Consider the following 126,214-nt stretch of genomic DNA (forward strand, 5'->3'; position numbering starts at 1 on the left):
ACAAAATATACATAGTACATGCATATATAAGCACAAACATTTTTATTTTGGATGCGATTAATCGTTGCTCAGCACTAACATTTTCCCCAGTATTTACTTAACCTTTGTGTTGTTTTGTTCATGTTCATGAATAATGATTTAAAATTCTGCACTCGAAGCTACTGTATGAGTTCAGAAGTGAAATATCGAGAAGTATCTTAGATCACTTTTGAAGCTTTAGTCAACATTGAGTTCAATTACATGAATGAGAGCAACCAGACCAAATCTTCGAAATCCTTTTTTTTTTCATGAAAAAAGAAAAAGACATACTGGTTTGGAGTGACATGATGGGGAGTAAATGATGACTGTTCTAATTTTCTTAAGTGAATTATTTCTTAAAAATAACATCCTCTGTCCTCTGTATCACGTTCCTTCATAGTTCAAACACTGTCTCTGAAATTATTACTGTAAGATATCTTAAGGGATTTTTAAAAAATGTGTTACTTTTCACTGTTTCATCGCTACACACACACACAAACCCTTGCACACACACTCTCTTGTTTGAGTTTTGTCTTGAAGTTCCAAAAAAAGAATTTCATAGGAAACTGAAGCCAGAAGAGCTTAAATCCTGTTTTTATGAAATGCTTATGACTAAACCTCTCCACGATTCTCGTTATGCAGTAACTATGATGTTGTCGAACAGGATGAATTATGTTAAGCCTCATGTCTGTTCGAACAAATAATGGCTTCAAAAGAGATGTAAACAGCCATTCTCTGTTGAACGCATTCTGCCCATTTCTGTTTCACAGCCTTCCTGTCTGAGTGAGTGATGGGACTGTGTAAATGTAGATGGTTTCTTTTAATTAAATATATTAGTCCATATCGGTTGACTTGAGTTGTGACTTTTCATCAGTGTCCTTTTAGGCTCATTTAGATACTATTATAGATTTTATTGTAGTCATATTTATTATTTTATATATGTCTATTTTTAAATATGTGGGTCTTAAATTCTTAATTCACACTTCCACAAATTAAGGCCTAAATATTGTTATTATATGTACTGAAAAATATCTTCCTGTCAGTATTTTTGAATCAAGGTACGTCACCTGAGTTTTAAATGTAACAAAGCCTTGATTTCTGAGATGTTGAGCAAAATTAAGTCAGTTTATGCTTAACACAAGAACATTAGGGAATGAAACTTGTTTTCCCTTTCAATTAATTGTCTGAGAACTTTGAAGACATTTATGTTTATTGACCATACTGACATATTGTGTTCCATTCAATTTATCTTTTAAATATTCTTGACTGGGTCCTAAGTCTTAAAAGTACCTTCATAAATCCTGCGAAACCCTGTATATAGTTTTTTATTCATTTTAATCTCAGTCATGGATATTTTAACACATCAAGTTCAATTAAATGATGCTTAAAAGCAGGTTGCATGTCTTTTCCTTTCTCAAATCAAGTCTGTTTCTCTCTCCCTCCTCCTGTCCTGACGTGTTAAAACCTATTAGAGTTGAAGAGGTCACAGTTACACCACATTTATCTGAGCAGGGAATCCTTTGATCTCCCGATGGGCCGAACATCCTGTTGGCTGACCCATAAACACCCCAAGGGGTACGTTTGAGTGGACGACGTGGAAGGGGGGTCGGCTCTGGCATGGAGGGATGGAATGCGCCTCTTCCAGTCGCTACATGCAGCGGGGAGAGAGGAGATGGGACGAGCGGGTTATGGTGGCAATTCGGCTCTGATCTGTTTGGTTAACAATGGGAGGAGGGCTTGACACCTTGCCCTTAGAAGAACCAGGCATCCCCCACCCCCAAAAAGAAGAGACCGGGGGAAGGATGGGGGTTAAAACGTCCTGACAATCACTTGCTGTCTGGGTAGTCCCTGAACCACAACAACCTGCAAACAACCACAAAGCCCCCAGTCTCCCCCAACCCCCTTATCCCATCTCTGCGTTGTCAGGCCATGGAATCGTTTTCCATCAAAGTTTTATTATTTCTTTGTTGTGATCTTCAAATTCACACTTTGGTAACAGCTTGCCAAAGTCTTTGCATCTCTGGAGCCTTTGTCCCTGCAGTTTTCTGTTGACTAAGAAACAGAGATTGAAAAATGTAAAAACTTGTTAATGATATTGTTAATGACACAAGACATGGGTGTTGGCATGTGTTTAATTTATTTAAAAAAACAGTTCACACTAATAGCGATAACCATAGCGATAACTATACAATATCTTTTAGACGTTTCTATAGTGCCCACACCAATGAACCTTCTGTTTATTAATGAACAGTAACGTTCTGTTTATTATAATTAAGCACTTTGTGGTTTTGTCAGGTCGTCTGTTATTTTAAGTGCTCAGACTCTTCTGGATTCTAACTGGCTTTTTACTATAGGGGGGGGGGGGGGGGGGGTGATGCACCACCTGGATGATGCGAGGGCAGTCATATTGCGCCAGGACGCCCACCACACACCAGCTTACTGGTGGAGAGGAGAGAGTGATGAAGCCAATATGGGGATGATTTAGAGGCCATGATGGTCAGAGGACAATGGGCAAATCTGGGTTACACCTCTACTCTTGTCTTCATTGTACAATAACATTCCATCGCTTTATTATGTGTGTCTGTCACTTTAATTGCTAGAGTTGGAGAGATTCTTATGGGCTGGCATGTTTTATCATTCATCAGCTGGAAAAATTGTTCTGAAGGGATTCCAACAACATCACTTCTTTGTATCGTTACCATTGTAGTTGTGGTTAAGACTATCTCATAGAATTCAAGCCGTTATTTAAACAGTTTACTTTTTTTTCGTAGCCTCATGGGATAGTAAAACATCCACCAGATTCCCACTTTGAAATCTCCAATACATAATTGGTCCTCTCGTACTGTTTTATAAATAAATTCATGCTTATTTTGCTTACTATTTTCTATAGACCTTAGTCAATTGACATATTAAGTTTAACACAAATGAAAACGAGACTTTGGGGGATAGACATTTTTAAAGTGGCACACGCGTAGATCACATATTTTTACAACACACAACTTTCAAAATTGTTTTATGACTGCTCTGATCTACAAAATTTTTTTATTTTATTAATTTGTTTATTTATTTATATTTTCCCCCAGAAAGATGTTTTGTCACCTGAATAATCTGTTAAACAATGTACAATCCATTAAACACACAATGCACTTCTATCCACGCAGCCTCATTTTCATTCCTGTCAAAAATTAAATATGGCACTTTTTATTAGCTTAGACCTGACTAAGGTCTGTATGGGGAAGTAGTATGACAAAGGTAAAATCTGTTTTTAGTTTTTTTTATTTTTTTTATATATAAATGATTATAGATAGCTATTTAGTTATCATTTGTTTGCTCCTAGTTCTATTAAATACAATATATAATTGAAATACAAAAAAAAAATTTAAGTAGTAAATTGTACAGCCTACTAAAGTTAATTGAAAAAAATAATAATAAGATACAAGTGAAACACTTGTGTAGTGTAAAATAAAAAAACCTTAAGTAGCCTAAATCTACTTAAACTGTATGTTAGATAATTTTATCATGTTTATAAAACATATAAAATAACCTAGATCAAACAAAAACAAAACTGGATTTGTTCCACAAACATTTAAAGTCATAGCTTTATTCATTCCAGTTATTTTAGTGGAAACTGGTTTCCATGTAAATCTGTAAAAAGTTATATCTGAGGTTTACCTAATGGCCTGTATAATTCTTAAAATCAACATAAAAATGTGAACAAACTGTCAGCAAACGTAGAAAGATAAGTCATAACTCTTTAAACTGGCAGGGCATCTTCAGTAAAGAAGCTCTCTTTAAGGGGTGTTATTTACTTTAGCAGCTCTCTACTCACAGATTCAGTCATTAAGGGTTTTTGACACCATGAACGAAAGGAAAGAGCGAAACGAATCGGCGACGAATTAATTGAACACCATCTCTGCTTGACTTTATCCCGTTTCTTCGCGGTCATTCTTTGAAGCGCTATGATCATTGTATGCGAGGGAAGTCTCCATTTGTTTCTCTCTGAAGTCTGGAGACGCCATGCTGAGTTTTACGACGTTACTCAAAACCCCCTCAGATCTGAAAACTTAATCCACTAACTTGTTTCTCTCTCTCTCTCTCTTTATCTCAAATCCCCAACTGAAACCTCGACCGGGCAAAATGGGCTTTTAATCTGTTCTATTAAATATAACCACAGTAGGCCCATCCGTCCAAAATGTCAGTGTTACTGCACTTACTGTACTAACCTACATATTTTAGCAGAACATAGCAAAAAGAAAACAAGATGACTTTTTTATGCCAATACCATATTTTTAAGTACTTGTGTAACACTGGTCTGTTCTATTGCTGATATGGCCATGTAATAAATGAGCACTATAACTATTTCCCCACAAGAATGGAAGCTCTATCAGCTTTTCTGCCTCGCGCTCCAGTCTGTCCAATCACAGAGCTCCTGCGAGGCGCTACGCTCCAGTCTGTCCAATCACAGAGCTCCTTCGAAGCGCTACTCTTCAGTCTGTCCAATCACAGAGCTACTGCGAGGCGCTGCGTTTATCTAGGGGCTGCTTTATGTCCACCCCCTTCAGCAAAAGCTATTAGTATTTAGTCAACAGCTGACCGTGACCAAAGCAGCAGTTGAGAGAAGAATCAGCACTAACTAGCAGATTTCATTGTTGACAGACAAAGAGATGATGTATTGATGTTTTGAAGCTTCATACGAGGATTATCCGTAGTTTATTTACTTTTGCAACATACAGTTTGACACTGGAGATCTCTGAGAAAAATCTTGTGTGTGAAGAAGACTGTTTAAATCTGTGGAAGAGAGTACCAAACACTTTGAACGTGGACTTTATATGTCTTATGTTTATGCTTTGTGGTTATGAACATTAGTGGGTTTTGAGCACAAGAGACTCGTTGTATTATACCATCCCAAACACGGAGGAAAACTGCTTAAGATGAAGGGAGCAATGGCAGCACTTCAACTCGGTTTGTGGATCTTGGCAGTAAAGGTGAGTAAGACTATTCTTTATTCTATTTTATAGTATTTTATATATGACATTTAAACTCGTAAGTTTGTTTAATTATTATTATTTTTATTTGAGTTCGTGTGGCTGTAAACAGTTTTCACTGTTCATATTTTCCAACTTTACTAAGTCTTTCCAGTTGCTTTTTAATTAGCCTACAGGAGGGCGTTGTAACACTGTGTTTTACGTCTGTAAAGTGTATTTCTTTCGCTATGTATCTCACATTTTGATATAGTTTTTCCATGTCTGCTTCAAACTGAAATACTTTAGAAATTTAATGTCAATTAATGTAAAGTTCAGAAAAGTGTGCTGTTGTTACCACCTACTCTTTGTAACACTAATAGTTTATCGTGGTAATTAAGTTTACTTGTTCAAAATAATTAAACTACACCCACCCTTATTTCATTTTAAAAATTTTTATTGAAACGTAGGACCTCTTAATTCAAAACAAATTAAAAATGCAAATAAATTCTGAGACAAAAAAAAAAAAAATCAAATGTCTCTAAAACTAACAGACCGAGATTTATTTTGGCAAGTGTGGCATTTAGAAATGCATTGGATAGTGTTACAAGTGTTGCAATTAATGTTAAAGTATCACGTTAATCAGGAGAATCTGATTCAGATGACACCTCTTTCATTTAGCATTCTTTAACATATAATTTTTTATATATATATAAATCTGACACTGGTGGTGTTTATTTTTCTTACCTCAAAATAGCTTGTTTCGAACTTTGTTAAACTGAAGGTGTTTCAACTCAACTGCATTACAACACTCCGCATTCTCCGCTAGAATGTGTCTAGAAGTAGCATATAAGTCTGGCAGGGATTCCGTATATGACTGATGATATATATTTTTTTCTTGCAAACGTGTTGTATTATGCAGAATATTATTTTTTGATACTTGTGTGTATATTATGTTCCTTTTATAATAAGTTTTTACACTGCTTATTGCCTGGCACAAAAGTAAAGTGGTCAAGGACAGGAAAGTAACAACCTTTGTCTCTTAGGACCTACATAGCACAACTTCTGTGTTTTTTTTTTTTAAATCACATTGATTCAGTGTAATATCCTGATTTTGTTCACAGGGAGTTTAAAATGCTCAATATTTACTATCCAAATGGAAAGATATCTCATCATATTTTCCAAATTACAAATTATGCTCCAAGAAATACGCCCTGCAGATGTCATCGCAGAAACAAATGGCCTTGTCATTTATTCTTGTTAAACCAAACACCAAAAAAAAGGCTGCTTTGTCACTCCAAATTAAAACTGTAATTCGCAAAGCAACTGGTTTGTCTGTTCTGCCACTTGTTACACAAAATGCAAACGATGAACATTTTTCCTTGATGATTCTGCACTCTTTTCAGGTCAGTGGTAGTTAATGCATTAAACGCTACTGGCCTGATCCAGATCCATGTCTCCTGGTGTGTTCAAACAGCCCCCCCCCCCACGTCTGTTGGTTGATAGGCAACCACAGCTTAAGAACTTCTGGGGCCCGGGATATCCGGAGCATTGTAATTATCATCATTTTCTCTTGGTCTGTGGAGAGCGAGGGGGTACAATTTGCAGCTCAGTAATTTGACTTTCCATTTAGCCACATCACTTTACTTCTTTCGGTGGGGGCTGAATCGCGGTTTCCTCTTGAACTCACAACCTCATTTTTTTCTTCCTTCTCTCTTGTTCCCGGCTAATTTTGATAGAGAAGCCCACTGTCTCTGGTGGCAGACTGACACTTTTGTAAATAGTCTTGAAGTTCTACAGGCCCGAGGCCATGTTTAGCCTGCCGTTTAAAGTGTTCTGACTCCTTTGTAAAATGTATCTTCTGCTACTGTTGGCTGCAGTGAGATAAGATAGCGGTCAGCCTCTAGCTCAGTCCCAGTTGGATGTCTATGGTTGTATGTTTGGATGGTGGGGGCGAGGGGTCAATCACTGTTGCCTCCTGGGGCTCTTGGATCCTTTCATGTTCTTATCATTCTCTTTCCAAACTCACTCATGTGCAGCAAACATGCTCGTATATTATATTGTACAGCAGTGGACTACCCAGGTGGAAAAAACAAAACAAATAGATTCCACCCAGTTGATTGATAACATTTATAGCAAATGTTGTTTGAAGTTTACGTATGGCAGTGTATAATTAAATACTGATATTCATACATTTTTCAGAACAAAAACCAGAAGATTGCATAAAGCCAGGTTCAAAATTCTTGTTTCGCTTAGTTGACATGTTAAGAGTTTTTCACAGTTGGGATTTTGGATATACTGTATTATATATTATTTGAAAAATATTGTATGTATATATATATATATATATATATATATATATATATTTTTTTTTTTAGAGAAGATTGTCTTTAGAATATATTTTTTAATTGAAAACTATAGATGCAATAAGTGCAATAAAATTATTTGGATGCTGTCTTTCTGCTTCTCTGAACGAAGACATGTTATTAAAGCAAAATATGCTGAAATGAATGAAAAACTTTTTTTTTCTTTTTTGTCAGTAGTGTCTTGCCTTAAAAGTTTAGTTTACCCAAAATGGAAATTCTGTGATCATTTATTCACTTTCATGTCAATCCAAACCTATCTTTGTTTCTTCTGGGAAACACACAAGACATATTTTGAAATGGTTCCGGACACTTTTGACTTGATAAAAACAGTTGAGACATTATTCCAAACATCATCTTTTGTGTTCTACAAAAGAAAGTTATACGTAAGGATGTACTTTTTCATTTTTTGATGAACTATCTTTACAAAAGATTGCATCATTCAGCAAGTGTGTGTTTGTGGGGTGTGTTTGACCTCAATTTTGGGAACCAGTCAACAGTAACTGTGGCATCCAGACTGACATTGTCCCTCAGAGGAGGGAACGAATAGTTTGGGTAGATCAAAGATGTTTTGTGTGAAGTGGTGTCATTCAGATGCATTGTGTGGAATCAGCACTTAGGCTGGAAGTGTCTGTAGTGTTTATGCCCCCCGCCCTCCCCTCCTCTGAGCTCTACATTCCTGCCTCTGCCCAAATGTTTATAGGTGATAAATCATTTGTTTGCACTTTGTACATTCCATTTAGCTAGACTTCAGTACAAATTATATAGTGATATATTGTTATCGAGGATGTTAAGATCCCCCTTAGCTTTCTATGTTTGGTGAGTATTAAACACCATATTAGGAAACTGACAAAGAAAATTCCAAAGATACAGCTCAGAAATTGCTCAGACTCTGTGCCTTTTATTATGCCACAGTCGACCGCTTCCACTTCTTCCAGTCATGCGCATGTGGGGTAAAGCATCGCTGTTTTATCATACTAGATACATTTGAAAGTTCTGTTATAATGCTACTCTGTGGTTGTCACCTGTCTAATAAAACGCATGACATATTAAAGCTTCTTTGGTGTTTCCATGTTTTCTACAAAACAAAACAGGAAATCGAAGGGTTATGACATCATTGGCAGACGACACAATGACACTGTGGACACGGTCCATGTCAATAGTTAAAATTGCTTATTTCTCTGGAATTAAACATTCTGCAAAACATTTGGGATAATGCAAGTACACACATCAGCAAAATATATAACACTGTTCTAGTGGTTATTCGATATTTGAATAAAATTATTTTCAGTTTTGTTTAAGATAATTAAAGCAACAGTTTTTAAATAATGAAAGAATATGTAAAAGTATGGTATTTGGGGAAAAACGTGCCCCTGCCGCTGGGGCTAAAGGCACACAGTAATTAACATGAAAAGTAATAGATGGCTGACTTTTCCATTTGTTGACAGGCATGGTTAGATTCAGTTGGTAAATATCATATATTATGTTGAGTGTCCATATTTGAGATAATCACCACATTTAGAATGAAACCATCATATTTAAAACATTATATTTATGATTATAATATAATAAATATAATTTGTAGTTACTACTGTAAATGTATATTTAACTATTGTTGGATCTCCTTCAAAACTTTCAGAATCTTTACTTATTAAAATGATTTAATATTATATTTAATATTATATTTTTATATTTTATTTTATATTTATGTTTTAATGACAGTATATTTATTGAACACACATGTATTTTTTTTTTTTTTTAAAAAGCTGTACAAACTTTGCTGTGGGTGTTTGTTTGAAAGTGAATGTTTTTAACAAATAATATCTTAGACATTATTGAAAACATTATTTTTGTTTAAGTATTTGCATCAATGCCGTGTGTCTTTTACACTGTGTGTGGGGTAAAAGGCCCTTCTTGCCACCTCATTATAAGATTTTTAAACAAAATAAACGAATGATTTTTTTTTCACACAAAATCTGTCGCTCCGTTAATGCTCAATACAACATATATATTTTTTCTGCAATTATACATTTTAGGCACAGTGAATAGCACATTTTATCTTAAGGTGAGCCTTTAGCTCAGTTGTACCCTATATAATTCAATTAATATTTGATGGTAAATTACATAAAATTATTTATCAAAAATCATATTGTGAAATATTATTAAGATGCATACAATTTAAATGTTTTTTAGTGCTGGGCAACAATTAATCGCATCGAAATTTTAAAGATTTTGTGTACATAATATGTTTGTGTGTACGGTGTATATTTATTATGTATATATAAATACACACACATGCATGTACAGTATATATGAAAGTACAAATGTGTTTTTATAATAAATATATTTATATAATCTAAATTATATGAATATAAATATAAACATGGATATTTAAAAAAAAAAAAAAAAAGACTTTTGTAACATTCTGAATGTCTTTACTGTCACTTTTGGTTAATTTAATACATCCTTGCTGAATACATATATTTATATTTCTTTCAAAATAATTCTTACTGAAAACTGACTTTTGAATTGTAATATGTATTTATTAACTTGTTTATTTATTACTTTAAGTACCACATACTACCCATAATTCATGTTTGTGATCGATCAGTTTTGGCTTTTTACATGGCAGATTCTTAAATGTTTAAATTTGGTCTCTTTCAATATTGATTATTTAGTTACTCAACTCTTTATAAACCATGGAAAGGTGTATCAAAGCAAACTGTAGTGGCTTAAATGCAGAAAGAAGCTGCTCTTTTTACCTCCAAAGTGAAGGTTGTTGCCCTGTGGCCGGCTGTGTACAAATGTGAATTAGTGTTTCTATGAGATTATGAGTGTGTGCGCTCGTTCAACAGGTTTACACACGCTCTCGTCCCAACAGAGATCAGAGAGAGACATCAGAGAGGCTGTGTGGGTTTTGCTTTCCCTCTTTGGAGGAGCTTTACATGTTAGGCATCTGTTGGCTCTTGTCAGAGCCCCAGGGGGCAGTTGTGAAGGGGAGGGGGTGTGTGGGGGTAATTTTCCTAAACATATGCATGCTGCAGAACTGACCTTCTCTATCACACCTGCAGAGCTGAGGGGGACATCAAAGTCTTCTGTTGCCCAAACACACACACATCACACCTTTCCCTGAGGTCCCGAGCTGCACTGGTGTCCCCACTGCTGATCCGTCTGTTTGAAATGGGTGCGAATACACAACGTTACATTTCCATGAGCAAGGAATTTTTTTAAACATCTCTCATTTTTGATATGGTTTTGTTATAATGTATGAAAGGGTGTGTTACGCTATTTACACACAGATTGGAGTGTTAAAGTCACAAGGACTTTTGAAACGCACTTCTGGCTCTCACAGGAAACCCTGTGCAATTAAAATGCCTAAACCCCACTTAAGGCGAAATCACAGGGAAATGTGTGTGTAAGTGTTTTAAAGAGAACAACGTGCCCCACATATGTCAGTGTTTGGACTGCATGATATGGCAAGTTCTCCTACAAATTAAAGGTTGTGGACTTACGAAGTTGCTTGAATGTGCATCAGACTTATAAAGTTTTGAACTTTGTAATTTTTTCCCTATAACGCCGCCCTCCATAATAAAATCCGATAATTGTTTCTTATCATTTTTGGGGTGCTTATTCCAAAAATAGTTTTCGTTTTGCTCTAGAATGTCACAAAAATAGGATGTGAATTTCAGAGCATTTTTGATTTCGACCACCACTCGTGAGGTGAAGTAGTCTTGGTTCATTCCTTAATCACCAAATAAAACTGCCACAAAGACATGAGTCCTACCTTACTCTGAGCCATGATACAATCTTTGGTTCAATTCTTAGCTGATTTTTAAACATGACCCAGGCAAGATGTTTTCGGCTGCATCTATAGCTGTAAATCAATAGCTGTATATCAGTTTAAAAATAAATAAAAATAATTATATATATATATATATATATATATATATATATGTGTGTATGTATATATATATATATATATATGTGTATTGTGTATATATATATATATGTGTATGTATGTGTGTGTGTGTGTAAAGTTCATTGACATTATTTTGAATTTATATTTATATTTCTCACTCAAATTATAAATGTTTTATATTTTTTGTTGTCTTTTTTGCCATTTAAAAGACAAACTTTTAATATTTGACTGCTTTTTGTTATATATACATTACGTAATATTAAGCCTATTCTACAAATCTTTTTTTTTTTTTTTTTTATGTGTATGGGCTGTGAATCGTTATACCATAAATCCCCATTTATATTGTTTTTATGGTTTTGAACTTATTTCACACAATATTTGTATGTAATTCCCAAGCTGAATATCAATATATCTTCATGTTTCTGTTATATATTGAGACTGAGAGAGAGCTTGAAAACTCTTAAAATTGTCTTTTGAGTTACTAAGATCATATTTATGCTACAAATTGCATGCAATTATTAAGACTAATTTGAATTTGGCTTGTGTGTTTTGCAGGTGGCGTTTGGCAAGGTCTGTATCAGCGAGCAGTTTACAAAAACAGGCGCATGTTGCAGCATGTGTGCTGCGGGCACTGGTTTGGTGAGCAGCTGTGGTCAGGAAGACACCAAGTGTCAGTCGTGTCAAGATGGTGAGTGTTTTCAAAGCATACGCTTTCATTTTTATTTTGAATAAATGCCTATGTGAATATTGTTGTTTGCCCATGTTTATTTATGTTTTACTGATAAAAATGACTTTAAATCTCTTCTAGGTGTGTCGTTCTCAGACTCGGAGACTCTTTCAGCTTGTCGTCCTTGCGTGCGCTGCCCCGCGGGCATTCGTGAATTGGCACGCTGCACGCCCACTCAGGACACCCAGTGTGAGTGCGGTGAGCATTCCTTCCTGAGGTGGGATGTTAACAGCACAAGTGGGATGTGCGTGATCTGCTCCATGTGTCAGCATGGAAGCGGAGTGGTTCGGGCCTGTGGGCCGCTGGGAAATACTATATGTGAGCGGTGTAAACCAGGGACTTACTCAAAGGAGCGGAGTGACAGGAAACCCTGCGTGCCCTGCTCACGCTGTACTGATGACGAGGTGGAGATCAGACCCTGCCAGCCGGACTCTGACACCGTCTGTATGGGTGAGTGCGGTGCTCATTAGAGGTCGATCGATATATCGCTCGGCCGATATATCGGGCCGATATTTGCCATTTTTTTATATATCGCATTGGCCGATATCCGTGTTTAGTAGCGCCGATTTAAAGTCAGGCACGTCGGTGGGCAGCCCCGTGTTATTAGTGCGGTGGAAAGTGCTGCTGCCGCATGTGAAGCACCCCAAGCTAAAACTTTTGGAAGATTCAAAAACAGTCCTGGGAAATAAAGGTAGTCAGAGAATTTAACTCTGTAAATGGGGTGGAGAAGCTGGCAGCTCTTACAAACACGGCAGCGTGATTGAGGGCTCCGTTACTCCGCCCCGCTCACAGACGGCACCGTGCTCGGAGAGATAGCTGTCCTGGAGCTGCCCAGAACAGCGAATGACATTTGTTCGGAAGCATGGTTTGATGCAGACAATAACCAGTTTTCCATCCAACTCATTTGTTATTTAGGGATGGCAATATTCGATAATTTCCATGATCGATCGTCGTTTAAATTAACGATCAATTAATAACCTTAATGCTGCAAAATGCGTCTGCAGCGGTATTATTATTATGTGCAAAAGCCACTTGGAAAAAAAGCTTTCTCACCCGAATGAAAGGGGTTTTAGTCTGAATAAAATGCTAGTAGCAGGACTGTAAAATGAATAGATGTGATTATGATCATTTGATAAAATGAAGAGAGCGCGCCATACGTTGGAGATCATTTTACTTGGTTGACTTTTTCTCGTGAAGGAGACCGCTGAATGCTCCTCTTTAAATGGTTTCGTGGTGCTCGTTGTTGTATTTTAAAACGCAACTGCAATGTTTTCAAATGACACTATAGTAGTGGTGCAACGGATCATCATTGATCCGTGATCCATTCGGGTCAATATCTTCGGTTCGGCACACACGTGACCCGCGGATTGATTTATGAAAAAAAAAACGTTCAGTCCACACTCAGTGGTCATGGCGAGCAGAGGAACGGATGAGCTTGAACGCCCTGCGCATTTTGGCTTCCCTGTCAGATATAATGATGAAGAAAAGAGGTTAGAGTGTAAAACCGTGACGGTGCGTAGAGCCACGTTACGACAAACCGGCGCGCACCCACTTCGGCGAAAAGATTATGCCAGATCTTTATGAACAGGAGAAGAAAAAAGTTGTGGATGAACTATCCCGAGCATCCTCTGTTGCGCACACGACAGAAGGGTGTACGTCCAGGGGGACGGAGAGCTCTGTGACGATAACTGCTCACTTCATTACAGCAGAAGTCCGGCTATTATGTTAAAAAGGAGATATTATGCCATGTGCACTTTAAGTTGATTTCATATATTTTAATTTAATAATTTAATGTCAATAAAAAAAGACAAAACGTATGTTTATTTCTCTTGGCCTTTTTTTTTTTTTTGCTGATCCGAAAAATGATCCAATCCATACGAGGACGAGCGAGCGCGGGTTTGACTATGTATTTGGAGGTTATTGCTCACGTCTCGTTCTGCACATATCCAAATGTTTCCATATTCGCTATGTATCTGAATTTTAGACTATAATATTTTTATTTTTTTTATGTAAACTAGACGGAAAAGATCATCCTCTTCACATGAGCAAAAATGTGCATAACAGCAGAGTGGACCGGTATACTACGGTCTATTTAAACTGACGAGTGTAACCTTTTAAATGTTTGGTTGACTGTACTTTATTTTAATAATGCACAGACTGCGATGTAAGTTTGAAATTAGAATGCACTTTAGATGTTCTGTGTCATGTATACCAAACACAAATGTTGCTGGTTACTAGTGTGTTTGCAGCACTACTGTTATTTATTTTTTATATATTAAATTTTTTATATTTTTCAGTTTAATTTATTTTTATTTCTAAAATTATATTTATTTAAATGTATATTTAACTTTACATTTATTTTCCAAAAAACTTGTAAAATTCTACTTGATAAATGCTCTAAAACTTTTATGTAAATGATTGACTAATATATATATATATATATATATATCACCGGTTTTATATATTTAATACTTGGTCAGTTTATTTTTTTTTTTTGGTTAAAGGAGCTATGTGGAGGTTTTTACTTAAAAAAAATCTTTAAGATAGAGTTTTCATTTGTACATGTATGAGCCAACCATGATGTAAAAAAAAGATTGACACCTCGACTGTCCACCACGGTTGCCTCTATCAGCCTGTAGGCTCAATTGTGTGTGGAGGAGTCGAGCCCGAATTGGCGCGAAAATTCACAAAATGTGACGTCATGCGCGTTCTCGTCTACTTGGGCTTACAACCGTACCGCACGCCAGCCATTATAGTAAGCAGCGGCAATAGTGTTTTCAAATGGACTCTGCGGAAGGAAAGAAGCGACCAGCCTCCAGCACAATTCAGACACCCACGGACACTCCTCGTAAGTTAAAAAAAAAAAAGAGCGTGCGCACTGAGAACGAACATGAGACTAGCTGCAGTTCCTCTAACGGCCACTGATGTCAGTAACGGTTAGAAATTTCAGAACCTACGCAATGCTCCTTTAACTTTGGATACATTTTTTATTTTAATACCGTGCAGTGCACAAAATTAAGATTCGAGAGATGGTTCAAGTCAGTGCTCAATAAATGATGATAAGTTTAGAAATGTTGTGCATCCACTTATTATTAGTGTGATATTTTACCATGCACATGAAGGGGAAAACTTCAAGATATCGGCCCTAAAAATCGGCAGCACATATCGGCCATCGGCTGACCCTGACCTCTAAACATCGGCATCGGCTATAGAAAAACCCATATCGGTCGATCTCAAGTGCTCATTATATTCTAGTGTGCATTTATGTCAGTTCTCTTGGGAGTATAGCACGATTAATCAAGATAAAACCGAATTTGCAATAAGCCTGCGATTTCATTGAATAAATGTGTTTGCTGCATGTTTCCTAAATGCTTTATTAATCATTTTACAGTGAAATATTACAATAGTAATATTTATTGTTTAATAGTTGTATAAAAAATTTTTTGTCGAATTGTTAATGTTAATGATTTAAGTGAAATAAATGTATACGTTTTAACGTTAAAACAATCGCAGACTTGGCAACACTGGTTCAGGTGGAGCGGCAGTTACTACACAGAGCCGTAGTCTACCGACAACTAACACAAAATCGCTTTCAAAATCGACAAAGAATCGCCTGCGATTTTAACATCGATTTTGTGTAGATTGTCAGTGAATTACGGCTCGGTGTAGTAAATGCCAACCAGTGTTGCCAAGTCTGTGGTTGTTTTTCACGTCCGCGGGTCGAAGCGACCCCAATACAAATAACGTGATATTTAGCCCCTAAAATGCGAATTTTACCAAGGCAACCCTGCTAAAAAACTGATATTGTAACCCCGGGAAGCAATTTTTATCGGGGAACCTCCTGGAAGCGCGATTGGACTAGTTTTGGACTAGTTTTGAGAAGCAACTGGGCAGGATTTGTTTTGAAAACCTGGCAACCCTGATCCGAACGCACGTGCCGGAGATATATTTCTAATTACAGGAGCGTCTTTACTGATGAGATGTGCATGAAAATCGCATTCGATTTTTTCACACAGCCCTATAAATAAGTTAATTGCAAAAGTTGGTAAATATAGAAAGGTAATTATTCTCAAAATGTAGCACATATAATTATTCCTTTACGTTGTTTTTCTCCTAAAATTTTTTTTTTTTTAACTGTTCATACACTTTTTGGTTTGTTTTTTTAGACAGTTAGTGATTCTTAGGAAAGTGTTTGAACTTAAACATGTTGGCCATTAGCCTACATGAAATGCATCAAGGCAATGATAATTCACCACATTCATGACTGATAAATCAGTTATGTAAATGGAAGAGACAGACTCAGTTTGGGAAGTCGTGGCCTAATGGTTAGAGAGTCGGACTCCCAATCGAAAGGTTGTGAGTTCGAGTCCCGGGCCGGCAGGAATTGTGGGTGGGGGGAGTGCATGTACAGTTCTCTCTCCACCTTCAATAACATGACTTAGGTGCCCTTGAGCAAGGCATTGAACCCCCAACTGCTCCCCGGGCACCGCAGCATAAATGGCTGCCCACTGCTCCGGGTGTGTGCTCACAGTGTGTGTGTGTGTTCACTGCTCTGTGTGTGTGCACTTTGGATGGGTTAAACGCAGAGCACAAATTCCGAGTATGGGTCACCATACTTGGCTGAATGTCACTTCACTTTAGTATACTTGCAGCAGGTGCACAATAACTTTTCGTACATGACATCACTGCTGGTGGGAGGGGCCCTGTCTTGATCTTTGTGGGGGGCCTTTAAGATGTGCGGAACGCCTTTGGGGACAGGGTCATATATATATATATATATATATATATATACACAATATATAGTATACTTTATTTTAAAACATTTGTTCAAGGTGTAAATTGGAATTGTCATTTTCATTAATTAAATTTAATCTTGTGAAAAATGGTATATTAATGTTTTAAAACCAATATGAAAACAACATGAATAAAAAGCATGAATTTATTTCTAAGAACGTGGTTCATGCTTGTTGAACTACGTTTTGAAAGAAATTTAAAAGTAATTTCCTTTTCCGTATCATGGACCCTTTCGCTTGTCATTGATTTGACACACCTGTTAGTAAACATGGTTGTCAATTATAAACACTGACTGTGTGAACGTAACCAGAGATGCATGTGTGTCTTGGATGAAGATTGTGCCAGGCTATATATAATAACATTTATGCATGTGTGTGTGTGTGTGTGTGTGTGTGAGAGAGTGGGTATGGTTAGATTTGTAACATGTGGCAGACACCTGTGTTCAGTCAGAGAGAAGCTTTTGAGAAAAATATAGCTCTCACTTTGACTTCAAATGTTCGTCTCATTCTTCAGCGAGCTATGCAACAATCCAGTCACGATCAGATTAAGAAGATAAACACTTTACATAGATTTTGTATGATCTCTAAACAATCAAATGTATCATTTAAAAAACTGTTTTAGTGTAAACATACATTTAAAAAGCACCACATCTTCAATTGATTACATGTTAAACTTTGCCCTGAGATGTGTTAAATGGGTTTGGAGGTTAACCAGCTGGCCAGTGGGTGGCATCCCCCGTTGCCCTCTGTTCTCTGTAGGGTGGCGTCACCAGTTAGAGCACTCGACCTGCCGAGGTCAGGGCAGCCACACAGAGGGTTTGATCCACACAGGCAGCCTGTGGGGTGTGTGAGAGAGTGAGTGGACAAAAGAATGCACGCATCTGTGTGATCGTGTGTGTGTGGGGTGGCCTGCATGATCTATTTCAGGATGAAGGGGGGGGGGGGGGTGAATCCTCTTGACCATTCCACACTGTTCCAACATTTCGATCTGGCATTTAGCCTGTCAGCTGTGCTGCACCCACTGATGTGTTAATCAGACTCACAGCAGATGTGTATCAAATGTGGATTTCAAGTGAAGGCTAAAAAGAGCATTTCCTTTTTTGAGTCTTGGTGATTAAGTGCTTCAGGGTGTACTTCAGTGTGTTTCATATGTCTAGACAGAACTAATGTGAGTCTAATGACTTTTAATTTATAAGGATACTAGTATTCATTTTCAGATTCATATTATATATTAGGACTGTCAGTCGATTCAAATTTTTAATCTAATTAATTACAGGGTGCTGTGATTAATCGTATTAATCACAAACTAAATTTGGCTGTGAAAATACCTTCAAAAGATCATTTTAAGCTATTATTGTGTTAAATGTTTAAGCTACAACTGCCTAACATAAACTATGGAACATAAAATAAGATAATATGTGAAACATCACAAGTTTTTGTTCATGCAATGAAAGTCACTGAAAAGCAAAACGGCTTTTTTTACCAACAGTCTTCAAAATACCTATGTTGTGTAAAATAAAAAAGTCTTTCAAGTTTGAAACAACATTATGGTGAGTTAGTGATGACAATTTATTTATTAAATTATTTCTTCTTTTTTTTTTTTTTTTTTTGTGGACTATCCCTTTAATGATTTTTGCAATGCATTGCGATACTATAAACAAGTCGATATATTGGTATAACTATATTAGGAATAGGAACAAGACTCCGGCAGGGCTGCCCTTTGTCACCGGTTCTGTTCATAATTTTTATGGACAGAATTTCTAGGCGCAGCCAAGGGCCAGAGAGTGTCCGGTTTGGGGCCCATACGATTTCGTCGCTGCTTTTTTCGGATGATGTTGTCGTGTTGGCCTCCTCAGACCAGGACCTTCAGCGGCACTGGGATGGTTTCCAGCCGAGTGTGAAGCGGCCGGGATGAGAATCAGCACCTCCAAGTCCGAGGCCATGGTTCTCAGTCGGAAAAGGGTGGATTGCCCACTTCAGGTTGGTGAAGAGTTCCTGCCTCAAGTGGAGGAGTTCAGGTATCTTGGGGTCTTGTTCATGAGTGAGGGAAGGATGGAACGAGAGATTGACAGACGGATCGGTGCAGCTTCTGCAGTAATGCGGTCGATGTACCGGTCTGTCGTGGTGAAGAAGGAGCTGAGCTGTAAGGCAAAGCTCTCGATTTACCGGTCAATCTACGTTCCTACTCTCACCTATTGTCATGAGCTGTGGGTCATGACCGAAAGGACAAGATCCCGGATACAGGCGGTCGAAATGAGCTTTCTCCATAGGGTGGCTGGGCGCTCCCTTAGAGATAGGGTGAGAAGCTCGGTCACTCGGGAGGATCTCAGAGTAGAGCCGTTGCTCCTCCACATCGAGAGGAGCCAGCTGAGGTGGCTCAGGAGTCTATTTCGGATGCCTCCTGGACGCCATCCCAGGGAGGTGTTCCAGGCACGTCCCACCGGGAGGAGGCCCTGGGAAGACATAGGACACGCTGGAGGGACTATGTCTCCCGGCTGGCCTGGGAACGCCTCGGGGTTCCCCCGGAAGAGCTGGAGGAAGTGGCTAGGGAGAGGGAAGTCTGGGCGTCTCTGCTTAGACTGTTGCCCCCGCGACCCGGCCCCGGATAAGCGGAAGATGATGGATGGATTGATGGAATAGGATAATTTTAGAAAAACTGTCATTTAGAATACTTCAACATATGCACAAAAGGTATTTAACCAGAACACTGGTATCTGTATTTGCATTAATTAGGCCCTGTAACATTAACTGCATTGAGCCACTTTTTGTGCAGTACGAGTAAAGGGGGGAAAGTAAAGTTCTTGCAGGATTCTTTAGTTCAATTAAATGTATAAAATGTAAGCTGTTATTAAAAAAAATATATATATATATATATAAACCTGTCGCTGAGGTTAAGTTGGAGCACGTGTCTGAAAAGTCTCCTGTTTGATGTGCTCATAAAGATGTTCTGCATCTAAATAAACACAATTCTTGACAAGAAAAAGAGTCAGAAGCAGCAGTTGTGAGCGGGGTGGCCAACCCTAGCTTCGCCCCCGAGTTAACAGTGTTACATTTTTTTAAAGCCGTTAAACTGGAAAAATTAAATCACCTGTGTTAACACACTAATTTTGACAGCACTTATATACATATATAATGTTTATAAAGGTAGTTCAAAAATACTAAATGTGTGGGGGTTTTTTTCCAGTAAAAGACCTTAACATCCTGTCCCGTCCATCTGGTTCTGATGGTCCGCTTGAATCCCCCCGAAAGCCGATTCTGAATGAGGAAATGGAGAACAGGAGCAGCCCAGCACCAGGGTCTGAATCCCCTCGACTCACTCCACAGGATCAAGGGGGAAACAACAACAACAACATCTTGGTCTATGTGTCTGTACTGGCTGCGGTGGTGCTCGGACTCTTGTTCTACGTTGCCTACAAATGGTGAGGTCATGCAGCAGTTGAAAGAAGAAAAATACACTTTTTGAAATTCATTCTATTTGTATATGTTAGATTTAGAATACCATAACGTGTCTGTGAAGTCAAATATTATTCTTGTTTTTACTTGATGATAAACGTGTGATTTGGTGTGTGTGCAGCTGGAAGTCATGCCAGCAGAAGCAGGCTCTGGTGAAAGCACGGGCTGACGAGATGAATACTGTCAGGGAAGGAGAGAAATTACACAGCGACAGTGGCGTGTTTCTGGACTCTCACAGCCTTCAGGAAAGCCAGCCTTGCAAAGGTATGAGCGCTTGAACAGAGGCAACCCATACAGATTTCCTGATCATAATTTCTACTACTTATTCGTCATTTTTAACAGTTAATTTAAAGAACTAGCTCATAAGAGCAATGTGTACAATTTCATTCATCTTTTGGAACTGTTCATTGAAAGAACTGGTTTATAAAAGTCATTTGTTCTATTCATTTTCTTTTTAAACCGTTCATTTGAAGAACTAATTCATAAGCATAATCTGTACTATTCGTTCATCTTATTTAGCTGTTCATTACAAAAACAGCTCCATAAGGGGCCATTCACATGTCGTGCCTAAAAACGCCTGGAAAACGCTAGGCGCGTCGCTTTCTCCTTCTTTCCAAAGCGCTCGGGCAGTTGTGCTACTGAGGGGTCTGTCGTTGCTAAGCAACCATGACCCGCTCTCTCCATGAAGACGCGGAAATCTCAGCAAAGGATAAATGGATTTGCAGCACTAAAAATCACTTGCAGTAGCTCTGCTACTAAATTTATTTAAAAATGGCTATCCATATACAGCTATGGTCAGCTATTCTTTCATCTTGGCTGATCTTTCAACGTTGTTACGGGAAAGGATGGAGCTGATTGGTTAGTTCTTGTCACATGACCCATGGTGCGCTTGCGGCATTCTGAAAGTTTTTAACTCGATGCGGTGCGGATGCGCCTGGAAAAAACGAGCGCGTCGCACCGCGTGCGCGCCGCTTCCATTATAAGCGCGCATACCACGAGCCTACATTGGAAATGACGATTTTTTGCGCGCAAAAGACGCGATATGTGAACAGCCCCTAAGAGTGATTTGTTCTATTTATTTGTCTTTTTGAACCAATTGTTAAAAGAACAGGCTCATAAGAGTAATTTGTATTATTAATGTGTCTTCTTGAACTCTTTAATAAAAGAATGGGCTCATAAGAGTCATTTGTTCTATTCATTCATCTTAAACTGTTCGTTAAAAGAATGGTCTCATAAATTAAAATTAAATTAAATTTATGCATTTAGCAGACGCTTTTATCCAAAGCGACTTACAGTGCATTCAGGCTATCAATTTTTACCTATCATGTGTTCCCGGGGAATCGAACCCCCAACCTTATATGATAACGCAATGCTCTACCACTTGAGCTACAAGAACACTAAAGCCCCTTTCACACTGCATGTCGGACCGTGTATTTTGACGGAACATTGCCGGGTCGCCTTCTGTGTGAAAGCAAACACGTCCCGGGATTGATACCGGCATTGAACCCGGGTCGGGGACCTAGTAACATTGCCAGGTTCAGTCCCAGGACGAGCGCTGTGTGAACAAAAGCCAGATCTAATGCCGTGTCGTAGTGATGATGCACGTTATCGCACAACTCTTTTACCGTCTGTTATGAAGGAAGATCAACGTTCGCAGAGATCAGTTTGTTCCTCACTTTCCACGCTGACGCTAAGATCGTTTACTAGCTTGAGTGAAAGTATAAAGTGCCTAACGTTTTCGACTCGTACATTACACGTCACGCCCTGATGTCACGTGTCGTTACGGGATCTTTACGGGTTGTGTGTGAAAGCACGCAAATATCCCGGGTAATCACTGGCAGTGTGAAAGTGCAAAATCTAGCGACCCGGGAACAATTGCTGGAACACTTTACCCGTGTATTTGCCGGAATTGCAGTGTGAAAGGGGCTTAAGAGTCATTTGTATTTTTTTTATTGAAAAATAATTTGTTCAGAAATCATTCAATTCAGGAATCGGGCTGCATTGCTTTGAACTATGTTTTGATTCACAAAAAAATAATTGGTTCATAAGAGTCATTGGTTTAAGAATTTGATTACACTGGTTGCGTTGGAAATAGTCACTTGTAGTGTACTGTAGGTTGCTTACTAATAGTGTAAATGGCTGATAAGTAATTATTTGTTCCCTTTCTCACGCTTTCCACAGGCAGTAAACGAGACAGCAAACAGGACACGCGACTTTATGTGAACCTGCCTCCTCACAGGCAGGAGGAGGTGGAGGGGCTTCTCGCCGAGGGGGACGGTCGGAGCTGGAGACAGCTGGCGGCCACACTTGGTTACGAACAGGACCGGGTGGACGTCTTCGGACGGGGACAAGACCCCATCCACACTCTCTTAACAGATTGGGCTCAACAGGAAGGCTCCACGTTGGGCCTGCTCTGCTCCGCTCTCGCACGCATTGAACGGCCAGACATCATCAGCGCCCTCACCGCCCCGTCTCAAGGAGTGTCAGTGGTCTAAATACTTGAATATGTTCCTCACGCCTTCATGAAAGTGAAAGAGACAATCACACAGGAATCATAGAGGAATTGTGTCATCTGACTCCTTTTCGAATGCCTTGCTTGCACTAAGACTTTGAAGAGCAGGATTGGAAATAATAAGGTTTTTATTCAACATAACGTTTCCCTTATGAATTTTGTTTGAACAGCTTGAGAGGTTCCACCACCTCAGAACATTTTCTGCTCAAGACAGATGTTTCCTCCAGTGTTCATGGGATGTTTATGCTTTATACGCTCGTCTTTGTAGTGTTTTCTCCGAGACACATTCATGCTCAGTGTTTTGGGTGGTTGTGGTTTCATCGAAGAAACGGAAAAGTCGTTCAATTTCTGCGGCCTCGTGAATGACAGTTTTCCATATGGGCAGAACGTATCGTAGCGCCAGAGAAAGCATCACGCATGCGATTCAGTCTGGTTTTTTTATATTTATATTCCAGCGCTTCAGCCGTTTGAACAATACTCAACAACAAAGCTGGACGGAGTGTTCAGCGTTTATCCCGTGGCTTGTCAAGGCCAACGTAACACTGTAAGGTGTTTTATGGTTTCCAGAGAGGAAAACCACTAAGTGGGCTGCACGAGGGAGTTGTATATTTGGAAATATACAGATGCACCGTCAAGTTGCCTGAGCAAATGATTCTCCGTGTTTCATTTACAATAGTGCTTGGTTTGCACTTTAACCAACAATGCAACCTAAAAGCAATGTTATGTTTTTTTGTGAGTTATGTGAGAGGAAAACTCTCTGGTGCCTTTACTTTGAACGCTCAGGTTTGTGCTTTGCTGGTTTACTCTACCCATGTATGTATTTTAAGGTCATTCTGTATGTTAGTGCCGAGTTCTGGGTGAGAATTTTCATATAAGCATTCATGTTATGTATCTATCGCTTATGTTTGTCCTTTTTAATAAAGAAATATTGTAAGAAATATTTGTTTGAAAAAAATAAAAAATGATACATTGTGTGAGCAAAGAAGTAGTATTTTATGACCCTGAGGATGTATAATGGTGCAGTGCTACAATGAAAACTAGATCTGAACTTGGAGTTGCAGAAAATATCTTGCATTTCAAAGGCCTTTTCTGCACTATAAACCCAAACAGGCAAATCTGGAGCCGCTGGGTCTGATTATGCTCTTGTTGTTGATTCCTTCTTTTGATTTAAAAATAGCGAACGTTTCACTTTAAAACCATGGGAAAAGGTGAAGCTGTTGTGGGTTTTGGGGCTCAAAAACTGCTCAACAGGGCAAAAAAAAAAAGAAGAGAGCTATGTGAAATGTAAATCAGTTTGAGAGCGAAAAAATTGTTGTGGTAATGCCAACTCAACACCCAACCAAAAACAGCAGTTTCTTGGCAGTCCAAATTTTCTGATGTAATGACAAGCAAATCACGATAGTGTGCTTTGTTAACGCAATGCATATATAAAATCCTATGTTTTTTGCACTTATTAAATTGTGCTAAATCACACACTGAAAAAAAAAAGTGGTAAGAAAAATGGTAACATTTAAACTGGTTTCACATCAAAAAATATTGAATATTGTTGATCAAACCTAAATCCATTAATTTATACTAAGAAAACCAAATACTTATTAAATAAATCGGATGGAAATAGCTCTTTTAAGATAACATTAACAGCTGATGGTTACCATATTTCACAAATGATAAATATGCATATTATTTTATATAATAGATACATTTTTAGAGCGATTATTTTCAACCCTATGACTTTAAAAAGAAAAACTAAGAATTGTGCTCATTTAATTGAGAATGTACCATTCAGGCCAGAAGCTTTTTACGCAAACAGATGCACGCGCTATTAGCATCATTTAGCAAGAGAGACGTTATCGGTTTAAAGGTATTAACTCAGTTACACTACAATAATACTGTTTGTATGTGATATATAGCACAATTGTTTCGCTCACAATTTTAAACGCAAGTACACCCTAATTAAAATAAATGATCTGGGATGCATTTCCCAAAAGAATCGCATAGCTAACTATGGTCGTTAATTCCATTAAACTCTATTGGTAACAACGAAATTGCGACCGTAGTTGCTTTTGGGAAATGCACCCCTGAAACAATCAGCCTACAATTCTAAAAGTTACATTTGCAGAAAACAAACTTTGTGTTCAAAATTTGCCTAAAATGCAAAATCTAGTCTAGTTAGGAACAGCAAGCTTGATTTTCAAAAAGCACAAACACAAAATAACATTTGAAAATATAAAAAAAGGTTATAATTGCAGTATACAGTATATTCACTTTTTTTATGAAATTCTCACTTTGTTATATTTTTGTAAAGGTATTATTTTGTTGTAATACTGTTATGCAATAGTTAGGCCTTTTATTTACTATTTTTCATAGTTTGGGTTTGGTAAATTGCATTAAACGAGGGTTATTTTGATCTAATGGAACCCCAAACAATTAAAAAACAAACATACAAAAATGTGTTGTATCATGTTTTTTTTTTCATATATAATAAGTGAGATTTGAGATATATTTTTGCAACTAAAACATGTTCCTGGTTTCCATTTCAGAAATCTGGTCACCTTAGTTAACACCGAGAATACAAGGCCTACTAGCAATAAGGAATAAAACTCAAGAGCCATGCTTCTTAAAGACATTTCTGGATGTGGGCAGAAAGGACAATTGGCCCTGCTGCAGCTCAGGTGTGAGGATTTCCTAGCGCTCTCTCTGAAATATGTTAATGATTTCTGACTGCTCTGGTAAGTGAGAGCAGAGGGTTTGCATGGACTTGGGCGGCTCTGCATGCCGTCACGTACTCCAGACGGAGCTGCTTAACTGCGGTCTGGAGCAGCCCAGTGGAATGCCCTGGCCCTGGGAGAAGGGCTCTGCGGAGGGGAGGGGAAAACCACCTCTGCTCAGATGGTTTCGGCACCATGCGAGCAAAGTCTGAGCCCTGGAAGAGCCTCGAATGAAAGCACGGCACCAATTTAAATATATTATTTAATACAGTCAGATCTGTGCTGTGGTGGCAGTCAATATGTAGTTGCTTTAATATACATTCTTAGTTATATTGTACATAACACATTACTTCAAAGGAAAAGAAATTCTGTTACATAATCGGCATTTGTTGAAATGCTAATTATTTGCCAAGCCTCTGAAATGACATTGGTTTTTGGCTGACTTCACCTAGGACCACCAAATATGATGATCTATTTGTGATGGAACCACCCTTTAAAATATAAGGGCAACTATTGTTCATGAATTAATATAACTTAGCTACTGTATATTAAAAAAAGCATGATATAAAAATATTTTTCAAAGTTAAATGGACTTTTATATTGTCATTGTACTAAAGCCCCTTCCAAAAATATAAAGGTGTATTAGCATGAATGTATATTAAAATAGGTAAGTGTAATATAAAACAACTGTTTTCAAATTGTGGCTATTTTATTGCATTATACAGCCAAAAGAAGTGATTGGTGTATTAAAGGTGCAGTAGGAGATCTTGGAAAATGCTAATATTAGCCTGCTAACAATGAAAGCGAATGTCCCATCCTCCCTGCAATCGCTGTCCAAAGCCACGCCCCCTGAACCCATAGACGCTCACAGACCAGAATACCAGAGACAACATCACTACAATAGGCTACATTAGCGGTTCCCAAATCCAGCCCATGTTTCGAAGTGAAGTAAACCCCTGCTCAGTGGCTAGGGAGCAATGAACATGGTGTAGGGATCATATCGATCGGGACCGAGTTCATGCACTTAGCTCGCTTCTTACGAGCTGGTTATCATAATCAGGTGTGTTAACTAAGCGAGACATGCAAAATATGTGCGCGAGGACTGGAATTGGGAATCGCTGGGCATCTTTTGGCACGTTTCCACCGAGTGGTACGGTACGGTACGGGTCGGGTCGGTACCCTTTTATTTGCGTTTCCACTGCCAAAAGTTGAGAATGGTACCAAAAAGCCGAACCGTACCGTACCACTTTTTGGGTACCCTTCCGTTGGGGTACCTAGCACAGTGGAACGGTACTAAAGGGTGGAGCTAGACTCACTGCAGAACGTTGATTGGTTGACAGAGAATCGTCATTTGCGCGTGCCGCAAGGGGAAAGACACAACACACGAGGCGCCATTTTTAAATTACAACAACGTCGCAACAATGTCGCCGCGCATGACGTCAAGCTACTTTCCGTCATACACCACGCCTATCAAGTGACGTTATCACTACTTTCTGGAATACACCACGCCAATCAAGTGACGTTATCACTACTTTCTGGAATACACCACGCCTATCAAGTAAGGGTACTGTTGGCGGTGGAAACGCTAGCCAAATCATGGTTAACAGACCCGACCCGTACCGTACCGTACCACTCGGTGGAAACGCGCCATTTATGTCATTCACCAGCGAGAAAACTTTAAAAGTACTACAATACCAGGAAGGGACATCGGCATGTTGAGGTTTCTTTGCCATTCTGCACACTAGCGTGCGTGCCTGAACGAGCTGACGACGTATCCGGTCTGCGCGAACAGGTTGTGCAGAGGTATGCAGATACACACGTTGACAGGCAGGTAGGAAAGCCGTTTAAAACGCACGGTCCTGAATATATATCTGAATATATATATATATATATATATATATATATATACAAACACACACACACACACACACAGATAAATACATTTAGACCACTTAACTTAATGTTTGCTATCGGGATGTGAAGAGTCTTTCAAGCAGCATCACAACCTTTAAGTATGTATATATAAAAATATAATCAGGTTGATTTCTGAAGGATCACTGAAGTGAAGTAATGGCTGATGAAAATTCAGTTTTGCATCTCTGGAATAAATTGTATTTAAAAGCAACAACAACAACAACAACAACAAAAAAATAGAAAACTGTTGTTTTAAATTGTAATACCATTTCACAATTACAATTTTTCTGAAATGCAGCCTTGAGCAAAAGATACTTCTTAAAAAAAATCTTGCTGATCCCAAATGTATATCCAATAGTATAGCCAATAAAAGACTCTGCCCTACATTTTTTTATTATTATTATAAAAATGTGCATCACAATATGGAGGATCCGTTGCTACTGCATATTTATAACAACATATTGTAATCAGTTTACTCATATTTTACTGTTTTTACTTCCACAGACCCCCTTCCGTTTAGAAATACCCAGTTTTAGGCTACTGTAGCAGTTAATGCATCCTTTCTCAAACCAAAGATGAACCCTGATGACCTTCATTCTCCACGTCAGAGGATGAAAAAGCACCTTGAAGCAGTAGGTGCCATTTTTGTGTGTTCAGCACCAGCACATTTAATCTCAGTCATCCAGAATTAAACACAGTAGATTACACCACACAAGAAAACCAAGACTTCATTTTAGAAAACAGTTTATTTTATCTTAAAATGTTTTTACACTCAGTATGACAATGTGCTTGCACAGTACTTACAGTGGAGTGGGGCAAGACTCCTATTTGTACAAAAAAAAAAAAACCTTTCCACAGAGAAAGCAAAGGAAAAAGAAACAACACCCCACCTTTAAAATCCAACCCAACATATGGAGTCGTGGGAGAGTGTGGAATTCTGCTTGATGTAGGAACACCAAAATCACGCCGATGGGACGGAGGACTCGGATCTAGTCGTATCCTCCCAATCCCGTTATACCAGTCTGGCATAATTGGACATATGTACACAAGACATCGTGGACCCCCACAGTCATTTTACAAAGTCTCTGCTACTGGTCTCAAAAACTAACTCTCAATATATTCACATATAAAGCAATATAATACATGTTTTGAAAGAGATTTAATGCAGGTTAATAAGGTGGTGTGAGTTGATTAATGGCCAGAGCTTATGGGATAGTAAACCTGATCAATCCTTACACGATGGCCAAAAAAAAAAAAAAGGCTACAAACTGCCGGGAGGGCTTCACATTTGCCTTTGTGACATGAATAAAATTTTTTAATGTAAAAACAGTGTGAAAGACCTTGATAAAATATCATTGCTACATAACCTTCCACCCAGTCGAGAGGAGAAACCAGACCAGGGCAAATGGGGTTAGATCACAGACCTGCACACTTCTATCTGAAACTCTAAAATCAATAAAAACCCATGTACTGTGGGTATTTAATCTGAGATATAATCCTTAGCATCTGTCTTTCTCCTTCCTACTTTCTCGACTACCATCAGTGAGGGATTGGACCTTTACCAGAGCAGGCAAGCTAACAAAGCCCTTAACAATTACCATGATGGAGTGGGGTGGCAAGGGAAAATTATTTTTATGGTCCACTTATTCCCCCCCCCCCCCCAATCTAGAACAGAGTTTAAGATGATCCTCTTCTTCCAAGTGATGAGACTTGGCTTAGAGATAATTTTGAGAAGACTAAAAAGATCTTGGAAAGAGTCTGAGTAGCACCCTTGGTTTACGTCCTCCACGCTTCATACCGCAGCAGTTTATCTCGTCATAAAACTGTCCCCTGTGCGGGACAGCTCAGGCAACGCCCCCTCCCAGAGCAGCATTTAGGACATGGTTAGAAGGTCAGAGGATCAAAACAACAGGACTCGAGCTTGAGCTGCCCTGTTCTGACGCACCAAATCTGTTCAGGCCAGAGGTGTTCGGTTGGAAAGAGCTGCCAGGAGGCTCCTCAGTTTGCTTCAGGCTAGTTAGTCCAGCTCAGTGTCTTCCTTGGGCCGGTACACAGTGCCAAACTTCTGCATGTACTTCTTGATGTACTCCTTGGTCTTGTGTTTGACGTTCTCGTTGCATTCAAGGTCTTCGGGGTTCTTGCAAGACTTCAGTTCCTTGTTCATCACCCCATGAGTCAGCTGTGAACAGACAGACATAATTGAATGAAAGACTTCAGTGACCGCACTGTGTTTCAAAAACAAGTATTTCTCCATTTTAAAGGGATACAGATTAATGTTATTTTCCTTAATGAAAACTATAACAAAAAAACTTTTGTTGACCAGTTTTGTCAACATTTGCTTTATATGCAAATAAAACAAAAATAATGACTTTATTCAACAATTTGTCTCCTTTGTGTCACCGCAGCACCATTTTGGGAATTATGAGCTGAACGCAAGCAGCTATTCTGTGTCAGCCGCGTCACAACGATGCTGTAACAAGAGGGGCGGGTCCGAGAGTAGTGGGGGCGCAAGGATAAAAAGAGGAGTCTCAACAGTGTTGGACGAGAGAGGACCAGGCCTGGATTTTATTTTGTGTTTTTGGTTCTGTTTGTGCGCAACAGTCGTCCGCGATGGGCTGTCGCACTGTATTGGGTTTATTTTGTTACTAAAGTTTTATTTGAATGTTCGCCGGTTCAGAAAAATATATAAAGTTAAAAGTTTTGCACCGATTAAAGTGCAAAAGAACTATAAAGACTCATAGGTATCACTTTACAATAAGATCTCTTTAGTTCACCATTAACATTCACAATGAGCAATAGCTACATTTGCTACAGAAGTTATTAATCTTTGTTAAAAAATAAAAGTTTTAGTTAATGTTAGCTCATTAAATAATACAGTTACAACTTTAGATTTTATCAACGTGTTATTAAATATTGTAATACCTAAGATGAATGAATGTTCAGAAGAATTTTTCATTGGCAGTTTATGTAAACTAATGAATTAACTAATGTTAAAAATGAAGCCCTAATGTAAAATGTAAATTAACAATAAAAAAAAAAAAAAAAAAGAAACTTTCAAAAAATTTCTATGTCAATTTGTAGTCCAGATTATCCAGAAAATAACCTATTAAGACTTAATACTTAAGTATTTGGCACTATGATGAATATCATAGCAAATACACAAATCTGATTGGCTATTTAAAATTATTATAGAAAGTAGGGCTGGTTTATTTGTGGTGTCTCAAAGGTAAGGACTGTATTTTCTGCAGTTTAGCGCCATCTGCTGTCAGAGAGTGAATGTGCTTTCATTCAGCTCTTCCCTCATGTGTTCCTCCATGTGCTTCTCTTACATAATTGTTTACATCAGAGCGCACTAGGGTGACCAGATGTCCCGAAAAATTCGGGACAGTCCCGAAATCTAAGCTGCTGTCCCGAATCCCGAATCCCGCTCTAATTGTCCCGAAAATTATACTGAAGCAAAATCTTAATCCCAAATCCCACCGAAATTATACTGAAGCAAAATCTTAAATAGTTATTGTCTGATAAAACATAAAAAACTGTCCGTGGAGCGAGGTTGAGTCATCCTGCAGCCTGGCAACCAGCCCCCGCCGGCTGCTCATTGGCTGCAGCATCTTGTTTTTTTTTTTTTTTTTAGATATACCATAGGCGCGCATTAAGATATGCACTGATAAGCTAATTTTCATTCATGAAATTGACATGGCTGGTGTACCGGAACCCCAACACGCTGTAAAAAAGCTAAAACGTCTCTGCAGGTACCGGGAGGAGTGGGTGGGCAGGTATCCATGGATTGCAAAAGCCCTACATGATGAAAGTAAAGCGTTCTGCAAAGTGTGTAGGAAAGAGTTTGGTGTCTCTCACGGGGGGGAGGCAGATGTTAGGCTGCATGCTAGCAGCAAATTACACTGTACCAACACCGCGACAGTACAGACCAACACGTTGGTCTCGTCCTTCTTTAAGAAGCAGGATGATTCCATGTATAATAAAATAGCTGCTGCTGAGCTGACCTCCGTGTTCCACTGTGTGGCCCACCAACAATCATACAGATCGCTTGACTGTGCGATGAAGTTAACACCAAAACTGTACTCGGATTCGGGCATAGCTAAACTCGTTAGCTGCGGTCGCACAAAAGCTGAAGCACTGGTCACAAACGTCCTGGCACCCCTCGCATCTGACTTCTCCCAATGCCTCGAGTCAAAAGATATGTTCTTTTCCATTTCAACCGATGCCTCTAATAAAGGCAATGTGAAAACATTCCCGATCTCTGTGAGATTCTGGACTCCTGAGCAGGGCATCCAGAACAGAGTTCTTGATTTCTTTGAACAAGCAGCCGAGACCGCAGATGCCGTCACTGACACTTTACTGAATAAATTAAAGGAACACAAACTCAGCATCAATAATATCTCGGCTTACTCGGCTGACAATGCGGCAGTGAATTTCGGCAGAAAACACTCCATTTACCAAAATCTAAAAAAAAATCAACAGCAAGATCCTTCCCGCAAACTGCCCAGCTCACATAATACACAATGCAGTAAAACGTGCCAGCAATGCACTGCAAATAGATGTGGAGACTATCGTCATAAAATCATTCAACCATTTCAGCTGTTCTGCGAAGAGAGTTTCCACCCTCAAAGAAATGTTTGAATTTGCTGACATGGAGTACCAAACACTGTTGCGTCACGTCCCGACACGCTGGTTGAGCCTGCACCCTGCAATTGACAGACTTGTCAACACCTGGCCAGCGGTGCGCAGCTACTTCTTGTCACTGGGACAGGAGGAGTGCCCCCGTGTCCTCTGGGATGCGCTCCAGGGTAACGAGCATGGAGAGGAAGATGAATGCAGCGAGCTGGAGGTCACACTCTTCTTCTTGCAAAACACTTTAAAGCTTTTCACTGGTGCTGTGCTGAGTCTTGAGAGTGACAGTCTCACCTCAGTTGAAGTATATACACTTATGAACGGCCTCCGAACCAAACTCCAGCAGCGCAAAAAAGATGCTTTTTTCGGAGCAAAAGTTGACCACGTCCTCCTCTCCTCCGTTAATCTTAGGGTTGACAGGCTCAAGAGAGAATTCACAAATTTTTATGATATCGCGGAGCAATACCTTGAGAAATGGTTCAACTTCTCAGAATCTGGGCACCTGTTCAACATCCAGTGTTTCAATCTTAAGGAAAAGCAAGAAATCAGCTACAGGGAATTAACGGCCGCTGTATCGGCCCTTCAGATGGATGATGAACTCGACCTGGATGAGCTCTACAACGAGAGCTGTGTTCTGAAAGAGATATTGCCTCATCTGGAAATACACAGTCACCCTGTAGGTGCGCTTTGGGCCCAAGCACTCAGGAGCACGTCTGCGTACCCACAGTATGCCAAGCTACTGTCTTTCATTTTGAGCATCCCCGTGAGCAATGCTTACTCGGAACGAGTGTTTTCAATAATGAAAGGTGCCTGGACCGATGTGAGAAACAGGTGCTCATTTAACCTGGTCCGCAGCGAAATCAAAGTAAAAATGAATTTAATGATGACTTGTGCAGAGTTCCATAAATACATCCTGGGAAAGACGGGAGTGCTGGCAGCAGTGAAAAGCTCTGCAAAATATGCTGATGTCGAGCCTCCACAACCTCGGTAGGCTATATAGCTCAAGTGTGAATTAAAGTTATATTGTTTCTATTAATTTATCTAATTCATCTAGGCTATATGCACAAAGACAATACGACCATTTTGTCCCCTTTTTGCTTTATAGAGTAGATGAAGAGAGCGCAAGTTGCAGCAGCCGTTAGGAAAGTGCAGGCAGAAGTCGCGTGAAGAAGTCAGACCGGTCGAGGGCGAGGCACCGTGTTCAAAATAATACTTTTATAGCCTGCTACGTATTAGGCTATCAATTTATATGCATATGTACTTGTTAATAAAAATATGATTGGTTCATTAACTTCAGTTTGAAATATAAAAATAGCCTAACGTTACTTCTATATTATATCAAATTATATGTATGTACTTATATTAATAAAAACATGATTGGTTCAGTCACTTTCGTTTGAAATTCATTATCTTTATTACCCCCCCCCCCCCGTCCCGAATTTCAACCAATCTCATCTGGTCACCCTAGAGCGCACAGAGTCTTTTAAGCAACATACAGCGGTGTTGTGCATTTTGACCAGTTGATGGGAAAAGTATTCTTAAAATGCATTCCAAATTCTGAATAATTTGTAATATATAATTATTCACGGTATTTAGAAGTGCCCACGATAACAATACTTTGCATATTCATTACCGTGATATAATCGCATTACTGAATACCGGCACAAGTCTAGTCACAAGCCTCCCGGTTTTCATCCAAAATATCTTAAAATGAGTTCCGAAGATGAACAAAGTTTTACGGGTTTGGAATTCCATCAGGTGCGTGATTTCACAAAGAGCAGCTGTTACTACATGGAGCCGTTGTTAACTGACAAGCTGCGCAAATCCAAGCTGATAATGAACGTGGATTTGCACAGCTTGTCAGTTAACAACGGCTCTGTGTAGTAACACTTCTCTATGTGAAATCACGCACCTGATGGAATTTACCACTGATTAGATAATCGGCTTTACTGACGAGATGCATTAATGCATTAATCATCGATGAAATGAACCTTTATTTTTTTCTTTTATTTTCATTAATCCATTTCATTTGGATGTACATCACAATATGGAGGAAAAGATCTGTCTCTGCTCCCGTTATATAGTTTTAAAAGACAAGGAGGAAAAAGAAAAAGTGCATGATCCAAAGATGTCTGTCTAGGTGCATATGGTTATAGGCACTTTAATGGCCTTATCTATATATCTGAGCATTCAACAAGATTACAAAAACAATAACACAAGAATGTGCATTTCTGAAAAGCATACAGGGACACGCATTACCTTTCTAGCGAGATGTTTGAAGTCTTCTGTGTTACTGATACGGCCCAGCTTGCAGTCTGGCTTGCGGTATGGATTAAGGCATTGCACAATAAACTGCGACATCTGAAACGATAAACAGGAGAAACTGAAAAGTTAGACGAGTTGGACACACATGAGCTACCGCTATAATTATTAGGTAAAGAGAATTTAAAGCTCACCTCCTTACGGAAGACTTCTTTGCTTTTTTTGGCCAGCTCACTGGACGTGTCTGCCTCGGCGGTCTTTGTAGAGAACTGTGCAAAGAGGTCAAACAAAAAACCGACAAATGAATGTATATACTGAGAATACTGACAGTTTATTTGACGTATTACTCATGTGAGAGTATCTGATCTAGACATGGTTTAAACATTCTTTTCCAAAACATACTTGGGAGTCTAAATTCTACAACGAATAACATTAAACACCGCAACTCCCAGAGTCCCCTTGGGCAGCCGATATGACATGAATGAGAGTTTGTTGAATCAATGCCAAGACTGTCAATACTCATTGTCACAAGGTCCCAGAAAGAAACCCAAAGGCCAAACCAGTGCACATCAGAGCATATGCTTACATACTGACAACAGACAATAAAACCCTTTGGTAACAAAATCTGTTAAAAGTTTAATAGTTAAAAATATTGTGAAGTCTAAATTGAGAGGGTGATTGTTGAAAAGACAAAAGAGATTCTGCACAGTTCAACATCCAAAAGAGAAACCACGTATAAATGAATACAGTTTCAACAGCTGGGTTTGATTAGCATCAAAGAGAGCCAGAGAAAACGCCAGCAAAACCCTGAGAGAGAGAGAATGAGTGGGGTGATGGGGGAGGGAGGACAGCAGAGAACACAGATCAAGATGGTTATGACCTGTGAAATGACATGACTTTAAAACAATGTTTATTGTGACTTGCTCTTGACTTCATGTTTCAGTTTGGATTGGCCCGGTCAGACCTCTTATGTATTTGAATCATATGATGCGTCTTAAAAGCTGATGCCTTTAAACACTTGAGGCAAAGTGTTTTCCTCCGAACTCCAAATTGCTTTTCTCTATGTGGATGAGCACCAGCTGTGAACCATTCCATCGTAGATGGCTGGAACAACATCTTCAATTATCCAGAGAGGCTGGGACAGTCTCAGACCCTACATGTGCACTAAAGTGAACTAAAATGACCAGTATTTGATACTTATTCAATATTAAATCAATCAAAAACATAAAAATACCAGGTTTTTTCACATTATTTGGTACTTAATATGGTACCAGCTCTGTCTGAAAGGCTGCTTCATATGCTCAGACACATGTATGTTCATATGCTGCCTCATGGTAATTTTGCTGCATGCAAGAATGGTTAATGCATGTCCTGGTTAAAATATCCGTCTTGGTAAGGTGTTAATGTAAATACAGCTGGGTTTTGTAATAGGAAAGTAAACATGAATGTGTATATAACAGCAATATTGTCACAAAAAAAAAAAAAAAAAAAACCTATCCCACCTATTCCCCTAAAAAAAAAAAAAAAAAAACATTGCTTTTTTTTAATCTAATTTATTTCTTTGTTTCTTACTACTGACAGATTGTTTTCTTTATTTGTTATTTTTATATGAATAGAATAAATATTATTTAAAATTAAGAAGAGCATTCATTCCACACATTAGAATTATTTAACAGTGTGAACTTCAGGGGGAAAAGGGATTGATATTTCATATCTTTAAACATTCAGTAATCCTTTTGCGTGACGTTTTTGTTACTGTACCTTTAACATATTTATATTCAAATGATCTCTGTTCTTAAAGGTATATTTCATCCAAATATTAAATTCTGTCATTCCAAACCCTTAAGATCTCATCATTCATCTTCGGAACACAAATTAAGATTTCTTTGATTTAATCCGAGAGCTCTCTGACCCTGCAAAGACAGCAAGGAACTACCATGTTTAAGGCCCAGAAAGTTAGTAAGGACATTGTTAAAATATGCACAGTACAATGTGACATCAGTGGTCCAATCTTTATTTCATGAAACTACGAAAATTATTTTTGGGTGCAATCAAAAATAACGACTTTATTCAACAATTTCTTCTCTTCCATGTCAGTCTTCGACATGCATTCACAAGAGCACCACGATGATTGAATGTGATGCTACTGATGCATGAGCCAGCATTCTGGTGTAGAATCCAGATGTGCTGCACCTTGTTTTCAAATTGAGCAATGCACACGCATGCGTTGTGGTACTCTTGTGAATGTGCGGCGGAGACTGACATGGAAGAGAGGAAATTGTTGAATAAAGTAATTATTTTAGTTTTCTATGTGCACAAAAAGTATTCTCATAGCTTCATAAAATTAAGGTTGAACCTTTTATTATGTCCTTACTACCTTTCTGGGCTTTGAACATGATATTTCCCATAGCTGCTTATGGAGGAGCTGAAATCTCTCGGATTTCATTAAAAAATATCTTAATTTGTGTCCCAAAGATGAACGAAGGTCTTACGGGTTTGGAACGACATGAGGTTGAGTAATTAATGACAGAATTTTCATTTCTGGGTAACTATCCCTTTAACTTCTTTGCATGTAAAATGAGTAACTCAGAGGACAAGGGAATATTGTTGCGCTCAGATGAAGGCTGGTTGTAAGTCCAGGTGCGTGAAAACCAGTAAAATGTAGAAGAGACAGTCTCTTCTATGTAAAATGAGTAACAAATGTCCCGAAATGTAATTATGGGCAGGCATACGTTAATATGATTAAGATGGTGCCATCAACATGGCAACAATTTCTGAATTACCTGTCTTTTCTTTGATTTACATAAATGGGCTGGGTGGAACAGGGTTCAAAGTTAAGGTTAATGAAAACCCTATGATATTTCCCAAAGCATAAAGAATTGTTTAATACCTTTGAAGGATTTTCATCATATGTGGGCGTCCCGAGGTCCATCTCAGCCTCGTGTTCTACACTGGCTTCATCTGTAGTCCCATCCCAGCTGGGAGGATCCCACTGTGTTTGCCTGAAAGAGAAATTGCATTTCATCACATACTAATAGTGAAGCCATTACAATAGGACAAAGGCAGACGTGGTCTTAACTCATTAGATCAATCCATGCTGATGACATCAAGTTTAACTGATTAAAATAAGGTTTAATTCTGTTCTAATTATATACAGATTGCTTGTATAATAAGGACCATTCATACCTGGTGATGATGTGGTAGTAATAGATTCTGCCCTCTGGGTCTCGCGCCACTTTCCAACCGGGAGGCAGGATAATTGTTTTAGGTTTGGGAGGGGAAGGGGGCGGTAGATCAATGATGCTGTTGGGTACGATCATATCCTGTGGTGAATCACAGTTCAGGAGAGGTTAGTCAGCATGTTTAGGGTTACTGGAACCCTGTAAAATACTAATTACAAGCAGTCTAGCAAGAACTTGATACTACAGTATAGACCATGTGAACATATTAACTATGCAAATTAATAACATAGTTTCTGCATTAGATTTATGTGCAACACCTGAAACAGTTTACAACCTTATTCAATTTTGTTTCTGTCTTTCTACTAGGTTTGTGCATGAGTAATGGCCGAATCACACCAATACACGAAAAGTGTGGTTGTGTGTGCAGTTATATCATCTGCAACTTTAAATACCTGCAATCTTTAAAACAGGATGAATTCTGTTTTTATCACTCATAAGCTGGAAAAAAAATAAAAATAAACCACCTGATAGTGATTCCAAAGCTATCGTGTCATTATCATTATAGATGTGGTGTGGACTCCGCTAATCTTTTAAATTTAGAATGATTTTTAAAACGATATCTTTATCATTATAATTACCATGTGTTGGTGCAAACGGGCCTAATTTTTTAAATATCTTTTCATTGATTGATTCATCCTTCAATATTAATGCACAGCTTGTTAAAGCCAGTTTATTTTGTTTTTGGGAATAAAACATGGGGGGGGGGCATCTTGTATACATTTCATTAATTGATTATGTGTATGTATAAACTATTCAACTATTACTTCAAAATTCAAATTCTAAGACCCAGCATTTCTGCATGGAACAATTACGGAGACAAAGGAATGCTTAAAAAAAGATGGCGTGAGTGAGAGAGAGTAACAGTACCCTCATCTGGTGAAAGGCCGGAGTTACATACCTGTTGAACAGTCTGAGATGTGACAATGGTGGTGACCGTGCCTCCCTGCTGCACAACCACACCCTGCTGATGACCCGTGTACACCTGCTGCCCATGTAGGTAACTGGCAGCTGGCTCAGTGTATGTCTGCAAACAAATACAAGCGTAATGCTAAGCAGCCATCATTATACTACTTTAGAAAGAAGTGTTCACTCAAAACAAAACACACACAAAACCACACAGAATACATTATGGGTTATGCACTGAGTGATCATTGGGTGAAGATGCTGCCTGAGAGTCAGATACACTAGTGTGTGACAGCGATTACATTCATATTTCACAGCACTAGTCCCATTTGTGATCTTTGTGAAAACTGTTCTCATTGAAAAAAAAAAAAAAAACCTTCCTGACCTTTTTGCATCTGAAAACACCAAAAAATATCTATTGCTGCATATGCTTTTTTGTGACTTTAAAACATGCTGGTTTACATATATCCTAAAAGTTCTCAAAACATTGGCTTCACTGGAAAGTTTTTTTTTTTTTTTTTTCAGAGAACTTTTAGGATACATGTAAGCCAGCATGTTTTAAAGTCACAAAAAAGCATATGCAGCAATAGATATTTTTTGGTGTTTTCAGATGCAAAAAGGTCAGGAAGGTTTTTTTGTTTTTTTAAGAAACATGCTTGAATGGGTTATTCACAGTAAGATCAATAACACAGATTTAGAAAACAGATGGACTTTTGCAGAACTACTTTTTTCCAACTGCCTTTTCTTTGTTGGAAACAAAGCGTGATTGCATATTGCACTGCAGTAGAAAATATTTAAATGACAAATGCAAACACAGACTGGTTCATTTCATTTCATATTATGGCTATTAACTGTTGAATGACTTATATAAACATTCTATGCTGTTTTTATCAGTTGACTACTATGTGAAAATGAGGATTGGAAGGAAAGTATTGGTGTCCAACCTGTATGACAGGAGTGTTGGTTTGTGGGTAGCCTGCAGGAATGCTATAGATGGTCTGGCAGGGCTGGCCCTGATAGTAGATGGCCGCCTGAGGCTGTGCCGTGGTGGAGTACTGCTGAGTTGGCTGCGTCTGCACCGTGACCGCTTGCTGTGTGTTGGGGTCCCAGATTGTGGTGTAACCCTGCTGACCCTGGATCTGTGGGCTGGCTGTTTGCGCAGGCACAGACAGGACGGCCACATTCGGGTCCTGTGCAGACACAGCAGGCTGGACATACTGCTGAGTCTGTGTGCCAGAGGAAAGCTCCAGAGAGGCAGGGATATGTGCCAAGCTGGAGGCAGGTCCGGCCTGGGTGGTGGTGGAAGAGGGTGAAGCTAGATCTGATATGATAGGCTGAGTAGGTGTTTGTTCGAATGTACCAGGAGCTGGGGTGACACAAAGAGGCTCTACAGCAGGCGTGGGCAAAAGCACTTTTCCTGCATTGGGATTGGTGGGATCCACGTAGGTCTGGATAGGGTATCCAGGCGGGTAGGCCATGAAGTTTGGACTGGAGGTGTAGGCCAGTGGGTTAAATGCAAGAGTTTGTAATTGCTGTTGTTGTTGTAGTTGTTGCTGCTGCTGCTGCTGCTGCTGTTGTTGTTGTTGTTGTTGTTTCTGGGCCTCCCGCTGGGCCACTTCCTGCTCAAAGAGCTTTCGTCGTTCCTCAGTAGACAGCTTGTTACGAGACTCTTTGGTGTGGAGTTTCTTCTTGCTGCTGGACTGCTCATAACTACAGAAATAATGGAGGAAGATCTAGGTTTCAGTAACTTTGAACATGGAAATCTGTGACCCATGTTGGTGAAACAAGTTGGAATGCGCACAGGCAAATTTTGAGCTGTTTTTTCACAAAACAAGTCAATTAAAGCCCTAGTCTAGCGATGCCAATGCTCCAAATAGTGATTAAACATCTAAAATGATTTTTGTATGTTTTCTTAAAGGAGTACCATATTTTCCGGACTATAAGTTGCACTTTTTTTCATAGTTTGGCTGGTCCTGCAACTTATAGTCAGGTGCGACATATTTATCAAAATTAATTTGACATGAACCAAGAGAAATGAACCAAGAGAAAATATTACCGTCTACAGCCGCGAGAGGGCGCTCTGTGCTGCTCAGTGCTCCTGCAGTCATAGACATAGAGCGCCCTCTCGCTGCTGTAGACAGTAATGTTTTCTATTGGTTCTTGATTCTAAATAAATGCGACTTATAGTCCAGTGCGACTTATATATGTTTTTTTCCTCCTCATGGCGTATTTTTGGACTGATGCGACTTATACTTAGGTGCAACTTACAGTCCGAAAAATACAGTACCCTTTTCTCTGCTCCCTTCTTGTGCTGCCGCTGACTGACATATGAATCGCGGGCATAAAGGTGCCTCTGCTAGCGAGCCATCCCGATAAATATACACACAAGTATATACACAGAATTACATTATTTAAGTAGGCTATTCACACAAACATAATTGATTATGTCTTCATTAAATGTTTGGGGAAAAACATCTGATGTGTCAAATTACATTAGATCTGTGCAGTACAGGGGCTGTTTCACAAAACAGATTTACCAAACAAGCCAGGCTTATTATAGTTAGTCTGACTTATTTTGAACTAAATCAACTGACAACAAGTCAGACTAACTGAAATAAACCTTGCTTATTTGGTAAACTCATTTTATGGAACAGGCCCCAGGATTTTAATATACAGTCCGTATGCCTCAATGCTAAACAATAAAAGAAAAGATCACTGCTCTTGATTGTTTTTGTAGTTTTAATAATCAATTTATTTGTAATAAACATACTTGATTTTTACATTTGATTATTTGTTTTTCTTATTTGAATGTTTTATGATGTAAAATGAAAAAAAAAGTAGTGCAATAGGCCAATTTGTTTCTTTCTTATATTTGTTCTACTGTTGTTGTTTTTTCATCTGTCCTTATTTTTAATAAAAAAAAATAAAACAAAATGGCTATATTGTGATTATTAATATAGTAATTAATATTAAGAAAGGAAGAGTAGGAAAAAATGCAACGGTTTTCTGTGATTTTGCTTTGGAACCTTCAGAAAACTTCAACTTGATTTTTCTCCGAACTGTCTTTTTTTTTTTTTAGAAAGTTTTTTAATGTGAAAATAAAAAGAACTTTTGAAATTTTGCTCGGTGAGACTCATTTTGCCAGCACCGGTCACCTATGAATGAAAATTAATGTTATTCCAAACACTTTCTCTATTTTTCCCATTAAGCTTGTATGATTTCGGAACAACATGAGTGATTAAATAATTACAGAATTTTATGTATTCGAATGATTGTCTTGTTGACACAGATAGCCTTGTGAGCAGCACACTAACATAAAGTGCTACTGTGCTACATGCGTCCCGAGTAATCCAGCCCCATCTCTCTCTCTCCCATTTCTCTTCCAGTCTCCTCAATACTATCCTATCACAATGAAGGCATCAAAAAAATTGCATCTAAAATCTTACCGGTCATCATTTCTGCGACCCCTCTCATAGGCTGAAGGCGGTAGAGGGGAGGTGGAGCCTCGTCGTCTTTTTCTATCTGCACTGCGAAGAGATGATCTCTCGCCATCCCTCTCTCGGTCTCGCTCACGTTCCCAGTCCCGTTCACGCTCCCAGTCTCTGTCCCGGTCTCGATCGCGCTCCTTCTCTCTTTCGCGCTCTCTCTCTCGACTGCTTGAAGGTGTGCGAGGGGTCATCAGGGCTTCTCGATCACGACTGCGATCTATTTGAGGAAAACAAAGGATGAATCAGAGGTTATTACAAAAAACATATAAAGTGGTTCAAATTAATCTAGGCCAGGTATGATGCGTTCTTGACATACCACTTGACTCTTTTTCAACCTGGCTCTTCTTTGGTATCCTGTAAACTTCCTGAGAGAAAAAAAAAACACCTTGTTTATTTGTGATCCAACATGATCAAATACACAATTATATTTAAGAAGTGATACACAGATCTAGTTATGCCTAAAGCATACTCTGTTTTTATGCGTATGCTTAGCATATCCATAAGGCTGAAAACACTTTCAAGTATACTCCATTTGATAAATTGTGCAAAAACAGGTGGTCAACACATGCATTATAAGTTTCAGTGTATGAGGCTTTTCTATTCTTGGAACTCTGTATGCATACCCTAACATACACAAAAAAATTATTTGGACTTAGTATCAACTCTTTATCAAACACTCTACCTCAAATGATCAGTCCCACTGTAATGTACTTGCCAATTGGGAGAGAACCATAAAGTATCAATACTTGGCCTTTACAAAAGATATTGGTGCATCCCTACTTTTAACAAATCTTAGTCTTGCCTTTAAGTCTTTCCAACTGTCCAGCAGCCGGGCGGCCATGTCACTGATATCGGAAGCTCGAACTTGTGGCTCCTGACTGCGCTCACTCTCCACATCAGAAACACCTTCCTCCTCATCTTGAGAGGGCGTCCCCACTGCAGCGCCCTCTGCTGGAACAGCCACATTAGCCAGGGCCGGCGCATCTGCAGAACCGGCAGCTACGGCAGCCTCTGATGATACGTTTTCAGTAGAAACAGCAGCAGATTCAGGTGGAGTGGTCTCCACAGAGGCAGACGGAGATTCTGTGGGTGCGCTCTCTATGGCAACAGCTGTAGATTCGGAGGATATGATCTCCATTATAGTTTCTGATGGTTGCGTGGGTGTGATTTCTGCAGTGCTGCAACTTTCATTCCCTTCGGAGCTGCATTGTTCAGAAGATGTGTTTTCCACCTGTGTCTCAGCCATGGGGGTTTCCACTTCAGCAACTACATCATTACTAATGTCCGCTACAGATGTGGTGTCCGTGACTGAAGGGGCATCTTCAACTGTTGCTGACTCCACCTGGGACTCTGATGGCTCCTCGCTCTTGGTCTCCTCCACGATCTTTTCATCCTCCAGTTGTTCTTCATGTTTAAGGGTGGGTTTTTCTTCAGGTTCTTGTTTCTCAAGTGTCTCTCCCTCACTGCCAGTGGCCTCTGGCGTTGAATGTGTGACGACTTCTGTTTCAGGGAGCTCCTGTTTCAATTCGGGCTCAGGCTCAGCTTGACTCTCAGAAGGCACTTCACTGTTTTCCACTTTAACCTCCCTTTCTATTGTGGCTTCCAATTGTGAAGTCTCATCCTCCATCTCATCCTCTTCCTCATCCTCCTCTTCTTTCCCATCCGAAGCTTTACTAGCATCGGACATGGCGCTATCCAGACTGTTTTCACTGATGATCTTCAACCTACGGTAGACTGCTCGCTTGGGAGTGTCCCCATCCAACTCAGAAGCCAGCTTGGCTGGCGGACCATCAGGGGTGTTGAGGGGCGTTTGGGCACGTGAAGTGCTCTCACTGGAGTAGCCATCCTGTTCTGCCGGTTGGCTGAGTGGCCGCCTTTGAGCCCAGCGCTGGATAAACTGCAGCACTCGACTCTCCTCCAGCATATTCTTCGTTGAGATGGGAAGCACTGCCAGAGCCTTCATTATCTAAGAATTTTGCCAAAAAAATCAAAACAAAAAAAAGCTTTAGGAGACAGCAACCTAAATTGTAGTTCAAAACTAGATACAGCCATACCCTAATTAAGCTACATTTACTAAAGTATCAGACAACTATGAACTTCTGGATTTTGCTTGAGGAAAATCTTTATTAAAATCACTAATTTGCTTGGGGATCTGCTCTTAAATTTCCCTAAATGTGTGTGTGTATTTTGAACTCTTACCTCCAGCTGTAGTTTAATGTTGTTTACAGAGTTGCTCTTAGCCTCAGAAAGTTCAACCATAAATATCCACAGCAGCGAGAGGCCATGGTGATCCAAAAACTGCTTCAGGCACAAGGGATTCTGGGTATTCTGCAAAGACATGCAAAACAAATGTATAAGACCAGTTGTCAGTCATTTTTAAATGCTCAACGCAAAACTATGCGGTGCAATAAATCAAACACATCTTAACGTGACCGTTTTGCTGTATACCTGGATGAGTTTAAGGCAGGTGAGTCGCTGCTCCATTGTCTCCACTCGCACCATGAGCCTGCAGAGTGAGATCACATCTTTCTCTCCGCACAAGCCTTCTCCATTCTCCTGCAGAGCCTCCAGCTCTTCATCCAACTGCAGAACAATTTCAACCAATTAGACAGCAGCAGCAACACAGGAGAAATCTTTCTTTGATCTTGATCAAACTGTGACCATGGCAAGAGCTCACTTCTAATTTCAAGTCACTCAATTTGATCAGGAGGATGTTTCTATATGTTGTTTGCTTTCTTAGTGCAGGTCTGTGCCAGAGATGAAGAGTGCTAGTTCAAACAAGCCATAAAAACCTCAAAATGCAATTAGCTTGAATGCATGCAGAATATATTAGCCGTGTTATTTGTAGACTGGAACAAGCCTTGAAAGTCTCAGAAGCAATTAACAAGCAAGCAAGAACAAAGCTGACCCAGATAATTGCTTTGGTACTGCTGGTTTAAGATAACACTTTGCTACAACAATTTGAAAATCTGGCAGGCCATGTGTTATTTGTGTCTAGTGTTAAAACACAACTGTTCAAGCGCAAATGCTGACTAAATTGAATCACTGAAACATGATATCAGAGTCATGGACTTGACATGTAAAACACTTCCCGGGTTTTAATCTGCCTTTCTCTTGTCATTTCCAGTAGCTGGATGCAATACAATAATTGATTCCTCTTGCTCACCGTGGTAAGTGCACTGTCAGTGTCTTTCTTCCGTGAGCGCTCCCTCTGTTTCTTCCCACCTGCTGCTCGGACACTAACCCGAGTCTCTCCACCAATTAAACCTCGACAGCTAGGAGCTCCACAGAAACACTTCTGGGCCTCTTTACTGGTGGACAAAATTAGCAAGATATGATATTATCAACATGTTGAGTTTCATTTTAAGAAAAACAACTATTCATGAAAGGAAATAACTGGATCTTTTACCCGTATCTTTGGAACTGATAATCAAAAGTGAGTTCTGATCCAGCCGTCACAGCTTTGGTGGTGAAGAAGCCAACTCGGAGCTGGCCATTTACAGTCCACTGAAAAAGGTGTGATGGATTAGAAATGCGAAACAGATTTTACATGGAAATCAAAAGCTCCATAAGTTCCAGAAGCACCTATTCCTACATAGGCAACAAATGTATAGAGATACATACAGAGGCTAAATAACCTTTTACTGGATAAGTAACTGACCTCGGTAATTGACTGATTGGTTGCTAGATGGAAGAGTTTGCCATTTTGACCCACTCCCTTCAATAGTATCACACGAACAATCACATTTAAAAGGGATTTAATGATTAACCGCGAGGTTGAAAATCGATTAAAATATGTGACTATTCAAATCTATGTGACTATTCAAATCGGTTGAGATGCTAAACAAATCGCGATTCATTTAGGGTAGGAGTTTATATGAATGTATGTCTGAGGGGAACTTAATGTCTTTAGAAAAGTGTAGTTGGTATTTTTTCTTTTCATCTTGCCCCTGTGTAATGCATATTAAAATTCATAAGTACAGCACCGCTTTGTTTACATCAGAAACTAAGAAAACGCTTTAAGTGGTTTTAAGTGGTTCCCTCTAATTTTAAATGGAATGGAAGTTTGGCAAGGCAAGTTTATTTATAGGGATGGGACGATAACCGGTTTTATTGATAATCACGGTTATAAATCGTGATAAAATAAATCGTGATAAAACCGTGATAAAATGTGCTGAAGGTTAGTAATATCGTTTAAAAATGAATTATCATTAAAACCGTGTTTGATTATCGCGGTTTTAATAACTCACTATTAAATCATGTCCAGCCAGCAACAGTCTGACGCAAGCGCAGCGCACAATGTTTTTTTTGTTTTTTTTCGAGAAGGAATGGCGAAAGTCAGTGACTTTTCTATGCTTTTCTATGCTTCTACACTTTTCATTGTAAGGAAGGAAATGCCACAGAATTTAATCTTTCTTTAAATTAAGTGCATAGAGTTGCTTGTTTTATTAGTTGTTTGTTGATTATTAAATATAAAACTTGCTGAAATGTTTTCAGTGTGAGCATCAACTATTTTTGAACACTTTCATCTCGTTTCAACAAAACCGTGATAATATTGATAATCGTGATAATTTTAGTCACTATAATCGTGATATTAAATTTTCATACCGTCCCATCCCTATTTATTTATATACAATATTTCGTACACAATGGTAATTCAAATTCCTTAACATAAAAGAAAGTAAAATAGTCATGAAGAAATAATAAAACAAAAATAAAAACAAGCAATTTTAAAACTTAGAAATTATTTAAAAATGGACTTATTTAAAATGAATTTAAAACAGTTAAAAATAGAAAATGATTTTACATAACATACAGAAAATACAGTGCAATCGGTTCGGACATAGCACAGTGCTCATTCAATAAATGTACAGCTAAACAGATGAGTTTTGAGTCTAGATTTAAATGTGACTAGTGTTTTAGCACATCTGATCTCTTCTGGAAGCTGATTCCAACTACAGGTGGCATAGTAACTAAAGGCGGACTCCCCTTGTTTTGTGTGAACCCTTGGTATCTCTAACTGACTCAATCCTAATGATCTGAATGGTCTGTTAGGTTTATATTCAGTGAACATATCTGCAATATATTTTGGTCCTAGGTCATTGAGTGATTTATAAATGAGTAAAAGTAGCACTTTTAGTAGAACTAGTACTTTAAAATCAATTCTAAATGTAACTGGAAGCCGGTGTAAGGACCTGAGGACTGGTGTGATATGCTCAGATTTTCTGGTTCTAGTCAGAATCCTGGCAGCAGCGTTCTGAATGAGCTGCAGCTGTCTAATGGTCTTTTTGGGAAGGCCGGTGAGGAGACCATTACAATGGTCCACCCTGCTGGTGATGAAGGCATGAACAAGTTTCTCCAAGTCTTGACTGGAAACAAAACATCTAATTCTTGCAATGTTTTTTAGATGATAGTATGCTGATTTAGTTACTGCTTTGACATGACTACTGAAACTGAGGTCTGTCTCCAGAATCACACCAAGATTCCGGTCTTGATTTTTAGTACTTTGACCCCTAGAGTCAAGGTATGCATTCACCTTGAAAACTTCATCATTGTTTCCAAATGCAATATCTTCAGTTTTTTCCTTGTTTTACTGAAGAAATTTCTGGCACATCCAACTATTTATTTCACCAATACATTGGCAGAGGGAGTCAATGGGGCTGTAGCCATTTGGAGATAAGGCTAGGTAAATCTGGGTATCATCAGCATAGCTGTGATAGGCAATTTGGCTCTTAGTGGGAGCATATACAGGCTAAACAAGAGCGGTGCAAGAATTGACCCTTGTGGGACTCCGCATGTCATGGACGTCCACTTAGACTTATGCTCTCCTAGACTCACATAATAGCCTCTCCCTTCTAAGTATGACCTGAACCATTTGAGTACCATCCCAGAAAGCCAGACCCAGTTTTCCAGTCTCTCTAGTTGTATGTTATGATCGACAGTGTCAAACGCAGCACTGAGATTTAGCAATACCAGCACTGATATTTTGCCAGAGTCAGAATTTAAGCGAATATCATTTATTATCTTAATGAGTGCTGTCTCTGTGCTGTGATGCGGTCGGAAACCAGATTGAACATTGTCCAGGTATCCATTTGAGTTTAAGTATTTGTTCAGGTGACTAAAAACAACCTCATCAATAATTTTGCCTATAAAAAGGAAGATTAGATATTGGTCTATAATTGCTCAAAATGCTGTTATCAAGATTGCTCTTTTTCAGGAGGGGCTTAACAACTGCAGTTTTCAGGGAGTTTGGAAATGTCCCAGAAATAAGTGAGGCATTCAACACTTCTAAGAGATCTGCTTCTAGACAATTTAGCACACTTTTGAAAAAAAAAGATGTGGGAAGTGCGTCAAGATAGCAGGTTGACGATTTTAGGTGATGCACTATTTCTTCCAAAATTTTGCTATCAATTGCTTCAAAAGTAGGCATAGTATCTTTTTGATGTTGTGGCCAATCTGTCTGACCTCTGCATTTCTTGAGGATGTGCCAATCGCCTTGCTGATATTGATGATCTTCTCAGAAATGAAGGAAGCAAACTCATTCCATTTGCTGTCTGAGAGCATTTCACTGGGAATCTTGACTTGGGGGGGTTTGTCAGTCTCTCAACAGTGGCAAAAAGAGTACGAGTGTTGTTTAAGTTACTGTTTATAAGGTCTGAGAAGAAATTCTGTCTAGCAGTGGCTAGTTTCACATTAAGGCTGTCGTTATAAGATGCTATAGTGAATTTCAAGTTTCGTCTTCCGCCACATCCGCTTGGCTTTTCTGCATTGCCTTTTCATAGTCTGAACTGCTGTTGATCTACTCCAAGCTGATTTTCTGTCTGTTTGTTTTCTTACTGACTATTATTGGAGCAATATCATCAATAACATTCTTAAATTTTGAGTTAAAGGAATTAACGAGAATATCAACAGAGTCTGCAGAAATGCTTGGTGTTAAAGACATAGCCTCCATAAATAGTACACTTGTTTTCTCGTTTATCCATCTCCTTCTGACAGAGACAGATCTAGATTCAGTGGTAGCAGAGATCAATATATCAAAGAAAATACAGAAGTGATCAGATAGTGCTACATCCTTAATAACAATGGATGAAATGTTTAGACCCCTACTGATGATTAAATCTAGAGTGTGTCCACCTTTGAGTGGGTAAATGCACATGCTGAATCAGGTCAAATGTATTTAGAACCGTTATCATTTTTTTAATAGTTTTGTTTTCTGCATTATCTATGTGAATATTAAAATCCCCTGTTATAGCAAAACAATCAAACTCTGAGGAAATCATTGATATCATTGTGACCTCTTCAACAAAGGCTGGAGAGTATTTTGGAGGCCTGTAAATAATAATAAACTGAATGCGTGGAGCACCTTTCAGCACAATCCCTAGATATTCAAAAGACAAGTACTGACGAAATGACACTTGCTTGCATTGATAGACACCTCTCCTAACAGTCCTGCAGACACTCATGTAAGTGAAGTTAGGAGGGGCTGCTTCATTGAGGACTGTTACACTGCAGCTGTGTTCTAGCCATGTTTCATTTAGAATCATAAAATCCAGATTATTTGTGGTTATAAAGTCATTGATTAGAAATAATTTATTTTTTTTAGTGAGCGAATGTTTAAAAATGCTAACTTGACGGCAGTGCTTTGTGTCTTTACATCGATCTTAGTTTGATGCATAATAGGCCGCAGATTAGAGGAGTTTGCCCTTCAGCTTGAAAAGGCCTTGGACTTTCTATCACGTGATAAAACTGAAATAGAGAAACCTACAGGCACACTAGGTTCCCGCTTGTTCTGTAAACATTTGTGAATGTTGCTGCTATAATAGCGGGGACCCGACACATATCACTGAGAGCTGCTAAGAACACAGACAAAGCCTTATTTTGTTTATATGAAGAGATTTTTTTATTTGTGTTACTTATTTGATTTAGGCTATGTTTTAAAATTTAAATTTAGTTTTGTTATTTACATTATATTTAAATTTTGTCATTTATCCAAAGCAACTTGGATAAAATGAGGACAATAGAAGCAATCAAAACAAACAAAAGAGCAATAATATGCAAGTGCTATATTAGCATATTATTAAAAGTGTTATATTTCAATTTCACAAAGAAACGTGCCACATTTTGTCCAAGCAATAATAAAAGGATTCATTAAATTTACATATAGATTTTTTTTTTAGAAAATTTTGAATCAAATCATGAAATCAAAATAGTGAATCGAATCGAATCAAATCTTCAGTTGAGTAAATCGTTACATCCCTAACATTTACATTTTCTGTTGACATCCTGCTTCTCATCCTTTCTGAACAATATACTGGAACTGGAAGAATTATGCAGATATACTATAGAACAATCCAGATCTAGCTCTTATGCTAATGAGGAGGAGTAGGATTTGTGTGGGGGTACAAAAATCAGAGACCACAATGGAAATCGTATGCACTTACTTTCTGAGTTTCACAATTGGGTTCACAGCTGTGATTCATGAAGCGGGAACAGTTTCCTTTCAAAGTTGCATCAATAATCTGCAGAAGAAATAGAGACATGCTCATGTGTCTTTATTCATGAAAGTCATAAACACTTCAAATTCTTATTTTTGCACTAATTTCACAGCTCACCTCATTATTTTTCAAAGCCATGAAATAATAGTGAATGTTCTTGTTTCGTGCATACTCCTTCACCCGTGTCTTAAATTCCCGATGATCCAAAACTTCTCCACAGTACTCTAAAACAAAGGTGTTCCTGCAAAAAAAAGGTAACTTAAAATGCTTATTAAATACGTTCTTTATGTCTTTTATTTGTTAGCTGAAGCAAATAGTACTTACGGCTGTAGATCTTTGGCTGCTCGTAAGCCCCAGCCTTTGCTCTCAGTCAAAATTACCTCAAAGTCTGCATGCTGCTTCATTTGAAAGCGCCTGTTGGCGCAGTATGCCCCATTTAAACACCGAGAAGAGCTTAAAAGAGCAGAAAAAGAGAAAAAAAATGTGAAACATTTTTCTGTCAATACTCTTACTGCAATGTGCCAGTAATAAAAAATCAGCAAGTAACATAAACATAGGGTTGCATGATTAATCGAATGCGATTGTCATGCGCATCTTATCAGTAAAGCCAGTACTGTGATCAGTAGTAAATCTCCATCAGAAGGGCAGAGGGCGCTCTCGCGTGGATTGACATTATGAAGTGAGTTTGGAGTAAAAACATTTTATTAAATGTGGTATTTTCACATGCTTTCAAATGGCGCAGCATTTACTACACAGAGGTCTATTGACAAGCTAAAAACAAAATATACAATATAATCTCGTGATTATGAAATTAAAGAAATAAAGATAATGACAGCTGTTTGCGTAGCTTCTCAGTGAACTACGGCTCTGTGTAGTAAATGCTGCTCCATCTGAAAGCACATGAAAATACCACATTTAATAACGTTTTTCATTGCAATTTATCATGCAGCCCAACATAAATATGATATATTAATAACAGTGTCTCACTACAGACACTCTATACTATAAAGCAAACATTATGATGTAGTAGCAAGACATTTACCACTCAATCATCAGCAAGCGATTGAGGCAATCCTCCCCACAAGCCATCATTCCTTGGGCACGCTCTTCTCTTGAGAGGATAGCACACTCACACTGCATATGCTTGATGTCTCGATGAGACTTATTCTTCTTGCTGTAAGGACAGAGAACAGATTTTATGAGCTTTAGGAAAGACCAAATTAAACGAACAAACAAAAATTTAATTAAAACAGTGGAGCATGGTACTGCCAACACCAGGAACATGAGTTTAATTGCCAGGGATAAAAAGGGAAAAATATATACCTACCGTTCAGTCAGATATACATTTTCTTCGATGAGGTTAAAGTAGGGTGGCATTTTTTTCTGCTTTGCCTTTTCTCTCCAAACAGCTGGATCCACAAATTCTTTCAGACTGAGCAGTGGGCACGCCACCTCTTGAATTTGGTGTAAAGATTCCTTACCATCTTTCACAACCCTTGAGCTCTCATCCAAACACTCCCTTTTACTGCTCAGACCAGCCTCTGCCTCATTATCCGATTCAGATTCAAACTCTTGACGTCTCTTCTTAGGTGGACCCCTTCCTCGATGTGGCTTTTGGTTGTCTTCTCTGGGGGCTTCCGAGATGTTCTGGCTATCTGTGGTGAAGCTGCAATTGCTGCTTATCTCATGGGCTTGAACAAATGGGGATGATCCTGGAAGATCAGCAAACAGGACAGATCCTTGTTTGATCCTTACTACCCTGTCATCATCGTGATCATTGGTTAAAGAGTCTGGATGGATCTGGTTAACTGAATTATGATACTGAAAAGGCACATGCGCATTGACTGGTCTGTTGGTTTTAGAGATGGCAGGCTGAGTCCATGGACCTTGTCTGTGACCGCTATCAAACAGAGCAATTCCTGGTGGAGGTGGGTGTTCAGTGCTATGACTGCTATCCGGTTGCTGAAATGTGCTGCTGGGCTGTTCTGACTGGTTAAAGTCCCAGGCTAAGCCATAACCCTTCCCACTGTTGAAGTCAGTGGATTCCCCATAGTGCTGCTTTCCTCCTTTCCTTCCATTCCAGCTTTCTGGTCTATCATGGTTTTGATGGTGATCCGATTCAGGTTGCAAAGTCTTTTCAAAACTCTGAAGTGATGCTTGGTTTATCTGGACACTATTTGGTCTTTCTTGGGCACTCCAGTTCCTGTCCACATGAGCACTGGTAGCCTCCAAGTGGCTGGTGCTGTCAACCATGTTGCTCTGCGATTGGTAAGAGACATGTCTAATATCTGGATTTAGTATTGCAACTTGTGCACTGGCCTTAAAAAGTGCAGCTGAGGATTTCTCAAGGTTTGCCTGATTGTTAAAGCCATAAGCAAATTCACTATTAATGCTTTCACGTGTATCAGTCTGTTGCTGCCCAGAAAACACTGAGGACCCAGGAGACGGTTCTGTCAAGTCATTTGTCTCAAGAGCAATGGTTGAATTTTTTGGCACAACCACCACAGAATGCAACCGCTTTAAGGAAACATGCCCATCATCTGAATCTGAATCAGACTCTTCACTCTCGCTGTCCTCACTGTGGCATTTAACATCATGGTTTAAGGAATCAGGGTCTTGAGTTTCAGGCTTCGGTTTGTCTACATTGATTTTCTCTTTACTGCCAGAACTGCAATTAAGGGAAGGATCACTAGCAACAGGGGCACTTGTTGATTGAGGATCTTCAACAATCTGTTTTGTAAGTTCACCATGAGTATTTTGGGTTTCGAGGTCAGATGCACGAGAACTTAATTTTTGATGAGATTCAGCTGAGGTTGTGTCTCGTATTTGTTCTTCTACTGGTACTTCAGAGTCCTGTTTCTGTGTACAAGAATCTTCAGGGGTAGTATCATTGTTCCACTCTATTCTTTTTACCGAAATGTCCTTTTTCATATCTGGACTCGCTATTTTTGAAGGGCTTTGATTTTCTGAAGTGGCTTGACCAACAATGTCCCATCTGGATTTTTTAGCACTACCATCCTTTTTCAAAATCCCACTACTGGGTTGTTCAGGATTCACATAATGCTGCTCAGAATCTTTTTCACAGAGTTGAGCACTCTGTGTGATGTGCGATGGCCCATCTAATTTAGTGTTAAATTTCAAGCATCCTCCAGGTGGTAATTCTTTCACAGAAAGAGGGTCTGCCATCAATCCTTCTGAATCCTGATCGGGAGTGTGGCCTACACAAAATGAGTCAGTCGGTTCTTCTGCCAGATCTTTACTTTGGATTGGAATCTCAATGATCATTCCAGGTTCATCAGTGGAACTTCTAACTTCAAGACTTCCACTTGTCATTGAAGTGGATTCCAATCGTTCAGTTGTGTTTTGACTCTCAGGAACATTTGTGCATATTCTCAAACTACTAAGTTCTTGATTTGGAGCTTGTTGCTCAGTTTGTTGATTTGTTTTGAACAAATTAACTTGATGTGTAGCTTCATGCATCTGTTGAGAAATGAATTTAGATTTAGGCAAAATAGAGTTGTCATCAATTTTGCTGCATTCCTTCTGAGGAGTAACTGGGCTGGGGGCTAACTGTGACTGCTTTGTGTTATTACTTGATCTGTCTTTTGATTGTCTCTCTGTTCCAGTAACATTATTTAAAGTCTTGTGATCCGTTGAGTCTGTTTTTTTGGAAGATGAAGTCCCAGACACAGATGACCTGTCTGATCCTTGTGACCGACGTCTTTTTCTGTGCTCCTCATCAGAGTCAGAGCTGTTTTTATGGACCTTTGTCTCAGATGTTCGGGATGAGGTAGCTTGGTTAGAATTTGAGGATTTAACATTAATCTCAGATTTTGAGTGGGCACTGGATTTCCTATGAACTGCTTCTGCGTAAGGAGAGCTCTTTCTATTGGATTCAGAGTCACCAGCTTTTAAATGAGATTGTTCGGACTTTGAATGCTGAGTCTTTTTGTCTGACTCGGATGATCGAGAACAATCTGTGGGTTTTGAGTCCCTGTGCGATCTGGAGTGAGTTGATAATTTTGAGTCTTTTTGCGAGCAAGAGTAAGTGGAGGATCGACTTGAGTCACTACCTCGAGTCCTTATGCGCCGGTGGTCATCCTCTGAGTCAGAGCTGTCACGAGACCTGCCATCAGCTCGTGAACGTGAGCCTCTCCTTTCACGATGAGGAGAACTTCTATGAAACCTCCGCTCAGAATCATGGTAATGTGACCTATCTGACCTTGACTGTCTCTCAATCCTGGATCTTTCAGACCTGGAATAGGAACTAGTTCGACAGCCACGAGATCTAGACCGTGACCGACTTTTGGTCCTTCTTCTGTCTCTATCAGAACGAGAAGATCTTGACGAGGTGTGCCTCGAGTCGCGCTCAGATTTTGAACGACTTGACCCCTTTTCATCATCTTTCCTATCATGCCTGGATTTTTCTGCCTCCTCAGTTTTGGAATTAGAGGATCTTTTTGCTTCGTTACTCGGACATTCAGATTTTATCTTATTTCTGTGGTCACTAGACTTATGGCTAGATGATGTTCGGATTGAATCCCCATCAGATTCTGAACCTGGAAGTGTGCTATCTGATCGAGGTTGTGATTTGATGTTTTCCTCATGCTCAGAAATAACGGAAGTATCCTTATCTCCCTTCCCAATATGGGAAGAAACAGGACCTTTACGACATGAGTCAACTTTCTCTTGAGGGTTTTCCTCTTTGAGAACTTTTTCAGAGGAACTATCAATGACTGAGTTCTTGTGAGGCTGTTGCAATGAGGTTTCAGTTTCAACCTTGGTTGAAGATCTAATTTTGTCTGACTCAGATGGGACTACTGGCTCTGAAATCTCTGATGAGGCTGTGCTGACAATGGGGTTATCCTCAGCAACAGTAACGCTGAGAATCTGTTTCTTAAAATGCATCTTTCCAAGACCAGGTATTGATTTGAGAGGGAAGGATGCTGGGGCGGATGCTGTGTGGGTCTCCCCAACTGCTGGAGTATTTGTATCCACATTCTTGGTTTCATCACTCTGTCCTCCTAGATCTGTAGTAGGTACAGGTCCAGCTTGCAGTGCAGAAGAATGTTCACTTGCAGATTTCTCCGGACTTGGTGGGGCTAGAAATACATTTTGACGTGTTTTTTTTGTCTGTGCGAAGCTGAAGGAGACCTTTTGTCGACCCTGTTCCTCAAGGTTTACATTTGCCTTGGTTCCTTTAGGCAGGAGATGGTTTGTCAATATGACCCTAGGTGCAAGGCCTTTGAATATGACTTGCTTCGGAAGGTTTTCCACCTTGATCTAGTGATATAAAAAAAAATCTAAAATTAGTGTTTTATGCACATGTACATAACATGTTTCATGTTATGTACATTTAATGGAAACAAAAATAGCAAAATATCTGAATTATACACCTACCGAACAATCTTTCATATCTTTCCTGTTGTCATAAAAGAAAGGAAAGAAAAAAGGAGAACATTAGTCCAGTCAATTTAAAATCTCATTACAAGGAAAATTAAAAACCTGCTGTGAAAATAACACCACTCTTTCATCCAAAAGCCAAGGACTAATAATTAAAAAAAGTCTATGAAACACAATGTAGCCCTAGTTCACTCACATCACTTCCTATTTTTGAAGTTACTTCATGTAATAAACAACTGACACACTTTCAACAACAAGCAAGCAGACTGTTTTCCCCTAAATGAAGCTACAAAGCAACAACTAGGTCACATATTCATCTGAGACTCCATTTCTCTATTTGACCTTCATAATGGAGTCACCCTACAGTGATAGTAGTAGTAATGGGAGGAGATTCTCATGCCATTCATATCTGTCAGATAGGCAATATTTTAATCTACCATGACCCTATTTAATATTTTTTAATCATGGCCCCATCAAGATTCAAGTATATAATAAAATTGATGTGTGACCCACTTTAGCCATTCTAATGCAACGGTGATATCCCTAAAATGATATCCCTAATGCAGGGTTCCTCAAATCTTGCCCTGGAGGGCCAATGCGCTGCAGAGTTTAGCTCCAACCCTGATCAAACTCACCTACCTGTGATTTTGTAATTATCCTGAAGACATTGATTAGCATGCTCAGGTGTGTTTGATTAGGGTTAGAGCTAAACTCTGCAGGAAAGTGGATCTCGTAGGCCAGATTTGAGGATCCCTGCCCCAAATGATACTCACTAGTAGCATAAAATAAAATAAAATATCAAGCATGTGAAATAACATTTCATGCAAAGGCTCAAATACTGAACACTGCATAAAAGGCAAGTTTATTAAAAATGCATTTGTCCAAGTTCAAGCAAGTGCAGCACATAAACGTTATTACCAAAAGAACTGTCTATTCTGACCACAGATTCTCGGTCCACCACAATATTCAGGTCTGAATACATATTTTCCTTGAATAACAAAGGATATTATGACAAAATGCTGTGTATCTCACAGTTTTATTTTAAAATAAATTTAAACTGCAGAGTGCAAGGTGAAATGCAAAAAGGTTTTAAAATCTTTTAAGCCTACATATAATATATGCAGTCACTTGGTTATCTAAAATCCCTCAATACAGTGCAAAACCAAATTTAGCCTGGGACTGGAGAAGCAGGATTAGTATTGCAGGGAAGCATGGCTTAACATTCTTGCATACTGTCCATTGACATAAAGAGCTAAAGATATATTGGCCAATGACAAAATGAACATTGAATTCTACAATTAAAACTATGAAGAACACTACTGCAAAGAATGTGTTCCAACAAGTCAAAAGTGAAAGTTGTTTAAATTAACATTCTGCTGGCAGTTTAAGCAAATCCTTTTGCACCATATTCCACTCTATAGCCACACCTGAGAGAGTACCTGAGCTCTTGATTCAACAGAGTCTCCATTTTGAGGCAGAGCTGATGTTGAGCAGCTTGAAGGAAACTGCAACACTGGGGCAAACCAACTCAGAGTAGTATGCTCTCTGAAACGGTGTCACACCTATGGAGAAGATACAGCATAACTGCATTCAGGCAATGTAGATTCCATGATGCAAATATATTTTGTCGTCCACTGTTTTTGTAATTTTTTGTCTAGATGAAGACTTCAGGTTTCTCATTACTTAAAGGTTACAATTTTGTAGAACCTCACAAATACACCACTGGAAGTGTTGCATCTATTCTTATGAGAAGGTTACGGTGTTTTTGCTGTCTAGGCCAGTGGCACTCAACTTGTGGGTCACACAAACAGGCCACAAATTTGTTTTGATCTGGGGTCCGTTTCCCAAAAACAACTATGGCCAAAAGTTCCATCATTACCAATAGAGTTCAAAAACTAATGACCATAGTTAACTAACAATGCTTTTGGGAAATACACCCCAGGTCAAGGACAATATTAAAGTTGAAGTGAAAAAGTGGTAGTGCAACATCTAACTGTAACAGATCATTGAAAAAGAAAAAAATGAAGCAGGGAACCTGGTTCCATAAGCTGATTGTTGATTGGATTTTGCACTGTAAAATGGACACCGATGAATGCAGGCTTGCAGGGGTGGGTTTAAATGCAAATGATTAGAGAAGTCCTGCACATGCTACCAGAGAGAAGTCTGTAATTTTCACCAGAAGATCCAGTTACAACATTTTGATTAAAATTGTGAAGTCTAACAAAAATTTTGGATGAATTGTTTACAATAAGGTCTTTAATATGCAATTAGGAAATAAAACATTTTCATGGTGACTTTGAGATGCAACAAATTATATAATTTTGCATGATGGAGTGTATAAAAGAAATAAGCTTATAAACATTTTGAAAGGGACAATCATTTTCTTGGTGATATCAAAGCAAACTTTACAGTATTCTGCTGTACATTAATGTGTTGGTTGAATATTAATGACTATAAATACTATATTTGGCATAGTATTTGCCCCATGTTTCAGGCTGGTAAATTGTATATTGTATGCATTAACAAAATTATATTCTGCTCATACTGCAGTTGAAGGCAATATTCATTAATTTCAATGTTTGTTTTTTGGAAACATTTTTATTATTATTATTATTATTTAAAATATCTTCTTAATAATACTAATAACAATAAGCCATACATTTGCTGTGCTTTTCAAAACGACAGTTTTGTTGAAATGGTTATCTGTAACATTACGTTACAGTGACATACAGAAGTAAAGTGGAGGGAAGAGCAGTAGAGCACTTATCTGCCTCAGCAGGACAAACTGCCTTTTGTCTCAAATGCGAAAGATAAACTGCCCTGGACGCACAATATCAAGAAACACGCTTGGTTTTCAGACATAAATGGGTAACACTGGATTATCACATCTATTGTGTTCAATAGTAAAAGCTTGATCGATGATCTTGTAATAAAAATAATTTTAAGAACCGTTGATATGGTTTGTCAAAGTGGACGAATAAAACGCTTGAGAGCTGCAGAGGATCTTTCACGCGCATGTGGGTGACATTTGTTTGCACCACATAGCAATATTTTGTCTACAGTGGCCAATATTTTGTCTGACGTGGATGACAATAACAACACAACGTCAAAAATTCAGGTTCTCTAAGAGTATGGCCTTAGGTTAGTCTCCAGTAGCTCCAACACTGAATGCTTGGTTTATAATGGCAACGCGTAGATCCTCTGACCCTGAACCGCGGGCAGCTAAAACAAATTTACCTCGTGGATTTGAGGCCTGCACGAAGGCCTCGCTGCATCTGTTATCATTTGTGTTTCCAGAACATACAACACGATATACATTGACATTACAGTATTACCTAATACTATCTTAGACATACTGTAATTTTCTATCCACAAAGAATTTCTAATTTTATTCAAATTAACCTTATTTCCATGTATTGATAGCTAACTGCAAAGTGAACTGCCGCTCTGGTCACCTTTTGAAACATCTATGATTTTTTTTTTCATATGCTAACTTATTTATTGAGCTCAACTGGTTATCCACCATATCGTTTTCTCTAAAATATAATTTTACGGTCTGACTTGTGATTTATGCTCTGAAACCGTGAAAACGGGTCACTGTGAACGGTGGGTTAGCAAGTTAGCAGCCAAAGGACTAATGTTAACTAAGTAGCTCAATGGCTAACGGGTTAAAATCTGTTGTGCTTGTAGGTTCTCATGAGGTTTGTTCAGTGTGCCAAAACAAACGCATAACAACTATAAAGTACTCACTTCTTATACTTCTCCAGTTCGGTTAAGCACTCCATCTTGCTGGACAATGATGGCAACCGCTTTCACTTGATTTTTCCCAAACATCCAGCAGAACTCAGACGTCAAATCCACACAAGGGGCAACAAACCGCTGAAAACACAATTCGCCTGATGCTAGAGAGCGTACAGCTAGATCCAAATACTTGCATTTAATGCTCGGTCCACGGCGATCAAATAAAAAGTCATTAGACGACTCCTCTGTACTGTTTTATCAGTACGAAGCAGGCTGTGGAAAGAACCATCCTTTTTGTTCCATGGTGTAGTAGGGCAGCCTCAGAGGAACTAGTGTAGTCGATACGCGATGCACCGGTTGCGGCTCCTCCTCTCTCTGCGAGACACAGCTCATGCCGTGAAGAAGGAGGTCGACATGCGCTGCTGTCCAGAGGGACTGATGACGATCCGACCGGTTTAGGGTCTTTGTTATGCTATGAAATCTTCCATAGCAAGAAAACGCGGCATAAAACGGTTTAATGCCAACGGTACCGCTCGACGGAGGCAGCTAAAGGCTATTTTGTAACGCATTTGGTCAGACAACATGGAAACCGGATGGCCTTCACTGGTGTGGGATCCCCAACAAGTTATCTGTTATCTGGTTAAACTGGAAATGTGAAAGTCGGAAGAATTCGGAAAATGGGCAGTTTGTATACGGCAAGCCGTTTTAACATGTATTCCTATGAAACTAACTTGTATCTATTTTAATGTGATGTCTTAGTAGTAGGCTAAGTAATCTAGTAGTGGCCTGTTTGTTAATGTCTCTTGAAACTATTTATGAGACATTTATTGCTTTAGCTACTAGTCACTTTCCCAATAGTGAAAGATGACTATTCAGGTTTGATCATAAACAATTGCATATTTTTGCCATTGAATTAAATGTTGCTGATACTTTCTCCACTTTAATAGCAACTATTATATTTTTAGGTACTATTAGTAGGCCTACTTATCACTGCTCCGGGTGTGTGCTCACAGTGTGTGTGTGTGTTCACTGCTCTGTGTGTGTGCATTTTGGATGGGTTAAATGCAGAGCTTTTTTCAGAGCTCACTTTTTTCACTTATTTTCTAATAAATACAGTGAAAAATGTACCAGTTGCTATTGTATAACTTATTATTTCTTGTAATTTAAATAAGCGCTAGTAACAAAATACTAACAGCAATAAATTAAAAATACATAAAAATTAAATTACTAGGTGGTTTATGTGGAGACTGAAATGCATATCTGTTATAAACTTTGTATGACTTTTCTCTGAATAATAATAACAATTATTATTATTAACAGACATTTCTCAGTCTGTTGTATTAAGCAAGATCTTAATAAAAACTAGATTTAATTTATATACTGATGTGTGTGTAGTTTTATGAAAAGCCCTTTGAATGAATCCGGTTTTAACCATTAAACCTCCGTTGTTTTTCATTGTCCATATAAAGTGTTTTAAAAGACATTTCATGTCAATAAATTGTTAAATGCTTTGCATAGTGATCCCACAGATACCACTAGATACATTTTAACTTTTAATGTCTGAGTTGTGTTTGATGTTTTCTGTTGTAGACAATGTAGTCAGTTTGTTTAGTTACTAATTATGTACTTGATGGCAGATATTCTAACTAGAACAACTAACAGACATCTCAAGCCACAGGTATGGTCATTAGCACTGCACTCTGTCTCATCTGTGGTCTATTCATTTCACAACATGGATAACTTGCAACAGTGTGTTGAGAGTGAGCCTATAGAAAAACAAAACAAATAAAACCAATAGTTTAACTAAGAAACTTTATTGGCAATTTCAGCTGAATTAGGGCTGTTAAAAATAGTATTTTTACTTTATAATCACAATTGTTGTTTGGTGTTTATGCACAAGTACTTGAGCCTTGTTAATCAGGGTATGATATGTCAGTAGTTATTGCTCATCTTTATCTCACTGTTCAGTCGACAGGTCCTCTCAGCTTCATGAGGAAATGTGTGATGAGTTTCCAGTAGGACACATCCTGACAGTTCCAGGTGGTGCCCCGTAGTGGACAGAGCCCTCTACAAAACTATTAACACCCGCTGAGCACAGCTGCATCTCTTCCTCTCCTCAAAAGACCCACATTTGTTGAACTATTTGTAAATCTTTATATTTTCTTGCTTCTACAGGTCTGATGTCATGTTGGTATCTTCAAAGGGCCTTTTCTGTCTAAACATGGTTCGTTTCAAATTCACAGCGAGAACACTTCCAAATTCACCACCGGTCCCACCTAATGACAGGCCTGTATGTTTGGATACAATTAGGGCATTTACTGAATTCTTCTTCTTCTTGCGTATTTTATTTATGCTTACTTTTTTGCGATTTTCTGAACTTTTATTTGTGAATATAGTACCTCAGTGCTCTGCTCAGTATAATTATTAGGCAAGGTTGGCAGCTAGCCATGGTAACCAGGACAACCCCTTTATCATGTCTAAAGCCCCACAGAGGTTACAATGAGGGCATCATTGTGTTCAGTCAATCAGTAACCCTTTGTTGTATCTCAGTTTACAGGGATCTGCTCAGAGTACCGTTCTGAAATCAGGTTGTTTGTAAATGGCCAGATAACAAGTGGCATTTGGTTGTTATTGCCCTAACCGTGAAACGAATGTCTAACCAGGGCCATATCTACTAAGGGGGATGAGTCCCCTTCAGTAATTTGATATAGTCAAACTATAAAGAAATACAGGCCTGTGATTACTGTATTGTAAATGATTTCACAGTTAGCCTTAGATCAAGTATTAAATTAACACTAGCAACATACCATTTGGGTTTTTCTTGTTGTGTGGCCATCTTACGCCAATGTGACCTAATTTCATCTCTAATTTTACCTTTTTGCTGTATGTGGGTGTGTATACACACACATACAACACCACAAATTTAAAAACATATCTCACGAGTGTTGAAATTCTGATTAAAACAAGCATAATCATTCTTTAAATGTCTTTAGATTAGATTTTGTGCCATCGTGGTTAAGATAAGAAATTATAGTTGTATAATATTTGCAAACAGTTTGAATCGTTTACTTTACAATAATAATTTTTTAAAGTTTTTACTGTTCTTTCTTTTTCCCTCAAATTCTTTAAAATTCCTCATAAATATGTAAATAAATAAATACTAGTTGATAGGTAGTAATTGTCTACTAAGCAGGACCTGCGGGAACATACATGATACTAAAAAGAGAATTTCTACTGATGTCAAAGTAGATTTTTAAAAGATGCAATATTTAAAATATTGTAGTAATATATAAAAATGATAGTCAAAAATTCATAGCTTGTGTAAATGTCCAGAGATTTGAAAGAATCTCAAAAAGGCTAAAATTATTAGGGTGGGGGGGGAGAAAGAGATATTGGCCCAAGTAGTTTGGCATAATGTTTCATTATTTAAAGAAATGTGAAGCACATTTGTTTCGAAATGATATCTAGGCCTACATTGAAAATCTTTTTTAAAAGATGGTGTAGCTAGTGTAACCATGATGAATGAAGCCATTTTGTTATGCAACAAGAAAACCAAATTAGAGATATGTGTCAAGGCTCTCAGCAGCACATACTTTGACCTTTATTGTTTAGGTCACATTAAGCGTTTTAACGTGGTTACACCACGTGACACATTTAACGCTATTTATTCAAGATCTTTAAAGTGTGTGGTGTATTTTGTAAACGTATCTATTTTTAATCGTATACTTTATTCATGGGAAACGGCACGAGACTGGTCAGATACAGGCGTCCATTGTGTGTTTTGAGTGTCATTTGAGTTTGAGTGTTCAGCGCCTCCGGGTTTCCGTAGTTCTGCAGATGGCGGCGGAGGAGATGCGGATGCTCTAGTTTCTTGCTTCAGATATCACAACAGCGAAATCGTTGCTTAGTCACTTTGGGAACCGGACAGACGACACATCGCAGAGCGCGATTTCATTTCTCATTCTTTTATTTTTGTAAAGGATTTATATCTCCTTTGTTTTGTGTAAGTTTGATCAATACAGCGCGCGTCACATTCTGGGCCTCTCAGGTTTAGCATTACTGATAACGTTACGTCACTACAGAAGACCGCAGCACTCTTTGTTTCCAATGTTTTAAGCTATCGCGGAGTTGATCGTGGTTTTCATCGTCTGTCAGTGTATAATGTGCTGGTTAAAACCGCTGAGTTGTTGGTTTGGCTAAAATCGATGATAATCGTGAATGCTAGCTTAGCTTTGGCGCAGTTGTGCCTCAGAAAGCAGATTGCTCGCGGCTCACCGCAAAGTACGCGAGGCTCTACAGAGGTGTAACGTATATGTCGAAAACATTTGTAATAGTTGCAAGTGTTATGATTAAACCGCTTGATATAAATGTGACACGTGTTTTGTAGATTTTTTTGACTCTATGAGGAAGCGGAAGACGCAGTTTGTGTGGTGGAAATGAGATCTCAGTCGTGCATTGGTCACAGAAAATGCAGCAAAATTGTGTATTTCGTTGTAAAGTAGGTGGAAGACGCCTTTCTTTTACTTCCTAAGTGTTTTTCAACTGAAAATACGCCTAATTTGATGTTCCTACTGGATGGTCAGTGGGAGAAATTTATAGAAAATGGTTGTAATTAATTTACTTCTAGACAGTTCAGGTGTACGTTACATTTGGTGTGAGTCTGTGTGTTAATTTGTGTTAAAATGTAAGGGTTGCTCGAGGGTAAACTGCGTCTCATTGTTTTAAAGCAGTGGTTCCCACCCTTTTTACTCCAAGGCCTCACATTGTACAAAAGAGTGTGTTTCTTTTAGCACTTATACTGTAACGACTTAAAGGGTTAGTTCACCCAAAAATGAAAATTAGCCCATAAATTACTCACCCTCAAGTCTTCCTAGTGTATATTACTTTCTTCTTTCAGATGAATCCAGTGGGAGTAATATTACAAATGGTCTTTGATCTTTCAAGCTGTTTAATTGCAATCAGCGGGTGTTGTATGCATCAGTCCAAAATAAGATAAATAAAAGCGCCCATCCATTAAAAAAAAAAGTGTCTCACACAGCTCCGGGGAATAAACTAGTGCTGGGCGGTTTGACCAAAAATGTATATACCGTTTTTTTTTTTTTTTTGTTTTTTTTTTCAAAATTATACCGGTTTTCCGGTTTATGACAGGGTTTCTTTTTTTTTTTGTTCATGTATAATCAGGTGTACAATGCATTTTCTGCTGGTTGATATTCCAAGACGTGCTTGCGGCTAAGGTGCTGGAGTAAATTGCTCGTGTTGCGCCTTTGAGGACAATTTAAGCCTGACAGCACTTGCATAAAATGGATATTACATACCGTATGCATAATCTGCCTGCAGTGCATATGCAGTCCGCAGCACGGACTCATTGTGCTTTCACAATTTCACAGTCCGCTACTGATCCGCGTCGGTTTAGTCCACAAACACAACATTTGTTCATTGTTTTGATTTCATATCATGTAAAAAAATATTATTTTTTCGCATCGTAAGTTTTTAATCTCATTACAGTAACAATATTTCATATAGACATTAGTTTAAACAGAATAAATATAAACACTATTCATGCATTTTACTTCTAGGTTTGTATAATAAGATGCTCAAGCAAGCAGCAAAACATTTAAACACAATAATTAGCCTACTTTTCTTGTTAAAATATTTAAAATTAAAACACCACAGACAGAAACAGTCTCATGCATTTTGCATTTAAATCTTTATCCCAAGCAATCCCACGGGTCTTGATGAACTTTGTTTTTCTGCTTCCATAAAAGTGAATATATATATTGTTTTCATTGTTTATCTAAAAGTGCTCTTTTTCTTGTTTTAAACCTAGCCAAAAACCCATGTGGCTGCGTTTCCATGTCAATCCATGTTCATTTTTCCCGTGAACAATGTGCTTTCACTTTAATTCAGCGCCTGCAGCACAGCAAAAATAGACTCCGTACGTTAACAATCGCTGCACTGGTGCAGAGCACCGCTCCTTGACACCTCGTACAGCTGGAATCCGTTAATACGCACTGCAGACGGACTGTGTGAAACAGGCGTTATAACCTAACACCAGAGCACTGCTGTGTGTACCCTCACCACGCCTCGCAGTCGCTGCTTAGAAGTGCAACATTGTAAAGGGTCCATCTGAAACAGTGTTGCGCAGCGTAACGTTCGTTCCTAACGCTGAGTAATTAAATACACCGGTATGGCGGTATATTCAAAATTAACATTGTAACGAAAATATACACCGGTTTTCGGTATGAACCGGTTTACCGCCCACCACTAGAATAAACAAAGGACTCCTGTAGCAAATCGATGCATTTTTTTTAAAGAAAAAAATATGGACATATATTTTTTTTTTTTGGGAATATGGACAGTAGTCATTTTATATTATCACAGAAATATCGGGGTAAAGTTTATAGTTCAAATATAAACATTGATGTCTATGTTATGTCTAAGCGATCAAAATAGAGCAAATCCCCTTTTGAAAGTAACTGCTTCAAATAACATTTGTTGATTGCATTGTGAAAAGTGACTTAAAAATGTATGTCAATGAATGAATTATTCATTTAAGAGTATCGTCCAAAACGCTGATTCATCCAGTAGTGAAACAGGTGAAGCAGGTTTATGAGTGAGTCGTTGAATCACTGATTCAAACAACTTTTTCTTAATTTTAATATTAAGAATTGGCATATTAAATATATTATATATACACTACAAGTCAAAAGTTTGTCTTTAGAAGAAGTCTCTTCAGCGAACCAAGCCTGCATTTATTTGATCCAAAGTACTGCAAAAACAGTAACATTTTGAAATATTTTCACAATTTAAAATAACTGCTTTCTATATGAATGTATTTTAAACTGTAATTCACTCATGTGATTTCAAAGCTAATTTTTTAACATCATTACTCCAGTCTTCAGTGTCACATGAACCTTCAGAAATTCTAATATTCTGATTTGCTGTTTAAAAACATTTATTATTATTATTATGTTGAAAACAGTTTTTTTTTTTCAGTTTTCTTTGAAAGTTCAGAACAACCGGATTTATGTGAAATAGAACTCTTTTGTAATGTCTTTAACATCACTTTTGAGCAATTTAAACAGCTTGAAAGATCAAAAACAATTTTTTATATTACTCCCAATGGATTCGTCTGAATGGAGAAAGTCATATACACTAGAGCCCGACCGATATATTGTTTGGACGATATGAGCCTGTCATGATACATCAGTATTGGCGAATATGCCGCCAATATGTACTTTTTTTTCAAATGTACATAACATATAATGCAGATAAACTTGGCTTGTCCAGCAGAGCTCACTTCATTGTTTGCTACTGGCGACATGGATAATACACTTTAAAGCTTAAGTCTATGGAAATCCATTGAAATTTAAACGGCCATATTTCCGTAATTGTGCAGCGAATTCGCACCTAATTCGGGGATCCCTCCAGCTCGAGGAACCCTCTCAAACGTGAATCGAGTGTACATCTAGAAGCCCTCTTTCGAATGAGATCACCCCCATGTCGATAGATCCCAGGGGGCTACCGACGCACGGAGAGTGGCGTTCGAGAGGGCCTCTCGAGCTGAAGGGATACCCTAAATTTGGGGGAGATCGTTCGCAAGATAGTGACACCAGTCAACACTTTTCCTTCAGTAAGGAGATTTCTTGTTCAGGCAGCATTCAAGCATTGTCTTAATCAACCATAAGTGCCCTGCGAAGTGGACTTTCCGCTATGATTCCAGTTCCAATGGAACATACATATTACTTTCAAAGGGCATTAAAGTGCGCGAGATGTGAATTTATATTGTATTTATTTGCAGAGATATATTGTCACACTTCTCTTATCTGTGTGCAAAGACAAAAAATGTGTTTGTGTGTGTGTGTATATATATATATATATATATATATATATATATATATATATATATATATATATATATATATATATATATATATATATATATATATATATATAATTTTTTTTATTTATTTTTTTTCTTTTTCTGTTTATGTATATACTGTATTCTATATATAGTACCAGACAAATCTTTGGACACACGAATGGGAAAGTGTCAAAACTTTTAACTGGTACTGTACTATAATATACACAAAGAATATTGGCCGATATATCGATAATTTTTTTATCCCCTAATATTGGTATCGGCCCCAAAAAACCCATATCAGTCGGGCTCTAATATACACCTAGGATGACTTGAAGGTGAGTAATTTATGGGCTAATTTTCATTTTTGGGTGAACTAACTAGTGCTGGGCGGTATACCAGTTCATACCGAAAACCGGTGTCACCGGTAGTCAGTTGATAAGTTTTAATTGTGACTGGAGTTCATATTACTTGCACATTTGGATGTGGAAACTGAAAGAAGGATGTTGAAGGTTGTAAAACTAGCCTTTCTTGTTTATCCGAATCTTGTGAAACAAAGTTGTTTTTCTGGATCCGGAGACGATGTTATTTGCTGGAGACTGGCGGTTATTGCTGTTTCGTTTTATTTTATTTATTTTTTTTGGCTGTGAGAAGTCAGTTTCACATAACTTTGCAGTTTAACCTTGGTCTGAAAATGAAAGTTGGGATCTCTTCTGAATATTGTTATACGGAGCCAGTAGTTGAGTCAGCGATAACGCTATTATATGTGCCCCTTTTGTCTGCAGGTCCTGTTGTGTGTGCTCCATCATGGCTGTGGTCATCCGATTACAGGGACTCAGAATCACGGCTGGTTCTGAGGACATTCGCAATTTCTTCACTGGGCTCAGAATCCCTGATGGTGGGGTTCATATAGTTGGTGGGGAGCTTGAGGAAGCTTTCATAATCTTTGCATCTGATGAAGATGCGAGAAGAGCGATGACCCGCTCGGGGGGCTGCATTAAGGGCTCTCCTGTCAACTTGCTCCTGAGTAGCAAGTCAGAAATGCAGAGTGTTCTCGAGGAAAGCACTAAAAGGCCTGAGTTAAAAAGCAGGGGCATGTACAAGGAGGTTGTCAAAAGTCCTTCTGCGGAACGAGGTCCTATACCATTCAATAAGGACCCAAGAGTAGACATACGAAGGTCGGATCATCAAGAAATGAGGAACAGGCCTTCTCTATCTTCATTCAGTGAGACACGGCACCAGAGAGAAGGGAGTGTGTCAGAGAGAGATGAGGTTTATCTGAAATTGACAGGGATGCCGTTCTCTGCGACAAAAGACAACGTCTATACCTTTTTCAGTGGGTTACAGATTGATGACATTATGTTTTTGAGAAACCCCAGAGGACAGTTCAGCGGCCATAGTATTGTGCGCTTCGCTACCAAACAGGATACAGTTGAAGGTCTAAAGAGGGATCGACAATACATGGGACCACGGTATATCCAACTAACAAGATGCTCCGAGGAGCAGTGGCTGGCAGAAGGAGGACTCGTTAAACCAGACAGTCGGAAAAGAGCGTCCCTAGAGCGAGCGAGGTCTCGATCTCGATCTCCCATTTCCTACAAGTCAAGATCACGATCGCCCTCTCATGAAGAATACTGTGTCATGTTTGAGAACTTGCCTTACCTGGTTGAAAAGAGAGATTTGAGAGTGTTACTTCACCCGGTTTCTTTGAAAGATGATCAGATTATTATCTTTGCTCAAAAAAAGGATGATAGGACCAGATCAGCTGTTGTGGTGTTTAGAAGTCTCACAGACTATTGTGCTGGTTTGGCTCATAATAAGGAAATGTTGATGAACAAGGTAGTGTACGTGTCACCCATCTCCAAGGAGAAAATGGTCACCTTGTTGGAATCATCTGTTGACTCAAGAGACAAGGGAAAAGAGTCGAGACGTTCCACAGAAAGGCCCCAGTCTCAACGAAACAATCCTGACTCGCAGTTGAGGTGTCTCTACGTGCGCAATCTCCCATTTGACGTCCGTAAGGTGGAGATCATGGACTTCTTTCATGGCTATCCACTCTCAGAGGATAGGGTTGTCTTATTGCGAGACGAAAGAGGAGCTGGGCTCGGTGAGGCTTTGGTGATTTTCCAATCTGAGAAGGAGGCCATGACGGCACAGTCCCTAAACGGACAGAGGTTTCTTGGATCGGAAGTCATGCTTAAGTGCATAACGATTGGCCAGATGCAGAAGTTTGGCGTCAATGACCAGTTGATGGATAGCCCACAAGAAAGGAACTTCCAGAGGACCGAAGTTTTCAACGATGGTCCTCATTTTTCGAACACTTCGATGCCCCGAGATGATTGTGTGATGCCGCCTAATTTGCACCAGGGTTATGGAGGTCATGATCACTTTGAGCCTAATTTTGGCCGCAATGATGCATTTGGGCCGGGACCGGATGGTAATGGACGTCATTGTTATGGATCACCTGACCAACAACTCGACGGTCCGATTTGTCTGAAATTGGTCAATCTACCTTCTCAGATAAGGATCGATGAGATTTATGACTTCTTCTATGGATACAGAGTGATTCCAGGTTCTGCCTCGTTGCTTTATGATAGAAATGGAGCTCCCATACGGTCAGCAACGGTAGCTTTCGAAACACACAGAGAGGCGCTCACTGCTCTTCAAGAATTAAATGGACGACCAATTGGCACCAGAAAAATTCAGATTTTGTTTATGTAGCTATGCTTTTAGACTACAGTCTTCTTACTCAATTTCCTTTTTTTAAAGTTGTATGTGCTTTTTCACTGATTAACAAGTGAAGAATTAATTTTTTTCTTGTTTTTCATAAATCTGCAGATGAAACACTGCTTTAATTTAGATCCATATTTGATATCTTAACTGTTTGAAAATAGTGCATTTGTATGCATGTCAGTGACAGTATCTAGACTCAGTATTATTCGTGCTGTTGATTGTTCCCCCAGAGTAATGACTACAATTTGAGATTTCACTAAATATGTCACCAGTATATTTAGTTTTTAGATAAAATCAGATCTAAACAAATCTTCTTAACATTGTGAAATTGTAAATTTCTTTCTACAACCAGTTGAATTGTCAGTTCATGTTTAATGCTATTAAAGGCATCCGCTTGTTCTTCTGATTTCTTTCTGACAGTGTGTTGTTTTTTCTTGCAGTGGTTCACAAATGGTTTCTTGCTCAGTTAATGCTGTTTCATTTGCAGTGTAACGATATTGTGATGTCTGTCTTGATATATAGCTAGCATACTTATATTTTGCATATTTTATGTAGATTTTATAAATTATTTAGTTGATCCTTATTCCATGCTGTCAACCACAGTATGCTGTACAATGTAGATAGTTTATCAACATTCAGGTCTTTTTGCTTTTTGCTTAACAGACTGTTCTGTAATGTGCTAAGTTTATTGTCTTGGGATCATTTTCCAAGCGATTCAAACCACAGTATTTAACAGCAGTCAGTCAAATGCTTTGGTGCTCACATCAACGGCTTTCAACAATGACTTGCTCGACTGAGAAAGAAGAAACCAATAGAGGTCACTGCAGTACAATGGCTCAAGTAAAAAAGAAGTGTGGGCCTGACACTTAAAAAAGTACCGGGAGAAGGTAATACGAATTTTGGAGATGATTAGTATTGTCGATATGTAGAAATAACTGAGACAAAAAAAAAATTGCATCAGAAAAAAGGGGCAACAATAAGCCTTTGTTAATCCAAACTAGTTAGTTTTTTTCCAGGTTGGTACCCAAAGCCTTGGACTTTTAAGTAAATACACTAGCACTCAATAAATTTGGTGCCTTTATTATGAACGACACACCATTAAATCAGGTAATTTCTGTAAAGCACCCAACTTAAGAAGAGTTTAAATATAGAGCCTACCTATAAACATTTCAATGTTTAGTGAATGCTTACATTTATCTCATGACAAAATCATAAAACGTTTTCCTTACGAACTTTTAATATATGGAGCACGAGGAAACATCTGTTAGTCTCATCAGTGGATACAGAGCATTTTACGGATTTATCATAATGATAATGTTGGTTCTAGGAGATCTGACCTGTTAATTTAGCTGAATGACAAGTGAATATAAAAATCCCCCAAAAACTGGCTAACAATGAAAAATGGGGATAATTATATTTTAAATATCTGTGTATGTGTATATGTGAGACTGTGAGTTGATCCACGGAGAAAACGAAGGCACAGAAGAGAGTCACGAGCTCAGGCGGAATGAGTGTTTGGAAACGACGGAGACAGACAGCGCGGTGAGGTGACTGAGGTGGACGCTTGGTCAGTGAGAACTTGTAAGTTGCCGCTGTATTATAATTTGGCTTTTATTTTGGACTAATTGTGTTGTGAAATTCTTAATTAACGGAGTTATATTTTTTGTCTGTCTTGAAGATTATATTACGTGGTAAGAGAACTAGATTTTACCGAGAGAAAAGTTCGCAGTCATCGTGGCTAGCAGCTAGCACCGTGGATGCAGATTGAGTCAGATAATAAAGTTCACGTCTCCTTTATTTCGAGTATTTTTTGCACGTATTTAACACTGGTATGTGCCGTTCTTTGTTTTCGCAGTTCAGCAGGGCGTGTTGTTTTTCATAAAGTACCTGACTCATTCCACTCGTCGTGTGAAATATTAAAACTGAACTGGGTTTGATGATGTGGTGTTAGGGAAGCTGCCATTATCCCTCATCCATCATCATACATTTTTCCTTGTAATATTTCTGAATATAAAAACAGTTGAGTGTTCTGAGTGCATACCCTGCCTTAGATTGGTGACCATCTGCCTCAGTTATAATGCACTGTTAAGTTTATTTGTTTGAAGTTAGTGTAAAACAGGATAATATTTTACACAGTTCAACTGTGATAAGAGGTCCAGAAACACCTGTTGCTGAGCTATAAACCGACCAGTGTTTACTTAAACTTAAAGATGACCTCTTGAAAATTTGATGTTAATGCATGTAATGAAAATGACTAATGTTAACAGATATACCTGGCTTCATAATGGGATGGATAGGATATCATGAGCAACCTAGTTTATGTGCTTATTTTTTTCCACTTTTGTTAAGAATTCAGTTGTAAATGTTGGGGGAAGGAACTCTGACTTCTGAATGCTCAAGCTTATTTTATTAATAATTTTATAGCTTTTTGGACTAACCCTAAAAAAAAAAAGCACATGCATTTATTACTTTATGAATGCTGGTCACACAATAATATACAAAAATATTTGTCCTTGAGCAGAAAAATGGATGTGTCTAAAAGGATCATCAGAAATCTGGAACCAGCGAGACCTCTGCGCCGTCTGAACATAAATCAAGGTACAAGATCATGGGAATGTTCACACTGGTTTTGATCTTAAAAAATGGCAGTTAATATATTTCAGTTGATGCCAGTTTGATTATATTTTTCTGTGTGTGTTGGTGTGTTTCTTTGGATTTCTCAATTATAGTGCCCCAAAGTTATGCTGAAGTTAAGCCGGTAGAAAAGCCTGTAAGACTAATTTTAATATTTGCATGCTTTGGAATTGAATGGCAATTATTTTTTTTCCCCTCAGTAACTTTTTTTTTTTTTTTTACTGTGAACAGGATAACATTATTAAAGTGGAGCATTTCTATGAAATCCTGCATCTTCAAAGCACCAGCCCCCAACCAAAAAAGAAAGGCAAGTGTCTGCTTCAGTATAAAAACCTTAAAAGCATCAAGGAGATAATTATACTTGGATTTAGAAGAAAAAAACAATGCACACTGATAATGTTGAGTTAAAATAATAATCTTTGTTGTTGTTGTCATTTTAATCTATAGCCAAAAGAATTTGCTACACTCGGGACTTCCTCATCAAGTTGGCAAGTTGTCCAATGGCTAAGAGGAAACCTGAGTTTTTACCAGAACATCCGATCGTCTTGGAGAATGGAGTGAGTCATCCACAGATTTGATTGGATTTTTAAAGCACTTTTTTTTTTTTTTTATAAAAAAATAATGAACATGCATTGCAGAGGTTTTCCAATTATCATCTTTTCACCCAATCTAGAGAACAAATGATGTGCCTGAGTACTACAACAACATCATCAACAACAACAACGAGGAATTGTAAGTGTATTCATCAAACTACCATCACACCAGTGCAAGAGCCTGAGTCGACATTATTATTTATGTTACATATTAATGTATTTACTCATGGATGATTAACAGTTTATCCTATTATCCTTTTTTTTCACAGGGCTGCTTAACGTGGGGAATGTCTTAGTCTTTTTTTTTATTGAACTAAAACTGCAATGCATGGGGATCAAGTGAAAAGGATCACAAGTTAAATTGATAACTTTTATGGTTATGAAGGGTACAAAAACATTTCATCTTAAACTTTTCACTGAAAACAGAAGTTAGGTAAAGACAAACATTAATACAGCTAAGAAATGGTAAAAACCTCTAACAGGTGTTGCAATGCTTGTTCCTAACCAGTCCACAGTACAGAGAGTTGAATGATACTGACAGCACTGATGCCTTGATCCTTGCAAAAAAAATTCCACATCCCAATTTGTCGTGTTAAACTCGTTCTCCTTTCTTGACCACAACTACACTCAAGTTTATAAGTTACCTTCTCAAACATTTGTAATGTCCAACTCAGGCTTTTGATCCCTGCCTAATGTAGGTTGTGTTAATACACTGCTCTAAAACTGTTCTAGATTCATGGTCTGTGGTGTTAACATTAGTTTTTTTTTGTGGATGTTTGGTTTTGAAGTGTTTAAGATTGAAGTGCACCTTAAATTATAGACTCATTCTGGCAATTTCATATGCCTGAATTACACTTTAGAGAGGCAGATTGGAAAGGTTTTCACTTTGCTTAACTGTATTGAGACTGGACATTATAGAGAGATGAGACTGGCAAGCAAAACTCTCATTATCATTTGACAATTATTGAGCCTGTGGATGGGTAATAATAAGCTTTTTTTAAAAGCTATTTTCATTTTTTGCAAGCATCACACTTGAAAATAGGTTTCTTTATATGCATATACATATACATTTATTTAATTCATTGCTGTGAAGTGGATTGGAGCACCGAATAAGTGTTTGTTACAGTACTGTAGCCTTTTCAGTATTATAATATTATCTTATTAAAAGTTATTAGAAAGAAATGTAAGAATAGACCAATCTGGATCTTATGCAAGGTTTTTTCATTTCTTTAATTTTTGCACATCTGGGCAGAGGCAATATTTGCTTTTTGTATCACACTGTAATTTGTCAACTCATTGTCTCAACTTGAAATTCGATTTATTCCACTAAATATACTCAGTAAAGAAACATTTCTTTTACATTCTGCTTAATTGTTTTATTTACTTTTGATTTTACATGTGTATATCAGAGCTAAAGGCATACAGTTTATTTGATAATGAAAAGAACATGATCCAACAACTGTCCATGTGTTGCTGAACCGCTTTAGTTCAACCACGCTGGTGGGTTTTTGAGCATGAGCTGCCAGTTTAAGATACTGCTTCTCAGCTGGGTTCAAGTCAGAATTTTGACACGGCCACTCCAACACGTTAGTGTTTTTTTTTTTGTTTTTTTTAGCTATTCAGATGTGGACTGGATCATCTTCTTACTGTGTAATCCTGTTGGGCATGAGCTTCAATTTACAGACTGAAGACCGATTTCTCTCAATTATTTTCAATTATTTTAATAGTGTTCCAGGCCTTGAAGCATCCCCAAACCAGTACATTGCCAAAATGTTTTTATCTAATAAATTCAGAACAGTTTCCACAGGCTTTAGTAACTACATGGGCAAATACATGTTCACACAGGACCAGTTGGTAATATTAGTTAATATTTGTGCTTATATATATAATTAATGTAAAAACTTTTTTGTTGGTTTATTCAGATGTCTTTGTGTTTTAGATTATGTGTATATTCAACAGTTAGTACGAGATATATAAACGTAACAAATTAGGGTGGAAAACAACTTCACAACATCACTGTTATCATAGATTTATATTAATTACATGAGACATATCAAATAAAATGAGTTCTAAATTAATAAAATTATATTACTTAAAAATAACGCAAATCACCAAACGTTGGTGGAACATATACCTCCAATAAACTAACAAATTATTAATTAAAGTTCTACATCCTTCCTAATAAACATACAGAACCGGAAAGGAGGAAAAAATGGCCACAACCAATAAATTGTGAGGATGATCAAGGGAAGTTGTGGAATCCCAAGACTAAGCATGTGTGTGTGTGCAGTCGGTATATCATCACAGTAGGCTACGCTAACATTGTGTTCATTATTAACGTTATCAAAACTGTGTAAGGTTGTTTCAGAAAGTGGCATGCATATATAATTAGCCTTATTATTCTACCTGAAGCAAAACTATGTAACAGCCTAGTGTCGAACCTAAACTCGCATGAAAACACGTCTGCTAAGAGGTGTAGTCTATGTGATACCACTAGAAAAGACCAAGGATTTCCACTTAAAAAAGCGTGAGGATACGTAACAACTTGGTTTTGTGTCTGAACTTTTACACTTTCATTCATAAATTCACCCCCGTCTGTGTTTGAGAAGCGACACGGATAGAATCGCGGAATCCAGTCACAACTGGACCTGGCTATATAAAACAGAACATCACGGAATATGGCTATTATACTTGCTGTATAAAGCAGAACGTCACGGAATATGGCTATTTTTGAATGAATACATCTACAGTAGGGCTGTAAAATGAATCAAATATCGATATGGATTAGTGTACAGTCGTGGCCAGAAGCTTTGAGAATTATATAAATATTAGTTTTCAAAAAGTTTGCTGCTAAACTGCTTTTAGATCTTCGTTTCAGTTGTTTCTGTGATGTACTGAAATATAATTACAAGCACTTCATACGTTTCAAAGGCTTTTATCGACAATTACATGACATTTATGCAAAGAGTCAGTATTTGCAGTGTTGGCTCTTCTTTTTCAGGACCTCTGCAATTCGACTGGGCATGCTCTCAATCAACTTCTGGGCCAAATCCTGACTGATAGCAACCCATTCTTTCATAATCACTTCTTGGAGTTTGTCAGAATTAGTGGGTTTTTGTTTGTCCACCCGCCTCTTGAGGATTGACCACAAGTTCTCAATGGGATTAAGATCTGGGGAGTTTCCAGGCCATGGACCCAAAATTTCAACATTCTGGTCCCCGAGCCACTTGGTTATCACTTTTGCCTTATGGCACGGTGCTCCATCGTGCTAGAAAATGCATTGTTCTTCACCAAACTGTTGTTGGATTGTTGGAAGAAGCTGTTGGAGGGTGTTTTGGTACCATTCTTTATTCATGGCTGTGTTTTTGGGCAGAATTGTGAGTGAGCCCACTCCCTTGGATGAGAAGCAACCCCACACATGAATGGTGTCAGGATGCTTTACTGTTGGCATGACACAGGACTGATGGTAGCGCTCACCTTTTCTTCTCCGGACAAGCCTTTTTCCAGATGCCCCAAACAATCGGAAAGGGGCTTCATCTGAGAATATGACTTTGCCCCAGTCCTCAGCAGTCCATTCACTATACTTTCTGCCGAAGATCAATCTGTCCCTGATGTTTTTTTTTTGGAGAGAAGTGGCTTCTTTGCTGCCCTTCTTGACACCAGGCCATCTTCCAAAAGTCTTCGCCTCACTGTACGTGCAGATGCGCTCACACCTGCCTACTGCCATTCCTGAGCAAGCTCTGCACTGGTGGCACTCCGATCCCGCAGCTGAATCCTCTTTAGGAGACGATCCGGTCGCTTGCTGGACTTTCTTGGACGCCCTGAAGCCTTCTTTACAAGAATTGAACCTCTTTCCTTGAAGTTCTTGATGATCCTATAAATTGTTGATTTAGGTGCAATCTTAGTAGCCACAATATCCTTGCCTGTGAAGCCATTTTTATGCAACGCAATGATGGCTGCACGCGTTTCTTTGCAGGTCACCATGGTTAACAATGGAAGAACAATGATTTCAAGCATCACCCTCCTTTTAACATGTCAAGTCTGCCATTCTAACCCAATCAGCCTGACATAATGATCTCCAGCCTTGTGCTCGTCAACATTCTCACCTGAGTTAACAAGACGATTACTGAAATGATCTCAGCAGGTCCTTTAATGACAGCAATGAAATGCAGTGGAAAGGTTTTTTTGGGATCAAGTTAATTTTCATGGCAAAGAAGGACTATGCAATTCATCTGATCACTCTTCATAACATTCTGGAGTATATGCAAATTGCTATTATAAACACTTAAGCAGCAACTTTTCCAATTTCCAATATTTATGTAATTCTCAAAACTTTTGGCCACGACTGTATATGAATATTAAAGTTAAAACAGACTAGAATTGTTCTACGCGCCTCTGGGAATTAGCGCTCAATATGTGCATTTTTGTCATTCAAATACACACGATGTTCACTGTGTTTTTCCCCCAAGCCGACTCCACCCCCAACTATGACTTGATGCCGACTGTATCAGTCGGCATCTAGTCATAGCTGGGGGCATGGCAAGGGCAGAGTCGGCGTGGGGGAAAACACTGCGAACATCGTGTGTATTTGAATCGTTCTCGTTCATGTAATCCACTGACTCTTATTTCTCGTTCAGTGAAGTTCCTCCCTCCACAGCAGCGCGGCGCTATAAGCAGTGCATGCGCAGCTCAGTGAACTGGGTAACAACCATTTCATCCTGTCAAAGAATTACTCAACCTCGAGCCAATAGCCTTCGAGTATGAGATGTGACAGAGTATGTGATTTGTTGAATGTAGTGAACGAATACGCTCTTCAATGAACGAGTTTCATATGAGTCTGAACTAGATCTAGAGATCTAATCGTTCGTGAACGAAATGACTGAACTGGTACCCATGTCGTTCGTGAATGAGTTGAGTGAGCTGATACATCTCGTTTGTGAATGAAATGACTGAACTGATACACATGTCGTTTGTGAATGAAATGAACTGGTACATAGCTTATCTCGTTCGTGAACACAATGAATGAGAGTAAACCGGGTTAGTCTGCCATTTAGCATGTCCATTAGCAACTCCACGTTTAATCCCCGATTTATGAATGTGAATATATAATATACAAACTGTCTGACCAAACAATTAAAATGCTAATTGGGCAAGAAAACCTTGTGCTTTGTTCATCTGAACAACTTAATTAGACTTTATATATTGAATGCGACTCAGATGTAAAGTTATTCGCTGTCAAAGTGACGCCAAAATGAATGCAAAGTCAATGGGATGCTAACGCAAGTGAAGTTCTGCTACAAGATGGCAGCTCGCGGCCGACTTCAACTTCCGGTCGACTTCCTTCCCGCTTACTTTGATCTCGCCGCAACGCTGTCACATGGTTCATGTAGCTCTCCATAGAGCATCACAGTCCCGCCCACAGCCCGAGAGAGCTTTGGTGCCGGAAGTAAATTTCCCATTCATTTCTCCCATTGACTTTCGGAAAAATCTGTATCTAAAGAGTTCGAGCATGTCTGAGGATAACCAGCTACGGCTGAACACATAAGCATACAACATATCATTTCGAGTGAAAAAATTAAGAGAAAATCCAAAAAAGTCAAAGGTACAAGACTGTGTACATATTTTCATTTCCTAGCGAAGGAACTACTCATCCCATAAAACACCGCGCCTCACTGAATTCGACAGAAGCCCACAGCCGCGAAGGAGCCTTTTGAGCCATAGACATCATATAGGTAGACGCCCCATCGAACGCTACTGCCTATTGGCACGAACGAGCCGTGGAGCCGCCATCTTGGACAGGTCGCCAGCTTCACTCAGTGTAACTTGTTTGCCAGGTGGAATGAGCTGTCAGCGCATTAAATTAATCATATCTCACTGAATACCTAACTGATTTTGACGCTGTTTTTTTTGCTGCAAAGGTCATCCATGCAGCTATGATACAGGACACATGGTTCAGCGTATTTTAATATTCATAATAGGCTTTACAGTTACATATTATATTCTGATATAAGATATAAGTGACCAGACGGCCAAAATCTAAATATGTGAGGTAGAATATTTATAAATCACACACTATAAATATGATAAAGAAGCAGAAACGGATAGTTGCAGTAAAATAAGATATTTGAATAAGTTGAAGAAACACTTTATTATAATTTGTGACATATACACTCTCTCTGGTTCTCTCTCTCTCTCACACACACACACACACACACTCTCTTCTCCCTCCCTCTCTCTCCATCTCACACACACACACTTCTCTCTCTCTCTCTCTCTTTCTCATACACTCTCTCTCACACACACACACACACACACACACACTAAAACCCCTGAAAGAGGACTGTTTTGCAGAGCTTCTTTCTTGTGCTCCTTTTCTGTAGTTCAAGAGAGGAGAGTTTGTCAACATGGTGGAGCCTAATCTTTAGAAACACAGACACAACCAATGACAACATATCAGACTGATGGTTGTCAATGCCAAACTGGGTCTCCTCAATGTGCTCCCCAGGAAGGAAAACATCCTCTGTCCCAATCTCCTCCCTCACAATGTGTGTGACTGTTGACCCCTTAGGAGCTTGTATTGCTGAAGCTTGGCAGATCACCCTCTCTGCAGCTCTCAGCACCTTATAATAAGAATACAAATAATACATATTTATAACGCTTTACACAGTACTCAAATACACTTTACAGAACAGAGAAAATATGAACAAAGCAACCTTAATATACATTACTTCCTGATATCACATGCGCAAACACAAATGACAATTATGTTCTGTCGAAGAATGTATGTATTAACTTCAGATTGGATTGTGTTGGTAATAGGCACTTAACGTTACCTAACGCTAAAAGTAAATTTCGTGCATCAAACAAGTGCTTTTTCGAACTTCTTTCTGATCTGAATAGCAAGTTATTGAGTTGAGGGAGGGAGATACATAGTTTAACTAACGTTAGCTAGCTACGATTTCAGTACAGCACTATCAAAGATCCTTGCTCCTTCTCAATTCTCTGGATTTAAGGACAAACTACAACCAATAGTACAATATTAATGTTAAATCTTACTTGTGAAACGTAATCCCGAGCCGTACTTGCGATGGTCTGCCGATTAGAACAGGAAAATGCTGCACAGTGCTCTGGTATCTTAACTGCTGCTAAGCAACGAAACTAGGAGTACGACCGGTTCAAGATGGCGGCCGCAAATCTCATCTACCTATATAATGTCTATGTTTTGAGCAGGCGGGAAGGAAGTCGACCGGAAGTTGAAGTCGGCCGCGTGCCGCCATCTTGTAGCAGAACTTCACTTGCGTTAGCATCCCATTGACTCCCATTCTTTTTGGCGTCATTTTGACAGCGAATAACTTTACATCTGAGGCGTTTAAAGACTCCATTTGTCCATTATTTATTTCTAAAGATACACGACAATGTATAAAGGGCTCCATTACCTTCTATGTTACATTATGGCCCCGTAGAAACAGTTTTTGTAAAAATAGGCTAACGATTGCATCATAACCACTCGACTCTCTGTCGCGCAGTAGAGAAATTACCGTACAGACAGGAGGAGAAGCTCGCAGGCAATAGGGGAGACGTCAAGAGAGAAGCCCATAGATACAAGCCCTGGCGTTACATTTTAAAATACTATACAAAATAATTAATCAGAATACTTACTCCTGCTCACTCACGCCAAAGAACCCCCCGCTCAAGCTCGCCGTCTCTGCAAGATTAACGATGGCAGTTTGCACGCACAGCTACTATAAGATTTACATCTGTCAGACAGGTTGCTGACGTCATCAAGCTTAGTTTTAGTCTGCGCGTCAGAAACGGAAGTTCACTTTTCTCAATTGAGTTCCAATGGGGTCGCTGTGTCCATTTCTTTTACTGTCCATGGTTTTGAGCGACTTCCAACTCTGACGACGGCCGCGCAAACTTTTCCTCCAGTGAATTTTATTTTATATAGTGAATGTGCAGTAATAGCAGTTCTTTCAGTATTAATTGTGTAAATAGTGTTTTATATAGGTATTGTGTATTGATTTTAATATTTATCATCGTGTTTTTATATATTGTGTGCCTGTGTGAAAGCGGTTAACGATAGCGTCAGCAACATGGTGCAGTGCTTTGTACCTGACTGCAGTCACCGCTCAGTCGTCAACACATGTCGTTGCCATTACACAAATGTTCAGTAAATGCACAAAAAGGTATGCCTAGGCTAAATATTGTTTTGACAGTGGCATTATAAAATGCTTGATATGACTCATACCATATGAAGGCTACAGTAGCCTAGGTAAAGTGGACGATAATGCTAACTAACGTTACCAACCTCCCTGCAAAACTCACCAAAACTTTGTAGGTCTTGTCCCTCATGCTGGCCCTTACAAAACCCACAAGCTGACCCTCGGACACGCTACACTCAACTACCGTTACATGACCCTATCTAAAGTGGTTTTCACCTCTTTGAACACTTTTGTTTTCCTCCTTGAAAAAAGCCATCATGGCAGCCAAGGAGATCATGATTGCACTGATAAGTGTACCGTGCAAAACCCCAACACAGGTTTTTATTTATTTTTTTATTAATGATCTTCAGTCTTCACGGACCTTCGTGGGGTTTAACCAGACGGTTACACGAGTTCCACCAATCAGATGCATCACTGTAGGATTGTGGGATTGTTCAGGATTGTGGGTAATGAAGTACTTATCCAAGACATCGCGAATAAAAGGCATTTATATCAAAACAAGGTTAGTGCCCCATGAACCTTTGGCATTTATATGAGCATACTATCGCTTGGTACAGCCGTATCTGATTTTAAGTCTACCATGTATGGTTACGTTTTTATGGCTTGTACCCCAAATGTCAATGCAGAAATTGTATTGAATTTTTACTTCCGCCACCAGCTGTGGGCGGGACTGTGATGCTCTATAGCATAGACATATAATAACTAGACGCCTCATTGGCCGCTCGACCGCACGTCAACGTCGCCGCCATATTGGAGCGGGCAACTATAATAACGCTCACATCAGGACAGAAGAAAATATACCTGACTCATCGACAGATTGGATACCTACAAACCGTCACACGATAATAAAAACAGATCTCTGGGTGTTATCTTTCACAGGTAAGACTCAGCTGTTCTTTCTCGATGTTTCTTTGGTCATTTTTAACATTATGTTGACAGCTTAATGAACCACCAGTGTCAGACTATTAATAATAGCTAGCGATATCACTAACGTAGTTAGCAGTGAAAGCTGAGACTTTATAAGAATTCAAAGTTTAAATGAATTCTTATTATGTTTTAATTTATATTGCCGTTTATATAATAAACTAAATGGTGTTATGAGCACAATATACAGTGAGCCCTTTGACTGTCTAGATTAATGATGGAGCTAAAGCTTCTCTCTTTAATTTCACTACCGTTACTTATTTACAAAGATTAAGTGGTAACACTTTAGAATAATGGTCCTTTAGTTAGTTAATGTTAATGTTAGTTAATTCATTAATTAACATGAACAAACAATGAACAATACATTTATTACTGTATTTATTCATCTTTGTTCATGTTAGTTAATGAAAATATAGTTTTTCATTGTTAGTTCATGCTAATTCAGAGTGCATTAACAAATGTTAACAAGCACAACTTTTGATTTGAATAATGCATTAGTAAATGCTGAAATGAACATCAACTAAGATTAATAAATGCTGTAGAAGGATTGTTCTTGCTTAGATCATGTTAACTAAAGTAGTTAACTAATATTAACTAATGGACCGTTATTTAAAAGTGTTACTGATTAGTTTATCATCACTTGATTATAAGGATTTCATTGCTTTTCATAAACTGTGAACTGATTCTATGTATTCTTTTTTCTTCCCTTTTAGCCATTTGCAAACAGGACAAAGACAGCCTTAAGGAAAGCTGAGGAAAGCTGTTCTCTGCATTTCCAAAAGACAAGACTATACCTCCCTAGACTATTGTTGTGTTTGAACTAAACCCTAGGGCTGGGTATCGATTCAGATGTTCCAGATCAATTCGATTTCGATTCACAAGCTCTCGATTCGATTTTCTTTACTCGATTCTCGATTCAAGTCAATGAATATAGATTTAATACAAATACTATACGTATAAAAAAGAGCATTGAACATGAAGTTTACAATTGGGTAATTACTAAAAAGAAATTAAGAGCCACAAACCTGTATATTAAACTCTTTTATTTTAGGTACATTTGGGTACATTAAAACAACCTATCTCTAATTTTCAAATGCATACAATTATGTTAAATAAATACAATTTTGATGCAAGATGAAAAATGCTTTGTTCTTGTCCACAACACTATCATCGCCATCTTGCTCACGAAATCTAAAATGCTTCCATACCTCTGACTTTTTATGTGAAGGTGGCATTAACGTCGACAAACCACCTGAAACTGCCATTTTAAGCACTGAATGAATGAATGACGGGTTCGCCTCTCGCTCTTGGGTAACATCCATAGACTGTAAAAAATATGGACAAAGCGTCTGTGACGTCACCCATAGACTTTCTGAAGAACGGGTTTGAAGCCGTTTATGGCATAGACATGTATAGAAAGGCTAGATGACTCAAGGCGGAGTCAGCTGTGTCGTCACTTGGCGGCCATCTTAGGTCAGGAGACTGCGCTGCTGCTCCCTGCTGCTGTGGACGGAAGGTGAGTGACATACGCCAACTAAAATGCTCGTAACTTGCTGAATTCTTGACGGATTTACAAACGGTTTGGTTTATTACAAACCTTATTAACGTGGCTATGATTTGTGCTGATGCCGATGTTTAAATTGTAGCTTCACGTTTTGAGAAACGCTTAACATTGCAGCGTAGCTGTGTGTGTCATGGCTGCCCTCTACTCTAAAGTGATACCACAGTCGACATTTTCAATTATTAACAGGTTTCCTGAGACCAACAACGTTTCTTGACAACCTAATCTTTTGTCTAAATGTCATTTTGTGGATGTGGTTGTATTTATTTGCTGGCTAGCAGTGAAGAGGTCGTAAGTGAGTCACCAAGCAATTGTAAATTGGTGGGAGAGGCAGGGTTAGTCTTTCGTTTCAACATAGCTTTGAGTTACACATGATTTCCAAGTGGTTTGGTTTCTTAAAAACATCTTTACATTTGGATTACTTTGTTGGTTTTTTGTTTACAGAACTTCTGATTACGCTTGTGGAAAATGAGAGGAGGAGAGGGAGGGAGCTGTATTGATTATATTGATGGAAAGAGTTTTGTGTCCAATTGTGTCTTAATGTTTTTTTTTTGTATATTTTGTATATTTTTTTTGTAAGTTTTTTTCTAATTGTGTGCCTTTGGACCTAAGTAAAAAAACAAAAAACAAAGATCCATCTCTTTTCTCTTTATTTTACAGAATGGCAACTTGAGACAGATTTATATTATACATAAATTTACACATGTATTTAATAATGTAAATATTAGTAATAAACTAAATTGCACTATTTCATGTTTCATGTACCTTATAAATATTGACATCATTACTGTGTGTGTGTATGGGTATACCTAGTACTTTACCTGTCTAGTCTACTTAATATACTATTTTCTTAATAAACTCCGTGGCTATAATTTTTCACAAGTATGCAATTAAATAGCCGCATCCCTGAAGTTTATGACACACCAAGCCGTTTGAAAATCAGTTGAAAATTGAGCAAAATATAGTTATTTCAGCACTACATGCACAATAGACTTTAATGTTATAACTGGACGAGCGGTCCTGTCCTAAGATGGCCGCCGTGTGACGTCGTCGGGTCCCATTGGCTCTCAGCGCCGGTAAGCTATCTAGCCTTTCTATACATGTCTATGGTTTATGGGGGGTATGGACTGCGCCATCTTGGAAAATCTTGGGAAATCCTAACCCCGCCCACCTTCTGACGCAGCGCGCTTCACTCAGCTCGCTCTGCAAATTCGGTTATCTCTGTGTATATTTTAGGCAACGAAATATGTTATAAAACAGCATACTAACTACTTTCGTTTTCATTAAAAGAAATCTTAAACATTATAGCCACACAAATGTGGTTCAGGCAACGCATATTGATTATATTCAACTACACATAACGTTTGCCTATTTATGAAAAAACAAAATATAAAACACAAACCTGCCTCTTTTCATTTTAAATATAATATAAAAATATTAAACATTTTATGGTCCAGGCAATATGTGCATTTGTACTAAACAACAGATTTTGCAGTAAACAACATTACAGATCATCTTCCTTGTATTAAAATTTAAAATGACAAAACTCAACCCAGTCTCTTTTTGTTAAATTTCAGTTTTATCAATATTAGCCATTATAAAAGTATAAGTAAAAGGTATAAGAAGCTATACAAATAAAGCAAACAATTCAGTTAAACATACAAAGTCAGCGCTCTAGTCTAACCATACATCGGTAAAGTTAAATAGCTTATAAAGTTATGAAACTTCCCCTCAGCCAAAACGATTGCCCAGGGAAAAAATTATAGATTTACGAGACCAAAAATCGCCCATTAGATATACACAAGATGAATTATATCTCATGTTTAACCACTACAGAGACGCCAGAGTCCGCGGCATTGGCGGCAAACTTTAGAAGGTCTAGTCGAGGAAAGACTGCTTCAGGCGGGGTACATGAACGCCGAGCGCCCGGTCATCGCTAGATCAACTGGATAAAATTTTCATAAATCTTTAAATAAACCACAGATTTGAGCTTTAAACAACTACATTCTCGCCTGAAAACCTCTTAAAACTACATTTCATGATACAGAAACAGTAGTATTATATGTCAACTGTATTAAAAAATGGCGCTTCTTGTTGTCATTCTCCGTGGCGCTGCCTTGTCAGCTGTCAATCAAGCTGTCACTCAAAGTTAACCACACCCTTATTGTCATATATTTTAAATCTAAATACGATCTAAACTAACGAGTTAGAAAAAAAATCACCCCCTTCACAGTTGTCAGGTACTCGGAAGCTATCGAAAAATACAATAAAAGTCCATGGGACCAACTTGTAAAAACATGAATTTATGCTGTTAAAACGGACATTTTAACATGGGGGCTATGGACATTTGCTCCCTTTTGGGACCTTCCCCTGGCGGATTTTCAATGTATTGCAGTTTTTCGCACTTCCGGGTAGGCTTCATTTTTCAGATCAGAATGTTGCCGCTTGGTAACATCGCACAAGGCAAATAAGAGGGTGACATCTAGTGGAGAAGACTTATAATTAGATTAATGTTAATCTTACGGTCAATGTTTGCGGAAATACATTTGAAAAAAATTGATTCATGGCCTTCGAGAATCGATTTTGAATCGACCACATTTGAAAAAACGATTAATCAAAAAATAAATTTTTTTACCCAGCCCTACTAAACCCAGAGCAGCCCTGAATGAATCGACAGAATGACCCAGCTCATATTCTAATACTATAGACTGCATTTAAAAAGCTTTGCACAGGCTGTTTAATGCTGATCATGTACTGCGTGTGTCTTTACACAAAAACTACATGATGTAAATAACCTAGAAATGAAAAACACAGATACTGCAATATCAGTCCAGCTGCAATATCACGATGAACTCATTGTGATGTTGTTATAATGATTATTAATTTTGATTAATATAAAGTTTTTTGAGGGGACCATCTCATATTCTGGTCTGTGATAATAAACATAACTATACTTTGATTTTTTTGTGCAAGGTAAACCTCACACACTCACACCCAAACATTCATATGTGTTAACAAACATGGAAAAATAAACCACTGTTTCTAAATGTGTGCGTTTTCTGCATGAGTGTGTGTAATGTGCATTATAGAACAAAATGTCAAGCATCATCAAGTTTTTAACATTATTTGACTCATTAATCTTTATTAGTCAGGTTTTGTCTTCACAACTAAACCACTGTGTTCCCAGAGAAAGACAGAACTAAAAACTGAAATAAAATGTGTTTCTTGAGCTGAGATTGATTCAGAGGATTTTCTATTATATATATATGTATCTGTGTGTACATGTATATATTATACTTAAGGAGCTCATTAATTAAACACAATTTGGAACTCATGTCCACAATTTTTTTTTGTGTTGTGTCATAAGTTGTGTCTTAATTTGATTAATAATTATTACACAAATAGTATTTTAAAATTACATTTCAAAATTTTTTATTTCACTCTTTAATTTACTATTGATCTATTCTTCATTTTTGTCTATTCTGTATTATTCCACCCTTGATATTACATATTCTTCTTGCTATTATTAACCTATTGTTGTTCAGTTATTTATTATGGTATTATTCATATTATACATATAATTTTATGCTATTATAAATCTATTATATCGAATATGTTAGTGTACCGTTGTACTCACTTTTCATATTATTCACTTTACTTTGTTGTACTACATATACTTTTTAATATAACATGTCACTTTTACTATATTTGTACTGTGCACTGTATCAGTGCATATTTTCATTTTCACTGGATCCATAGCCTCATCAGTTACATGTGTTATTATTTGTTCATCTTCATCTGTAGGCTATAGTGCTATCAAAATGAAAAGCAGACTACAAGTGTGTCACTTTTTTATTTGTATTTACTTGTTTTATTCAATTTTCTCAACGATAGTAAATTATTAGTGTTTAAAGATGTATTATTTAGATTTTATCCCAGTATTTCAAAGGGAATGAGCTGTGTTCTGACCTGAGACACAAGAAAGAGAGAAAAAAAGAAAAAAAAATGTTGGGATTCAACAGAGAAAGCAATAAAACAACTACATTTAATTTAATGTACATTCAAATTACATTACATGCATGTGTCACAGTTATACTAAATTAACATTAGAATTGTAAACCGAAAAAAATCAACGAAATCAACAAGTGAGACAAATGTGAGCTTTCACAATTCCTTACGAAAATTAATAATTTTCCAAACCTAACTAAATAACTGGAAGCAAAGTTTTTTTTAACTGCACGTAGATCACAAACCTCTGAAATCGGTTGATAAATGTGAACGTTATCGTGTTTTTATCGAGCGCCAACCTCCTGCTCTCTCTCGTGAGGCCAATAAGGAAGTGACTAAAACTGCAATTCATCGACTGGCCGCTTGAGGCTGGCTGCAAAGGGGAGTCAGTTCCATAGACTCCCCATGTTACAATGCCCAACTTTACAGCAGGAAAAAACATGTTTACAGCCTGGTTCAAAAAATGATTTTGGTCTAAATAGCTAATTTTGCCCTTCATGACAACTGTGAGGGGGGTGATTTTTTTTTATAACTCATCCGTTTAAATTATATTAAGACTTAAAGTTCTGCATAATTAAGGGCGTAGCCACTTGAGTGACAGGTGGATTGCCGCTGCTGACACTGCTGTCGTGCTAGGTGGGTGTGGCTACAGCAACTAGCTCCCGCCTTTTTGCCCATTTTTGATTGTCCGGGAGAGTCGCGCGGTGACGCGCTGCCAAGATGGCGACGGCCCGCTCTACACACTTTAGGCTTCAAAAACACACTTCAGGAGTCTACGGGTGACGTCACGGACACTACGTCCATGTTTTTATACAGTCTATGGTTTTTATTCAGAAAAAAACGCAGCTCCTCCGTTTACTTTCATTTGTTTTTAAGGCTGTCTTGCCCTCACTAACATGGCGGACGCGTTGACGTATCGCGGCAACGGCTCAGAGCGGCCAATGAGGCGTCTAGTTATTATATGTCTATGCTCTGTAGTTCCAAAAAACTCGGTTTTAAGCGGGACAGACAGCTGCAACTATATTTGCAGCAATTATCGGTAAATATTGACGAATAATATACATTGATTATTACCTTGACACTTGCATTACATACATATAATAGCATTATTTTCTGGGGAGTGGCGGAAACACGGCATTAGGGGCCGTTCACATATCGCGCCTAAAAACGCGTGGAAAACGCTAGGCGCGCCGCTTTCTCCTTCTTTCCAAAGCGCTCGGGCAGTTGCGCCCCTGAGTATGGAAGGCCATGAGGGTCAAATACACGCGAATTTTAACGCGTCAACAACACGTTAAATACGTGTATTTCACGCGTAAACACGCGTTAAAAATCAGCGCGTATTTAACGTGTATTTCATGTGTTAAATACACGTGAAATACACGTGAAGTACGCCTTAAAAATCAGTTTGAACGGGTCAATGTCATTGGCTGCTGAGGACTTGGGTCAAACCACTTCTGTGAGCTTAGAGGGGTGTACCATTCATAGACAGGCAACCATCATTTAACATGCTATAGATCAGCTTATTCAGCCTTATTATTTAGTCTTTTCTTGTATAGCCTATAGAAATAATATATTTAAATAGCAGTTTTATGAAATATTTATTTTTTAATAAATATTAATTAAAATTTTGTGGTGATAGTATAAAGTTTATAAAAGTTACAGTATTTTGTAATGAAACAGGACTTTTTGTTTAGCTATTGACTCGCCGAAGTATAGGTGTGGAAAATTGATTGTGATTAACCATGCTGCTTATAATGCCGCGTTCCAGGCAACCTGTAACCCGTGTTTTTCCAACCTTCTACCCGTGAAACTGCACTGGAACAGCAGTCAAACCCGTGACTTCCCACCCGTGAACTCGTACTAGATAGATGTACTCTGAGTTACGAACTCTGACGTCACATAGCCTGCGAAAAAACAATTGCAGCCTCTACGGATAATATTGCCTATGGATGCAGTGTTTCCGCAAGTGGTGCACGTAAAAAAAACGATTTTAGGACAATATAACATTGCAATAAAATTAATAATCTAGCTACAATTGCTTGCGCTCAGGAAGTTTGGCGTGACTTGCCTGGAACGCTATAAAGTCGTGAGTCGTGGTTTGAAATCGTGACTTACGGGCTCAAAAACCTGCCTGGAACGCAGCATAAGATGCTGGCTATCTTACGCTCGGGAGGGAAGGAGATTGGGGCTTGGTTTCTGCTGGTCTTGCTGTTTGGTGGTCAGGCGGACTTTCTCACGCTCTCCAGTCCAAGGCTTCATGTTGTGTTTTTGTATCTTTATATTTTTTTATGTTTTACCTGAATGTAGTTATGTCTGTTTTCTGATTAAAATACATATTTGTGCAAATTTGATTATGTTGTATGGACTCTCCATTCATGTTGCTACTCCTTGAGCCAAGGGGTTGTAAGTAACACTATGTTCTGTCAAATGTTTAATAGAGTTCTCCAACTGATTCATGACATACATATGAAAGATCGTAATGGATTGTTTTTATTTTGGACTGGAATCTGCTGTAAATAATGATATGTCATTTTTCACAATCAGAGCATGTTTCATGATCATGAAGTTATAAAGGTAAAACCATGAGAATATTGCAGCATGTGCGCATTTGGAGTTTTTTTTTTTGTTTTGTTATAATTCAATGACGAATATCTTCAAATCTAAATGACAGATTATTGTATAACTGGGCTCATTTTAATCTAAAGAAATTTAAATTTTCCATGAGCTATGCATGTTTCATGAAGTTATGAATGGAAACGTAACCTGGTTTTTTTTTCTCAATTGAATGGTTTCATGTGTGTGATAATATCGTAAGTAATATATTTAGATCAAGTGAACAAATTACGATGAATTTGAGCTCCTTTTAATCTGGAGAATTTTCTGAAAAAAATGACGTATGATTTTGCATGATATATGAATGTTTCATGAAGTTATTATTAAAAGCGCAAAGTGAAACTAAAGTTATTTGTTGTGCTGTGCCTGTTGGGTTTTATGTGTTATAGCAATATGAGCTATATATTTGGATCTCATCCATGGATTACAGTATCTCTGGGCTCATTTTAATTGGGATAATTTTCTGAAAATAATGATCTATGTATGATTCTTGAAGCTATGAATGAAAACGAAACGTGAAGTATCGAGCTGTTTTTCTTTGCAGCCTCAGTGCGCCAGTCTGCTTTCATGTGTCACAGCTCTATGAACGACATCTTTCGATCTGATCAAAGGATCTATGCATGTTTGGTGAAGTTAAGAGGTAAAGCGACACGGGACTGAAACCTCTGATTTGTTTTTGTTTTGTTTTTTTTGCTAAGATACATTACCTAATTTTTTTTCTATGTGTTATAGCTTTATGAAATATATATTTAGATCTAAATGATGTTTTATGGTTAGTTTCGACAGTTTTTAATCTGCAAATAGTGACGTATCTTTTTTATGATATAGCCTATGCTTTTTCCATGAAGTTATGAATGAAAAGCCTACATGACAGCTACCATAGATTTTTGGCTAAACTACATGCTCTCTGTGCAGTTTTATGTGTGTTATAAATCTTTAGATATAAATGACAGATTTGACAGATAGTTCTGGGCTCTTTTAATCAGGAGAATCTACTATAAAATTCTGGTGCATAATTTTACACTGAAATCTTGTTTTATGAAGTTACAAGTAAAACGGTGACATCAATAGGCCTATTATTATTATTATATCGGTCTGGGGTTGACTTCTTGTACAAAACTTGCTCCAGTTTATTCAAAGCCTCAAACAATTTCTCAATGGTGCGAAAAAAGTCTCTGCGACTCTAAAGGTCTCCCTGTGGTTCAACAACAGACACTAGAATCCTGCATTTTAGCCTGAGCCCGACGGGCTTTTTACCCCCTCGAGCCGGGCTTCGATTGTTCAGATGTGGGCCGGGCCTCCAGTCTGTTTAGACTTCTTATTACTTTAATATTTTAGACATTCATCAATTAGCGAGGAAAAAAAAAACTTGCTGCGCTGGTGGAAACAACAAGAGACCGTGATGCCACGACTGTAAAGAGTGGCTCGACAGTGTTTTGTGTCCCGCACCAGCGCAGCTGAACAGTTCTGCTTTCAAATAATAGGCTTAAGAAGAAGGTATTTTAATTATTTACTAATAAACTAGTGTTTTCTGAATCTGTGTCACAAGGATGAAGTTGCAATCCCGGCTTGTCATCCCCTCATTAGAAGCGCTTTTAGAGATAAGTACATCTTTACGGGTTATGATTATAATGAAAGAGTTTTTGTTTTTGATTTGTTTTATTTCGTTAAGTAGTTATTTAAAGCTTGTATATATATATATATATATATATATATATATATATATATATATATATATATATATATATATATATATATATATGTTTTTACTGAGTTTCGGTTAATTTTTGTACTCCTATTAAAGACAACACGGCAGAACGAGCAACTGTTTTGTTGATATTGTGTGTGCAGTTACGAATAATGTATTACTCTTACCTTTATGAGCAAAAATGAGGCATATCCACGGAAAAAAATGCAAGTGATCATGCTGCCGTCTCCCTGTCCTGAAGCATCTCCTCACAAACTATTGGATATAGCTTACATTTATCTGGGTCTAACGTTTAAACATTGTCATATGCTTCAACTGTTTTATATCTATAGATTTTATTTTAGGTAAGTCGTGATGATTTGAGAAGGCTAAATTGATCAAACATAGGCTCACTGTCAGCTTGGTCGTTACTTAAAAAAACCTAAAAACATAAAATGCTCCAAACGCTTTTCTAACTTAATAAAATATATTATATTAACAAAATATAATCACTTTGCTATTACATACAAAACTGAACTATTTTAATAGCTGATCCAATAAGTACAAGCTGTTTAGGGACTGTTCACCTGTTCAAATCAGACAGGTTTGTCTGATTTGTCCCATTTTTTCAGACACAGTGAAGATCTGATAAGAATCAGTGTAGAGGGCCAAGTCTGGAAGATTTTGATGCTAGAGAGAGTGTGGCCAGCTGGATAAGCCAAGGCCAAAGATCAAGAAGGACAAACTACAGGAGTTGGCCATCCGAGGGGCATGTGACTGCAGTGGAGGATAGTCCATAAGACATTGAGCCGTGATATGTTCAGTTTGAAGCCCTTAATACCCTTAATTTAGATTTTCTTTTTATTTCATATATCTTGAGATGTTTTAAGTTTAAATTTTCACCTCAGTGAAACACTTTAAGCACCAAAACCTTTTCAGTAAGTTACCTTTCTTGTAGAATTGTGCTTAAAATAAAGAGCATTATGTTGACCAGATTGTTAGTTCATCTTTTAGGCTACAAGTCAGTATTGTTTATATGGACAGCGATTTAAAAAAAGTGGACTCGTAAGAAAAAAGTTAGGCGCACTAGTGTAACAAGTGCAAAAAATTAGAACCCTGTTGTTTTATTCTACTTCATGAGACCTTTCAGATGACATATGGCACATGAGTATCCGAGTTGTGTGATATTTTTATAAATATTAGAGTACATGGCAAAATGATTATTATAATTTTTCTAATTGCTGAACAAAAAGAGGTTTCAATAAGTGCCACCTGCTGGCGATAGCTGTAAATGTAAGCACAATAAAAGCTGTTGATTACTAAGATGATTGTTTTCTAATGACAGATATTGATTTCAATGGTTTGTATCTTAAACCTGAATTGATTGCTTACCTCCATTGTAACTATTTCCCCCACACAAATGTTAATGCATGATGCTAACTTAAGTCTTATACTATGACCAAAACATTTGAAACAGATACACTTTAACTTACCTTATTTATGTCCTGAGATATTGAATATCAAATAAGATGGATATAAATAATTTCTCTTGAACACTAAATTTTTTCTTACATTTTTATCAGTTATGTCTCAGCAGGAGAATGTCCAAATATATATAGTTTTTTTTTTACTGAAAGTCAGAGTTGAGCAGTACATAGTTACTAGTAATTTAGTTATTTTAATTATATTACTTTTGCATTAACTAGTAGTGTAACTAATTACTAATTATATTTCAGTAATAATTTTACAGTTACCATCCATAAAACAGATTTGTTGCTTTACTTCTAACCCTTTAAGAGTGACCACTATTAAAGCTAAAATATCCACTAATGTGTTTATTTACAAAAAGGCATGAGTGGTAAAAAAAAAGTGGTAAATTTTTCATAAAACTGAAACTTAAATATATTATTTCTATAGGCTATATAAAAAAATAGAAAAAAAGACTAAATAATAAGGCTGAATAAGCTGATCTAGCATGTTAAATGGTGATTGACTGTCTATGAATGGTACCTCTAAGCTCACAGAAGTGGTTTGACCCTAGTTCTCAGCAGCCAATGACATTGACCCGTACTTCACGTGTATTTAACGTGTATTTAACACGTGAAATACACGTTAAATACGCGCTGATTTTTAACGCGTCAACAACATGTTGTTGACGCGTTAAAATTCACGTGAATTTGACCCTATTGGCCTTCCATATCCATACGTGCGCGTCGCGACCTGCATCGCTTCCATTATGAGCGCGCATAACGCGCGCTTACATTGGAAATAACGAACTTGAGCGCGCAAAAGGCGCGATATGTGAACGGCCCCTTAATCAGTTTTTGTGTTTGATTTTGAAGGGGAGAACGGGCTGCTCCTATAGCGTAAAATACATTTACAGCAACGACTATAAGTGACAAGCAAATATTAACGCGTATGCATTGAGTACTATGAGTAGCCTACTACACTTACAGTGTGTTCTCATTTCCTAAATACGATCCATAACATTACCGTTACTGTTAACGGGATTAATTTCAGTATGGTTAACCCCTTCATCCTCCCCTAAACATAGGCTAAAGATTCCCTAAATACACTAAGTGTACTGCTTATATTTACCTACAGTATGTCTGTATACTAATAATATACACACATACAAAAAAAAAAAAGAGAAGTAAAAAAAGTTGTCCTAAGAACTCATTTTTCCTAATAAGAAGGTTTTAGGACAACTTCAGGTTCATTTCAAATGTTGACTACTCTAGGTTATATTATATATACACATTTAAAAAACTTTATTATATATATATATATATATATATATATATATATATATATATATACACGCGCACACACACACACACACACACACACATACATTACATATATGTACACACAAACACACTATATGAAATGTGTTTATTATATATATATATATATATACACACACACACACACACATATATATAATAAAATAAATACATTTATATATAATATAGAGTAGTCAACATATGAAATGGATCAAAAAAGTGAATCAAAGTTGTTTTAAAACCTTCTACTTAGGAATTGGCCAGCCATTTCTGATAAGACTTCTCCAGACGATAGATGGATGTACTAGGGTCCCACAGTTTTCTGCAGCTCTGAGCTGATGGTACTGCTGGACATCTTCCGATTGCGAGGCAAGTAAGCGTGATGTGCCTTTCATCTGCTGCAGTAAGTTTCTTTGGGTGACATTGCTGACCAGTCCTCAATTTTTTTGTGCTTCTTCAACAGAGCTTGGGCAGCACATCTGCCTTGTGTCTTGTTGCTGCGTCTTGCCGTGGTCAGTGTTGGGGAGTAACTAGTTACATGTAACGGCGTTACGTAATTTAATTACAAAATTAATGTAACTGTAATTAGTTACAGTTACTAAGAAAAAATGAGTAATTAAATTACAGTTACTTATGAAATTTTTAACGATTACAAAGGGGATTACATTTGAATATTTACACACATCCACATACAGATTTAACTGATTTCTTTCCCAAATTGCACTGACTATTCTGAGACATACCGCCCTAATAATTTCCGGGATGCGGAAATACAGTCTGGTTCGTAGAATCCAGTCATAAAAACGGAATGCCTAACGCGGACGGAATATGCCACATTTTGGATGACTAAATCAAAAGTAGGTCAGTACACTTGAATCAAAACATGACATGGACTAGTGTCTGTGAATATTAAGCCCCAAAAATGCAATACATGCACGTTCTGCGTGTCTGTGGAAATCAGGCGCGGACTGGACACCGGGAGAACCGGGACAATTCCCGGTGGCCTGGCAGCCGATTTTGCCCGCTATTTTAATATCATTATTGTATAATTGCCTGCTGAATGTACTAAACGATCATTTGCGAATCCGCCGTTTGATAATTAAATCTCTAATAAATCAGGAAGTGTTAGTCATGACTCGCGCGCTCTCCGCGCCTCCGCCAAACAGTTTGGATCAGACTCAGAGTAATCAATGCGAGAGAGAGAGAGAGAGAGAGAGAGAGAGAGAGAGAGAGAGAGAGAGAGAGAGAGAGAGAGAGAGAGAGAGAGAGAGAGAGAGAGAGAAAAGTGGACTGTGGAAGCGCACAGCTGGAGCAGAGAAGCAGAACTACTGTTCAGGGTTTCAGGTCAGTTTCATCTGTAAAGATGCTTTTTTTCTTTGTTTTTTTATTTAATTAATCAAGCAGCAGCACGTTGCTCATCAGTCATCACTCAAAATACTATATAAAGCACATCATTATTATCAGTTGTAATGTTACAGTAGTAATTTAGCTGAAAAACAATCAGATTTTTTTTTATAGGTTTAGGGGGAGCTACGGACAGACAACAACACAACCCTTACGAAAATTAACGTTTTAATATATTTCTATAAATCCAGAGATAATAGTTACTATTGTTTAACTGTGGTAACCAAAAATTTAAAATGATTTTACAAATTGAGTTATTTAAAAATAAATACAAATCCATTTGCAAAAAACAAAAAAACAAAAAAAAAGGTTATTGTATATAGGCTAAAAAAAGCATGGTCAATTTTTGTAAGGAAAACATGACTCGTGTACAGTATTAGGATTTTTCTATAAATATATTGTAGTATTGTAGAGTATTGTATTGTAAAGTATAGTTTTGTTCAATCTTGAGTATTAAAGTCATGAGAGAGATGGATAACAGGGCAAAATAAAGAGACTGAAGAGAAAAATGGAAGTGAAGGTGCAGTTCAGGAGAGAACTTTTAATTATTTAGCATGTCCCCAAATTAAAGATTTAAACCTTTTTTATGTCAGGTCCATACAAAAAATAGTTTTGTCCGTGAATTTGTTTGTATGAGTTTGAATTTTCCAGTCTGAATTTTTTTCCCAGTCCGCCCCTCCTGTAAATTAATGGCAAAGACATGGTTTCATTTACTACACATAGGCCTACTGAAGCTCGCAGCGTTTTCAACCTCTGCTGCCTCAATATAGGAGCACATAAACATAAACACGAGCACATAAACATAATTTCTAGAACTGTTCTGTGTCACTTCATGTGCATTTTACTTATTTTGAGAAAACTATCATCATATCATATACAAAGAGACAGCAGTTTAAAAAAAACACCAATGTCTCAGGAGTTTATTACACAGAATACGTCACATGCTTATTAGATAACTGTATTTGAGTTGATGTATATGCTTTTATTCATTATTCTTTAATTTTCACAAATTTAGAAAAGTAATCAAAAAGTAATCAAAAGTAATTAGTTACATTACTTTAATAAAGTAATTGAAAAAGTTACACTACTATTACATTTTAAACAGGGTAACTTGTAATCTGTAACCTATTACATTTCCAAAGTAACCTTCCCAACACTGGCCGTGGTATATGTTTTTTACACAGTAAACTGTCTTCAGCAACCTTGTTAGCTGAGTTTGGCTGTTCCTCACCCAGTTGTGTTAATGTTAATATTACTGTATATATTGCTAAGACACATTCACATAAATATATACATGCACAACAAGTGAATATCAATGAATGCCAGAAGCTGCTCAGTTTTAAGTCAAGAAAGAATGTCAACAGTAAAAAATATACAAGGCAACCAATTGCATTCAAAAAAAAGTTTAATTAAACATTACATCCTGTGAGAGGGTAAGTAAACCAGCTTCTTCATCACTCCATTGCTTACAGGAACCATAAGCTCCCCAGCCTGGCAACTGCTACACTCCCCACCGATAATCCATCCTGTTGAAAACAAACAAGGCAACTCACACATACAGTGATGGCTTACATTGGATGGCTTTGCAAATTAAATCCCACCTGTTCGACAGAAATTACCAGGAAATACGCACCTATAAGACACAGTGACGTCGAAAGCGACCAGGGTTGCCAGACATACGATAATTTGTACCTTTGTAGGATGTACGATCAATAATGATAAAAATTCCGTAATGTACGATAATTTCAGAATTTTATGAAAAGTTGAATGATGACAGTTGCAGTCATAGGGCTTCTTTACTCATTCGCTTAATCGGCTCATTACAGACACTCTAAATGCGTTCGTGTGCACCTCAGGGAGGGTGGGTGCCCTGCTTTAAAGCCAACGAGCACTATGTTGCGGTCCATGACACTTCTCCCATGACAGCAAGAACCCCTTCATCATCTGGCAACACGCAGTCTTCCAATCAAAGCGGCTCAGATGTGTACTTATGAGTAACTGCGCCACAGTGTTGCCAGATTGGGCGGTTTCCCGCCCAGTTGGGCGGTTTTGAATTTGATTGTGCGGGTAAAAATTGTCTTGGGCGGGTGGACAAAATTTGGGCTGGTTTGGGGTCAGTTTGGCGGTTTTCAAAAATATAAATTGTATAGGCTAATTGGCTAACAAACAAGCTCAAGTGTGCATATACTGGATCCGAACAGTCATCACGTTGTTATAAACTGCAGTGCAGAGGTGCTGATGCTGATGAGGACGTCGCGGCCGTACTTTTAGCCAATCACTAGTGATCTACAGACACATGTGATGATTCATGAGCAATAACGGATCTAATTTCAAATGTATGAACTGTATCAGTGATCATAATGCCTAAATATATGTTACATGGTAAAGAGTGGGAGAGTGTTTTAACACTCAAAACGTGAATTACACCTGTTGAGGGAAAGATGACACCAAGACTAATATTACTGCAACTCCTAAAATAGAGCACAGTTAAATTATTTAATTTATAACATATAAAATTAGCTGGAACTTAAATTACTGAGTCACTTTATCTAGGTATAAGTCTTGGTTTAGACTTCTTTTTCACCTCCTAAAAGAGAGAAAAAAGTTAAATATTGTAAATGTCATCCAAAAATACTTAATATTTACAAAGATGTATTCTGGTTTCATGTGTATACATTCCATTACACACACGGGACTGTTAGATTAAAGAGCCATGAACATGAGTTATGCAGCTGAAATACTTCACTGTATTCTAAATAACAACTATTAAAATCATGACTTCAGTCAGTCTCAATTGATTTCACATGTCAGCCTCTTCAATTTAAAAATAGATTAAAAAAATCTTTCTTTTTGCAATTACACTTTTTATTTGCTGGGATAATCCACGTTGTATGTTGTATGCCAACGAACTTGAAGAAAATTTGAGGTAAGTTAAATGTAACGTTAGCCCAACATCAGATTTTGGTAGCTAATATTAGTTAAGTGTTTGTTACTTAAGATAGCAGCGATTAAGATAAAGCTGGCTACATAAAATACAACTATTATTTTTATAATAACATAAAAATTTTATATAACTATTATTATTTTTTTAATAGTTTTTTTCATTTTTTTTTTATAAACTTTTATTAATTAACAAAATCAAAATTACATGTATAAGACAAACATTATACATGATATAGACAAACATTACACATGAAATAAACAATTTCACACTAGGGGGCTGTATCCACATACTAATTTATATAAAAATATTAAAGCGTTTACAAACTTTCAATGTTTTTATTGCTTTTTGTTTCAATGAAAATCGTATAGTATCAATATAATGCTCCATTTCCTTCCTAAAAGAAATAAAACAAGGTTTTTTGCATGAGAACTTACATTTGTGAATATGAAATTTTGCATGTAAAACAATAAGATTGATCATGTAAACATTTTCTTTGCTGTTTTCCAACATACCAAATAATACATATTTCCATAACAAAACAAAATGATGATCAATATTCTGCACAATAAAATCACATAGATTTTGCCAAAGTAATTTTACAAAAGGGCAATGCCAAAACAAATGTACCACAGTTTCAGGGCAACTAACACAAAAAGAGCAACTTATATCGATGTCAGATTTGAATTTTACCAAATAATGTTTGGCTGGGTAAATCCTGTGTATAATTTTGAATGATACTTCCTTAACCTTGTTTGTAATTAAATATTTATTAGGTATTAACCAAACCTTTTTCCAAACAATATTGTCTGTCAGGCGATTCCAATATGAATTAACGTAAGGCAAAGACACAATATCTCGTTGAAATAAAGCTCTTATGGAACTGTTGTGTGATTTAAAAGAAAAACAAATGTTACCTATGTAAGAACTCATTACATTAGGCAGAGACCACTGATGGATGTTAATTCTTGTCTGATGTCTAAATAACATGCACACTTCAGGAGAAATAGCCCCAAAAACTTTGGCATAGTCCCCTGGTGTAACCGGAATCTTATACTGTGCCAAAAACTCACCATAAGTAAAAAGAAAACCATTCAAATTAAATAACTGATCCACCAATATGATGCCATTATCAAACCAGTGTTTCAGATGAAGCGATTTGTGTTTATATATTATATCCTTATTGTTCCATATATAGTATCTATGAGGAGAAAAATTGTGCTTGTAGATCAAAGACCATGATAAAAATGCCTGACGGTGAAATTCAGCTAGTTTTCCTGGTATTTTATCAATATTATAATTACAGCTAAGAATGTTTTTTTTTTTTTTTTATAGTTCAGTTTGGAACTATTGGCTGCTCTACGACACGCGCTACTTCCGCATTCCAAAGGTCTATGGGAGTGTCGCAACTCTGTTTTTCAACGGCTCTGGTAGGCTGCAGACACGAGGCCCCGCCTCTAACCTCAACCGTCCAATCCGTTGCTCCAACAAGCCCATCCTGCCAGGAGGCAGGTCTTGCGGGAAAAAAACATGTCTATGATAAAAACACACGATGCTCGTGAGAAATCATCACGTACACCAGTGGCACAGACGGATGTTTGACAGCAGCAGCAACTGACCGAGACCCACGGTATTTTATCAGAGTGACCTTACCGGCGGACAGTGCATCACGAGGCGTTATAAACATCCACCTCACGGTAACGAACATCCACCTCACGGTAACGAACATCTTGACATTCTTTGTCAAGAACCTCTGTTCTTTAACGAATAGGGCTGTAACTTTTCGTTCGAAAATCGATTGCACCATCGGTCGGACCAACCAAAAAAAGTTTCGAAAATGAAAATAGGGAATAGATTTTAACCAAATATGTACACTATTAATTTGTTTAAAATAATTAAACAATTAAAAACTCACAAACAAGCAGAAAAAGAAAATAAAGAATTCCAAAAGTGCAGTATGCGTTGCGAAAGTTAGACAGAAAATACCAGGAAATACGCACCTATAAGACACAGTGACGTCGAAAGCGACCAGGGTTGCCAGACATACGATAATTTGTACCTTTGTAGGATGTACGATCAATAATGATAAAAATTCCGTAATGTACGATAATTTCAGAATTTTATGAAAAGTTGAATGATGACAGTTGCAGTCATAGGGCTTCTTTACTCATTCGCTTAATCGGCTCATTACAGACACTCTAAATGCGTTCGTGTGCACCTCAGGGAGGGTGGGTGCCCTGCTTTAAAGCCAACGAGCACTATGTTGCGGTCCATGACACTTCTCCCATGACAGCAAGAACCCCTTCATCATCTGGCAACACGCAGTCTTCCAATCAAAGCGGCTCAGATGTGTACTTATGAGTAACTGCGCCACAGTGTTGCCAGATTGGGCGGTTTCCCGCCCAGTTGGGCGGTTTTGAATTTGATTGTGCGGGTAAAAATTGTCTTGGGCGGGTGGACAAAATTTGGGCTGGTACTTTTAGCCAATCACTAGTGATCTACAGACACATGTGATGATTCATGAGCAATAACGGATCTAATTTCAAATGTATGAACTGTATCAGTGATCATAATGCCTAAATATATGTTACATGGTAAAGAGTGGGAGAGTGTTTTAACACTCAAAACGTGAATTACACCTGTTGAGGGAAAGATGACACCAAGACTAATATTACTGCAACTCCTAAAATAGAGCACAGTTAAATTATTTAATTTATAACATAATCTATTTATATCTAATCTATATCTAAACGATCTTGTATTTTATCTTTTAAACAGTACAGATTGGTATATCTTCTTAGTTTTGACTGTGCAAATGTAATGTTCTACAATATGAACTTCACAAAAGACTAAAGACCTATTAGGGTGGTATTGTTTCTCATGTGGACCGCTGTGAAAATAAATTTACATACCACCTCAGTGATAAACTCATGGATTCGGATGGCGATTATTATTGTTGTTGTTAATTTTCATACAGTATTCATTAATGAATGACAACACAGTTTTGACTGTTATATGTGTGCATAAACAAGTGTGAAATACCTAATTACGTAAAAATTACGTTAAAATTCTGACCGTTGACATTGAAAATGATGCATATGTTTTTTCGAGGGTATCGGTAAATCAATTGTAAATCAATCAAATGTTTTGACGGTGACTGCTTGCATAACCTATTTTAATCATATTCGGTAATTGTCTTTAATGTATTTGCCACCATTTGATCCATGGGAAATTTATCTAACGTTATTGTAATGATTTAAACTCTAATAATCATCGGGAAGGAGGAGGCGGGAACCGGCAGACAATCAAATGAAACTTTAATAATCACAAAATAAACAAAACAGCGCACCAGCCCCTCACGGACGACTGGTGCGCTCAAATAAAAACCAAAACACAACTAAAAGCCCAGGCCTGGTCCTCTCTCGTCCTTCACTGTCGTCGCTCCAGTTTTATATCCTTCCATCTCCTCCGTGGGCCTCGAGACTGGCGGGTCGAACAGGTGTAGTTCATCTCCAATCACTCCACCGGCCTCGCTCCCACGTCACTCGGCCCCGCCCCACTCGTCACAGTTATTATTTATTATTTAGTTTTAAGGAGTTAAAATGGCTCTTAACACCTTTGACTGACATGTTGTATCACATTATTTTGTTAGTTAAAGTTTTGGGCGGTTTTTTGTTGGAGTGGGCGGTTTTTTGTGAGCTTTTGGGCTGGAAATCGTCCATCCAATCTGGCAACACTGCTGCGCCACACCGGCCGCAACAGCTAAATTCCACCTACACTGGATGCGACAAAGCAAGTGTTAAAATCATTTTAATATGTTTTAATATGCACCGCGATGCAGACAGTCACTGAAAATAATGGGGTAGTATTTTGTTGCACTGCTTCCATCCAACCATACGGCTTATCTATTGTGGTAATTTGCAGGTTGTGTTAAACTGTAGTTGGTTTCGAATAGATAAATAACTTTTTTGACTCGTGTACGATAATTTTCTTCCAAATACGATCATTTTGAACTTCTGGTACGATACTTGGACATTTACAATCTGGCAACACTGAAAGCGACCTCTTACAGGAGATGCTTAGTTATGAAAAGGAGCCACCATTGCCAGCTGACAGCGACCGGCTTTTGTGGTGAAAGATTGGCAGTAATACTCCCACCTTGCGCAGCCTAATTGCCTTGAATTGCCTAAATCATAAATGCAGCTGGGTTGAAGCCTGTAGTGATGTTTTTCATTATGTTATGGCAGCAGTCCCCACTATTTTTTGAGAATGTTGCAATCCTGTTGCTGTTTTTAATTCTGCACGACACTTCATGCCAATTAGAGCTGAAGATCTTGGGTTTGGTCGGGTTCGGGCTTTATTTATATAATCTTACCGGGCTTGCGCTCCGGTTTGCGAGGTAAACGAGCGGTCATGTGATGTGTTTCGATTAGCGCGAGAAAGATGCGAAAATGGATGCTGAGTAGGTGTAACGGAGGCTTGCCTCTGGCGAATATGTTTTGGTTGCACCAGCAACTAAAGCAAAGTCTGAGGTTTGGAAAAGTTTTGACCGTGTTTATAATGAGAATAATGAGTGAATAATGACGCACCATCAGTGAGCGCAGGAGTGCGCGGAAGCCATCTACAGTGGATTCAATCATTTTCCTCCACAAAAACATGCAGGCTTAGCCTAATCTCTGTGAGTTAAGGTTTTTCAAATGATAACTATATATTCATTGAGTCTTAAATGCATAATGTGGACAGAGTATATACGCGAATGTTGGCATTATTCTTTTATTAAATGTCAACTGCTAGTGGCGAAGCAAATCCGGCGGAGTCTTTATCTTAATTTCGTTATTGCCAAATACCCATCTTAATTTAAAATGTATCTTAATTTAATTTGTTAAAAAAGACTCGTTTTATTGGTCCGTTGGTCTATTTATAGGCTAAATGAGCCTATGCCTATTTAGAGTGCTGAGATGTTACGATGTTACAGAGGACTTACTTTATTTCTTAATTCCAACTTCCAAGTGGCCTAGTCTACGTTAGTTATGAAAAAATTATGTTAAAACATGTATAGATGACTCATTCTTGACAAAAGGCAAAAGAGCTGTGTGTGTGCGCGCATATTTTAATGTCGGACTGTAAACGGGTTCGGGCTTTTCAAAAGCTGTCAATCAAAATGTACTTGTCGGGCTCGGGCCGAAATCTGTCGGGCTCGGGTCCTGTCGGGCCTAACTTTTAAGGCCCGATTACAGCTCTAATGCCAATAAATAAGAAATATTGCTGACTTGTGTGTTTCCAGCGCTCTCTTTACTTTCATCTGTTATTTGGCGTTGAAAAAGTAAACGTCATTTTTTTTTTTTTACATGGAAAATCGATTATGTCTTAAAAATCGAAAATGCTTTTTTCACAAAAGTGACAGCCCTATTAACGAATACTGTTATTGTTAGGCAGAGTTATTCATTCTGCATGGGTTTAGTTAAACAAGACTATGTATGTGTCCTTCTCAGGAAAAAAACTGAAAATGCCGATTGGTGAAGAGAAGAACGGGACTTGCGATAGGTACGTTACGTTACGAATGAAACAATCTTGTCTTCATTATTTCCTTATTCTTTATGTGCGTGCGCTTTCAGCACTTCCGTTTCATATGTCATTCAGTAATCTATGTAAGGAGTTTATGTTTGTTACTCGAGCACTGGAGAAATGACATTTATTCGCTGGACACCAGTGTTGTTCCATTAGGAAAAGTTTCATTAGTTCTATAATAAGCGCCTCAAAATGGAAATCATGTTCCTGTCAGCGCCCTTCTCACGAGCCCTGAGTCACAGAGTCCTGACTGTTATTACGTTATATTATGTGTGTGTGTGTGTGGTTAAAGTGTTACTTTAAACTGTCCTCCAAACAGTTGGGTCCCGTTTGATATAACTGATCATCTTATATTTTTCCTGCATAGGTCCATATATGTGAACAATCCTCATTTAGAGTCCATGAAAGAAGACATCCTTTACCATTTCAACCTGGGAACATCTACTCACGACTTACCTGCCATGTTTGGAGATGTCAAAGTAAACTTCAGTTCTTTTCCATGCTAAAATCTTACTCCTTTAGAATGATCCAGGTCTGTCTAACTTGCTTGGCTGTACGTTTTGTGTCAGTTTGTGTGTGTAGGAGGAAGTCCATGGAGGATGAAGTCTTTCACTGAATACATTGCCAAAGAGTTGGGGCTATCAGAGCCTAATGCTGATTACCCAAATATATGTGCAGGTACCGATCGCTATGCCATGTACAAAGTTGGACCTGTGCTGTTTGTCAGTGTGAGTGAACTCAAACTCATGTACATTTAGGCTATATTAAATTTTTTTCCATAAGAAATTAACATTTTTATTCAGCAAGGACATTGATTAAAGGTGACAATAAAGGCACTTCTAATGTTACAAAAGATGTCCAATTAAAACAAACGCTTTTCTTTTGAACTTTTTTTATTAATCAAAGAATCCTAAGAAATCTATCGTGTTTCTTTTAATATTTGTTTACATGTGCATTAAATGTTTTGAATGGTATGTTAGAATTGCTGTTTAAGCAAATATGTAGTAATAAATTCATATATATACACAAACATATGCACATTTGGGTCAACATCACCCCTAAAGCATTAAGATTTTTAGTCCAATAGAGCCGTCAATCGATTTTAAACATTAAATAATTAAAGAAGTATTAATAGTATATATCCAAGTAGTGTTTTTGATTTAATAAATCTTACTGACCTTAAGCTTTTGAATAGAGTTGTAACGTTTTTGTGTATCAGTGGCAATCAGACACCTTTAATTACAGTGCCTTTGTATGTTTGAATGCATCATTGCAGGTAAAGTTTGTCTGAATGTTAACATTGAATTTTCCTTGTGTCCTAGCATGGCATGGGCATCCCATCGATCGCAATAATGTTGCATGAGCTTATCAAGCTCCTGTATCATGCCCGCTGCACCGATGTCACCGTAGTGCGCATCGGGACGTCAGGTGGAATAGGTACACTGCTTTCACCATTAAACTGCTTAATCAAAAGGGTGTTTCCATGCTTTCAAAATCAGCCCCAACCTCACCCCGATGTTGTAAACCATGGGTTTTTTGAATCATTTCCTGACTCATTGTTTTCAGTCTGAGCTGTTTTTTATAACTCTTTGGTCAGGATTAAAGCCAGGGACTGTGGTGGTTACCAAACAGTCAGTGGATTCTGTGTTCCAGCCTCGTTTTGAGCAGATCATCCTGGGAAAACTAGTGGTCAGGAGCACAGAACTCGATGGGGAACTTGCAGAGGAGCTGCTTCAGTGTGGCAAAGACCTCGCCGAGTTTGAGACTGTCATTGGTAACACAATGTGCACCCTTGACTTCTATGAAGGTATAAATATTTTAATATTTCATAACCGCAAAGTCTGTTTTTGTTGTTGTTGTGGCTGTGGTTTGCTGCTTTTGAACGCTCTGTCTTGGTACAGGTCAAGCTCGGCTGGATGGGGCCTTCTGCTCATACAGCGAAGAAGATAAACAGAACTATCTTGCCGAAGCCTATGCTGCTGGAGTTCGTAACATTGAAATGGAGTCATCGGTGTTTGCGGCCATGTGCAAACTGAGCAATCTACGAGGCATGTCATTTAAATACATCAGTTAATGAATAATTCTTGCACAAGATTGTGATATTTCATGTGAAATTTGTTTAGTTAATACTGAAAAGCCTTTATGCACGGGTGCTAGAGGTTTATGATCTTTTATTGCAGTTTGTTGGAGTCATTTTCCCTCTTGTCACACATTACAATAATATTGAAGAATTTCTTCCTGTTTCTTCAGCTGTGGTTGTGTGTGTAGCACTGCTGGACAGACTGAAAGGAGACCAGCTGACCAGCTCTCATGACGTCCTGAATAACTACCAGCAGCGACCTCAGGTCTTGGTGGGACATTACATCAAAAAGAAGCTGAATGCCTCTAAAAAAAACTAGTTAGTTTGAAAGCTCTTCAATAAAACTTTGAGAACAGTACCAGGTGAAGGTAGAAAAAAATATAGTATAATAAGTTTTGATCAAAAACAATTTTTTTTTTAAATATATATGGGAAAGCAGCTTTTATAAGTTTATCAAGTATGATCAAGATATCTGAAATACCTTTTTCTACTATTTAATACTGCACTTACTAACATGCTCATGCAAACTCATTCCTTGAATGTAATTCCTTAATTTCCTTGTTTTAAATTGGTAACAAGCACATTATGTTCTAGACGATTTGATTTATCTTAAATACCAGACATTTATTATTTTTTTAAAAGGCACTTGTATTAAAAAATACTCTTGATGATTTTGTTGTGTAAAAGGGAAAGATGTTATAAAAGAGAGAGAACTAAGCGATTTTAGCACTAGTTATATTAAAAGGGTCCAGAGAGCATTTTCGATAAACCTCTGTTTGTAGGTCAATGTTACAAACAATTTGTTTGTAAAGTTGTACAGTAATGTTCACCGATGTCTTATATGAAATGTTCACAAAATAATTATTACATGAAATCTCCTTAACATGGATTAAGGATTATTATTTTATTCCTGTAACTGAATGTTTTGTAATACAACATTCTTAAAAATAAAACACAAAGATAAAATAATTTAATTAATTGAAGTTTATGTGATCTCTAATTTCAGTCTTATATTAAATAAATGTGAATACTGTTTAAAAAGTGTTTACAATGTTTCAACATTACTATAACAAAAGTCAGTATCAAAGTCATTTGTGACCCTGGAGCACAAAACCATTGACAAGTAGCATTGGTGTATTTGTAGCAATAGCCAACAATACATTGCATGGGTTATAGATTTTCTTTTATGCCAAAAATCATTAGGATATTGAGTAAATATCCTACCGTAAATATATCAAAACATACATTTTGATTAGTAATATGCACTGTTAAGAACTTCATTTGGACAACTTTATGTTTTATGGCCTTATTCAAGTGTTTTAACATTTTTAGTTTTTCACTAACCACGCATCACTTTTTTGTTCTCAAAAACAATCATGTACATACAAGCCGCTCACATATTATCATAGCCCAGTTTGTGCTGATTACAGTGAGATTAGAGTTTAGCCATTTAGATGTTTATAAGAAACTGAAAAAAGCACAACTGTCAGGGTATGAAAAAACTTTTCCAGGCTCCAAAAATACCCTTAGACTAGGTGATTTTCTCAGTATTTAAATTTGTTTCTTTTTTTTTTTTTGCAACCTCAGATTCCAGATTTTCAAATAGTTGCATCTCAGTCCAATATTGTTCTATCCTAACAAACCATACATCAATGGAAAGCTTCTTTCAATTTAAAAACAAACTAACCCTATATATATATATATATATATATATATATATATATATATATATATATATATATATATATATATATATATGTATGTATATATATGTATGTATGTATATTCATATGTATATATATGTATTCATATGTATATATATGTATATGTATATATATATATATATGTATGTATATGTATGTATAGCTAATTTGCCCTTCATGACAACTATGAGTGGAGTTAATTTTTTATAAATCATCCGTTTAAATTATATTAAGCCTTAAAGTTCTGCATAATTAAAGGCGACGTGGCCACTTGAGTGACAGATTGATTGCCGCTGCTTTCACTGCTGTTGAGAAAAGTGGGTGTGGTTTCAACAACCGGCTCCCACCTTTTTGCCAATTTCGATTATCTGGGAGTGAAGCTTGGTGATGCGCTGCCAAGATGGCGACGGCCACCTCCGCCCACTTCTGGCTTCAAAACCGCTTTTCAGAAACCTATGGGTGACGTCACGGACACTACGTCCATGTTTTTATACAGTCTATGGTTACATCACTTAATCACCAACAGATCCACTGCAATGAACTGGTGTAATTAGACTGACTAATGATGGAGTTGTTTCTTACAAACACACAGCTTTTCACTTCACAGGGTGTTTTGTGATTGATTGGAGCCGTGTGGATTATTGTGATGTTTTTATCAACTTTTTGGATTCTGACGGCAGCCATTCACAGCATTTATGATAGTATTCATGTGACTTTCTTTTTTAAATGTGGTTTTGATATTTATGATTGTATTATCAGTTATCATGGGTGGTGTTGGCGCAGTGGATAAGACACATGCCATTGGCGTGAGAGACCTGGGTTCGAATCCACTGTGAGACACCAATGTGTCCCTGAGCAAGACACTTAACCCCTAGTTGCTCCAGAGGCGTGCGACCTCTGACATATATAGCAATTGTAAGTCGCTTTGGATAAAAGCGTCAGCTAAATGAATAAATGTAATGTAATGTAAATCATCAAATTATATAGTGTCATAATTGTAATATTACATGTTGTTGCATGATTTCCCACTTATAAAAATGTAACATTCTATTCAAATGTAACAAATTGTGACACTCAAATAAATAACATAATTTGCACACAAGTAAATTATCTCATTCCTTTATTTCAGTGTTTACACAAATTGCAATGTTGATTTAGCCTGGTAAAACCAAACTCTGCTACTTCACTTGGCTTCGTAGACAGAGTCCGGAAGGGTTTGATGGACAAGCGTTTTCTTTCTCTTGGGGGGGCGCTTGTCTGAAGTTTAAAATCATTGGTTACCCGTAAGCCAATCCCATAACGTTTGGTTATGACGTGTGTTATGCGACGGCTCAGCCTCCTCGAACTTCCACTGTTAACACAGGAATGCTGCGAAAACAAAACCATCGAGCGAAATACATGGCAGTACACAATCACAATTATCGCCTTGCTGGACTTTGGCCTCCCCAGTTTCTTTATCGGTAACAGTTGATCAATTTAACTTTTCCCAAAACCTGTCGGGACTCGGGAGTAGGGCCACAACTTCACCTCCATTCAAAATGTGAAACAAACTCTTCTTGTTCAGGCTTCAGTTGGCAAATGCCGAGAATATTCTCCACAACAGAGCAAATATCATCCTGTGTCTCCGTGTCCGTTTTCAATTTCCGTAACCTAAACTACAATTCTAAATTCAGCACTTAGCGTCTACGTCATGGCTCTCAGCCCGCCCTCTGTTCGTTGATTGGCCGGCTGTTTTGGAGCTGGGGGAAAACTGGGAGATAGTTCGCTATCTCAGACTGAGTACAGAAGTGAACTGAAATTGAGCTGAAGTACGAAGTCTGACGTAGTCAGGCTAATGTTGATTGCTTTCACCAATCTAAACTATTCAAGTCTGTAACTAAAACAAATATGAGAAAATTTGCTCAAGTACATCTCTCTTAAACCAACATTTGGCTTGTCCTTACAGTGAGTGACAGCCAAATAAAGAAATAAGTTGATGGTACCCATTGACTTCCATAGTTTTTTTTCCCCCCAGTCAAAAGATACATTAACTGTCTGGCTGCCAACATTCTTCAAAATATCTTCTTTTGTACTCAACAGAAGAACAAAACTAATACAACTTGAGGGTGAGAAAATGGTGATAGAATTTACATTTTTGGGTGAACTATCCCTTTAAATCTGCATCCATGTTACCCGTTCTGGCATATTTTGTTTATAAATGACAAATTGTCTATTCAATGTTTATTTAAGGTTTAGACAATTACAAAATGACACCAATCATAATTGCAAACATTTGGGTTGTAAAAACTGCAAATAGTTAGCATTTTAAACAGGCAATATGCATGTAGTTTAACCTCTCTAGATTGGTTTTCAGCATTTTTTATAGAAGATCAAGCACATAATTTCTCTGCCCATTTCTTGAAATAGAAAAAAATAAAAAGTGAATTCAAGGCTCTATTTAGTACACTATTCATAGAAATATCCAGGTATTGTTAACAAACCAATGCAATCATATATGCCTTAAGTATTTAAACCCACATACGACGCTCGATTAGATTTGCTCCTTCCTTCTTTTCTCCACACGTCAGTGAGGTGAAGTGCAGCCGGTGGCCAATCTGCTGTTGCGCGGAGTGGATCAGAACCAGTCAGCCGCTCCCATTCCTCACATCCCTCCGCGCTCCTCATTGTGCTCTGCTGACTCAGTGCCTTAAGCATCATCCGCTCTCAACGACACTGGCACAAACCTCGACCAGTGTGGAAAATAACACGGATTCAAGAAGGGACACCATGGCCAAAACAGCTATCGGTAGGTGCTGCGCATTTTTCCACTTGTCGCCTTAATCCATTGTTGCATTTGTAAACGTGTAAACGTCTGTGCAAAGCGTTATAGCCTACCATGTCATTTTCAAGATATATGATGCTTCAAAATATATGCAATGCTATATTAATATCTTTCTTATATTATCAATAGCCTGTTTGTGCGTACAGTATATTAGGCTATACATACACACACACACACACACACACACACACACACATATATATATATATATATATATATATATATATATATACACACACACACACACACAAGTAAATGCGCATGGAATCTGCGTTATTGGAGGCACTCCACGATGGTAGATTTCGCGTTTTTTTCTAATTAATGTAGTATAAAGCCAAAACAAAATGGATGACATTACTATTATGAATTAGAATAAATATTATAGGTAAAATTGTCAGTAGTGCCATGTGTGTATGATGATTGGCGATGGCGCACCTGCTCCTGCCGCCGCGCATCATAATGCAGAAAGACCGCACCCAAGAAAACAGTCCAGACAATCTAGCCATAAAATCCCCACGAATACCTCCCCAAGGAGCATTTCCCTCTAAAACTCATATTTAACCAGCGATTCTTGCTTTATATGTACTAATTAGACGATTGGAAGCGCTTTTTGCTGAGGATGTCATCGTCCTTGGTTTATAGAGACGAAGTCTGAATGCTGGCATCACTGATACCAAGCTGACAGATTATTATTCACACTCCATTTTATTTTTAATTAACCTTTTTATGCATTCAAGAAACCAGCTAATAAGGCTCATGTGAGATACAACACACAGGCCTAACTCAATCATCACATGCACTGTTTTAATTAAACAACATTAATGCTTTGAGGCATTTAAAATCGATTAAGAAGACAATTTCTTATCTATTCTGGTTTTTCCCAATAGTGAAACCCACCTTTATTTTATCGTGGAGTCATTTCAGGACTAGATGGCATGGGCGGATTTCACTGTTATTTTTTATTTATTTATTTTCGGACTTTGTGTAGCCTGCAAAATTGCTGAAGCTGTAAAGTCACCTTTCCGAATCTAGCGTGGGCTTGTTCTGTCAGGGTTTATTGATCAGTGTAAGGCTCCTGACCTGTGGGCCCGGTTGTTGATATTGATAAGAATAGCAGAGGAGTTGCAGGAGGCCAATCGGACACAGACTGGGAGAGCGGCCAGCCCTGCAGCAGTGGGATGCTGCTGGCCTTTGCAGCACCGGACACACAAGTATTGACACTGTGTGGACACCAGTAGGTGACCCTGGCCAGAAAAAGGTTCCTTGTGTGATTTGAACATTGGAAGGATGGGATTTCTGTCTCATCTTAGCATATAACTAATTGATGGCTATCAAGCTTGCATAATTTTTTTTTTTAATTTAGTTACACGTGTTTAGTGTGTCCTAGTCTGCATGGTGTCTGACAGTAATTCTTTAGCTAATGGGCTGTTAGATGTACTTGTAATCTGTAAAACGCTACAGAGGGCAGGAAATGGGAAGTGTCATTAGCGTGCCTCCTGCATTTTTCATGAGTCTGCAAGCTGTAGAAAAGTCTCTCCGTAGACTCCATTTGTGCCAGTTTTTATGTTAATATGAGTTTTCCAGGGATTTACCTAGCTGTGTTCCAGCTGGTTTATTATGTTATGTGTTTCATTTGTCATGCACTGAGAAAAACAATACACTAATTTTTCAAAGTTGGAAGTAAAAGATTTGAAATTAGTATTTCAGTCTTTCAGCTTTAATATTCCACAGTGTGAAATTTTGCGGCAAGTTCTGAGTAATAATTGGTTCAAACTCAATTCTACAAAAAAAACATTTTTCAGTGTATAGTGATCGTGTTGGGAAATTCCCTACATTTTAATCATGCGCACTTAATTTCTGTTGATATTTAACTATTTAAATCCATTTTTTTTTCATTGTTCACTGCTGTAATGATAATCATAGCCTTTTAAAATGAGCTAATGTTGCTAAAGTAGCAGAGCTGGTTAGTCACTCAGTTGAAGCATCATAGAGACAGACGATGAGAGATGAGGAGTATAAACTGAAGTGGAGGGTATGTTATAGGCCCCCGTTGAATCCTCTGAAGAGCTGTAGAGACTGGGCAATAAGCTCCGGCCTGTAAACTTATGTGTAGTGGGTGTGTGTACGACTAACAAGGGGCCAATTATGTGTTGTTCCAGCATACAAGGAGAAGATGAAGGAGCTGTCCATGCTCTCGCTCATTTGCTCCTGCTTCAGCCCACAGACACGCAACAACCTTGTCTGTGAGTTTGAAGGTAAGTGAGAGAAGCTGCAGAAAAAACTATATTCAAAATCAGAGGTGCTGTAACTGATATTTTATCTAATTAATATGTTGTTACGTAATAAATTAAATTAATATAAAATTTTAATATAATAAATATAAATAAACAGGGCTTAAACAAAAGAACATCTTTTAAATGTTGATCATCTTATCTTTTTTTTTATCGATTATACTCTTAAAAATATAAAAACGTTGATTTAAAAAAAAAAAAAAAAAAAAATATATATATATATATATATATATATATATATATATATATATGTGGAAGCCAATATCTGCTATAATTCAATAATTCAAAATTTTAATTACAATTTTTCTTTGAGAAAGTCAAAATAATTACATACTAAGTCATAATTATGAGATAACGTTGCTATTATGAGTCTAAATTATTAAATGAAAAGTTATTATAATGACATAAAAATAGACTTTTCTGATTTTAAATCATGTCATAATTATGACTTAGTATGCCATAATTTTGACATTTTATGTGAATTTCAACTTTTTATTACAATAATTGCAAAAACATTTTAAAAATGTTGATCATGTAGAATATTGATTAATAATGCTGTTACATTTTATGAAAACATGTAAATAATATATGGAAGCCCAATTTTTGCCATACACAAGAAAAAAAAATCATGATTTGGTAAACTATAGTTATGACATAAAGAGTCAAAATTAAACCAAAATGTAAAATTGATATTAATTTTTTTTATATAAAAATCTATAACTAAATAAAAGTCTAAATTATAACACAGGTGATATTATGACATACTGGGTCATAATTAAGATAAATATCAAATTAAGTAAGTAAGATTCTGCGAGCAAGTTCATAAGAAGTCATAATTATGACATGTCATCAGTATGACATTATTTAGATATTTTTCTCATAACTATGACTTAGTATCTAACTTTTTTTATCTAACAACTATGACTTTTTATGCCATAATTATGATGTACTAAAGCATTTTATTAAGCAAGGTTAATTGACATTGGTCGTTATCTTGTAGATATGGAAGTAAAGCCAATAAACAAAAGGGCCTCAGGCCAGGCCTTCGAGGTGATTCTGAAACCTCCCTCACCGGTGTCAGACGTGGCCCACAGCATCACCTCTCCTCCAAAGAAGAGGGATATGTCACTGGAGGACATCCAGAAGAAGCTGGAGGCTGCTGAGAACCGCAGGAGGGTCAGTGGGACTGAATGAATCAAAGCTTAATAGCTGTAACTTTACAGCTTACAATTTGATTACCACAGATAAATGTACATGAATCAATAAATACTGGTCAACCACATTAGAATCCATTTAACCTTGAGGAATTGTATTCCCTTCCACGCCTTTATGTTTGGATGCTAATGCATATAATGACTTTCCTCAACAGTCCCAGGAAGCTCATGTGCTCAAAGTTCTGGCTGAGAAACGTGAGCACGAGAGGGATGTGCTGCTCAAAGCCATGGAGGAAAACAGCAACTTCAGCAAGATGGCAGAGGAAAAGCTCATTCTGAAGATGGAGCAGAACAAGGAAAACCGTGAGGCCCAACTGGCAGCTATGATAGAACGCCTGCATGAGAAGGTGAGCTAAACCCTTTTCATAATATTTATATTATTAAAAAACAATTGAAATAAACATTGAGCAAAAATTGTTTAAATATAATATAATTCATTTATTTATTTCATTAATTAGTTAATTATATATATATTTAAAAAATAAACTAAAGTTTAAAACATTATAAATTAAACATTGAGTAATTGAGTAAATATTGTATAATTCAATTATTTATTTAATTTATAAGTAAATTTATACATGTGTATATATATTCAAAATATAGTTTAGTTTTTCATTATTTATAAAATGTAATTATTAGTTAATAATTATTTTTGCATTTACAATTTTTGAAATATTAATACATATATTAGTTTTTTTAATCAATTTATATGATGTTCCAATTAGATATTGTGAAAAGCATTACATAGACATGACAAAAAATAAATATTTTGATTTGGCATTGAATAAATAATATATGGTTTTATTTTTTTTACTGTGAAACGAATGTGAAATGATACTCTAAATATGAAATTAAAACCGCCAGTAGGTGGCGTCAAGTCTTAATATATGAGTCATTCAGTCAACTGATTCATTCACACAGCTGATTCATTCAGGTACGTCTTTATGAATAGGTGAATCATTGGTTCTCTCAATTCATTCAAAAACAACAACACCATTAGTTAGGTACTTGGGTAGGCAGTAATTATTTTCAAATATCAGTCTCAAATGAATAATCAGAATTGTGATGTATGTGATCCTATGTTTGTTTTGACCCCATCAGGAGCGACATGCTGCAATTGTTCGCAGGAACAAGGAGCTGAGGGAAGAACTAATAGCGTGAAGTTATTCTCCTCCTCCTCATACCCTTCATCAGCAAACCCGTCATCCTATCCTGCTCACACACACACACACACACACACATAACCACTGGTAAACACCAGTCAGAACAACTAGTGTCACACTCGTATACAGTTTGAACGGTCTTGCTTGATTTCATTATGGAAGCCTGTTTCTGCCACTAAATAAAAAATAAAACAAGGTGACTGCGACTTTTTATCTCGCAATTCTGACTTTAGAACTCAAAATTCTGAGAAAATTGCGAGATATGAATTAAAGAAAAAAAGTCAGAAATGCTGGTTTATATCTCGTAATTTTACCTTTATAACTCGCTGTTTTTACTTTATAAAACTTGTTATAAAGTCAGAATTGCAAGATATGAACTCGTAATTCGGAGAAAAATGTCAGAATTGTGAAATATAAAAGTCGCAATTACTCAGTTTTATTTTTTATTCATTGGCGGAAACGGGCTTCCATATTACATAGAGTAATAGGAAGACACAAGTATTATTTTGTAAATACATCTTTTTTTATCTCTCACTCTATCTCTTTCTCTCTATCTATCTTTCTGTCTATCAGATTGAATGATTACAAATCCCCACAACACATTATGTTGATTCTTCTTTTATTATTATTTGTCGATTTCTCAGTTGTTTTGGTTGAGGCACGTCAGGTTTGATCATGTGAAAGGTTTTTGATGTTGTGAGTAAGCTGCCGCTTACGTTTGCAGTGTTAAATGATGTGAAGTTTGGTGTAATTGTGAAGAATGCAAAAAGCTTCAGTGCTCAGGCCCCAGATTTCCATTTTAAAATGCAAACCTACCCAGACACATAAATATATAGTGCACTTACGTTTATATACAGCATGATCAAGACATTTTCCTGAACAAATAGCTTGAAATATGAGTACTGAAACAAATAAATACATGTTAATAGTGTTTCATTTGTAAGCAAAATGTATTTTTAGTTTCTTTGCATATCATCCTTCCATAAAATGAAATATAACTCTCTTGAAATGTTATGCACATCTGCATGTCGATCTCTTTTGTTGGCTGATGTTTGGAAAACACTGCACCCTTTCTGGACCCTTTGGACAAGAGTCTAGACAGCTTGACATAGCCTGCGTTATATTACAAAGGAAAAGGAAAAAAATAAGCAGCCGGTTCTTACCCTGTTGCTCCCTACGAGCGAGGTTTTCTTTTCGTTGACCTGCCCCGTTCCTCTACATTGATTCAGGCCTCCGGCACTCGAGGCTGATGTAGTACACATCTTCATTAGTGCAGCGGTGTAATAAAGGGAGTTGTATATCTCTGAATGTTCTGGCATCTGCCTGGCTTGATAAAATAGGTAACATCTTTACCAGCTGAATGTATCCTCATATACTCCCCATTACAGCTTTTGACGTGTGACTTTTTTCTATTTGTTTGATTTCGTGCGACTGGAGTAAGTGTGTGTATGTGTGTGTGTCCACATTAGGTTGACCGAGAATTTGTGTCCTATCTCTCTGGAAGTGAAGTAATGCGGAATATGCACTGAATGATAATGATTTTACTTGGATTTGTTTTTCATATCACTGTCTCCTCTATAAATATGCTTGAAGTGTCTTCGGCTGCCAAAATTGTCTTTTCCCCCTCTCATTTCTGTGTGTGCAAAATTTGGTGAAAATAAAGGTTTGGGGTTCTGTGAACATGGTGTACTCTGTTTTTTATGAAGCTTCTGTCAATGCAGATGATAGTAAACCTATTATAACACATGGGCTAAGCTTATTAACATCATTTCTTCTTCTTAATTATTTGTTTAATTTAATTATTTGGGTGTTATGGTGATGTAACATTGGGTTTCTTTTCCCTTCAAACATCTTGATTTTACACACAAGAATATTTGTGTGTGTGTGTGTGTGTGTGTGTTTGTGTATTCTTTTTCCAAGATTACACCAGTTGCAGTGAAGAATAATGTCTATTTAAAAAACAGTTTCAACAAAATATGCTTGCTATTAACAGTTAAGGCTATTCCTTTGTATTACTTAAAGATGGTGTAAAGCAAAGAAATTAATTCCAAGTCACCCACTCAAATCTCCTCTTGCCAATTCACTTCTCAGCAAACAGAGAAAAGAATAAATTAATACCATAAAACAAAGTTCTCAGAAGTATAAAATACAGTGTCATATATATATATTCATTAAATTAATTTATTCATTAATAAAAATAAAATTCAAATATATAACATTTTCATAGCTTTAAATTACACATTTGATTTAAAATAATGATACACTACATTTTGATGACTATTAGTCTTACTTTAAATATAATACAAAGATAGATCAATGTATATCTGTTTTGTCATTTGTCATATTGTCATTCTATTATAAATACTCTTTATATATTTATAGATGTATTTTTATTCAATTAGTAATTTTAAAATTATACATAATTTTAGTAGGATAAAAAAGTAAGTAAATAAACAAATAAATAACCTTTTGATAGGAATGTTCTCTTTATTTTCTGTCAGACTGTCCACACTGACTCTATCTGCTCCAGCTGTCTCAGCAGCTTCCAGCCCGTGGGAAAATATGTGCTAGGCAGTAATTGATTCAGCGCTGCTAGTGCAGCAGAACAAGCAATAAAATAATCAGCCTCTGCAAGAAGCCTCTTATTGCTCTTTTTTCTTCTATCTCCTCTCTCTCTACACATTCTTTAAACTAATTATGGTTCCATTGAGTGCAAATATTTGCATCTAAAGACCTTTGTGCAATATTGTAGGCCTACTCCATTATGGTTTCATTTTGTATTTCCTGTCGCAGCTTACCACACACACACACAAATGTTTATATATATATATATATATATATATATATATATATATATATAAAATGATGATGCGACCACGATGAGCTGGGGCTTTGTTATCCATGAAGATCAGGCTTGTGTTGCTCATGCAGAGGGATAATAACTGGATTAATGATGTTATTCAGGTAGTATTGGCTTTCACAAAAGCCATTCACAAGGTGTAGGGTAGTTCTAGTTTTCATCTTAGCTAATGATAGCTGGCTAGCTAACTAGCTACCTGATGCTAACTTGAGGTCATTTTTAAATATAAAATCAAAATATTTAATTTGATTATAAAATTAATAATAAAATATTCTCAGACTGACTATAGGATTGTGAGTTATGACTCTGTTTTTAACAGTCTTTGGTTATGACTGAAGATATTTGGATTGCTGTTGCTTGTGATGGCAGGGACAGCTAAAACCAAATGTTAAGTTATTATTTATGTCAGTGAAAAATCACCTCCAGTTCTGATCCCAAGTGAATAAAAACAGAAACTAATGACCCTCATGTCTGATTATGCTCTTTAATGTCGGGACTGTAAAACCGCTGTAGATTTGCTTTACTATTAATCATCAGCAGATGGCGCCGTTTCTGTTTTGCACTAAACTTGGACAGCGAAAAGAAAAAAGCGTAATACATACATTCAACCACCCTGGGCTTGCTGTGCTTAGAAAAATGCTACCAGTTTATGGGCTGATTAAGTGCAGATTCAAACAGAAAATAAATCATTAATACCCATTAAGAACAAAGATTCAATTTAGCATCTGAAGTATTTCATCTCAAAACTAGATGGACGTTCTTACGTCAACAAAACTCCACTCAAGATGTCAAGTTAAACGTATTGTTATTATTATTTGCACAATCAACATTTTACTATATGGTTTGTCTTTTTTATCGAATCTAATATTCAAAAATAGATCTATCAAGCCCTTGCCTTTCAAAGTCTTTTAACCAATCAAATTCGCAAGTATCACAGCGATTTTTCTGATTGGTCAGTGAGCGGAGATTCTTATCCTTGCGCTCTTTAAGTCTCCCTCTGTTCTGCACAAAGCCTTTGTAATACTTTTTATACACACTAAACAAAAAAAATATTCTGTTTTTTTTTTTATTAAATACTGAATATAGCAATAACAATGGTCGAGCAGTTTGTTGGTAAATGGAAAATGACTTCAAGTGACAATTTTGATGAATACATGAAGGCTGTAGGTAAGATATATTAATTTGTTTTATTATTATGTATACTACTAACGTCAGGAGGAAGCTTTTTGTCTAGCTGTAGGCCTATTAGTTCACCTGTTGTAATAGCAATAATGCCTGGTAATTATCTGTATTACAAGCAAATCTGTATTTGTACACAGGTGCTGGTTTTGCTTCTAGGCAAATGGCTAACCTAGCAAAACCCAGTCTGTCGATTGCTGTGAATGAGGAGGGCTTCATCTCTATGAAAGCTGTCACTACCTTCAAGACCCTGGAAATCAAATTCAAATTAGATGAAGAATTTGATGAGACAACAGCAGATGACAGGAAAGTCAGGGTAAGGATTATATACATACTTTTCTACTTTACAAAGTGAATGTGCGCGTGTGTGGAAAGTAGTTTATTATTTTTTAGCATAATCGTGTCTCTTTATTTTCATTCTCTTTAGACTACTATGAGCCTTGAAGATGGCAAACTTATTCAAAAGCAGACCTGGGAGGGAAAGACCACAATAATCGAAAGAGAGATTCAAGACTCCAAAATGATAGCGGTATTTGTACAGGCCATCTGCACAATATTAAAACAAATAATTCATTTACCTACATGTTTAAAAATAAAAAGAATTTACCTTTATTTTATTACAGAAACATTAGCTTTGATTAGGCTTTTCAGTGTTGCATTCATTGTTTAGCATGCTGCTGATCTTTCTCTTTCCCTCTCTTCAGAAATGTGTCATGGACGATGTGGTCGCTATCAGGACATATGAGAAAGATGCATGATGAAAGATGCACAAACTCTGGGCTTTAAGACAAATTAAAGACCTCATTAGATTTTAATTTGGTTGACTTTGACTGATTTAATGTGGAATATAAATTGCTTTGTTGTAATATATATATATATATATATATATATATATATATATATATATATATATATAGTTTTGCTTTGTAAACATAATAAAATACAAAAGATAAAATGTGTCTTTACTCAATTGACTGATGATTTATTGGATGTAAAAAATGTAGTTCCTATATGTGACCCTGGACCACAAAAAGGGTTCATTTTTTTATTTTTTTATTAAGATTTATATATCATCAGAAAGCTGAATAAATAAGCTTTGCACCGATGTATGGTTTGTTAGGATATAACCATTTGAAAATCTGAAATGTGAGGGGTACAAAAAAAAATAAAACTATCTTTCACATTTAAAGTTGTCCAAATGAAGTTCTTTGCTTGCAATGCATATTACTTATCAAAATTAAGTTTTGATATATTTACAGTAGGAAATGTACAAAATATCTTCAAGGAACATGATATTTCCTTAATACCCTAATTATTTTGGTCATAAAAGAAAAAACAATAATTTTGACGCATACAATGAATTATTGGTTTATGCTACGGATATACCCCAGTAAATCTAGAGTTTTTTTCCAGTGCAAGCTTAGAGGTCAATGCAGATTTCTCATTCTCTCCTTAGTTAGCTCAAATACTTAGTTTGATTTAGACTTAGAATTAGTTTGTTCATAAACTCTATTATAAATATCATATACAATTTCAATTCAACTGTGATTGCCCTGCAGGTATGTGCTTCCTGGGCCTGCAGAACACCCCACACCATTTCCCATGCAAAATGATAAAATCATATATCATATAAAATTGAAAGCCTAAATTTCACCTCAAATGACTGCCATGGCAAGATGCTTGGCATCCAATTGCAAGCTTAAAAAGATATGATCCGAGCAGCATTCATCAGCAGCTCCTGGTGCCCGGTGAACATGTGATGTGTTAATCCTCAGAGTCTTATAACCTCAATACCCCCAGGATTAGCACTTTAGCAGCTCCTTGCAAACTTCTGCTTCTAAAATATACATTCTTCTTTTGTGATCCTAATCATACTGAGTCTTATAATGCAATTTATATTAAAGCATGTGGTGTGAAAGAGGATTTCGATTTATTTTTAAGGATCAATATGCATTCAGCAGGATCGAAAGTATAATTTAACCAAAAAATGTTTTCGGAGAAGCAGGAAAAACTATGCATTGATATGCTTATAATTAGCTGTCTGGTAACCAATGTTATATTATTATTATTATTACATTGCACAAAAACCTAAAAAATAGCAGTTTTTCTGTATACTAATGATCTGTTATATCAAACGTATGGAAGTAAAATAATGACTTATGTCTTTGAAAAATGTCTCTGAAAAAATAATGCATTGAATTAACAGTACTTGCATTTTAATGCCTTGTATTTCCAGGGCTTGCATCTTTAGGTCCTGAAATTTAATATAGTTGTTCGTTTAAGCTGTGAATATTTCAATTAAAAATATTTCACACACTTTTTCATAATTAAAAAATCACTAATTCATATTCACGTTCCAGAATTCACTTCCAAAATATTAAATCGGTTAAAAAATACGATGTATAATATTCGACAGGCAAATTTCGGTCCATTTTATTTTACTTTCCAAATTCGCTTCCACAAATTCAGTGGTTAAAATTCGGCAGATAATTGGCCCTTTCACATCCGGGAGCTGCAGGAATAGCAGTAGAGCACAGAGGCATAATCTCCAACTGCTGTCAATTGCTCACCAGCAGGTGGTGCAAGCGGCTTCTGATGAAGACCAAAGCAACAGGTGGATTAAGTAATACAGTTACAAAAACTGAGCTGCAGAAATTAAGCAAGCGCTAAGTAGAAGTTTTGATTATCGGGGCATGTGGAAAAGCTGATTGTGCGTATGTTTATTTCAACCTCTTTGCTGTTACCAAGTAAGCAGCATTCAAAGGAGATTATAATGGTGTTTTACCCAACGCTGAATTACAGAACTAACATTACATCTAAGCAAGACACATATTGCTTTCGGTTGTTTAGTTTCCGTAACTTTGTGTCATGGCTTGTGCGTCGCTGTGCTGTAATACTGGGGATCCCCCCACGTCACACTCCAAGATTCCCCAATGACGAGTAACGCTTCTCAATCAGCTAATACTGCGATATAAGACCTCAGAATACATTTTATTGATGATTATGCAAACTATATAGACAGTTAAGCAGATGTAAAATATGAACGAACGCTCAAGGTTTCACGCGGTTTCCCTCAGAAATCTGTTAAAGAAAAGAAAACCCATTACGTGGCTCAGCGCACTAACAGTGACAGCGATTAAAAGACAAAACTCACATCTTACTGATGATGCAAACTATATACAGACTGATGAGGATATGAACGCAAGTTACGGAACAAGAAAAAGTGCATGTTATATATATAAAATAATTTATTTAATTTATTTAAAAAATAATTAATGAATGAATAAGGGTCCATTCACGTATCGCGCCTAATAATGCATGGAAAAGGCTATGCGCGCCGCTTTCTCCTTTTTTCCAAAGCGCTCGGGCAGAAGCTCTCCTGAGGCTAAGCAACAATGACGCGCTCTCTCCATGAAGACGCGGAAATTTCAGCACACAAAAAAAAATCGCTTTCAGTAGCTCTGCTACTAAATTTATTTCAAAATGGCAATCCATTACAGCTATGATCAGCAGTTCCTTCATCTTGGCTGAGCTTTCAACGTTTACGGGAAAGGATGAAGCTGAATGTTTAGTTCTTGTCACATGACCCGCGGTGCGCTTGCGCCATTCTGAAAGATGAGATGTTTTTAACTCGATGCAGTGCGGACGCGCCTGGAAAAAACGGGCGCGTCGCGGCGCGTCGCACCGCGTCGCTTCCATTATGAGCGCGCATACCGCGCCTACATTAGAAATAACGAACTGGAGCATGCAAAAGACGCGATATGTGAACGCCCCCTAAGAACTGCGGTCTTCTACTTCAAATATGCCGTGGAGAATCACAGAAAGTGACCGAATTCAAGAACATTGTTGCGGCATCTCTCAAGCAACGAATAAACACCGCTAACTTGGAGAATGCAGTGAAAACTCCTCTTCTCGTGTCTGCCCTAGACCCTCGGCACAAACATCTCAGGTTTCTCGATGAAAACATGAGAGAAGTAAGAAAAAAAACACTTTTTTTTTAACATTATCAGAACATTTTCCTTGATGCCAGTGGTGCGGATGCAGCCGCCACGATGAAGAAGATGCAATGCCCACTCGTTGGAAAAGGCTGAGCCAGTTCTTCAGCGATGATTACAGAGAGTCCAGCCGAGACGAGTGGGAACAGTTCTTGCTGGAGCCATGTATTCCATGTATTCCACCAGATGAGAATCCCATTCAGTGGTGAAACGAAAACACGAAGCGCTTCACAAAACTTATTCGCTTAGCACACCGTTATTTGTGAGTCCCGACAACGTCTGTGCCGTCAGAGCGCGTTTTCTCTGCGGCCGGCCTTATTGTTAACAGACTAAGGAGCCGACTTTACCCCGATCATGTTTTCATGCCCATATTTCTTAACAAGAACATGTAAAACAATAGAAAAAAAGGAAAAAAGATTTGCTGACAGTTTAAAAGTTAAGTGTACAATATAGCCTAATTGCTGCAGGCTGCTTTACGTTTTTTCTTTGTTCACTTATTATTATTATTATTTTTTTGCTTTTAATTTGTACTTTTATTTGTTTGCACTCATTGTTAAAGGTTTTCAGCTACAAAACACGATGTGTAATGTTCAAGCTTATTGTGTGTAAGCTTGTTCAAAATGACGAAAACAAATGTTGCTGAAAAATAACGTCTGACTTATTAAACTTAATTTAAATAAACGAATATTCGAATATTTCTTTTTCTTTTTTTGTGAGCTCAAATATTCGAATGCGATATTTGTGGAAAACGCCCATCCCTAGTTAGTCAGTCTTGTATCTAGCAATGTACTACAACTGTTGGAACATGAAAACCCTTTCCAGGGATCTTTAATATGTAAATAATTGTATACTGTAAATATATGAAGGGAGGTATTGGCAAAATCTCACCTGTAGAAAATCACTATGAGAAATACAAGATTAAGAATTTGACTGTGTTATTTAAAATTTTAATTAAAACACATTGGACCTTTTAACCCAGTCAGTGGAATTGTCAGACGGTCCCTTGGGTGCGGTAGCGCGTCAATAATTTCTTCAGTTTAAATTTTCAGAATATACCTAGATTGTTTTTAACTCATTTTTTTATGTTAATATAAATTGGTTGCATATTGTTAAAACGAATCATGGTATTGATATCTTTGTGTGACTGTCGACTTTATAATTGATTTCCATTACCGCTGATCTATAAAGAAAATGCAGCGCATTGGATTCTTTTTGACCCCATTTGCTTGCCTGTATATAGTTTGCATAATCATCAATAAAATCTATTCTGAGATCTGAGGTCTTATATCACAGTATTATTTGACTGAGAAGCATTACTCGTCATTGGGGAATCCTGGAGTGTGACGTGAGGGGATCCCCAGTATTACAGCACAGCGACGCAAAAGCCATGACACAAAGTTACGGAAACTAAACAACCGAAAGCAATATGTGTCTTCCTTAGATGTAATGTTAGTTCTGTAATTCAGCGTTGGGTAGAACACCATTATAATCTCCTTTGAATGCTGCTTACTTGGTAACAGCAAAGAGGTTGAAATAAACATACGCACAAACAGCTTTTCCACATGCCCCGATAATCAAAACTTCTACTTAGCGCTTGCTTAATTTCTGCAGCTCAGTTTTTGTAACTGTATTACTTAATCCACCTGTTGCTTTGGTCTTCATCAGAAGCCGCTTGCACCACCTGCTGGTGAGCAATTGACAGCAGTTGGAGATTATGCCTCTGTGCTCTACTGCTATTCCTGCAGCTCCCGGATGTGAAAGGGCGAATTATCTGCCGAATTTTAACCACTGAATTTTTGGAAGCGAATTTGGAAAGTAAAATAAAATGGACCGAAATTT

At 37.6% G+C, this 126,214-nt stretch overlaps 7 protein-coding genes across 10 annotated transcripts; 6 read left to right on the forward strand and 1 right to left on the reverse strand.

Annotated features, from left to right (window-relative positions):
• Positions 1-4,599: 4,599 nt before the first annotated feature.
• On the forward strand, positions 4,600-23,684 carry nradd (neurotrophin receptor associated death domain). The gene is made up of 6 exons (XM_059567531.1): positions 4,600-5,003; positions 11,817-11,949; positions 12,070-12,438; positions 19,966-20,200; positions 20,356-20,498; positions 22,416-23,684. Exons 1-6 carry the CDS (start codon positions 4,950-4,952, stop codon positions 22,727-22,729), a joined length of 1,248 nt encoding a protein of 415 aa, XP_059423514.1. The 5' UTR covers positions 4,600-4,949; the 3' UTR covers positions 22,730-23,684.
• Positions 23,685-28,095: 4,411 nt separating this feature from the next.
• On the reverse strand, positions 28,096-55,805 carry setd2 (SET domain containing 2, histone lysine methyltransferase). The gene is made up of 20 exons (XM_059568633.1): positions 55,791-55,805; positions 51,718-55,673; positions 51,433-51,564; positions 50,715-50,843; positions 50,508-50,631; positions 50,337-50,414; positions 45,305-45,402; positions 45,062-45,206; positions 44,344-44,478; positions 44,095-44,223; positions 42,698-43,861; positions 42,212-42,260; positions 41,854-42,112; positions 39,352-40,117; positions 38,403-38,528; positions 37,449-37,585; positions 37,153-37,264; positions 34,457-34,531; positions 34,260-34,361; positions 28,096-29,547 (listed from the first exon to the last, which is right to left on the reverse strand). The coding sequence occupies exons 1-20, from the start codon at positions 55,803-55,805 to the stop codon at positions 29,386-29,388; spliced, it is 7,893 nt and encodes a 2,630-aa protein (XP_059424616.1). The 3' UTR covers positions 28,096-29,385.
• A 7,580-nt stretch (positions 55,806-63,385) lies between these two features.
• On the forward strand, positions 63,386-70,534 carry rbm12bb (RNA binding motif protein 12Bb). Its single transcript, XM_059567532.1, has 2 exons — positions 63,386-63,537; positions 68,181-70,534. Exon 2 carries the CDS (start codon positions 68,203-68,205, stop codon positions 70,114-70,116), a length of 1,914 nt encoding a protein of 637 aa, XP_059423515.1. The 5' UTR covers positions 63,386-63,537; positions 68,181-68,202; the 3' UTR covers positions 70,117-70,534.
• An 869-nt stretch (positions 70,535-71,403) lies between these two features.
• gra (granulito) lies at positions 71,404-74,714 on the forward strand. The gene is made up of 7 exons (XM_059567533.1): positions 71,404-71,709; positions 72,650-72,726; positions 72,858-72,898; positions 72,994-73,069; positions 73,210-73,319; positions 73,436-73,494; positions 73,625-74,714. The coding sequence occupies exons 2-7, from the start codon at positions 72,654-72,656 to the stop codon at positions 73,632-73,634; spliced, it is 369 nt and encodes a 122-aa protein (XP_059423516.1). The 5' UTR covers positions 71,404-71,709; positions 72,650-72,653; the 3' UTR covers positions 73,635-74,714.
• A 26,330-nt stretch (positions 74,715-101,044) lies between these two features.
• Positions 101,045-107,528, forward strand: upp1 (uridine phosphorylase 1). Of its 4 annotated transcripts, none has more exons than XM_059567016.1 (8): positions 101,045-101,199; positions 104,996-105,045; positions 105,437-105,548; positions 105,639-105,797; positions 106,392-106,506; positions 106,667-106,876; positions 106,971-107,117; positions 107,320-107,528. In XM_059567016.1, exons 2-8 carry the CDS (start codon positions 105,008-105,010, stop codon positions 107,466-107,468), a joined length of 930 nt encoding a protein of 309 aa, XP_059422999.1. In that variant the 5' UTR covers positions 101,045-101,199; positions 104,996-105,007; the 3' UTR covers positions 107,469-107,528. The 4 variants fall into 4 exon arrangements, with proteins under 4 accessions (XP_059422999.1, XP_059423001.1, XP_059423002.1 ...); XM_059567018.1 differs by having other exon boundaries at positions 101,045-101,198; positions 104,994-105,045; positions 107,338-107,528; XM_059567017.1 differs by lacking the exon at positions 101,045-101,199 and adding an exon at positions 101,205-101,220.
• A 3,910-nt stretch (positions 107,529-111,438) lies between these two features.
• On the forward strand, positions 111,439-118,021 carry stmn2a (stathmin 2a). Its single transcript, XM_059567534.1, has 5 exons — positions 111,439-111,637; positions 113,833-113,928; positions 114,965-115,140; positions 115,334-115,525; positions 116,280-118,021. Exons 1-5 carry the CDS (start codon positions 111,619-111,621, stop codon positions 116,337-116,339), a joined length of 543 nt encoding a protein of 180 aa, XP_059423517.1. The 5' UTR covers positions 111,439-111,618; the 3' UTR covers positions 116,340-118,021.
• Positions 118,022-120,201: 2,180 nt separating this feature from the next.
• On the forward strand, positions 120,202-121,236 carry fabp4b (fatty acid binding protein 4b). Its single transcript, XM_059567020.1, has 4 exons — positions 120,202-120,368; positions 120,521-120,696; positions 120,808-120,909; positions 121,085-121,236. Exons 1-4 carry the CDS (start codon positions 120,296-120,298, stop codon positions 121,136-121,138), a joined length of 405 nt encoding a protein of 134 aa, XP_059423003.1. The 5' UTR covers positions 120,202-120,295; the 3' UTR covers positions 121,139-121,236.
• The last annotated feature ends 4,978 nt before the right edge of the window (positions 121,237-126,214 follow it).

The sequence above is a fragment of the Carassius carassius genome, chromosome 15 (genome assembly GCF_963082965.1).
Source record: "Carassius carassius chromosome 15, fCarCar2.1, whole genome shotgun sequence".
In the NCBI taxonomy this organism is placed as follows: Eukaryota; Metazoa; Chordata; class Actinopteri; order Cypriniformes; family Cyprinidae; genus Carassius; species Carassius carassius.

Bases quoted from the DNA above. Each gene is read 5' to 3' on its own strand.
- setd2 (XM_059568633.1), bottom strand. The intron at 37,265-37,448 runs GTATGAATGGTC...TTTCTCTTTCAG, and splicing joins TACTACCACATCATCACCAG to GCAAACACAGTGGGATCCTC. The intron at 34,362-34,456 runs GTGAGCTTTAAA...TTATCGTTTCAG, and splicing joins AAGAAGTCTTCCGTAAGGAG to ATGTCGCAGTTTATTGTGCA.
- gra (XM_059567533.1), top strand. From the start codon at position 72,654: ATGGATGTGTCTAAAAGGATCATCAGAAATCTGGAACCAGCGAGACCT. The intron at 72,899-72,993 runs GTAAGACTAATT...TACTGTGAACAG, and splicing joins TTAAGCCGGTAGAAAAGCCT to GATAACATTATTAAAGTGGA. The intron at 73,320-73,435 runs GTGAGTCATCCA...CACCCAATCTAG, and splicing joins CGATCGTCTTGGAGAATGGA to AGAACAAATGATGTGCCTGA.
- fabp4b (XM_059567020.1), top strand. From the start codon at position 120,296: ATGGTCGAGCAGTTTGTTGGTAAATGGAAAATGACTTCAAGTGACAAT. The intron at 120,697-120,807 runs GTAAGGATTATA...CATTCTCTTTAG, and splicing joins CAGATGACAGGAAAGTCAGG to ACTACTATGAGCCTTGAAGA. The intron at 120,910-121,084 runs GTATTTGTACAG...CCCTCTCTTCAG, and splicing joins AAGACTCCAAAATGATAGCG to AAATGTGTCATGGACGATGT.
- upp1 (XM_059567016.1), top strand. From the start codon at position 105,008: ATGCCGATTGGTGAAGAGAAGAACGGGACTTGCGATAG. The intron at 105,046-105,436 runs GTACGTTACGTT...TTTCCTGCATAG, and splicing joins AAGAACGGGACTTGCGATAG to GTCCATATATGTGAACAATC. The intron at 106,877-106,970 runs GTATAAATATTT...GTCTTGGTACAG, and splicing joins CACCCTTGACTTCTATGAAG to GTCAAGCTCGGCTGGATGGG.
- nradd (XM_059567531.1), top strand. From the start codon at position 4,950: ATGAAGGGAGCAATGGCAGCACTTCAACTCGGTTTGTGGATCTTGGCA. The intron at 12,439-19,965 runs GTGAGTGCGGTG...GTTTTTTTCCAG, and splicing joins CTCTGACACCGTCTGTATGG to TAAAAGACCTTAACATCCTG. The intron at 20,499-22,415 runs GTATGAGCGCTT...CGCTTTCCACAG, and splicing joins GGAAAGCCAGCCTTGCAAAG to GCAGTAAACGAGACAGCAAA.
- rbm12bb (XM_059567532.1), top strand. From the start codon at position 68,203: ATGGCTGTGGTCATCCGATTACAGGGACTCAGAATCACGGCTGGTTCT.
- stmn2a (XM_059567534.1), top strand. The intron at 113,929-114,964 runs GTAAGTGAGAGA...GTTATCTTGTAG, and splicing joins CCTTGTCTGTGAGTTTGAAG to ATATGGAAGTAAAGCCAATA. The intron at 115,141-115,333 runs GTCAGTGGGACT...TTTCCTCAACAG, and splicing joins CTGCTGAGAACCGCAGGAGG to TCCCAGGAAGCTCATGTGCT.